Raw genomic sequence first — 144,179 nt, 5'->3', positions numbered from 1 at the left:
TCCCGTAAAAGTTTTCTCGCTAGTTTTTGTGCTTATACTTCCTTTCTTCCTCTAAACCATGGTATATACCAATAGCCTAGAGATTCTTTCCAGGATAAAATATTTTGTGTCACATAGAAAGAAAAAGATTACCCATAATCCTGGATGCTAGGCAGAACCATTGTTGCTGCTTAAAATACTTTTGTATTTCTTCAGTAATTTCTCAATCTGTAGACATATTTAACCTCTAAATTAGGTGTATTTCTTTTTTACACTTCACATTATGGACAGCAGACCATACAATGCTGGCAAAGTTGTTTCGGTATTTGTCTGATTTAGTGTAGGGCAGATATTCAAAGTATTTTATATGTACAATATAGATTTCATATATTAATATGTTTATGTCCTTCTCAGTGCTGAACATAGCACATGATAGATATTTCTCTCACGGCCTGTCATCCAGCAGAGTAGATAGAACAAGTACTTTTCTACCTTTGTACTAAGTCATTGAGTACTACCAGGCTGCACTATAATTTATTTCCTCAAGTTGAATGTCTCTGGGAAATCTGATCACTTTTCCGAGGGCTTCCTTTCTATCATTGTTACTTTTTTCCCCTAAGAGTTCTGAACCCTCATTGGTGACAAAGATGTACAAGTGATCATGCTGGAGGTGCTACGATATCCCAAGGAAATGTATCATTCTGAAGGGAAAAGTGCAGATATTATGGCGGGGAGCAGAGACTTTAATGAAATGGAAGAGAAAACTGAGGGTATCAGCAGACAGTTTCTTGGGAATTTAAGGAAGGAATTTCATGTGATGAAGGGTGTTATAAATATTGCTGGCTTTGGGTACACGGCACACAAATTTAAAAACTATTTACTGGCGGAAACTGTGGCTGAAGGCATGTGATGACTTTACAAGTGTGAAGGGCACCGAAGAGGGACTGCTTCTGTGCAATGCCAAGGTGGTATCCCCACAGGGACTCTGCTCTCCTAACTTGCACATCACTTACTCTTAGCTCTCTCATTCGCATGACTACAGTTTTCACACAAAACACACAATGCATGAAATGACAGAAATATCTTCTACCTATGCAGTAACCCAGGAGCTGGACATCAAGCCATTTCCAGGCAAAACCCACAAAAGTTTGATCAGACTCTATCACTTTTCTGATTCTTAAGAAATGTTGACAGTTGATTTCTGAACATATGTCTTATAGGTATATGAGTGCATGCTTGCAAATTAGACCCCTGGCCGTTCTTCAGTTAGCAGTAACTGGGAAGAATGCTTTTCTTTCCCCACATCTGCATTGATCCATTACATAAGCTGTAACAAGCATCAAGGTTTTTAAATATAATTTAGAATACAGTTTGGCATAATCAAGTTTTTAAAAGTAATTGCTACCCAGTCCATATTTAAATAGAAGATTCTTTTTTTGCGAATTGTCAAGTATAAAAGTGTGGATAGTGGAACTGGCGATATCCCTAAGACAGAAAGGAAAGTATACTTTGTGTGCTTTTAAAGACTCATCATTAACTGTGATTGGAATTCTTTACTGTGAGTCTCATAAAAGAGAATAAAAGAACCATCAAATCTTTCTGTGTAGTCTCCTTTGTCCTGGTGATCTCATTTTAAATTTTCCAGAAAGATCTCAGAAGTGGAAAAAATATATTTACCTTGTGTTCTTCCAGAAACTTGAGTTTGATGACAACATCATTGTGCATTTGCTCATATTTTTCCTTATGTGTCTGGAAGAGAAGCTTTGACTGCTCAATCTTTGGCAAAGTGTATGGGCCCACAATTCCACGATTCAGTTCTTCTAAATCAGTGCGATAGGCATCATATTCAATTCTTAAAAGAGAAAAGTGGAGGGTCACAGAAACAGAGTACAATACATTTAGTACAAAGGAGGACGATTCACACTGACTGACTCATCCGTATCGTATACCAGGGATCTTTTAAGTCATTTATTTCTGTGAGCAAAACACTTATTAACATGGGAAAGATAAAAGGCTATTTATCTTATTTCATAACTATGTCTCTGCACACAACAGTATTAAATGGCAAGTGAAAACCACAAAATTTTAAAACTAGTTTTAAGAACTGAATTTGAAAACTTAATAGTAATACAGTCATGTGATCAATCCCAACGTGGGGGAATAGCTAATTTTAGTGGAGCTAGAGCAGGTGTGAACTGTGGACAAGCAAAATAATATTGGTCAAGTATCTGCTAAGAGGAAGTCACATTAAAGATACATTGAGGGTCAGATGAATCGCCTATGTCACACATACTTAGTGAGGCATAAAGTATAATCTATGGGTTCCATGAAATCTACGTTTATACTATGACAGTAACATGTGCTATAACTGAATTATCATCTCCTCCCTGAAACTTCCACTCATAGTTTTCTACTAGCAGCTGAAAGAGGCATCTCCTGCCACTGCCACCACTGCATGCTTTCTCAAAACCCAGCATATCCTTCTATCTTAGAACATGTGAAAATGCCATAGTAACATTTATTTCAGAGAAAAAAGAGTTCAAAATAGTCATTACAAATATATTTAGAAAACTAAAGAAAACCATTCATCACATGGTTAAGACAAGAAGCAAAACTACCTGCAGTTTAGTGAATCAGTGTTACAAAGTTCATGCTGCAAAGCTGAACTTCATTCAAATAATTATAGCATAGTTTTATACCCTATTTTGTGGATCAACCATACATTAAATAGCAAAAAGAAATACCATTGTAAATGTAATTTGTGAATAAATTTATCAGTCCCTTCCATGGAACTGAAAATCTCCTATTTGCTAGGACAATGCTAGAAACTGAAACTAAAAATGGATTGACTTCAGTGTGAAGAGAAACGTGGACTTGCTCCTTAGAAAAAATGATGAAAATTCCTTAACAAAAGCAACAAAACAACCAGTTAAAGGCTCTGAAAATTGTCCTAAGGGTATGTAGCAAATAAAGAAATATTTATTCAAGAAAATCTATGACAATGCTATAAAAAAGTAAAAGTATGATATTTTAACAAAGACCACTCCCTTTCTCCTCCCTCCGAATTGAATAAGTCATAAACTCCATTTAAGACGCTGTACCCAAGAACACAGACCTCACCAGTGGAGAGGTAGAGGTCTTTTTTCCTGGTAGTATTTATTACCTTGCTCCCAACTAGGTGTTGCTGAATCTAAGTTCTGGGTGAGTGTGGTCAAGAGGTGAAGGTTCTCTTCTTCTTCCCACTCACCATAATGGAATGAAGATTCTACCTTAGGCTTAGACACAGAAAATACTGGGACCTGATCCCCTGTTTCCTGGCTCCTAAGATGGTGTCACTACTCTAGGAGATACAAGTTGAGAAGACCTCAAGATATTACCTTTACTCCACTGAGTGATGAGCTCCTAAGTGGGCATGCCATTCAAAGAGAAGCATGCCATTATCCCTACCTCCATCTCCAGAGTCCTGGTTCAGTGATTTTTCTTGAGTAGAGAAGTAGGCTGTAAAAAGATAGCTCACAGACTGGCTACAATATATTATATAAAATATCCAGTTTTCAACAACAACAACAACAACAACAACAACAACAAAACCCTACAAAACAATGAAACAGGAAAGTGTGTCTTACACACTGGAATAAAAGCAGGCAAGAGAAACTTGCCTGTGTGAACAATTTAATGTTGGATTTAAGATATATGGTGATGGAAGGATAATTGACTCCGGGTAGTAAATACACAATGCAATATGTAGATGATGTATTAGAGAATTGTACACTTGAAACCTATAGAATGCTACTAACCAAGGTCACCCCAATACATTTAATAAAAATTAAAAAAAGAGAAAAAAGACTTCCAAATACCTATTATAAATATATTTAAAGAAATAAAGAAAACTGTGCATAAAATAAAGGAAGGTGTGATGACAATGTCATATTGAATACAGAATATCCTTTTAAAAATTGTAAGAAAAAAAGAGCCAAATGGAAATTCTGGATTGAGAAGTAGAAAAACTAAAATGAAATATTCACTAGTGGTACTCAATAGTAGATTCGACCTAAAAGAAGAAAGAATGATTAAGCTTGAAGATGGATAAATAGAGCTTATGCAAGCCAAAGAACAGAGAGAAAAACGAATGAAGAAAAACGATTGGAACATCAGAGAAATATGGGACAGCACTAAGTGCACCAAAAATCAAGGAACTGGAGTAACAGAAGGAGAGTAGAGACATAAAGGAGGAGAGAAAGTATATTTGAGCAACTGAAAGCTGAACACTTCCCAAATATATTGACAAACGCTACACTACACATTCAGGAAGCACAGCAAACTCCACATAGATCCGTAAAGTCCAAAGAGAGCCACAAACACACATGTCATAGGAAAAATGTTAAAAGTCAAACATAAGGAGAAAATCTTGAAAGTAGCAGGAGAAAATGACTCAAGTTATTGCTAAAAAAATAACAAGTCATCATTTTAGGGAACCCCTATACATTAACAGCTAACTTCTAAGCGAGAATACTTGTGGACAGAAAGAAGGCAATGGGACAACACGTTTAAAGTGCTCGAAGACAAAAACCTAAACCAAAACTCCTATATCCAGTAAAGCTATCTTTAAAAAATGAAGGCAAACTAAAGCATTTTCAGATAATCAGAAACTGAAAAAATTGTTTGTGGCAGAACTACCTCACAAGAAATATTAAAGAAAGTACTTCAGGCTGAGAGAGTAATCTTAGATGATAATTTGGATCCACATGAAAAACAAAGAGCTCCAATAAGAGAACATTTGTAATTATATAAAAAACCAGTATAAATGTAGTTTTCCTTCTTTCTCCTGTTAAGTGATTTTTAAAGTATTGTGTAAAGTTTCTATATATGGTATTAGACCCATAAGATATTGAAATGTAATGTGTTTGTCAGCAACAGCACAAAGTAGCTGGGTGGGAATAAAGGTGTATTGGGCTAAGGAAATGACTACAGATGCTAAAGTCATAATTACAACAATTCATTGTTGAGTTTTTAGCACTAATAGATACATTATGTGTAACAATAGTACTGCAAAAGAGAAAATTGAATAGAGCTACATAGGATTAGTATTTCTATGTTGTACTGGAATTGAACTAGTATAAATCTGAAGCTGATTCTGATAAGTTAAAATGTTCATAGTCAGCCCTAGAGCAACCACTAAAAGTAATTTAAAAATGTAGTGAAAAACTCTAGAGTAAAATTACATGCTACATTAGAAAATATTCAATAATGCAAAATAAAGCAATAAGGTGAGGTAGAAGCACAAAAAGATATGAGACACAAAGGAAACAAAGATAAAATGGCATGTGTAAATCAACCTATATAATAAAACATTAAATGTGGATGAATTAATACAATCAAATGCAGAGACTGTCAGATTGGATAAAAAAGTCAACTATGTTCTGTTTATAGGAAACAAAATTTAGATTCAAAGATACATACGTACTGAAAGTAAAATATTTTAAAGATAGACCATTCAAACAACAAATACAAAAAAATCGATTAGCTATACTAATATCAGATAAAGTGAACTTTAAAACAAAATATATTACTAAAGAGTGACATTTATAATGGTAAAAGAAACATGGTATCCATGAATAAGATACCACTGAGAAACTTCTAGAACATGGGGGTGAGCCTGAAGCAACCCGGTGTACCACAGAAACTAAAACAGTCTGTAGCAGAAGGTTAAGAGAAGTTGTTACACACTGACTGCATTGCCTCTCTCCCATGCCTATGCAGGACCACATGGAGAGTCCTCCCCCGAGACTCCAGTTCCTCCAGTGAGAATGGAGAGCCCTGGGGAGGACAACCAACTCCGCTAGCATTGTGGGTCACTTCATGGGAGCTCCTACTCTGCTCTCATCCCATGAGGATTGCAGGGAAATATGTATAATGCTCAACCACTGGGAATGTGACTGTGATGAAGAAGAGGGGAAGGGCTTGCAACAATCCGCACAAAAATCTTGGCAGTCCAAGTTCATACCTGCAGGGCCCCAATAGTCATTCTAATCAGCAGCTTTGCTCATCTGCACAGACAATGTGGTGGTGCACTCTGAGCAGGGAACTTCGTGGAGTGCATATTTGCTGGATTTGTGTACTCAAATGAGGAGTACTTTCCGGCCCTAGAGCCCGGTTTGTCCTCACCCAGACAGGAGCTGAGTCATAGACCCACCTGCTTGGGAGAGTGTCTCCTGGTCCCATCTGGTCAGAGGGGCTGTTGAGAGCCCCTGGAAGCTGTGTAACACAGCCATGCATAAGCAGGAAGAGCCGATCGCCCCCAGAGCATAGTCAGTACCAGGCATCGAGGGTTCCCCATCTACTACTGAATAGAGTAGCCAGTTATGATTAAGGAAGCCTGAGGAGAGAATCCAGGCAATCGTGGAGCCCATAGTTTCCAGTGTACAGGTCTTTCATCTCCCTGCTTAAGTTTATTCCTGGGTATTTTATTCTTTTTTGATGTAATTGTAAATGGAATTATTTTCTTAATTTCTCTTTCTGATAGTTTGTGATTAATCATTGAGATGTATTATATTTTTGCACATTGATTTTATATCCTGCAACTTTACTGAATTTATTAGTTTCAACAGCTTTTTGGTGAAGTCTTTAGGGTTTTCTTATATAGTAGCATACCATATGCAAATAGTGACAATTTTACTCCTTCCTTTCCAAACTGAATGACTTTTATGTCTTTTTCTTCCCTAATTGCTCTGACCAGGACTTCCACTACTGTTGAATAAAAGCAATGAGAGGGGGAATCCTTGTCTTATTCCTGATCTTAGCAGAAAAGCTCTCAACTTTTCACCATTGAATATAATGCTAGATATGGGCATGTCATACATGGTCTTTATTGTGCTATCTTTTCTCTATTACCACTTTGTTGAGTTTCAATCATAAATTGATTTTGACTTTTGTCTATGCTGTTTCTTCATCTATTGATGATTTTGTTTTTCAAAATGTTTTTCTATGCAGAATGCACCAGAAGTTTTAGTTATATACAGTGTATAACAGGAAGAATTAAAAGGCCCTTTGGGTATCTGCCTTTATTAGCACTTTTAAAAATCCTGATCAAACAGATGGCTTCACCCTAAATATCAATGTGTTCTGCCTTTGAAAGAAGAAAATGCAACTAGTGAGAAATTTTCAATCTGGCATTTTTTTCAACTCTTTGTCACCTGGTAAGCAGTGTTTCAGTCTTGGAGTTACCTTCATTTTTGCATCAAGTCAATTCTACAGCCAGCCAGTTCATGCACAGAAAGGGTCATCAAATCCAAAATTAAGTTATAGGATGACACCATGAATTGCATTTTAAATGAAAAATGACTATTTATGAAATGAGATGGCAACCTGCATTTTTAAGTACTCAAGTAAATTTCCCTCATGTAGCAGCTATGAAGAACATATAATTTGATCTATAATTCAGTTCACAAGTTTCACATAAATCTGTATCAGATGAATTGAGATGGACTTATTCCACATTGTGCTTTAACAGATTTATTATAATAAGATGTGAAATTATTTCGCACAAATGAGTACAAATATTTTATGCTAATTTAGTTTAGATTTCAGGTCAATTTAATAAGAATAGAAAGTTGGATAGCCTCACATTCTATTTTGGTTCTGAAAAGTGACCAAAATTTCACAAATTATTGAACTGCTCGTGAACTCATTATTTTATTCTGTAAGTTAGAAGAAGGTTAATCTCTTGGGTCACTAACAGCTATAAAATTTGATAAATCTAAGTGCAACATATTTTTAATAGTGTAAATTAACAATGCTTTTTGTTAAATATAACAACTTTTACTATAATTTTAAAAAAGCACTCAGGGTCCCGGTAGGCCGAAGAGAAAGATATTCACCGCACACTGGGTAACGAAAACACATTTCACAATAGATGGCCAATTTCAAAAGAATGAATTGGGGATAGGTTCACACAACCTTTATCTGAAATGCTCTGCCCTTCTCACCCACAATCGTAGGAAGTTGTGGAGCGGGAGAGACACTTTAAAATGTATAACCCAATGTTTGTTTGTTTTTTTATATTCTGAACATCTAGAACAGAATAATGTGTAAAATAAATATGGTAGTTAAAGGAAAGTTGCCTGTAATGAATGCCTAACAATTTTAGCAAAAGAGGAGCAGATTTGGGAAAGACTCAAGTGGAACTTTTAATAATAAAAATTAAAATACAGATAGAGAAACCCTTGGAAAAGACAATGTCCATGGAGATGTATAAGCAGAGATCAGAAAACCAATTTCTGAGAGTGATATAGATTGGGTTCATTTGTAGGTAGACATTCCTGTTTATTCTTTTATTTCTACCTATGATTTTTAAATGCACTGACTGTAAATAATTCAAATCATAAAGTAGAATAAAAAAATAATCCCAAATTCTCCATAATTTCTTTATGCAATTTCACCCCTCCCTTCTCTCACTAGATAACCACTGTTGTTTGGATCAAACTTATGTTTCAAAAAATGATGAATTAGTAAGTATATATAGTATTAATGCCAAATAGCTGATAAAGACAGCATGGAACATAAACATCTAATTTATGTGAAAAGATAAAATCTTAACTTTTCCAAGTAACTGGTTTTTACGTATTTAGGAAGTAAAATAATATGCACTGCAGAAAGATTAGATAAATTTAGAAAGTTCATCATCACTTCTCATATCATTATCTAGAGCAGGAGGCTGGAAAGTCAAGTTATGCTTCCTATATGTAAAGCTTTATCATTATCCAACAGCACTTTAAAAATAAGGATTTTAGGAATTCAAAGGAAAAATAATTAATCAGAAATCAGGTTACTAAATGAATGAGACATCAGAAGGGAAAAGCAAGAGGATCAGGTGTTAAAAATTTGGGAATGCTATTTATATTAAGTGTGCTACTTTCTAGAGGCATGTAACAATTTCTCTGAACCTCATTTTCTCCATTTATAAAATGGCATGATATGCGCTTCATTTATCTCAAAACACCTTGAACGTATTATGTTATAAACCTATATTGAAATGTAATTATGTTAAAGGTAAAACTCTAAAGGGGTTGAAGGCTGAGTATAATTTGGATAAAGAAAAGATGAGGGAATCGATGCTTACAACATGAGGAAAAACCTGGAGGCAAAATGATCTTTCTGTATGCAAGAGTGATTCAAATAATGAATTTGGATATTGTAGAAAGGTGACATTTGCAAGCAGTAAGAAATAAAGTTGAGGGGCAGGCCCGGTGGCTCAGGCGGTTGGAGCTCCATGCTCCTAACGCCGAGGGCTGCTGGTTCGATTCCCACATGGGCCAGGGGGCTCTCAACCACAAGATTGCCAGTTCAATTCCTCGAGTCCCAGAAGGGATGGTGGGCTGCGCACCTGCAACTAAAATTGAACACGGCACCTTGAGCTGAGCTGCAGCTGAGCTCCTGGATGGCTTAGTTGGTTGGAGCATGTCCTCTCAACCACAAGGTTGCCGGTTCGATTCCTGCAAGGGAAGGTGGGCTGCACCCCTGCAACTAACAACGGCAACTGGACCTGGAGCTGAACTGTGCCCTCCACAACTAAGATTGAAAGGACAACAACTTGACTTGGAAATTGGAAAAAGTCCCGGAATACACACTGTTCCCTAATAAAAGTCCTGTTCACCTTCCCCAATAACATCTTTAAAAAAAAAAGAAAGAAAGAAAAGAAATAAGGTTGAAAGTTAGCTTAGATCAGATTGTGGAAGGTCATCCAGCATCCAACTATAAGCCAAAGAACCCTGGTACCCTCTAAGGGAATGAGCTGGGAGATTTTCCGTCTCACCATGCCCATTCAGGAAGGGAATGAGCTCATGAGCTGGGCTCAACTTATTAGACATTATCACTCAGGACTATAAATTTCCAAATAATTATATAGAGATTCAGGAGTTACTTCAGAAATTATTTACCATAGCAGTAGTAAAACTCAGTGCTAGCATCATCCTAATGTGACATGACATTGGCTCTAATTGCTGCCTGTTTTCCAAATTTTTTCTTCAACCTTCTTTAACTCCATGGGCTATCAAGGTAATAGCAATAAATTATTTGCCTATATCAGCCTGAGACAATTTCTGTTGTCTGCAAACTAAAACACATAATTATTTTATGTCATAAAGAGACCATAGAGTGAAAATTTTTACCTACCTGGCACATTCATACTGTTTCACAGTCAGTAAAGTGTCTGTAATTGTTTTGTTCACTAAAGTGTTGACATTCTCAATGAAAGAATTAATGGCCACACAAAGAGTTTGTCCATTTTTTGCCATCAGCCTCTGAGTAGCTGCATTTTTGCCAAACTCTTTCTATAATAAAGAACATATATTCACTTAGTTATAATTGCATTAGTAAATGTGACTAAAAAGCCTTAAATGTCTCACTAATTGGAAGTTATTTAATATGGAGATCTAACTTTAAGATTTTGTGATTTTTTCTTTTTTATTAATTGAAGTTTATTGGGGTAACAATTGTTAGTAAAGATACATAGGTTTCGAGGGTATAATTCTGTAATACATCATCTATATATCACATTGTGTGTTCACCCACCAGAGTCAGTTCTCTTTCCATTGTGATATTTTTTCAATTACACTTTTCAAATAATTGAAAATTGAAACAAATCAAAGCTAACTAAATCATTGTTGAAAAAATCAGGTAAACAAAAATTATCTTTGGCTCAGAAGAATAGCTGGTTTCAAAGCCCATGTTTCTCACTGCTATAAAAATCCTACTTTTAAAAATGTTACCTATAGGGTTTTCTGAAATGGAAATTCATTTATCAGAGAAGAAGAGAGGTAAGAATTTAGGTACTGTAAACCTAAGTAGTCACATGGTAATGCAGCTTTGTATACCACGATGGTTAAATGCAGAAACATTAATGCAAGATTGCTTGGGTTCCAGTTCCAGTTACATTACTTGTTAACTATGCAACCTCTCTGTCCCTCCTTTCCACTTCTGTAAAAGAAGGATAACAATAGGACTTATGGTCTAATATTGTTGTGAGCATTGAATGTGTAATAAATATAAAGCTCTTAGAATCATATCTAACACTCGTTGCAGTGTACACACATAGGGGGAAGTTATACAGCCACATACTGACAGGACAGTCCCCACAGCTACCAGTGAGCATATGCTTGGTACTAGCACTTGCTGTTTGTCCTGGTCCCGACCACTACATGTGTGTCTAAAACCATCCCCTGCCACTACATAGGCAAATGCACCAGTGCTGCCTTCCCTGGTTCCCCCTAGCCACTTCACTTAGAAGAACAATGAAGACCCCAACAAACCTTGGTGCCACTGTGGCTCCCACCCAGTTCTTGCCAAGCACCACAAAGTTGTCAATACTGTGGACAACAGCAGCAGCCTGAGCTAATAGAACACTGTGCCCATCCAGACCAGGTGCCACCATGTGTCCCACACTGAGCACCCTGCACCACTAGACTTGGGATTTTTGCATTCTCCACTGTATCTCTATCAGCAAGTGGAAGTCTTCCCCTACCAAAGTCAATCTATAAACTCTGGAAGAGGTAACTACTATTTCAAATACGCAGAAACTTATGGAAGGCTACAAAGAAAACAGAGAATTGGGGAAGTATGTCTCCACCAAAGGAATGAAATAAACTTTCAGTAATTAGCCCCAAGGAAACGGAGATCCAGGAATTTCCCACAAAGACTTTTTAAACAATGTTCTAAAGATGTTCAGAAAGCTATAAGAGAACATAGACAAACAACTTAACAATATCAGGAAAACAATACAAGAACAAAACGATGAGAAGTTCAACAAGAAAGATAGTGAAACATAAAGAACCAAACACATTTTGGAATGAAGAACACAATGACCAAACTAAAGAATTCAATAGAGAGCTTTAACAGAGGACTTAAACAAGCATAAAAAAGAATCTGTGAGCTAGAAGACAAGTCAGTTGAAATTATCCATCATAGTAGCAAAGAGGATAAAAAAAATGAAAAGAAATAAATATATGGGACACATGGGATACCACCAAGGAAAACAATGTATGCATCATTGTAGTTCCATGAGGAGAAAAGAGAGAGAATGGGGTAGAGAATCTATTTAAAGAAATAATGGCTGAGAACACCCCAAATCTGGGGAGAAATTTGGACATTAAGGTAATAGTTAATCTTGAAACTTCAACCCAAAGCAATGTTCTCCGAGATACATTAAAATAAAACAGCCACAAATCTGAAAAGAAGAGATTATTTTAAAAGAAGCAAGAGAAAAAAATTATCTCATACATAAGAAAACCCATAAGGCTATCAGCAGATTTTGCTGCAGAGGCTTTGGCCAGGATTGAATGGGATGATAAATTCAAAACGCAAAATGTAAGAAACTGCCACCCACGGGTGTTATACCCAGTGAAGTTGTCCTTCAGAAATAAAGGCAACATAAAGACTCTCACTAGCAAACAAAAACTGAGGAAATTCATTGCTTCTAAACCTGCCTTACAAGAAATGCCAAAAAGAGTTCAAGCAGAAATGAAAGAACACTAATTAGTATATCAAAACACCTGAGAATACACAGCCCACTGGTAAAGGACAGCATATAGTCAGATTCAGAATACTCCAGTGCTATAATATGGAGGTGTACTAATGAGTTAATTCTAGTATTAAGACTAAAGGAAAAAAGTATTAAAAACAAATACAGTTACCATTTTTTCATGGATACACAATGTAAAATATGTATATTGTGCCATCAATAGTAGAAAAGATAAGAGTAAAAGTATAAACATTTTGTATGCAATTGATGTTAATTTGTTATGAGCATAAAATAGAATGCCCCATAGTAACCAGAAATAGAAAACCTAAAATAAATTCATAAAAGATAAAGGCAAGGTCATCAAAGCATACCAATACAGAAAAATCATCATTTTTTAAAGGCAGCAAGAAAGTCAAAAGTGAACAAGAGCAATTTAAAAGAGCAAGAAAATCATAAATAAGATAGAATTACTAAGTCCTTGCCTATCGATAATTACTCTAAATGCAAATGGTTGGAATTCTCCAATCAAAAGACATAGAGTGGCTGGATGGGAAAAAAAAAAACCCATAAGAAAACAAAACACCAAAAAACGAACAAACAAAAACACAAGAGTCAACTATATGCTACCTACAAAAGATTCACTTCAGCTTTCAAGACACACACTCGTTCAGAGTAAAGGGATAGACAAGTACACAGTGGAGAGCAAATGTAGCTATACTTATACAAAATAGGCTTTAAGCCCAAAAGAGTAACAACAGACAAAAAAAAGTTTATAAAATGAGACAGTGGTCAAATAATCATGAAGACATAATTGGAAAATATGTGCACCAAACATTGGTGCACCTAAATGTATTAAGCAAATACTAACAGAATTAAATGAAGAAGTAGACAATACAATAGTAGGAGACTAACCACCCCTCTTTCAGCAATGGATAGAAAATCCAGACAGAAAATCAACAAGGAAGTGTTGGATTTTATACTTTGGAACTACTGGAACTAACAGTAGATGCATAATTTTCCATCCAAATGTACCAGAGTATACATAATTTTCAAGCACATACACAGCTTTCTTCAGGATAGATCATATGATAGGTCACAAAACAAGTTTAGCAAATTTAAGATGACTGAAATTATACCAAGTATGTTTTCCTAACACAATGGTATAAAATTAGAAATAAATACAGAAGGAAAGTTGGAAAAATTCATAAATATGTGGAAATTAAGAAGAACATTTGTGAAAAATCCAATGGATCAAGAAGAAGTCAAAGGGCTATTACAAAATATCTTGAAAACAAAAGTGAAATGGAAACAACATAGCACAATATATGGGAAGCTGGAAGAGCAGGTCTAAAAAGGAAATTTATAGCAATAATTTCCTACATGACAAAAGGAAAGATCTTAAATAAACAGTCTAACTTTACTCATCAAGGGTCTAGAGAAAGAGCAACAAAGCCCAAAGTTAGCAGAAGCAAATAAATTTAAAAAATGAGAGCAGAAATAAATGAAATAGATACCAGAAAAACATTAGAAAATATTAATAAACCTAAGAATTCTTGTTGAGAAGGTAAAATTGACAAATGTTTAGCTCGACCAATTTAGAAAAAAGAGAAGGCATATGAAAAATCATAAATGAAAGAGAACATTAAAATAGATACAACAAATACGTATAAAATCAGAGACTACTATAAAAAATTATTTGCCAACAAATGGGATACCCTAGAACAAATGGCTAAATTCCTAAAAGCATACAACCTACCAGAAAGCGTCATGAAGAATAAGAAAATCAGAACAGAATAATGATGAGTAAGGAGATAGAATCAGTAACCTAAACCTCCCAACAAACAAAAGTGCAGGATCAAATTGTTTCACTGTTGAATTTTATCAAGCATTTGAAGAAGAATTCATGCCAATTCTTCTCAAATGCTTCCAAAAAATTGAAGAGGACAGAAAAACTAGAGAACCATATGATTTCACTGATATGTGGTATATAAAAATGAAAACAACAAAAGAACAAGACAAAATGAAGAAACAAAAACTCATAGACACAGACCATAGCCTAGTGGTTACCAGAGGGTAAGGGGGTAGGAGGATGGTAGATGAGGGTAAAGGGGATCCAATATATGGTGTTGGAAATAGCAATTGCACCCTTACCTCATTACCTCAAAGGACTGAAAACAACCGTTTTTTTCTTTTTTTTAAATTTATTTATTGGGGTGACAATTGTTGGTGAAATTACATAGATTTCAGGTGTACAATTCTGTATTACATCATCTATAAATCCCATTGTGTGTTCACCACCCAGAGTCAGTTCTCCTTCCATCACCATATATATGATCCCCCTTACCCTCATCTCCTTCCCCCCACACCTCTTACCCTGTGGTAACCACTAAACTATTGTCTGTGTCTATGAGTTTTTGTTTCTCATTTGTTTGTCGGGTTCTTTTGTTGTTTTTGGTTTATATACCACATATCAGTGAAATCATAGGGTTCTCTGCTTTGTCTGTGTGACTTATTTCACTTAGCATTATACTCTCACGATCCATCCATGTTGTCACAAGTGATCCTATATCATCTTTTCTTACCGCCGAATAGTATTCCATTGTGTATATATACCACAACTTCTTTATCCATTCATCTATCGAAGGACATTTTGGTTGTTTCTATGTGTTGGCCACCGTAAACAAAGCTGCAAAGAACATTGGAGCACACTTGTCTTTATGGATAAATGGTTTCAAATTTTTGGGGTATATACCCAGGAGAGCGATTGCTGGGTCATATGGTAATTCTATTCGTAATTTTTTGAGGAACCTCCACACTGCCTTCCATAGCGGCTGCACCAGTCTGCATTCCCACCAACATTGTGTGAGGGTTCCTTTTTCGCCACAGCCTCTCCAACACTTGTTGCTATCTGTCTTGTTGATGATAGCCATTCTGACTGGGGTGAGGTGATATCTCATTGTGGTTTTTATTTGCATTTCTCTGATGATTAGTGATGTTGAGCATTTTTTCATATGTCTTATTTGCCATTTGTATGTCCTCTGGAGAAATGACTGTTCAGGTCCTCTGCCCATTTTTCAATTGGGTTGTTTGTTTTTTTGTTGTTGAACTTCATGAGTTCCTTGTATATTTTGGATATTAGCCCCTTATAGGAGACACTGTTTGCAAAAATCTTCTCCCATTGAGTTGGTTGCCTCTTTATTTTGTCGATGGTTTCTTTTGCCGTGCAGAAGCTTTTAAGGTTCATATAGTTTCATTTGTTTACTTTAGCTTTTACTTCCATTGCCTTTGGAGTCAAATTCATAAAATGCTCTTTGAACCCAAGTTCCATAAGTTTAGTACCTATGCTTTCTTCTATGCAGTCTATTGTGTCAGGTCTTATGCTTAAGTCTGTGATCCATTTTGAATTAATTTTGGTACATGGTGACAGATAGCAGTCCAGATTCATTCTTTTGCAGGTGGCTATCCAATTCTCCCAGCACAGTTTATTGAAGAGGCTGTCTTTCCTCCATTGTATGTTTTTAGCTTCTTTGTCAAAAATTATCTGTCCATAATTATGTGGTTTTATGTCTGGGTCCTCAATTCTATTCCATTGGTCTATGAGTCTGTTTTTCTGCCAATACCATGCTGTTTTGATTATTGTAGCCCTGTAGTACAAGCTAAAGTCAGCGAGTGCGATACCTCCAGTACTGTTCTTTTTTCTTAAGATTGCTTTGGCTGTTCGGAGTCTTTTGTGGTTCCAAACAAATCTGATGATTTTTTTTCTATTTCTTTAAAAAATGCCACTGGGATTTTGATGGGGATTGCATTAAATCTGTATATTGCTTTAGGTAATATGGCCATTTTAACTATGTTGATTCTTCCAATCCATGAGCACTGAATGCCTTTCCATTTCTTTGTGTCTTCTTCAATTTCTTTCAAAAATGTCTTATAGTTTTCAGCATATAAATCCTTCACATCCTTGGTTAAGTTTCTTCCTAGGTATTTTATTCTTTTTGCTGCAATTGCAAAGGGAATTGTTTTTTGTATTTCTTTTTCTGAGATTTCATTGTTAGTATATAGGAATGCAATGGACTTTTGTGCGTTGATTTTGTAGCCAGCAACTTTACTGTATTTGTTGATTGTTTCTAGTAGCTCTTTGGTGGAGTCTTTAGGGTTTTCTATATATAGCATCATGTCATCTGCAAAGAGTGATAATTTAACTGCTTTATTCCCAAATTGGATGCCTTTTATTTCTTTCTCTTTCCTGTCTGCTGTGCAGGGAGTCCTTTGTGGAGCTATTATTGGTCGATTAGTTGTAAATTGTAGGGGAGCTTTACAGAGGCTCACCTCACGCCGCCATTTTTTTGAAAACAAATGTTTAAAGTAAATGTGTATATGGATATTTATAGCAGCAATATTTTACAATAGTTAAAATTGGAAAAAGCCCAAATGTCCATCATCTGATGAGTGAAAAAAATGTGTGATACATCCATACAATGGAATATTTGGGGCAAAAAAAGGAATGAATTGCTGATAGATGTTACAACATGAATAAATCTTGAAGACAATACATACTAAACGATGGAAGCAAGGTACTAACACCCACATACAGTAAGATTTCATATTAATGGAATAGTCAGAATGAACAAGTCCATAGTAACAGAAAGCAGTTTTGATTTCTAGGGGCTTGAGGAATACAAAAATGGGAAATTACTACTTAATTGTTATGGGGTTCCATTTTAGGATGTTGAAAATATTAAAGAATCAGATCCTGGTACCAGTTGCACATATTTTTGAACACACTAAATTCCCTGAGTTGTAAATTTTAAAATGGTTTAAAAGGTGTTTTGTACATTTTACCACAATAAAATATTTTAGTTAACATACCAATTATTAAAGATTTAAAATTAAAGCCTGAATGATGAGTGTGACCTGCACTTCTAGTTTTAAGTAGAGAAAGCAACAGAGAAGACATAAAAGGTATCACTATAAGACAAAGAAAGTACTCTCAAATTACTATTACGCATTCATGATTTTAGTTAATGTACATCATGAAGGAACTTATGCAACTGATGGTAACTTTGAGGCCATAATTGGATTCCCACTTTCCAAGGATTCAGTTGGCACTTCTTAAGGACAATCTTACAAATTCTAATTTTAGTAAAAATTTAATAAATTACCAATTAAATGTACTATCTCAGCGTTATTTCAATTTATCACTTTCCTCCCCTCCATTCCTATAGCTATTATAAAATAATCTTACATGTAGATCTAGTGACTTCAGGCTTAAGTCAGCAAATACATTTCCAAGTTGTTTTTGGGTGTGTACCATGTAGAAGAGATGGTGGGAAAGCATCTGAGCCAGTCTTAGAATATTTTCATACTTTTTCTTGTTATCTTTTAATATATCAATCTGGCAATCAAGTTCAAGGTCGACTGTTCTTGAGCCCTGTCCCAGCTTCTCTGACATAAGTTGTCGAGTGTACTAAAAGTGCAAAAGTACAATTTTTTAGTAAAAACATAAAATACATAACATAGCAACCCACAAGTACAAAAGCTGGAGCATATAACATACATATAACAAGACTAATTGGGGGTTCACTTCATAAATTATACAAAAGTCTAACCACTACGCTGTACATCTGAAACTAACATAAAATAATATTGAATGTCAAAAATAAAAAAATAAAAGAAAATGGGGTTAGGGGGCATATGAGAACTCTCTTTTTATTTTATACTCAATTTTGTTGTGAACCTAAAACTGCCAAAAGAATAAACGATATATTCAGAAGCAAATTAAAGCAGCACACTGGAAAACAAAATATTTCCAAAACACATATCTGATAAAGGACTTGTACCAAGAATATACAAAGAACTCTTTCACCTCAATGATAAGACAAACAACTGCGCAAACAATATGAATAGATATTTCTGAGAAAATACAAGTATAGCTAATGAGCACGTGAAAACATGCTCGACATTATTAGACATTAAGGAAACTCAAATTAAACCACAATGAGATATCATTTTAAACCTTCTATAATAGAGATACAAAAGGTACACATCAACAAATATTGGCAAGTATGTGGAGAAACAGAAACTCGTATACATTGCTGGTGGGAATACAAAATGTTACAGCTACTTTGGAATACACTTTGGCTTTTTTTGAAATACTGAAAAATAAATTCATTATTTGGCCTATCAATTCCCACTTAGGTATCTGCCCAAGAGAAATAAAAAAAATACATATCTGTACTAAGTCTTGCACATTAATGTTTTCAGCAGAATTATTAATAATAATTAAAAAAATGAAAGGAGACTTTCCATCCTAGAACCACGGCCCAGTTTGTCCATAACCTCGCAGAGAAGGCCCGGCGCTGTTAAACACTGCTGTGAGTTACTGGAAGCCTCGATTGACCACATTTTGGCACAATGCCAAGGTTGGGCTGGTTCCTCCAACCCCTGATGAGATGCCTACAGCTATTCAGAGCTTGAAACAAATAGTCAATAGTGCTGAAACTAGGGGCTTCAAACGGCTCACAGCTAAGGAAGGTCTGCTGAATGGTTTGGTCACCACTGATGCTGGTGAGGTCATAGGCAAGCGGGGCATCATTGGCTATAATGTTCGAAGACCAATGGTTAACATGTTTCTTTTGGGTTTTTTATTCGAATGTTCTTGGACCCTGTGTGATCAGACTGGTAGTTGAATAAAATATGTCAAAATCAGTATTTTCGATATATATAAAGAAAAAAAAAACAAAGAAAAGAAGCCAAATGTCTATTAGCTGGTGATTTCTCTCAGTGTTTTTACCTAAAAATCCTAAGCAGTTGAAACAGTTAGCAATTCTTCACCCAGCACTTCCATAGTTTGTTATATCTGAGTTTAAGAGGAAGTAGAAATTATTTATAGAGGTCATGCAATTGAGGAAAAATCTTGTTCTCATGGGACAATAATAGATTTATAATCAGTGATTTACAGAATGGAAAAAAAAAATGACTTAAAAAGTTAAACTGGAGCCGGCCTGGTGGCTCAGGTGGTTGGAGCTCCCGGCTCCTAACTCCGAAGGCTGCAGGTTGGATTCCCACATGGGCCAGTGGGTTCTCATCCACAAGGTTGCCAGTTCGATTCCTCCACTCCTGCAAGGGATGGTGGGCAGCGCCTCCTGCAACTAAGATTGAACATGGCACCTTGAGCTGAACTGCCACTGAGCCCAGATGGCTCAGTTGGTTGGAGCGTGTCCTCTCAACCAACCACAAGGTTGCCGGTTCGACTCCCGAAAGGGCTGGTGGACTGCGCCCACTGCAACTAGCAATGACAACTGGACCTGGAGCTGAGCTGTGTCCTCCACAACTAAGACTGAAAGGACAATCACTTGAAGCTGAATGGCACCCTCCACATCTAAGATTGAAGGGACAACAACTTGACCTGGAAAAAAAACACTGTTCCCAAATAAAGTCTTGTTCCCAGTCCCCAATAAAATCTTAAAAAAAAATTAAACTGGATCCTTTACAGCAATACGTCTTAGAGCCTTTACTTTCCACTAAATATTTATTGTGAGTGATAAAGAGGAGATGCAAAGTTTGGACTTCCCATATTTATTATGTTTTTATCACCAAAATTCATTTCTAACTAGTAGTTAGAGAAACACCCTTTAGGAAAACCTTGGGTGAAACAAGATAATACAGAAAGAATCTAATTCCTATTAATTGGGTTAGGATAATTGTAGAGCACTAGAAAAAAATATCCTCCTAATCTGACAACTTTGAGTTGTCTTGGAAATGGAGCCAACCACTTCAGCAAGACTTAACAAGGACTTGATCATTGTGGTTTTGTTTTGGCATTTCTATGAGAGTCTGTGTCTTTTATCAACAGATATATATCCTTACAATAAAACACACACGAAAGGATACAATTCGTTATTGGTAATTCAGCACCTCTAATAAGTGCAGAAAGCACCTTACTCCAGGGAACTACTCTACCCTCCATTCCAAGTATATGATTCTTGAAGGTTTGCCAGTCACAGTATCCCATCTAGTTCATAAAAGTAGCTAAGGGGTACCAGGTCTGGCAAAACAGTTTCCTATCTCCTGAGTATAGGGTCTGATCTGTGAGATTGACACGGTGAAAGTCAGAAGAGAGAATAGAAAAATATTATATTACTGAGTCTCTGTGGAATTTTAGTATACAGACGCTTGGAGAAAGGGGTATCTCTTTCTTCTGTTGTCCATGGTGAAGTCTCCATGAAGAATGCCTGACTGCAATAAAAGAGAATAAGGCCAAGTAGAGATGAGAGACAGATAAGGGAAGTCTTTTGGCTAGAGCCCCCAGTTCTTGTCTATGAAGTCATCAGAACTGCTCGGATTCCAGGAATTCTTACTTTGATTTATTAACTACCCTACTATCTTCCCAACAAAACTATGTATTATTATTACTCAAGCTAGTTTGAGTTGAGCTTCTAAAATCTAAAATATGGGGGGAGAGGCAATGTTACTAAAGCTTGCTAAATGAATCTTTTTTTCTGCAGATTAATCAATATAAGAATAACAATGAAATAAAGTAGGAGGTTAAAAATTTCAATGACAACAACCCCGATTCCAAAAAAGTCATTTTTTTCTTCAAAGGATCACATTTTATAGTAATTATTTTCCTCAAGACTTCTTCAAATTCCAAAGCAATGAAAAAGGATTTTGTAAAAAAATTTTAAATCCCCCACTACATCTGTTTATTTATACTTTCCTAAAACAATAAAGTAATATCCAGGTGTTCAGAGAAATTAACATAAAAAGAGTATGGAATAACCATAAACATATGAAGACTTGAGATAGCTTCTTGATATACATTTTTCATTTTTACCTAAGCAGTATGGAAATCAAACTCAGCATTTACTGCACTAAAGTACAGGTGATTTGGGACAGCCAAAATGAAACATAGTAGAGGTGTTTTGAATAGCATGCACTAAAAAAGTGGGAAAAGCTTAATGGCTTAAAAGGGTAAAATAATCCCAGAGAAACAGGGATATTTGGGAAATAAAAATAAAAGCACATTGATTTCCTCATTAAAAATTATTAAATCAGTCCTTTTAGTAGAACAACTCATGCATAATCCTACCCATTAACGGTTTATAAAACAAGGAAGAAGTAGTCCTATGCTAAAGATTTTTTATAGAACAAGATGAAAATATATGTTCTTCAGAAACTAAGCCATGTGAAAAAATAATACATTCAAAATACATTAATGTATAGGGAACATAAAAAATATTTCTCTGTAGTTGAATGTCAGATTAAGTTAATCAAACCTTAATTATAGAACCAAAAAGTTTCCAACATCTGTCAATTCTTTAAAAAACCTGTGTTTTTTCTTTAAAATAAAAAAAAAGAATGGCACTTTTAAGTTCTGATTTTAAGATAAAAAACCCTATGTCATGAAGAAAGTCAGATAATCAATAAAAGCAAAACTAGTCCACATTGAAAGTCCAACTCTCTCTGCAGGTAGCAGGAAAAAAGAGGAAGAATTTATCCTTTACGGGACCCTTACATATTGTAGCAAGTGAAAAAATTAGCTTTTTTTCCGTTCAATAGTGATTAACACTGTGATTACAATAGTGATTACTTAATAAACATTGAAAAATGAAGTTAAAATCAATTATTATTAATCTTAGAAATACTTTATAAACAAAGGAAAAGCTTGGGAAGCTTCTGTGGAGCTTCTCTGTGAATAGAAGAACACAAGCTCCATGAAGACACAGATCTTTTTTCATTTCATTAACTGCCATATTCTAAACTCTATATCCAGAACAGCATATCATATAACAACTGTTTAATATCTGTTGAGTGAGTGAATAATAAAGATACATAAATTAAGCATGAGGTAAAAAGAGAGAAAAAGTTCTCTTACCTTTTAACAAATGGTAGTAAATGTACAGTTTATTTGCTATCATGAAGACATTAATTTATATCCATGTTTTAAAAGTATTAACCAAAATACTTGTCTTTTTTGTATTTTTTCACAATAAGTCACATGAAAGGGACCTGTCTTTTTAAAAATACAATTCCCTGATGTACAAAACACTAGACTCACAACTAACATATGAATATAAAGAGTTGGTTGCTCTAGCCTGTAGCTTATTCCACCATCTTTCCTCCTCAAAACACAAAAGTACTTAGGTGGATTCAGTGATTGACTAATTATAACTATATAAGCCATATTTGGGATTAAAAAATGTTTTGGGAAAGGCAGAAGAAAAAAATTAATTATCATGAGGCACTATAACAAACAACTTTAAAAACACACCCTGCTTATACACTAGTAATGCCTATAGTGTTAATGTCCAATTATTTAAAGAAGTACTTACATCAGATGACTTTAAATTTGTGGGAGCTAGTATACTTCTCCTCACTTTCCATTTCCATAAAGTACCCAAAGGAGAACAATATATTACCAAACCACCAACTAAATTGAATGTATTCCAAGGCAATGCATTTATTCAATCATCCGTATTATCTCCATTTCAGTAGTTTGAGAAATCTGAAATTCACTGGTTTGTTAATGATTCTCTTTACTAGGATTTTTTGGATATCAACAATAATATGAAATACTTTATGCCTTATTTGTGCTTTTCTGTTTATATGACATCAATTTTCCCTTTATGTACACATAGCTTAACAAAATAATTTGAATAAGAAATGAGTCTCTAGACCCACTTAGAGGGAAGAAAACTTATAATAATTATTTCAAAATCTACAAACCTTGTATTTGTTTAGGCTCCACTTTCTTATTAGTTCGAATTTCTCTATCACTGGGTTTTTCGTTTCATTCTCAATAGTAATTAACCCACGTTTGGGTGGGGTCATCAGGCAATCTGCATCATTGTAAACAAAACAGAAGTAAAAATCAAGTAAATATGAATATAGAAAGGAAATTATGTTTAAATTAAACTACTTGAGACTTTTAAAAAGTAGTTTCCATAAATAAAAGGACTAAAGCTTGCTGGAATCTTTGAAGATAATTTTGCAATTACCAAGAAATAATTTCTGTCAGTTAATAGCAAATGACATATGGTTGGCTTTCTTCCTTTCTTTCATTCAAATTTCTGTTCTAATCAGTTTTCTTTATATATTAGCTCCTATTAACGTTAAGTAAATTTTCACATATTATCTCATAACCTAATGACCCTAAAATAAACTTTGTTAATCCGGGTCTAGTATTCCTCATAGTAATTTCTGTTTCACTGCACACTGTAGACCACAGCCAAAATAGGTATTTGATATACTTGAAGAGGATTTGGAAATGGAATTCTAATTTTACAAAGCCATTAAAAATAATTCACAATTAATCTGAAATTTTGGGTTGAAAAATACTTACATTTTACTTCCTTCTTATTGAGCGACAAAGAAAATGACATTAAGCAAGGGTAATGATAAAATACTAACAGTGAATAATCATGCACAGATCCAAAAATAGTAAGGTATGACAATTTCAGAACTGCAATTAAATGAATCCTATAAAGTATTTCTTATAGCATAAAAATATTTACTAAATATCTGTGACACTCGTCTCTTTACGTAGGAATATTCTAACATTTCAAGAAGTATAGTGAAATAATGAAGAGAGTAAATGTTATAAAAAGGTTAAAATATGGGGTCAGCAGTAAAACTTTCTTTCCCCGAACACTACTATTGCTGGAGCAGTCTTTAGTGCTGCTGCTTTGTATGTGCTACAGTTTATGATCAAAAAGTGTGTAAAGCCAATCACTTTTTGAAATTTACAAAAGACCAATAAAAATAAAATATAAAACATTAACATTTCACATATAAATAAATGCAGAATTTATCTTTTTTAATTCTTTAAACACACACCTACCTTTCTTTGAAATACCCTCAATCAAGAGGTGGGATCTATTTTGCCTGTCCCTGAATCTTGGCAAGTTTGCAACTGCTTTGATCAACAGTGTATAGCAGATGATATGATATGTGCCTTCAAAGGCAGGGTCATGAAAGGCCATTCAGCCTTCACATGGTTCTCTCAAGTTGATCACTTTGGGGAATGTCAGCCGTTAAGTGACAAGTTCAGTGACCCTGAGATCACTGTAGAAAAGTCACTGTGGAAGCATTTTGACCCAGCTGAATGAATATCCAAATTGTGCTATATCCACATAATAGTTACTACTTAGTACTATAAAGGAACAAAATACTAATACATGAAAGAATGTGCATAAATTTAAAATGTGCTATATGAAGTGAAATAAATTATACACCCAGGAGAGCATACTATATGACTTTATTTATATGCCATTCATGAAAAGACAAAATTATAGTCACCAAAAAGAGATCAGTGGTGGCTAAGGGCTTTGGTGGGATGGTGAGGTTAACTACAAAGTTATATCAGGAAACTATTTGGGATTATGAATCTGTTTCCTATGTGGATTGTTACATGATCGAGGTTACATGATAGTATGCATTTTCAGCCCTCATACAATGGTACACATAATGGTACACTTTGTGTAAATTATATCATAATAAACCTGATTTAAAATAATAATCAAGGAAACTCTGTTGCAAATATTGATGCAAAAATACTATTGAAAGAATTCTTTACTTTATTGAAGAGAAAAATAATGACTTTCAAAATTGATTACTAATCATAAACAATGAAGCTCTAACTCTTGTGATTCGTTAACAAAGGTAGTATTTTTGGTAGACCTAACCCCTGTTTACAGTAAATACACTCTTTTTTTCTTTAAAAAAGATTTCTATTTAAAATAGTTAACATACAATATTATATAGGTTTCAGATATACACCAGTTATTCAAGTGATCGCCATGATAAGTACAGTAACCATCTGACACTGTACAAGTTTATTACCATATTATCGACTATCTTCCCTATGCTGTATATTATATCCTCATGACTTATTTATTTTATAACTGGAAATTTTAACCTCTTATTCCCTTTCAACTCTCTCTCCTTAAAAAAAATTCCATTACAGTTGACTCAAGTCAGTAAATACACTTTTACCTTGACAATTTTCTGCTTCATAAACTACATCTTTGGTGGTTTCAAAGGCAGGAAGAAAGGAATTGTTCCACTCCTTAACATTTGAATAATCTGGAAAATCCATGTGAAATTTCAAGTCACATAACACTTAGGGATAACTGACTCCTACAAATCAGTCTTGAAGTGTTATCTCTGTTGCCTAGCAATTCTTTATGCTGTCACAGGATTCTGTTGCTATGTACCAGAACCAAACTTGGCATCGTGTCCTATCAGGTGGTGCCATGTGTTTCAAATACAAAGTATTTTTCTTTAGGAACTAAACAGAAAGAAGACATCAAACATTCAATTTTAAAATTCCCAACCTACTGATTCATCAGGAATATGACTTAAATGTAAAAATTAAGATGGCTGCAAGACCATGTTGTCCATCTAGTGTAAAACAGATGAATTATACAGGATATTATGCTAAGAAACCTTTCTAATGATCAATAAAACAAAGTAAACACTCTCAAAGTTAATTCCCTTTTATTTTGTTGACCTTAAACAAATAGCCAGAATTTTCTTTAGCAAAATGGGTTTATTCTGGAACAAAAAAGAATTGCATTCTGGGACATGTGGTCTAATGGCAAACCATACACACGTCCAGAAAACAAAGGATAAAAATGTTTTTATTTATAGAGGAAAGAGGAAGTTCAGAGGGACTACTGTAAACAGAATCCATTAGAGGAAACGGGGAGGTGGAATTGTAGTGGATTTTCATTGGCTGAGTTGTAACAGTCTTCATTGGCTGAGTGGTTGCTGGGTGATTGTCCTCCTTCTTGCTGGGATGGTAGAGTAGAAAAGCACTTTCCTGTTGTAGATTGAAAGCATGTCTCTTCTTGTTTGGAGTAATTGATGATGAATGGTCAGGCATGAGAGCTCCCCCATTGGCCCTCCCAATTCCAATTTAAATGTGGTTTCTGTTTATTAATGTTCACATTTCTCCCTTTGATCAATGTCTTTCTCCAAAAGCGTTGCTGATTAAGAGTCAGTTTGTTTGTTTGTTTGTTTGTTTTTAAGAGTGAGGTTTTTTGAGATTCAGTGGCCTTTTGTCCCTTGATGCCAGGAAAGACCTTTCCTGGGTATTGTGTCTCATGTTGTAGGAAAATTACTAGACTGGAAACCTATTGTGGTCACATCTGAGTAACAAAGAGGGTAGGAGAGAGGTCTCTTAGGCATTTCCCATCAAAGTCTGTACCTTAAAATAGTGAATATGACCAATGTACACTCAGAACTGAAAGAATTAAATGAGCACTTTGGGAAGACACAATGCAAGAATAAAACATTAAGTAGTTAAACAGTATTGTTATCTCAAAATAAACTGGTACAAAATGTTTTATCAATAATACCACTGGTCGGTTGCAAATTCAGAGACTTATGAATTGGTAGCAATCCAGAGTCAGTTAATAGTCTAGATGAAAGAGGTTTCTGTGAATTTTAAACAACTGGTCTTGTCTAAACATCTTGGGGAAGCTGTCTCATCAGGAGTCATCTGCCTCAATTTTGGGGAATATTTACTTTCAGGTCACCAGATGATATGCATGTCCAGTCAGCCTTAGGTCTTTATATGTGTCACATAAATTCAGGAGTTTATTCCCTGGTGTTTGGTTGTACAAGGGTTGCTTAGCAGTACCTCAGAGGGGCTTTTCCAGAGAGGTTAAAGAGAGTATTTCTGGAGGTGTATTTTCCAGTAGACAAACTGTCCACACAGCAAAGGATATTTATTAAGGTTTTTGTCTCCATAGAGTGCAATATGAGCTCTACCAGAACATGGTTATTTTTTTATTTTTTTATTTTTATTGGGGAAGGGGAACAGGAACAGGACTTTATTGGTGAACACTATGTACTTCCAGGCCTTTTTTCCAAGTTAAGTTGTTGTCCTTTCAATCTTAATTGTGGACGGTGGCGTTCAGCTTCAAGTTATTGTCTTTTCAGTCTTAGTTGTGGAGGGCACAGCTCAGCTCCAGGTCCAGTTGCCATTTCTAGTTGCAGGGGGCGTAGCCCACCATCCCTTGCGGGAGTCGAACCAGCAACCTTGTGGTTGAGAGGATGCGCTCCAACCAACTAAGCCATCTGGGAGCTCAGTGGCAGCTCAGCTCAAGGTGCCACGTTCAATCTTAGTTGCAGGGGACAGAGCACACCATCCCTTTCAGTACTCGAGGAATTGAACTGGCAACCTTGTGGTTGAGAACCCACTGGCCCATGTGGGAATCGAACCGGCAACCTTCGGAGTTAGGAGCATGGAGCTCTAAGCGCCTGAGCTACCGGGTTGGCCCAAACACGGTTAATTTTGATAGAAGCAACTGGGTCTTTACGATATTGAAACATATGTCCTTTAATCAGTTATGAATCATACAAAGTAAGGCCAGGTGCTAGGTGCCCTGTGACCATCTAAAAGGGTAAGAATTTACAAGGCTACAGTAATCAAAACAGCATGGTACTGGCATAAAAATAGACACATAGATCAATGGAACAGAATAGAGAGTCCAGACGTATATCCATGCCTATATGCCCATCTAATCTATGACAATGGAAGCAAGAATGTACGATGGGGTAAAGACAGTCTGTTCAATAAGTGGTTTTGGGAAACCTGGACAGACACTTGCAAGAAAATGAAGCTGGACCACCTCCTTACACCATATACAAAAACAAATTCAAAATGGCTTAAAGACTTAAATGTAAGATCTGAAACCATAAAATATCTAGAAGAAAATACAGGAAGAAACTTCATGGACATTACCCGGAGTAAGATTTTCACTGACATATCCCCTCGCGCGAGGGAAGTAAGAGAAAAAATAAACATGTGGGATTACATCAAACTAAAAAGGTTTTCACAGCAAAGGAAACCATCAATAAAACAAAAAGGGATCCTACTGTATGGGAAAAGATATTTGCCAATGATATATCTGATAAGGGATTAATATCACAAATCTATAAAAAACTTACTCAACTCAACTCCAAAAAAACAAACAACCCAATTAAAAAATGGGCAGAGGACTTGAGGAGACATTTTTCTAAAAAGGACATACAGAAGGCAAGAAGACATATGAAGAAATGCTCAACCTCACTAACCATCAGAGAAATGCAAATAAAAACCACAATGAGATACCACCTCACTCCAGTCAAAATGGCTATCATCAATAAATCAACAAACAACAAATGCTGGCGTGGATGTGGAGAAAAGGGAACGCTAGTGCACTGTTGGTGGGATTGCAGATTAGTGCAGCCACTATGGAAAACAGTATGGAGGTATCTCAGGAATCTGAAAATGGAACTACCCTATGATCCAGTAATTCCACTCCTAGGCATCTACCCGGAGAAATCCAAAACTCCAATTCAAAAATCTGTATGCACTCCTATGTTTATTGCAGCACTTTACACAATAGCCAAGATATGGAAACAACCGAAATGCCCATCGGTAGATGACTGGATTAAGAAGCTGTGGTACATTTATACAATGGAGTATTACGCAGCCATAAAGAAGAAAGAAATCTTATCATTTGCAGCAACATGGATGGATCTAGAGAACATTATGTTAAGTGAAATAAGTCAGAAAGAGAAAGACAAGTACCATATGATCTCACTTATATATGGAATCTAAAGAAAAGACTATGTGAATAAACTAATCAGAAACAGTTTTGGGGACACAAAGGAAAAACCAAGAGTGGTTAGATGGGTGTGGGGGGGGGTTGGGGATAAGGGGAAAGGTGAAGGGATTTGGAAGCAGCTGGTAACCACAAGATGGCCTCAGGGTTTTTTTGAAAATTAATTTGGGGAAGGTATTCAATAATGTTGTAAAGATTTTGTTGGGTATCCCATGGACATGCGTCCTATTTGGGAGACCACCTCAGGGATACTGTGGATACCTGATCATGGCATTGTACACCAGAAGCTAAACATTAATGAATGCCAACTATAATTTTATATATATAATGTGATGGTTCAGTGTGAGGTCGGAGGGATAGTGGATGGGGGGAGGGGGGTTCATAGTGTGAGGGATATAAATGATGAACGTCTAAGTATTACCTTGTCTTGTACACCTGAAACTAATAAATAAATAAAAAAAAATAAAAAAAAAAATAAAAGGGTAAGAGTTTATGAGGTCCAAAGGGGTAGATTTGAGATATAGAAAGACCAATAACAAGGCTTTTAGCCAAGGTATTTGGAGGGTATCCTCGAATTTTGCCAATTGAGTCTTAATAATGCCACTTATGTGCTTGACTACACCTGAGGATTGAGAGTGGTAAACGCAGTGGAAGTGCTGTAACACTGGTCAAACAGCACAGACTTGTTGAAGTATCTGACCGTTAAAATGGGTTCTCTGATCACTATGGAGTACAAGTGTGGGGACAAAACCCCAAAAAACAGTTTCCAGGCTCTCGGCCTCACAATAGAAAGGTGCTGGCTCGGGTAGTAAATGGCCATCAACTGTGATCAGATGCCAGCAGCTGTGGCTAGTTGGCCGTCAGCTGTAACCCGTAGGCCATTGGCCACTAATAAAATGGCTGTGGCTACGCTAGCAGGAAAGGAATGGGGGCTAGCAAGAAGATGGTGGCTGGCAAGCGCGGACTGCTGTTAGGCAGATTATGTAGATCCTGCTTCCTGTGTCTCCAGCCCAGCCGCCAGCGAGAATATATTGGTTTGACTCCCCTATCTATGGCTCCGTGGGTGTTCCTTTTTGGCCTTACCGTGTCCTGCGTTCTTGGGCGGGGAGCGGGAGCTGAGACCCTGCACGACAAATGGCGCAGCGAGCAGGGTCCCCCGCATGACACATGGCGTAGTCGGCAGGATACGGTGCTGGCCAAAGCTTTCCGAAGGGCAGTGGAGCAGTTTGTGCATAAGAAAGCTCAGTCTGAGGAAGACCAGGAGGAGCAGCTGCTGGAGAGCTCGATTCCCGTGGAGGGGTGGAAAGATGTGGATGGTTCCCCAACCAGCAGAGGCCGAAGAAAGCGGAGAAAGCGAAGGTTGTTGCTGCCCTGTGGGCTGGGAAGTGCTTGCTGAGGCAGCCTGGATGCGGGACTTGTCCCAGGAGGAAGTGCATGCTGAGTCCTCCGTGGGAGATGAGGGTGAGGTCAAGGTCATCCCTCACCCCCAGGACAGCCCTGGCGAATGACTATGGACTATGGGGAATTGCCTTCCATCCCTAATTTAATGGACGCTTGACTGTTTGGGAACATACCACCATGTAGTGGGACTGGCGAGAATGTTTGCTTTTGTGTCTTGACTGGCCGCCATTGATAATATGTAAGCACCTTGATGTGAGCCGCTGTTGTTCCAGCACAGTACCCCGAGAGGCCCAGAGAGAGAGTGGCAGTGCCCTGAGGCCCTGGCTGAGTCCAGGAAGTCTGGCTGTGCCCAGAGAGAGTGGCAGTGCCCTGTGAGCCCTGGCTGTGTCCAGGAAGTCTGGCTGTGCCCAGAGAGAGTGGCAGTGCCCTGAGGCCCTGGCTGTGTCCAGGAAGTCTGGCTGTGTCCGGAGAGAGTGGCAATGCCCTGAGAGCCCTGGCTGTGTCCAGGAAGTCTGGCTGTGCCCGGAGAGAGTGGCAGTGCCCTGAGGCCCTGGCTGTGTCCAGGAAGTCTGGCTGTGTCCGGAGAGAGTGGCAATGCCCTGAGAGCCCTGGCTGTGTCCAGGAAGTCTGGCTGTGTCCAGAGAGAGTGGCAGTGCCCTGAGAAACTCTGGCTGTGCCCGGGGAGACAGGTGGTACCCTAAGAAGCCCAGGAAGTCTGGCTGTGACCAGAAGTACTGTGGTGGTGCCCTGAGAAAAGCTGGCTGTGCCCGGGGAAACAGGTGGTACCCTAAGAAGCCCAGGATGTCTGGCTGTGCCCAGAAGTACTGTGGTGGTGCCCTGAGAAAACCTGGCTGTGCCCGGGGAGACAGGTGGTACCCTAAGAAGCCCAGGATGTCTGGCTGTGCCCAGAAGTACTGTGGTGGTGCCCTGAGAAACCCTGGCTGTGCCCAGAGAGCCTGGCTGTGTTCAGGATAGTGCATTCACCTCCAGGCTCCTTGCACAGGGCCCCTCGCAGAAGATGCTTGTCGCATAGATTGTGAGGCGAGACCCTGTAGGGGTGGAGTGTGGGGACAAAACCCAAAAAAACAGTTTCCAGGCTCTCGGCCTCACAATAGAAAGGTGCTGGCTCGGGTAGTAAATGGCCATCAACTGTGATCAGATGCCAGCAGCTGTGGCTAGTTGGCCGTCAGCTGTAACCCGTAGGCCATTGGCCACTAATAAAATGGCTGTGGCTACACTAGCAGGAAAAGAATGGGGGCTAGCAAGAAGATGGTGGCTGGCAAGCGCGGACTGCTGTTAGGCAGATTATGTAGATCCTGCTTCCTGTGTCTCCAGCCCAGCCGCCTGCGAGAATATATTGGTTTGACTCCCCTATCTATGGCTCCGTGGGTGTTCCTTTTTGGCCTTACCGTGTCCTGCGTTCTTGGGCGGGGAGCGGGAGCTGAGACCCTGCACGACAAATGGCGCAGCGAGCAGGGTCCCCCGCATGACAACAAGTATGGTTCCTCAGGTGGGAATATTTTTTTTTTCCAAAAAAGACTTTAGTCACAGAGAGGCAATAGCTTGTGTGCAAGGGAAAGCTTCAGTCCACTTATAAAACATACAGACCATGATGAAAACATATTTATATCCATGAGATGCAGCAAGCTATATGGAATCCATTTGCCCAAACTCAAATGTTCCATTAAACAATTTAAGTGTTCAGGAGCAGTGCAAACAAGGTTCCCTGGGTTGCACATTGGACAAGTGGGACAAATTAGGTAGAAATTTATTTCAGCCTTATTACTATTTCCCCACCATTACTGATACATGAATGCTATCATTTTGTCAGTGGACCAATGGTTTAATGCATGCGCAGTAGTTAGCAGTGGGAATTTTTGAGTCTCCAGTAGGACTGAGTTGTTATCTAGCTTGAATCAGAGTTTTCTCTTTTTATCAAACCAACAAGTTTTTGACTTCCAGTCTTGTTTCTTCTTCCCTGAGGCCAGTCGTTGGGCTGCTCTATCCAGTCTAAGTTACCATTTGGGGAAATATCCCTCTGAACCCTGATAGAGGCTTGACTGCTGCTGGTTTCTTTAAGGGTAGCATTTGCGTGGCAGGGTCAGCAAAGTGATTTCCCTTAGCTTCCAGTCAAGTTTAGAACACCATGGCATCTTAATAGTTAAAGTTAAAGCAGCAGGTAAAAGTACAACATCCAATACTTCCTGAACATAAAGGCCATTTGAAAATTTTGTTCTGCTGGAATCAAGGGAGTCACATTACTTCCATAAAATCCCAAAATCATGAGCTACTCCAGAAGCATATCTATTATTCGTATAATTGTTGGCAGTTTTGCCCTTGGCTACGGGGTAGACCCATGTAAGCATGTATAATTTGGCTTTTTGGGGCTGTAGTAGGTGCTTCAGTTACATCAAAGGCTGATAATATGCACTATCCACCACAGTATTTGCCATTGTCACCTTTTAAATAAAAGCAGTGAACCACGGGGAAGTTAGTGTTACAAGAGTTTCCCGCAGGTCATTCCTAGGGGTCAGCAGGTGAACCTGCGTTAAAGAGCCATGAGAAGCTTCAATGATAACAGCTGATAACAGTGGGGAGAAGAGTAAAAGGGTTAATATTATTACAATGTAAAAGAGTTATGTGAGAACAGTTAACAAAAGAATTTCATAGGAGGTGAGGCAGCTGAGTGAAAAATGTCATGTGATGAGAATTCAGGAGGCCTTTGATTGCATGGGGAATGAAGATCGTTAAAAGGGATCCCACAAAAATTTCCTTGATGGTTTTATGAGGTACATCCACTCTAGAAAAGACTTTGGCAGTTTCTTATAAAAGTAAACATTCAGTTCCCATATGACCCAGAAATTACACTGTTGGATATTTATTCTAGAGACGTGAAAACTCATTTTTAAACAAAAAAATCCATAAACAAATGTTCATAGCAGCTTTATTAATAAAAAACAAAAACTGAGCAGAATAAAAACTATAGACTCCACAGCTTGGATAAATCTCAAGGAATTTATGTCAGTGAAGAAGTCAACCTCAAAGGCTATCATAGTGTATGATTCCATTTATATTATATTCCTGAAATGTGAAATGTATAATAAATGGAGAACAGATGGAAAACAAATTAGTGGTGACCAGATTTTAATGATGAGGTGCAAAGCAGGGGAGAAAGGAGAGGCTGTTTCTAGCAATGCGATATAAGTGAACATTGGTGCTGGGACTATTCTACATCTTGAGTATGGTGGTAGACATATAAACTGTACATATGTGATATAATTGCACAGAACTAAAAATATATGCACAAATATGAGTACATGTAAAACTGGAAGAATCTGTATAAGATTTGTTGATTATAATTATCAATGGCAATTTCCAGGTTGTGGTAGTATAGTATAGTTATGCAAGATGTTAATTTGCAGGAGACTGACTTAAGGGTATACAGGATTTTTGAACTGTATGCTAATCAACAGTTGTCTCAAAATTTAAAAAAAATAACTAAACACAAAAAAAGAAGCAAAACTCACTTTCAAATGCCCAAGCAATATAAGAACCTCATGTAATTGATATCTATGTTAATTCTTCTCACCACTTTAAATTGTAGATATTTGAAAATGAGTTCTGTTTTATAACTTTTGTTGATATTACCAGAGCCATTGAGTCAGGCATTTATCATAGTATGTATCAGTTTGAAATTGGTAAATAGTTATCTTAATACATTTGGGACCTAACTAGCTGCAAACTTACTAGTTTTTATTTTAATATGATTTTCTGCATAGTTCTGAAAAAGGAATGGCTTCTCTAGAACACAGAGAATCACTTTTCACCAAATAAGGTAGGATTATCCACATATAACAGAAGTCTCAAGCAATTAAAACTCAATATTTCATGGAATTCTGCTTTTGTAGATTAAATTAATAATACATCAGAAAAAAATATTTGGCATGATACTCAGATTTCAATTTTAAAGTGTACTTGTAGAACAGAAGAGATTAAGAATACAATATCACCACAGCAAACTAAATTTAGGGCTGAGGGCTGATGTGATGCAACAGAAGAAAAGATAGCCAGAACTACTGTGTTATTTTTCAATGTTACTTTAGAGTCCAAAGATCAAGAGAAACACATTTTCTAAAGGCAAAAGAACTAATTATTTTTTTCATTAAAATAATTGTACATCTGAAATCTATGTAATTTTACTAACAAATGTCACCCCAATAAATTAAAAAAAAAGAAAAGAGGAAATAAAATCTGTCATAACATCAACCTTAAAAGTTAATATTAATAACTTAATCATCCAGAGAGATCCAAGATGCCTGAGTAGATAAACACTGTGCCTGCTTCCTTCCATGAACACATTAAAATTACAATTAAAGTACAAAACAATCAATCTGGAGAACCATCTGAAGTGTAGCTGAACAGAAGTTTCATAAATAAGGATTTAAAGAAGCCATGTTGAGACTGGTAGGAGGGGCAGAGATGCAGAATGGGCCCCAAAACTCTGTGTAGTGGTTGAAAATCAGGAGGGATATCTCGGCCATGGAGGTTTCCCCCAGAGGAGAAAGGAACCCCAACCCTACACCAAGCTGCCCAGCCCAGAGTAGTGGTGCGAGGAAGAGGAGCCCCCACAACATCTGCCTGTGAAAAACAGTGGGGATTACTATGATCCAGGTGGGATGGGAGGCTGCAGGAAACCCAGATGTCCTTTTAAAGGGCCCGCACACAGACTCACTCACTCGCAAGCACTCACCCTGGGCTCCAGAGGAAGGTCGGTGACCTGGGAAGTGTAGGAATCATAGGGGTGGTGGTGGCAGACTGAGGTGTATGGCTGCAGGATGGAGGCTGGACAGTCACCATTTTCTCTGTGTGGAGTCCTTCTCTTGTGCAGCCGCCAAGTGGGCACCATCTTTCCTGTGCTGAGCCCTCCCCCACATGGTCAAATCTGAATCTGATTGGTCTGGTGAGCTCCATTGGGATGCCACCCCACTCAACTCCCCCAACACTGGAGGCACTTTCTCCTGGAGTAGCCAGCCCCGCCCATATTGGAAAACTGTCCTTGGAAAACTGTCAGAATCCCTGGACCCCAGGCAGATGGTGACTGGCCTTGGTGTGCTCTGAGACTTGCTGAGTAGCTACAAGCTCAGCACTGGCACCAAAACAAAATCTACATTAAACTGGTGAGCACAACTCTTCCCACTCTAGTGACTCCATGAGACCGTGCCTCACCCAACTTGCATACCGCATGAGGCTTTATCAGCAGCTGTACCTTAAGGGAGCCAGAAGGTGGCAGCAGGCCTCGGGGTGTTTCGACCTTTTGCAGAGCCGCCCCAGGCCCGGTACTGGTGCCGAACGTCCTCAGTTCACAGCATGGCCTCTCCCAAGCGCCTCCGGATTTAGCACAGGAAGGGAACAAAAACGGATCATTTTGTAGCTCCTATCAGGTAGTCCCAGCCAGTTGTAGGCAATGGATGACCTGGGGCTGCACCGGAATCTCTCCCAAGAGGATCCAGAACCAACATACTTGGAGGTTGGCTCCAAACAACAGCAGAGCACTGCCCAATTAGCCCAATAAGCAGCATACACTAAGGGTGGCCTCAACAGGCACCAGAGCCTGGTGGGGCAAATCTCACTTTGTGGGGTAAGCCCCCCACGCAAGAGCCTGTAAGCTGTGAATGTGGCCAAATGCCACAGCCAATCGGGCTGAGGGTCAATTCCACCCACTGGTGTGCCAATAGCAACTAAGGTTCAACTATAACAGGAGGCCACACACAATCCACACAAGGGACAGTCCTGAAGCACCCAGAGCAGGTGACCAGGGAGATTGTGCCAGGGCCCCACAGGGCACCTACGACAGAAGGCCACCTGGCCAAGACGGGGGGACATAGCAGATCTACCTAATACATAGAAGCAGATACAGAGAGGTAGCCAAAATGAGGAAACAAAGAAATGCATCCTAAATGAAAGAGCAGAAGAAAACTCCAGAGAAAGAACTAAACAAAATGGAGGCAAGCAACCTACCAGATACAGAGTTCAAAACAGTGGTTATAAGGATGTTCAATGACCTCCAGGAGAACTTCAACAAAGAGACAGAAAGCAGTAAAAAGGACATAGAAACTATAAAAAAGAATCAGTCAGAAGTGAACAATACAATAACTGAAATGAAGAATGCACTAGAAGGAATCATCAGCAGACTAAATGAAGCAAAGGATCAAATCAGTGATTTGGAAGACAAGGTAGCAGAAAACACCCAATGAGAACAGCAAAAGGAGAAAAGAATCCAAATAAGTGAGGATAGTTTAAATCGACCTCTGGGACAGCATCAAGTGTATCAACATTCGCATCATAGGGGTTACCACAAGGCAAAGAGAGAAAGCAAGGGATTGAGAATGTATTTGGAGAAATAATGACCCAAAACTCCCCTAACCTGGTAAAGCCCAGGAAGCTCAGAGAGTTCCAAACAAGATGAACCCAATAGGCCCACACCCAGACACATTATAATTAAAATGGCAAAGGTAAAAGACAAAGAGAGAATCCTAAAAGCAGCAAGAGAAAGGCAACTAGTAATTTATAAGGGAGCTCCAATAAAATTGTCAGCTGATTTCTCAACAAAAACTTTGTAGGCCAGAAGGGATTGGCACAAAATATTCAACGTGATGAAAAGCAAGGACCTCCAACCAGGGGTGATCTACCCTATAAGGCTGTCATTTAAAATCAAAGGACAGACAAAGAGCTTCCCAGGCAAGAAAAAACTAAAGGGGTTCATCACCACTAAACCAGTACAAGGAATGTTAGAGGGATTTCTTTAAGATGGAAAAAAAAAGATCAAAATTATGAATAATAAAATGGCAATAGCTATATATCTATCAACAATTACTTTCAATGGAAGTGGATTAAATACTCCAATCAAAAGACACAGGAGGGCTGAATGGATAAGAAAACAAAACCCTTACATAAACTGCCTACAAGAGACTCACTTCAGATTGAAAGACACACACAGATGGAAAGTAAAGGGACAGAAAAACATATTTCACACAAAAAAGCTGGGGTAGAAAAATTTACACCAGACAAAACAGACATTCAAACAAAGGCTATAACAAGAGATAAAGAAGGGCCCAATAATCCCACTTCTGGGTATTTATGTGAAGAAAATTGAAACGCTACTTTAAGGGGATGAATACATCTATATATTAATTGTTTACAATGGGCAAGATGTGGAGGCAGCCTGGGTGCCCATTGAAAGAAGAATGGATAAAGAGGAAGTGGTAAATATATACAGTGGAATATTGCTTGGCCATGGAAGGGAATGTCTTCTTGTCATCTGCGGCAGCATAGATGGACCTGGAGGGAATTGTGCTGAGTGGAATGTCAGACAGAGAAAGACAGATGCTATGTGATTTCACTCATATGTGGAATCTAAATAACAAAATAAACAGTCAAACAAATCAGAAACAAACTCATAGATACAGAGAACATTTTGATAGTTGTCAGATAGGAGGGGGTTTGGGGTGGTGGGTGAAAAAGAGGAAGGGATTAAAAGTACAAATTTGTTGTTACACAGTTGGTTGGGGGGCAGGATGAAGGGATTAAGGGACATAAACTCGTAGTTACAAAATAGTCATGGGGATATAAAGTATGGCATAGGGAATATGGTTATTGATATGGTAACAACTATGTACAACGTAGTCGTTAGACGTTTATATAATTTATGAAGTGATCCCCGGTAAGTCTAGTACCCACCTTGCAAAATACGTAGTTATTACAATATTATTGACTACATTCCTTATACTGTACTTCACATCCTGTGACTATTTTGTAAGTAGCAATTTGTATTTCTTAATCTTTTCACCTTTTTTCATTTTGTATTTTTAATGAAGAAAAAAATTAACCTTCAAATATTTTGAAGAGTCCACATGTATATTACTGCTGAAAATCAGCAGTTCCTTAAGAAGTATGCATTATTTGCTAATATAATAATTGAAACATTAAAAACTTTACATAACTAGTGGATTTATCAATGTTTCTGGGTGCTTAAAAGAAGAAAAGATTGGTTCTATCAGGATAAGGAAATGTCTTGTAGTAGAGAAGTTGCTGGGATCAGAATCAGGAGTAAATTTAGAGACTAGGGCAGAAGAGCATTTTAGGAGGAAGAGATATAGCTTGGACAAAGACAATGAAACACCAAGCTCCAACTGCTCACTCCACATAGAGTTTAATTGCGTCACTAACACAAAGCATTCATTTTTTCCCCACTCTCATGATGGTACAGCTTAAGCTCCAGGCATATAGGCTACATGATTTATAATCTGAGGGCTTTAGACTATATAGGGGGCAGTGGAGGTCATGGTGTAGACTTGTGCTCACTTCAGGAGACGCAGGGACAACCATTTGTGTTAAGAGATGGTGAATCTAGGGGCAGCCGGTTAGCTCAGTTGGTTAGAGCGCGGTGCTCTTAACAACAAGGTTGCTGGTTCGATCTCCACAGGGGCCACTGTGAGCTGCGCCCTCCACAACTAGATTGAAACAACGACTTGACTTGGAGCTGATGGGTCCTGGAAAAACACACTAAACAAATAAAAGTTAAAAAAAAGAAGAGATGGCGAACCTCAAACTGGAGACAAAATGAATGTGAAAGAGTGGATAAATTGGTCCAGTGCAAGTATATACCATTTGAGGCAGTAAACTGTGACACTGAGAAGCTAACTATGAAAACTTCCTACTTTGTAGTAGCAACTCTTCATAGCACAACTTTCCAATGCACACCACTGAATCCTGCAATACACTTTACTCCCACAGAGTGAGTCCTTGACTGTGTCACTCGACCTCTTTTCCTTTTCCTTGAAACCATACCAATAGCATTCCTCCATTCCTGATGGTGTTTTCCAAAGAGACCCAGAGAGTCATCTAATTGTAGGCTAGGCTGACACCATTGCTGACACCCTTCTGTCAATTCTCTAGGGGTAGCCCTCACCCATGTATAATACCTAGATTCAGGTGTTAATATATATGGTTCTTGGTACGCCTTTGGCTGTGCCTAAGACTTTGGTATGGGTCAGCAATAATGGATTTAATTCATTTTGACTTTAATTCCTATCAGGAAAGGTCTGTATGTCACATTATTTGAGGCTAATAGTTGCCTTTTAAGCTTGCTTTTGTTAACTGTGAGACTCACAGAGCTATTGTTGTAGGCCTTAAGAGAAATGTGTCGACTGATCCTGTATTCTATCCTCTCTTCAGGTAGAGTCTAAATGAGTTCTCAATCCCAAATTTTAAAAACTTGGAGCTTTTACGAAATGAAGATCCTAAACTTGAAAGAGAACAGCAGGGAAAAGTAGAATTGTACATGGTATCTCAATAATCTCCCCCAAAGGCTGCCTATTTGTTTAATAGATATTAATGCCATATCTTCCTCACGTATCTACTTGTTACATATGAGCAAAGGAGTAATGGCAGCAATAGAAAAATATGATTGGCATAATTCATATTTTTGCAAAACAACTCAGGATCATTGTTTTGCATACACTGCCAAATCCAAAACATGAGTGAAAAACTGTAAATAATCTAGGTCAGATCTTAACCCTCTTGGTCTCTACCTAAGCCTTCAACTGGCACTTATTCAGTTCCCTATAGTTAACCCGTAATTAGGGTTCCATTTCTCATTAGTTGTTTTCTGGATAGATGAACTCTTTCCATGCCAAAAGTTAAACATCAACATCAGGAGATATCAATTAAAAGATGTACTCATTTCCCTAGATTGTAAAGTATATCTCAAAACTTTACAGATTCCATACTGTTCCCTTAATCTCCAGAGAATAGGAATAATAATAAAAAAAGAAAGATGGAAAAAGAAGACAAATTAGATGTTTGTTAAAACAAACTTTAAGTGGCCTGAAGCACTTCACTTTGTTCTCAGGGGCATGGGAACAATCCCAAAGAAAATGGTATCCTGAGACCATACAAAACTGTCATGCAAAATCTGATGAATGAAATTACTCTCAATTTATCTTGTAAATCCAAATGAACTTTAAGTATATGTCATTAATAATTATGATGTAAGTTATTTCAATGTCCTTAAAATTTGTGAGAACATGAGTACCTTGAAAATAAATATTGAAAAACAATTGTGGTAAGCATATTAATTTGCTCTTGACTGCGTGCTTGCTTCATGCTCAATTAGTATGTGATATAAGTGATGTATATGCTCATAGAAAAAAGCAACCATTGAAACCGACACAAACACCATTCAAGTTGCTATAAAATCTTTGAAATTTGCACCAATCAGTTGAAGAGACTGGCCCTCTGCCTACATCAGGGACTGTTTAGAAGACATATCTTTAAAGGAATAATGTCATTTACCATATTGGCTTCTATTTTGAAATAAATGTCACCTTAAATACTTTACAGACAAGCAGAACAAACTCTGGCAGAAATGAAAAGTAAACCAAATATAAGCCCAAATAATAAAAAATGAAGAAGACACTTTGAAATTTTTCGTATCTGGATATCCATAGGAATAACTGAACTTTATGGAAATACATTTTAGTTTACAATACCTATTCAGCCATTTCAAACATTATTTTTCTCTGGCCTTTACAAGTTATAAAAACGTTTATTTGCATGTATTTATTTATATATAATCTATAAAATTAAATATGACATTATTATGTATTTATATATGTGTTACTATGTACTTATAATTATATATTATATAATGTTTATATAATATATAATTTTATAATACTTTAATCCATATTTCTACTCTTTAAGTGTGGAAAATATATGTAGTATTTTCCAGAGAGTCAGCAATATGAGTTCTCCAAACCATAGAGAAAATGGGCCATGTGACAGATTAATTATAAAATAACACTAAATTCCATCACCATATATTTGATCTCTTTTACCCTCATCTTTAATTAAAAAAATAAACTTTAATTAAAAAAATAAACACTAAATTATATAGTATGCAATGTTATAAAACCTGACATTGTCTGGCTATTTAAAACTATATTATAGAGTCCAAAAGAGTCCCTCATCTCAGGTTTCACCTGATAATTGACTCTCCCCTGTAATATTTCACAAATAAAGCCACATTTGCACAACAATTTCAGCACAGAAGAGAATTCTTTATTTTGTCTCAATATTAGGTAGGGTAAAATTTATCTAACTAGTTAGTTAATTTTGGTTCCTTGGAAATCCAGTCTCTTATTTCCATTTGGAGTGCAACTGTTGATGGTAAATGACAAGAAAGAGATGCTAGCATAATTGACTATTTGGTTTCACAGATATTTTCTTGGAATTAAACTTTTTCTTCATAAATCCATAGAAATAAAATGAAGATTAAAAAGTAGTTATTTATGATAGTTTCCACATTTGAAAGATTTTCATGTCTGTTATAGGTTATCTGTATTGTGTTTTAAACAGTAGGGCCATTAAATGAAATTAAACATCAGAAGTTTTCAAAATGCTAATATATCTTAATTGATAAGATGATCATTTTCCTGGATTTTCTGATGATATAAACAGGAAGTTACAGAATATATATAAAGGGAATCTCAGAACAATTCCATCCAACTTCATTACCATTTGTTCTTCATCCTTTGCAAAGGTAAGGATTTTATAACCAGTTGTTTTGCTGAAAGTTACTTTCCCACTAGAATCAAAACATACCAAAGTTAATCTGAATGCAATATTTCTTTGAGGTTGTGAACTGTGACATGAATAATTGTAAGTAGTTTGCTTGAAAATTATATAATGGCTGGTGAAGATAACATGTAAGGGAAAGCCAAAGTTATAACCTGACCACTTCCATGAGTATTTTCCATTCTTGGCAATTTTTCTACCACACCTCATGCTATATTCTTCAAGTTCTGTTTCATTGATGTCTTGGGGCCCAGTTTCCCTGTATTGTTGTGCTCTAAGGAAGGTAAACCATTGTTGTTTATAAACATATGATAACCATTCTGAAGGTATTAGAGTATCTCGCTCAATAACTCTCGTGGAGGCCAGGTCACAGATCATATGTTGAAACCTCAAATTTTTAAATACTGGTTGAAATGTTATGCCTTGTTTGGTTTCAAGGAAGGCAATGTTTCCAGCACCTTCCCTGTGCCTAGAAAACCAGTTGTTTGCATGAATTAAAAGCTGTTTTGTTGAGCCTTTCCAAGCTGGGTTAAGGCGAAGGAACATCCACTGTTTAAGTGTGGTGTATACATCCAGTTCCTTTTGCATTACTAATAAATTAGAAGAAGAATGGAGCAGATTCATGAGCTCTACATTGAGTTCTTTATAAAGTTCAACACTTGGATGTGTCATCAAATTGTGGAGAAGCCATTCAAAGCAGTGAGTCTTTACAGAATCTAATCCATAGGTTTCTGCTGCTGCATAATAGCTACATACAGTTTTCACATTAATTGCTTTCTTCATGGCCTCATCACACTGCCGAATTAAGTCCTCTACTCGAAGCAGGCATGCTGTTGCCAAAACTCGTGGAACTTGAAGGGGCTCACTTAAGACAACTTCATCTCTGTACAACGAACCTAGTACAAAGTGCAGGGATTCTGCATCTATATTCGGGTCATTAACGTCCAGGTCAATAATATCTTCGTGAGATTCTTTCCAAGAACCTCTAAACATAGTAGCAAAGTAGTCTGACTGACATAAAAACATTTTGTGTAAACACCATACTTTCCCCAGAGCACGGATTTTAATGTCACTGGTTTCCGCATTCAAAAATAAAGTTTGGTAAGCATGCTCACATGTAATCTTAACTTTTTTACTGTGGCTTGTGCTGACGATTTGTAGATTCTCTTCCTGGTCTAGGGACGTGCTGCTGTTCCCAGATTCTTGGTCCAAGGAGGGCCCGCTGCCCCGCCTGCGTTTTCGGCTACCAGATACATAACTGGGGCCTGCCTGGGGTTCTGGCTCACATGGTTCAGCTATTTCTGATTCTGTGTGTCTCAGAATCCGACTGCCCAAGGACCCCATAGATGAAGATTCTCAGAGGGGCGAAAGAAGACTATTTCGGAGACTTTCTTGCCAAGCGATTGCAGCATCCTGTGAAGTCTGCCTAGGCCCTAGTCTCACTGGAAACCTTTGGCAAACTTGAAACGTCACAGAGGCTCTGCATTCTTCACAGTGCGGGGCCCCGCCCCCTGTCTCCAGTCTTTCATTGAGCCTGGCCCCTTGCTAGGGTCCTCGCCTCCAGGTTTTCCTTGAGAATGTTTTACCAGGGAAATGACTAAGCCATAGCTTTTAAAATTTTTTTATTTTATTTTTTTTATTCCACACTTTCTTCTATTTAGGTGAAAGTACAAATATATGTCACACAGAAACTTTGGAATTCATCCTGTCACACTTCTCAATAGAATAAATTATATTCAAGAGAAGTTTATAGGAGAAAAATAATTTTTCAACTGTAATTGTTAATATTGCCTTAATATAATTTTATACGACTCATATAAAAATTGTAAAAAGCATTGCCAAGATTTTTAAAAATAGGTTTAGGTGAGGAATCTAGGAACTTGATATTGGTACTTTAAGTTCATTATTTTTTTTCCTCTTTCATCCTTTATTGATATACAATGCTTACCTCTTTTTTTTCTCCATTTTTTATGAGCCATAGCTTTTTGATCAGTGTTAAAGATTGTACACATTCACACTCCTAATGCCAAAGTATGAGAGAATTCAACTGTCAGCAGTACTGAATATAACCATTTACCTACAACTTTCAGCGATTTAAAAAGTTGAACAGTGGTTTCACATTTGATTTGCCTTTGATTACTAGATGGGGAAGAGATTTCAAAAATTTTCTCATAAGTTACATCTTCATATTCTTTGCTGATTTCTGAAAGGTTTACTTATATTTTTTTCCTTATTGATTGCTAAAAGCTTCTTATAAGGTAAAACTAGATAATATCTACCACATATATTTTCACGTTTCTTTTTGTTTTGTTTTGTTTTTACATGTTTCTTTTAACTATTTTCATTTACCATTTAATTATTATGGGACTCTTTGCTGTAAAGAAGTTTTCATTAAGAAGCCAAATCAGATTTTCCAAATATGGGTTTTGTTCTATATTTCCTTGCTGAACTTCCATGGTATTATTTAATCTTTTTTCACATCTAAATATTAAAGTTTATGCATTTGTAAATTCTCATACTCATAATTTGACAGAAGCATTATACAAAAGAGTACCTACCAAGATGCATAGAGTGAGAAGATGGAAGGAGAAATTCTTTTTTTTTTTTAAAGTTTATTGGGGTGACAATTGTTAGTAAAATTACATAGATTTCAGGTGTACAATTCTGTCTTACATCATCTATAAATCCCATTGTGTGTTCACCACCCAGAGTCAGTTCTCCTTCCATCACCATATATGTGATCCCCCTTACCCTCATCTCCCTCCCCCCCTTGCCCCTTACCCTGTGGTAACCACTAAACTATTGTCTGTGTCTATGAGTTTTTGTTTATCATTTGTTTGTCTGGTTCTTTTGTTGTTTTTGGTTTATATACCACATATCAGTGAAATCACAGGGTTCTCTGCTTTTTCTGTCTGACTTATTTCACTGAGCATCATACTCTCAAGATCCATCCATGTTGTCACAAATGATCCTATATCATCTTTTCTTACCGCCGAATAGTATTCCATTGTGTATATATACCACAACTTCTTTATCCATTCATCTATCGAAGGACATTTTGGTTGTTTCCATGTCTTGGCCATCGTAAACAAAGCTGCAATGAACATTGGAGCACATGTGTCTTTATGGATAAATGTTTTCAGATTTTTTTGGGTAGATACCCAGGAGAGGGATTGCTGGGTCATATGGTAATTCTATTCGTAATTTTTTGAGGAACCTCCACACTGCCTTCCATAGCGGCTGCACCAGTCTGCACTCCCACCAACAGTGTATGAGGGTTCCTTTTTCTCCACAGCCTCTCCAACACTTGTTACTATTTGTCTTGTTGATGATAGCCATTCTGACTGGGGTGAGGTGATATCTCATTGTGGTTTTTATTTGCATTTCTCTGATGATTAGTGATGTTGAGCATTGTTTCATATGTCTATTTGCCATTTGTATGTCCTGTGGAGAAATGTCTCTTCAGGTCCTCTGCCCATTTTTCAATTGGGTTGTTTGTTTTTTTGTTGTAGAGTTGCATGAGTTCCTTGTATATTTTTGATATTAGCCCCTTAACGGAGGCAGTGTTTGCAAAAATCTTCTCCCATTCAGTTGGTTGCCTCTTTATCTTGTCAATGGTTTCTTTTGCTGTGCAGAAACTTTTAAGTTTCATATAGTTCCATTTGTTTATTTTAGCATTTACTTCCCTTGCCTTTGGAGTCAAATTCATAAAATGCTCTTTGAACCCAAGGTCCATAAGTTTAGTGCCTATGTGTTCTTCTATGCAGTTTATTGTGTCAGGTCTTATGCTTAAGTCTTTGATCCATTTTGAATTAATTTTGGTACCTGGTGACAGATAGCAGTCCAGTTTCATTCTGTTGCACGTGGCTTTCCAATTCTCCCAGCACCATTTATTGAAGAGGCTGTCTTTCCTCCATTGTATGTTTTTAGCTTCTTTGTCAAAAATTATCTGTCCATATTTATGTGGTTTTATTTCTGGGTCCTCAATTCTATTCCATTGGTCTATGAGTCTGTTTTTCTGCCAATACCATGCTGTTTTGATTATTGTAGCCCTGTAGTACAAGCTAAAGTCAGGGAGTGCGATACCTCCAGTATTGTTCTTTTTTCTTAAGATTGCTTTGGCTATTCGGGGTCAGAACCATTTTTAATAATCAGTGTCAGTGATGAGAGCGTTATTTGATTTCTGGACAGTATCTTCTAGGATTTCACTCTGAACAAACATTTACTTTCTCATTTAATACTTTACTAGCCCACATCTCAGAATCAAATACTTGATATAAACTTTTTTTCCCCTGAGCAATCCTCAAGCTGCTAGTAAAGGAAGAGGACTGAATTTTTTTTCTATTACAAATAAGGAGAGTGAACTGATCAAGAATTTTCCATAAGGTTGCAATAGATCATAATATTTCTACCTTATTGGAAACTTTATGTGCCTTGTTTTTTACAAATATTAATGCAAATATACATGAAAACATTTTGTTGGAATACTGCAGATGAACTCATTCTGTTGTTGATGTAGGTACAGTGGCTTATTCAGGGTCCAAAAAGACTACTCCCTTCTCCCCCCACAAGACACTAAGTTTTTATTTTCTGATTGCTGGTTCTTGCTCCTGTTAATCTTTCTACTCTGGAACTGAAACACCTAGAGGGATTTGAGGTGATATTGGAAATTTGGAAAGGAAACAATTCGAGATCCATATATTTACTATCACCTGATTTTCTACAAAGGTACTAGTCGCACAACAGCCTAGCCAACTGTCCCTCCATGTCTTTCCTTAAGGAAAGAAGAGTCTGTGAGATTGTGCCTTTCTGGGACTCTGTTCCATCCTTGTGCTTACACCTTGTGTCTCTCTGTCTGGTCCCCAAAAGATGGTTTGCAGCCAAAGGCGGGTAAGATATCTCACGGGAGATACAACCTAAGCCAGGCAGAACCGAGTGGGGACCACTAATGAGCTGCCTTAGATAAATATGGGAAAGGGCCTTGCCTCCCCTTCCCCCTGCCTGGGAAAGTCTGTTGCTGGCTCTGGCTTTTCCCTCGCAGCTGTTTGTTAGAGAAATAATGAGAACAAAGATGAGTTATCTCTACGGAGCTGTTCCTATATGAGAGACCTGACATTGAGAAGATATATACCTTAGTTAAGATATCGTGGGACCTTGTACTTCGGCTGTTTAAAGATTAGAACAATTGGCTTGGGATGTTTCTATAAAGTGATAAGTGAGTCTCACAGACCGTGCCAAAAAAACAAAAACAAAACACTGCTACTCCCTTGCATACTCATCAATAAAAACCTCCAGTCGGCTTTATTCGGGCCTCCAGCCCTCTGAGACTGAGAGACCCCTGGCCTTCGGAGAGATTTAACTGCATTAAGTCTGTTTCTTTCTTTCTTAAAAACTTAACCCAAACCGCCCCTTCTCGCCTCCTCACTGCCCTTGTTGCGTGGGACGCGACAAAAGGCGACACTGCATTTCATTTAGGAACTAATGCCCTTTTCAATATATTGTCCTGGATAAACTAGCCATTAGTATAGGAAAATATTCATGACCCCTACCTCATATCATACACAGAAATTAATTCAAGATGGATCATAGACTTAAATGTGAAAGGTAAAATAATTAAGCTTCTAGAAAAGAAAACATAGTACAGTACCTTCAAGAATTTGGGGCATGCAAAGATTTCATAAACAAGTCACAAAAACTACCATAAAATAAAACACAAATAAATTAGAATTCATTAAAATTAGGAACCTCTTTTTACTAACGGAGAGAATGAAAAAGCCGGTGCCAAAAAAGATATTCATAATGCATGTATCTGTAAAATGACTTGTATACAAAATGTATAAGAAACTGCTACAAAAATTTAAGAAAAACCCAGAAAACTCAGAATAATATGGGAAAAAGACTTGAATAGGCATGTCAATCACACACAAAATACAAATTAAAGAAGTATCTGCTACTGGACCCTAATAGAACTGATAATACCAAGTGGTAGTGAGTAATGTTCAGTCAGTGGAATAACTGAAACTTTCATGTATTGCTGGTATCAGTATACATCGCTACAGCCATTTTGGATAATTGTTTGTACTATTTCCTAAAGCACAATATCCATATTCCTTATGACTTAGCAATTTTACTCCTGGATCTTCTCAACAGAAATTAGTTCTTTGAACTTACATAGGACTTAAAAAAGAATGTTCATACCTGAGTTATTTATAGTAGCTCAAATTGGATGCAACCTAAATCTCCAGCAATAGTAGAATGGACAATAAGTTGTGAAATATTCAAACACCGAAATGCAACATAGCTATAAAAAGAGTGAACAACTGTTATTGCAATAAAATGAATAAATGCTACTTACATACTGCATGGTTCCATTTATCCAGACACTTTGCTAAACTTATTGTAAAGGTTTTTCTATTGATTTACTTCCAATTTGTAGCATGCAATTGCATTTTCTTCAAATAATATGTGACTGCATATTGTTATTAAACCAGTGACACAGTGTTTATTATAAGTATTTGATAAATACTTATATATTAATCTATATTGACAGAAGTCAGAATACAAAGTACCTTTGGAGGAGGGCTTGGTTAGATGGGAGGTTGAGATGTCACAGGCTCCTAAGGTACTGATAATTTTCTGTATTTTGATCTGGATAATATTGTCATAGAAGTATACATATGTAAAAATGCAAAGAACTATGCATTAAGATTTCTGCACTTCAAGGTATATGTTACAACTCAATGAAAAGGGGAAATTTTAAAAAAGAAATAGCTAGAGATCTAAACAAACTGAAAAAAAACCTTTTTTAAAAAAATTAAAGTTTATTGGGGTGACAACTGTTAGTAAAATTACATAGATTTCAGGTGTACAATTCTGTCTTACATCATCTATAAATCCCATTGTGTGTTCACCACCCAGAGTCAGTTCTCCTTCCATCACCATATATTTGATCCCCTTTACCCTCATCTATCACTCCCTTTACCCTCTGGTAACCACTAAACCATTGTCTGTGTCTATGAGTTTTTGTTTGTTTGTCTTTACCTTTGTTGCTTTTAGTTTTACATCCCACATGAGTGGATATGAGCAAATGTACCATACAGCCCTGTTAACTATAGTCATCATGTTATACATTACATTCCCAGTACTTATAAATGGAAGTCAAAAGGTACAAACTTCCAGTTAGAAGGCAAGTACTTTTGATGGGTTTAAATGAGAACATATAATGGTTTAAGCCCAACAGACCTAGAATTGAAAACTAATTCCACCACTACCTTGCAGTGAAGTTTGAGCAAGTTTCTTAAGCTCTCTGGTCCTTGGTTTACTCATCTTGTGAAGAATTAGCTGTCTTTAAAGTACTACTAGTAGGCAGCAAAATCTCTCTTTTCTAACATTACCCCACAATGTTGCAATGTTCCCAAGATCTACAGAACAGTTCAGGTATGAGTGTGGGACCCACTGCTTCCCAACGTGCTGATGGGCGATTTCTCCTGGAGGGGTTGGTCTTAGAAAAGTTTCCTTCCCCACAAAAAAGAGACCCGGGAAGAGATGGTCCTTTCTGCCCCTGGACATTACACTATCTGGAGGTGAAGTCTGAATCTGGGACGTCATCTAGGGACCAGCTTGAGGAGGAGGCCAATACTGAGTATGGCAGAGCATGGACACAGAAGAGACCTGGGTTCTTGATGCCATCCCTGATGCATTGATAACCACCTTGCCTGGAATTCACTCTACCGCTGGAATGCTTGTTATATGAGATTATAATTTAGTCTGAATCAAGGTTTTTGTTGTTTAAAGACAAAAGTATTTTAAGTAACACAATAAACAATGTAGATTTTTCTGAGGGACGTAGTGTCTGGATCACAGGACAGACAGTAGGAATTACATTCTGCCCTTTACAAGCTATGTCATCTTGGACAAAGGATTAATCCTTTCTGTGCCTCAGTTTCCTCACCTGTGAAGTGACAATAATAACTGTACTTAGAGTTGCTCTTGCAAGCTTTACATAAGATAATGTATGTCAAATGCATTTGAGGAACCCTTAGCTATCTATTACCATTATGAAAGTTTCCTGGGGACAGAGAACAATATAAACTCTGTTATATATTTGTATTCTGTCCTATTTCCTAGTTTTTAATCTGCTACAATGTCACACCCATGCAGTAAACCCTCTCACTTGGCTCTCAGCTCCTCCCTTCTTAAGAATAAGGACATTCCCTTACATAATTACAGTGCAATTATAAAATTCAGAAATTTCCACAATGTTATATTATCTGATATAAAGCCCATATTCATATTTTGCCAATTGTCTTAATGCTGTCCTTTGCAGCAACTTTACTTTTCCAATCCAAGATCACACATTGCATTGAGTTATAATGTGTTTTTAGTTACCTTAATCTGGAACATTTTCTCAGCCTTTGGTCCCTTTATTTTATAAAATGGCCGTAAATTTGGTTTTGCCTGATGCTTTCTTATGATTAGATCCAAGTGATGCATTTTTTTGGAAGTAACATCACAGAAGTAATGATATATCCTTCTTGGTGCATTTCACCAGAAGACATGTGATATTATTTTCTTCTTATTGTTCATATTAATTTTGATCATTTGATTAAGGAGTTGTCTGCCATATATCTCCATGTGAAAATCAACATCCCTCACTCTTAATAAGTAATTAATAAATAATAGGTTGAGAGATATTTCAACACTGAAACACCTTTTCAGTTCCCTGCCAACTGTTCTCCAACTTTTATCCAGTGGTTTTAGCATCCATTCATGAATCATGTCTGAATGAAGTGTTATTTTGATAGTTGCAAGATGACGACTTTCTAAATCTATCATTATATATTTCTAACCCTATATTATTTTATTGTTTTATATATGTATTTATATATTGTCATATATTTTATTTATATGTATTTATATATTTTAACTTTGTATATATTTATAAAATATATTATATATAAACATATATAACTTTATATATAACTATTGTTTGATATATTATATATATACACACATACATACATATATATAACAAGCATTAGATAGTCATTATTTTGCAACCATCAAAATATATATTACTATATCTATTTCCATATCTGTACATCTATATCTACTTTTCTTCACCTCCACTTGCATTTTAGTTATAACCCATCACTGTCATTCATTTTGATATTCAAATTGTCCCAAGTTTGGTCATTGAGAGCCTCTTTAAAGTGTTCCTGTGTCATTTTGATATGTTTTCCTTCTGTTTTGAACACTTCCTAACTTTCTGGCACAATAAACTGTTCCAAACTCATCTTCCACTTTCTCTCTCAGTCTTTGAATCAGATTTTTCTCCAAGAAGCCTTTGTTATTTTTATTGGAAAAAGGTATTTAGAAAGGAAGGTCTGGGTGTTATTTGTGACTATTTGTACTAAGGTGGCATTGCTTCTAGACCCTCTTAGTGGACAGAACTATGAAATACCATTTTTCTGATGATACTGGAGGAGCTTTTCTTGTTGCCGTCTCATTCATTTCTATACCCCTTTCCAGCTCCTCACTGTTCATACTAGCTTAGACTTATATGAACTCATCACATAGTTTTCACGCCTTGCCTTTGTCACTATAGCTCCTTCTAAGTGGAATTACCTTACTTCATCGCCTGCCTGGCAACCTGGCAAACACGTAACTCTTTTTCAATTCTCAGCTTAAGCATTACCTTCTCTGTGAAGTTGCTTATAATTCCCTTAATTGAAACTGAATATTCCCTTCTCTGATCTCCATGTTGTATCTAAAACAGACACATTAGAGCATATAGAAAACTTTATTGCACTTATTCATTTACATGATCATCTTCTCCAGTAAACTGATGGAAGGAATTAAATATTACCATTTTATTAAAGTGAACAGTTAGTAAAGGAAAGAAGACTGGAAACAGTAACTGAACAAGTTAATATTTCTGCAGTTGTTTTTACTCTACTTGCCTGCTGGTGCTTGGTCTCACCCAACCTACAGAAAGACACACACATATACACACACACCTTGAGTAAGTCATACTAAAATTTTCCAGGACAGACCCAGCCCCCAAAACTTTTCTCCAAGTACTGGGCCACAGCCAGGGTCAGGTGATCATTGAAGGGTCCAGCCACAACCTGAATACCTAGAGGAAGTCCTTTGTCATTCAGACCCAGTGGGCATTGGGTCACAGGCAAACCCAGGGCATTGAAAATACCTGAATGAAACAAACAAGAAAAATGTGAGAAGTCAAGACCTGTTCTTGAAAACTTATTTGTATACTACTACTAATAATAGCTACAAACATATAGTTACAGTTTACTATCAGCTGAGGACTCATCTAGGGACTTGATGTGTACTAAATATTTGGATTATCACAAATCCATGAGATAGAAACTATTATTTTTTCCTATTTTACAGATGAAAGAACTGAAGAACAGAGAAGTTAGATAATATATCCACAATTACTGGGCTAATAAAAGCTGAAATCCGGATCTGAATGCAGAAAATGTGAATGAGAGCAGGAGCTGTTTTCCAGTCTGCTACTCCTAACTTGCTCTCTGTAACATTTTCAGAAAAATTAGAGTAAATATTAATATGGTGTAATATATTCTTGCATTATCGGTTTTTTTCTTTACTTATGAACATTGGTAATATAATTTTGTGCTAGTCTAGATTTGTAAACTGTAATTCTTTACCTTATTCATGTTTTATAAAGCTTCACTGCAGTCTAATTCACACAAAATAAGACTTCCTGTTTTAAATGTATGAATTGATGATAGTAAATTTACAGAATTCTGCAACCATCCCCACAATCTAAGTTTAGAATATTTTCATCACCCCAAAAACTCCTTAAAAATTTGCAGTTATTCTCCATTCCCCTATTTCTCAATCCCTTAGAAACCACTAATTTATTTTTTATCTCCATGGATTGACTATTCTGGACATTTCCTATAAGTGGAATGCTATGACAGGCTATCTTTCTGCTTCTGGCTATCTTCTTCTTAGCATATTGTTTTCAAGGTTTATCCACATTTTTTATTTATTTTTATTTTTTTTTATTACCAAATAGTGTGTCTTTTGAATGGATATACAAAATTCGGATTATATATTCTCCAGTTAATGAACAGCTGGGTTAACACCTTTTGGCTATTATTAATTATGCCGTGGTAAGCATTCATGTACAAGTCTTTGTATGAACATATTTTTATTTTTCTTGAGTACATATAATACCTAGGAGTGAACTTGCTAGGTCATATGGTAAATTAACATTTAATGTTTTAATGGAAATGCCCAAACATTTTCCAAAAAGGCTGCAACACTTTTGCAACATTTCACCAGCAATGTATGAGGGTTCCAAAGGATAGAAACTATTATTTGATACCCTCTCCGCCTCAGCTTCCACAAGCCTTATGCCAAGTACTCTACATATATTATTTAATTTGACAGCAACAGTGCAAGGTATGGATTACCCTAGATGGAATTCCTAGATGCGGAGATAGGTTCAGAAACATTCAACGTCTTGTTCATGTAGAGACTAATAGAACCAAGTATTTGAACTCAAGTAAACCAATCTCCAAATATCAAGTTAAAGTGGACCACAGGTTTCTAGAGTACGAAAGTATATTTGAAAAAGGCTTTCCTACCTTATCTATAAGAGTAATGTAGTTCTCTGGCAGAGACTCTAGAGAACCATAGAAACTGACTGAGTACATTTCCAGGGGCCTTTACACCTCACATAACCATGGTCCAGACACAGTTTCTAAACCAGTTGAAACTTAAACAAATTAATTGGATGGATAATAGAATGAATCAAATTCAGTAGGAAAATAAATGATCATCTTGCAGAATTATATTTGGCACTAGCATCTTTTGGGAAGCCACAAATCCTAGCAAAAAAGCTGACTTGATTTTACCATGCATCAGCATAGCCAAGGCAGCCTTTAGATTCAGTGAGTTCACAATGTGTGACAGAGGACAGTCACTGATCGTCCCTGAAGTTCAATGCTGTAAAACGTGAATAGTCATACCTACTTGCAGGGTTACTGGGGAGAATGCAGATATTAGCAAATTATCTTCCACATATGGCCATAGCAACTGTTTTCTGGAATTTGCTTTTAATTGCACATAATTTTTGGACATGCATGTATAAAACTTGTCCAACAGCAAAAGGAACTTATGGTTTTCTTGGGAAACATCTCCATTGCTTTAAGATTACAGACCACAAGGAGTACAATTAGGTACCTGTATATGCAAAGTTGAAAGGTCTTGTCAGAGGAACGTGATGCTGGGGAGCCACTGTGGGATGGGAGGGATATAAGAAGACACCATCATCACCCAGCATCTCCACCAATTCTTTGTGCAGGCTTTCTTCCATCGCCTTAAACCTTTTGTACTTCTCACTGTTGTATTTGAGCTTGTCTTCCAACAAAGCCAGGCCTATAGAATGATAACATATAACAAGTTAAGGTCTGAAACTTCATTTTAAATCCTAGTATTCTTTATATTATCTTTTCTTATTCAAGTAGCACATATTCATTCTAGAACATTGAGAAAGTAAGCAAGGGATGAAAAAGTAACCTTATAACCTTGCCACCCTTACGTGAGCATTACTGACAACTAATGTGAACTCCTCGTTTCTTTTGATAATGCTGTATATAGAGTTCCTAGCTTCTCCCATAGAATATTTTATCATAAGGATTTTTATGATTGTATGATTTTTTTTGTATGATTTTTTAATTGTAGGAATGTACCATAGATTTTCTTTAACTAGCCCATGTTTGTTGGGCATAGAAACTATTTCCAAAATTTAAATGCTGCAATAAGTATCTTCATACATGTAATTCTTTTTTTAAGTCATGGTGGGAATAGAGTGGCTTTTTAAAAAAAATTATTAGTTTCAGGTGTACAAAACAACATAGTGATTCGACATTTATATATCTCAGAAAGTGATAATTCCAAAAAGTCTATTGCCAATCTGACACTGTACACAATTATTTGAATATTATTGACTATATTCCCTATGCTGTATTTTATATACCTGTGATTATTTTTTAAATTATAGTTGACATTAAATTTTATTTTAGATTAGTTTCAGATGTATTAGAAGAACTTCAAAACACTAATTTCAAAAGACATATGCATCCTTATGTTCACTGCAGCACTATTTACAAGAGCCAAGATATGGAAACAACCCAAATGGTCATCAATAGATGACTGTATAAAGAAATTGTGGTACACATATACAATGAAACATTGCCATAAAAAAGAGTGAAATGTTATCATTTGCGACAACATGGATGGACCTAGAGGGTATTATGCTAAGTGAAATAAGTCAGACTGAGAAAGACAAATACTGTATGATCTCACTTATATGTGGAATCTAAAGACCAAAATAAATGAACAAACAAAGCAAAAACAGACTCATATACACAGAGAACAAACTGATGATTACTACATGGGACAAGATTGGGAGGCTAGGTAAAAAAGGTGAAGGGATTCAGAAGTACAAATTGGTAGTTACAAAGGAGTTGGGGATGTAAAGTACGGCCTAGGGAATACAGTCAACAATATTGTAAAAGCTATGTATACACATTATGTAATTCTTACCAAAACTTTATAATTATATTTTTAGAGTATTCTAGCTAATGTATCTCCAAATTTTAAATTATTTTATGAAAAGATCATGAATTCATACTAATATATACATATTTTGCACATCAGTTAATTATACATTGTGCTTAATAAATCACAAATATTTAGTATTAAATATTAAATATTTATTTTTTAAAAAAGTTCACTTATTTAAAAAATGAGTTTATTTGTTTACCTATTATTAGTTTCAGGTGTACAAAAAAATAAGTTTATTGTTCTATTATGAAAGGAACACATAAGTCTAATAGAAAATAAGAAAAAATTCAAAAGGTTAAAGTAGAATGAACAAGTCACTCCAAAACAGAGGAGTGCCCAGGGGAAATAATTGTAAATATGCTAGTACACTTAGTTCATGTACTTTTCTACGCAAATATTATATGTCTTATAGTAGAGCTCATACTGTATGCAAAATTTTCCATTCACTATTTTAGCATACATAGATATACGTGCTATCAACACAGCTTCATAAATTTAGCCTTAATTGCCTGCATACAATATTATCCTATATATGAACCATAAGTCAATATATATTCCTCTGTTGGTAAACATTTACGATGCTTCCAATTTTTTGTTAGTGTAAAATGTGCTGCAGTGTACATCTCTACGAATACATTTTTAATATAATTTGGAATATTTTTATCTGAAGAGTCTAGCTCCAGGCTAAAATCCCTATATATGATTTTTCAGGTGTGACCATCAGTAATTACAAAGGATTATCTGGTAAAACTCCAGGGGCAACCTGCCCTCCCCAGACCAGACATGGTGTACAGCAAGTACATTACACCTTTATAGGGTGTTGCAGTCAAGGACTTAGGCCCCTCTGGCCTGTGAGGTTTTTATGCATATTTGTATTCCTAGCCAAAGCACCTTAATTCCTAGAACTCTTTATCTGAGGCCTTTGGCAGAGGTCTCCCTTCAGATGTCTGCTGAGGCCTCTATGGGGAGAGGTAGAAGAAACTTTGAACGTCCTTCCCGACTCGGAATCAGTACTCAGGACTTTTCCACTGCTAGTCTCTCTCCCTCATCTTATTCATGACCTCAGGGTCCATAAAACTGCTGGAGACTTTTGTTCAGGGCTCCTTAAACAGTGAGAAGATCTCCACATCTGTGCTCATCCATTTGACCCTTGACTGGTACAACTTTTCATAGGGGAAAATGGAGATGGGAGGAGTCAATGTTTTCTCCAATTTTAGCCTCTTGCTTATACTATCACTGTGACTAAAGACTTCACCATTACTTTTACTTTGATGTGTTGCTTTAAGTGGCTTTCTCAACACATGGCAGCTCAGCTAAGCTCCTGACATTACCTAGGATGATAGAATGTCATTTATTTTGCATGAATTGAGCTGGCATCTGACAACTCAAGAGTTGCTTAAAGACTTGATATCAGTATACCACTGTCCTTGAATTTTCATAGCTATGCACAAGAAAGAGGATATCAATGACTAGAATACCATCAAGATTCTTCTGAAGAAAAGTGACAAATATTTGGCAAATGAATGCTTTGAGTGCTCATTGTCCTTAATAGTATTTTCTTCATGGTATCCAAATATTATAGCCATTGAAAGCAGAGTATCTTTCTCCAACAATACAGCAATTTCTGATGATAGAGACTTCATTAGTAGAAGCTATAAAAATAGCTTCTATTTATTGAGTCTTTACGATTTTCCGAGATTTGTGGTTTCATCTTTATAAAACTGAAGTTCCCAGAATGTGCATGGTTAGATTGTATCTCACATGCTTTAGATGCATAGTCTAATTTAACTAGCAAAACAACGCAAGGATGTATGTATTATTTAATCCACTCAACCACATAGGCAATGCATACTTTTATTAACCTCATTTTATAGACAAGAAAAATTAATCACTGAAATAAGCAACTGAATGGTGGTTAAGCAAGCTAGTATGTAGAAAAGATAAGATTAGAGCTCAGTTTGAAATAAGTTAACTGATCTCTATTAGCTCAGTTTTTCACTATGAAAAGACAACATTACTTATACTATCAGACTCTCTTAAATGTTTAAAGGGATAACACATACAAAGGTGCCAAAAATCTAATATTTGGCACTTAGTCAATGAGCATTTGTTTCCAATAACAGCCATCACCAACTCTGCAACAAGTGTCCATAGCTGCACTAATTTCTTTGGTGAGCTGCTTTAATTAAATTTACTCTACATGACTAATAATTAACATTGTGATAAGTAAATTCACTAAAATATTCCTGAATGGGCCTATCCCTAAAGTCAAATATATTGTCCAAAACTTACATTTAGATATTGAAATACAATACAGTTTGTAAGATAAGTATTTGAAGACCACTTCTTAACTTGGTAGCCATCTACCCTTTCTGAATTAAGGTTTCTAAACCTGTAAAATTGGCATAATAGATACATTGCAAATTAATGGGATTAAAATACACAGGAGAGTGCTTGGTACATAGTGAGATATCAGCATGTGATGAATACTAATTCATTTCTTCATATATTTCAGCTTTCCTCAAAGTGTTGTGAGTGGTTATAATACTTTTGGTAGGATGTTCTTTCCTCCCCCAAAGACATTAAACCAGTGTTGGAGAAAAGACAATTTATATACCAATGGCAGGGATGGTGTGCGATGATCGTCCCAGGCACCATTTGATCAATTCCCACAGAGGGCTGATAGGCTTCCCATGGTCACTAAGCAGATCCACAAATTTCACAGGTTCCTAAGATTGAAGAAAAGGAAGGAAATACAAATATTCTCTCAAAAAAGTATGGTTAAGAGAAAAATATGTACAGGAATGTTCACAGCAGCACTATTAATAATAGCCATATAGCAATCAACTGATGAATGGATAAATAAAATATATCAATGCAATAGAATATTATCAAGCCACAAAAAGGACTAAGTCACTGATGCAAGGTACAACATGGATAAAATGTAAAACCAATAACAAAACATTATGCTAAGTGAAAGAAGCCAGTAACAAAACACTATACAATGTATGATTCCATTTATTTGAAATGTCCAGAATCCAAATAAGCAGACCAATAGAGACAGAAAGTAGATTAGTTTTTGCTTCAAGCTCGGGGGAGGGGTAGTGATGACATTGGAGGTGGTTACTGATACTAACGAGTATGGGTCTCTTTTTTGTGGTGACGAACTGTTCAAAAATTAATTGTGGTAATGGTTGCATAATTCTATAAATGTTTGAAAAATCATTTAATTGTATGCTTTAAATGGTTCATTTACATGGCATGTAAATTATAACTCAATAAACCTCTTATAATAAAGCAGTCACAATGCCATGAACAAGTGTGGTTGAGAAAATGGCCACATCCTTTTTCCATAGCAAAAGCTTCAAGTACCAACCATATAATTTTTCCTGTTCTTAAGAGATGAACCATTACTGAGCAACATGATAGAGGGCCTAATGACTACCAGCTCTGAATCAGGCATCATAATTCAAAGTGAAGCAGACCAGTTTTTTCACCCTTTTGTCTTATTTCAGGTTTTTAATTTCAGGACCAATCTTAACAATAAGCACCTATGTTAAGAGTTTCTCCAAGTTACAAGAGAGTATCTCCTGCAAGTGAACTCAAAATAAACTTTTTGTTACTAATCTTTGATTTAGTTTTGTTCTAATACTCTGTTTATGAAACTGTATCTCAGAGTCAAATATCCTCGGCTTGTGGATTTACATGAACTTCCTATTCTGGGAGATTTCCAACGTGCTTACATAAAAAAAAAAACAGGTTATTTGTTTCTTAAACACAAGGATAATCTATTTTCTATAGATTATCTATTGGATAATCTATTTTCTTTAAGGTAGAAAGGGATCATGAGAGTTCTCTCTTATTGAAGAGCTACTATCTATCAGGCATTTTACAAGAAATATTCATAATCCTGAAAATAATCTTGTAATATAGGTATCAGTAGCTTCATTTCACAGATGAGTAAAGTGAAGAATAGCTAAGTAACTACCCTGCCCAAAACAGAAGAGCTAAGAAGTGGCTTGCAATTTGAATTTGTCTCTGTCACACTCTAACACACACATTCCCAATGGCCACCATATGTATAAAAGTTAAAAGATCTGAAAATATTTCTTTTATTTCTTCATAATGTCAAATTTACCTTATTCCTCTTAAAGAATTCATATTTAAAATCCTCAACAAGCCTGAAGAAAGCATAAGTAAATCATCTTTCACAAGTACCCACATCAGCTTCCAAACTTAGAATATAACAGGAGGGTCAAAATACGTTGTAGAAAAGCAGATAATTGTGTGCAGGTGTCTAAAAAACCTCTTATGGGGGAGGCAAAGTGGGCTCTCGACAGTTTGGGTTACCTAATCACTGTATGCTTTATTGAAATCTAAATTCTCTGGTACCCAGCACACATCACACTGGAATAAGCCTCACACTCCTGTGCCCTTGTCCATGATGTTTCCTCTGACTGGAACACCTTTGATCATTTCTTTACCTGGTTAAGGCCTCCAAATTATTCAAGTATTGGAGGATAGCAACTCCTCCACCAGGACGCCTTCACTGACTTCCACATAGAGATGGGCCCATCCATCCTCTGTGATCCTACAATTATAAATGCTTATACCAGTATAGCATTCACCAAACTGTAATCTTTAATTATTTAACTCTGTCACCTATTTGCTTATGAATTTCATTTCTCCATATCTATAACATATGGACCATGATAGAACTCAAGACATATTTATGGAAGGAAAGATGAAAAGAAGGAAAGAACTGAACATACCTTCCCATCATGTCCCTTTGCTGACATCATTGTGACCCATATCTGAAAAGAATACTTCATTTGCTTCAGTTTCACATGTTGAACCGAGGCTCCAACCATAGTTTCCAAGTGAGCCACAACCTTAGAAAATGAGGATATAAAAATAAACAAACATAATTAGGAAAAAGACACAGCATTGGAGAGTGATGTCATCAAGATGGCAGACAGGGAAGGTCCAGGCCCTCACTCCTCCATGGAAACACCAACATGCAGACCAAAGTAGCTCTGTGAGACCTCTGCAGCAACAAATGACGGAAAAAGAAAAGCTGCACTCAAAATGCAAACAAATCTTGTGGCATCTTTGCTCATTCTTGTCCCTCCCACTTCCTGGCACACTGCAGAGAAATTGGGAGGAAGCCACCCAACTAGTAATTTCTACCTTCGGATGGAAAGAGAAGAGTGGAATTTGCTTGCAGAGTCTGGCTGGTATATGGCCAGCCTGAGGCTCTGGTTTATCTCTTGCCTGACAGGGAACACTAACAGAAATAGAGGCATAGTTCAGATTATCAGTTTGGAAGCTGCCAAAAGCAGTGGTTGGAGCTGCGGTATGAAAGGTTGAGGGCTACTGCAGACCTGTGGGTGTCTGGCCAGGTACAAGATATTACAGGCAAAGCAATAAAATAAAACAACTAAGGGCTGGTGAAGAAGCAAGGATGAGACATTTAGGTAAATTAAGACATTAAAAAAGTAGTCATAAAAATTAAATAAATAAATAAAAGAAACATCTATCAAAAAAAAGTAGTCATATGTACAGAGGAACTGGAATTTTAAAAAAAAAAAAAGGTGGAGGCCCCCAAAAAGACCCATCTGCAAAAGTTTTGAGAGTATTTAGGCCAGCCTGATTAGTAAAGGACTTCCTCTACACAAAGCCAGTCCACAAAAACTAGGAAAGGTCACTATTATTTTAAATATGCAATTTAAAAAAATAGATAACAAGGTATACAAAGAAACAAGGAAACATAGCCTATTCAAACGATCAAAATAAATCTCTACATAGTAAATCCTAAAGAAACACAGTCCTCTGGCTTATTTGACAAAGGCTTTAAAACAACTGTCAAAAAATGCTCAATGAGTTAAAGGACATCATGGACAGACAAATAAGAATCAGGAAAATGATATGAACAAAATTATAATATAAATACACAGAGATAAATTATAATAAAGAAACAACCAGAAATTCTAGAGCTAAAAAACATAAGGCACAGATTGAAAAATTTACTAAAAGGATTCAACAGAAGACTGAAATAGACAGAATAATAAATCAACAAAACAATCTAGAAGACAGGTCATTTGAAATCACTGAGTCTGAGGAGCAAACAGAAATAATAAGAAAATGTGAAAAGAGACCAAGGGATTCATAGAATGCCATCAAATGGAATAATATACACATTATGGGACCCCAGGAGAAGACAGAGAAAAGAGAACAGAGGTACTATTTGAAGAAATAACTGAAAACCCCCAAATTTGAAAACAAAAGAGATGTTCCTTTGTATTCACAGATACAAGAAGTTCAACAAATTCCAAATAGGGTAAACCCAAAGAGAGCCACGGTGAGGTGCATCTTCATGAAACTCTTGCAAATCAAACAGAAAAGAAGAATCTTGAAAGCAGCAAGAGAAAGGTGACACATCACATACAAGAGAGCCTCTCTAAGGATCAGTGCTTTTCTCAGCAGAAATCTTTAAGAGCTAAAAGAAAAAACAACTGTGAACTAAGAACAAAATGTGCGGCAAAACTGAACTTCAAAAATGAGGGATATGAGAGACATCAGCATTATGGCAGTGTTAAGTCATTGCTCTTTTTCTCCATTTGAGCAATTAATTTCACATCCATAACTGAACAGAAGTGGCTCTGCACATTACAACAAGGGATCTAAAAGATTTCCAGCCCTCCTGTGCATGCAAAAATCAACAAATGGAACCTAGGTGGGGTCTGCAGATCGAAGGCAGTCAGCAAACTTCACACATCCTCTTGTTCATTCTGGCAGAAGAGTAACACCATTTTCTCAACTTCTATAAAATAACCAATTTGATTTTAGTTGCTATGAAATATGGCCTCCCCATCCCCTCAAATGTTATTTTTCTGGCAATAGCTGGGAAAAGTGAAGGTGGCACACATCCTTATTGCCACTACCCCTATGTAATGTCTTTCTCCATTGATCTCCTGACTACTCAGACACACACCATACACCCTCATCTTTCTCAATACATCAAAAGATGACACACAGAAAAGAAATAAATTAATGCATAGAATGATTACTCTATAAGACACCATGCCTGTTGGTGTTTCAGAAACCTTTTGTGACTGTGATGCAGTTTTGTGATGTGCCTGGGGACTTTAAAAACTGGGATATATTATAATTGCACAGATTTATGGGGAATAATTTCCAACAAAACCAAGCTATGAAACTAAGTTTCTTTTTTAATCAAAGCTCATTTTAGAACTCTTAGTAAAGTTTTGTAATTTTCCTCAGATAGGTCCTATATCATTAGTTTTAGAGTCTCTAGGTATTTTGCGTGTTTTTCTATTTCTTTTCGGATTTGTTTTCCCTGTTTAACTTTTGAACTGGTTATGGCTGATAGATATGTTAGCTATGGTTTTTCTCACATTCATCTTACATCTTATTTTTGTTGAACTCATTTAAGGGATTTTAAATAATACCTCTTGAGTATATTCCAAGAATATACTCACATCTTAATTTACAAATAATTATCAGTTTGTCTTCTTTTTTTCATAAGAGTTACACTTCTTATTTCTAATTTCTGTTTCAGATACACTTTATAAATAATAGTGGTGACAGTTGTCATGTTTTACCATAAAAAACACTTAGTATGGGAAACCTAGTTTTTAACGTTGTTTTGTTTCTTTATCAGGAATAGACATTTGAATTTTATAAAATGTCTTTTGGGCAAATATTGAGGTTATAAGTTTCTCTTAGCCACAATACTACAATATTAGAGATCCTTGTCTTCCATATGCTCATTGTTACTACAGCCTGTTCTAAATTTTGTACTATGAATTGAAATTCCTGAATGGTTTTACATATATTTCTGTCTGTTGCTGTCTCTTTTATAGCATAGGAGTACTTTAAACTGTTATTTCAAATTGTTCCATGGTGGCTCTGCCTGCTAGCTGATGCCGACAGGCTGGGAAGTCTGCCTAATTTTCACTTCTGGTACTATAGAGAGAGTCTCAATAATTCAAAGTGAGACGTTTGGTTAGTATCAACAGTGGGAAAATCACTTAGTACAAAGGGCCATTTATATCGTACATATGAATTTCAGGCCAGCAATTATTGTTTTGATATGGTCAAAGGGAAAGTTTTAAATATTAAATAGCCTAGAGAATTTGGTAATGAAGATAAAGAAGCTGTATGGTAAAATTAACATTTTTGCTTAATTTACTTAACAGTGGGATGGTGGGGAAGTCACTGCTGTGGCAGCAAGTAGAGGGGCTGAGTCAGGATTCACTGTGATTTATTTATTTCCATGCATCCATTTGTTCTCCTTTTTCTTCCTGTTCCTGGCTTCATGGTTTCACATTTATCTCCCCCACACCCTGTCCTTTTAAAATTAACAAAATTGCTTTGCCACTAGCATTATATGACTATTCCAGTCTTATCAATCCAAGCAACACTGAATATTATCTTAAATTTCTATAGTTTGTTTTCCGTTAACCACTTGTAATACTTAACATTTTTTTATGTTTTCATTAGTTACATACATAACTTCTTTTATAATTTACCTTTTTCCTTTCCCATGGCTCTGGTGGTTTTCATCTTACCATGGATTATAGCCTAAATAAGGCTAATAACACTTTGCCATTTTTATTGCCAATATTTTCTGTAATTTCTTCCTCTACAATGGTATTAATGCAAATTTGTGAAGCTATGCTAATACCCATGGAAAGTTAATATATAAAAAGTTTATATCTGGGCTTATAACTTATCATGTATATCTCGTTTTTCTCCCCCCGCCCATGAAACATTACAAAAATAAAAAAAAATAAAAAGTCCATTGGGTTTTAGAATTGCATTTTTACCAACAGATTTAAAAATAATATATACATTTATAACATGGTCAAATCTGATAACACAGTAATGTCTGTATTCAGATATTAAAGCCATATTTTATAGCACTCAAGTTTATAATTGTCATCATTTGGGTTTCACACTATGTTTCAGGTAATTCATAGGTATTGTAAAATCATTTTCTACTAGTTGTTTCTGCTATATTGGGCTGATTCTGACTTAGGGATTATCTGACTTTCATTAAGACATTTGTTAACCATACTGTGAGAGTTTTTACATGAATTTTCTTGAGGTCGGAAATATACAATTACATGTTTTCCAAATAATGATTTGTATTATGTTTTAATGGTGCCATATGTGGATTTACTGTTGATTTTTTCATATTTCCCTCAGCTTTATTGAGATATGATTGAAGTATAAATTGTAAAAGTTTAAGGTGTACAACATGTAACTTTGACACACTTACATATTGCAAAATGATTACAACCATATCATTAGCTAACACCTCCATCACATAATATAATTGTCATTTCCTTTTTGTGGTGGGAACATTTAAGATCTACTCTCTTAGCCACTTTCTATAATCACCATGTTGTACAACTGTCCAGTTATAAGATATGTTCTAGGGATTTACTGTAGTTTTAAAAAAAGTGTTTTTAAAATTTCACAGGGCTCTTACTCTTATTACTTTTCTTCTCTGAATGAACTTTTGCTTTTAGAGAGACAAATTTGTTTCATTGTTTCATTTTATTACAGACATATTTATAAAACAAAAAGCAGATCAGAATTGTTACATATACAATGTGATCTCAATCATATAAAATTTAAATCTACTCATAAGCATAGAAGAATAACTGGACAGAAATATGCCAGAACAGTAATAGCAGTTACCTCTGAGCAATTTCTTTCTTTGCTTTTTCGTATTTTACTTTCAAATCTTCCTTTTTATTATTAAAAGCCGAATGAAATATCAAAAATAACTATAAAGAATCACACTGAAAGTTACTTACTACAACAATTGTGATCACCCTAATTCTGTATGCTGACAGAGAAATATCTGGCAGATAATAAAAGAAAAGGGTAAGAATAGTATCTGTTTGTATAAGTATGAATTTCATTGGAAATTCATTTATAATTACCTTTTTCTGAGCCAGAATGAGATCTTGGTCCACTTTGGACATTAAAATTGAACCACCATCATGTTCCATCCAGTAAAATTTCAAGTCCTTTAAATGTACCTTTTCATCTAGTTTTAACCTACGGAAAAATAAAAAGAAACTGATATTAACATATTACTTAAATATGCTCACAAATTCAATCCTAACAATTGAGATTCTGATTTAGTGTTTTTTTTTTCCAGAATTCTGTGCCAGAAATAGCGATAAGCCTTTAGAATTCAGATCTTCATTTAAGAATATCACTTTAACTACAAGAAAGAGAACAGTTTGGAATGGGTCAAATTTGAAAATGGAGTGACAAGTGAGAAATTATTGTAGCCTCTACTGAAATTGTAACCATGGTTATACATTGAAATGCAACGTTGTAGGACATAATGAGGTGGTGATCTTCACTGTAGATTGCTTAGACATAAGGAGTCATAGAGATGGGGAATTAGGCTTTAACGACTGGGTTGATCAAGGTGCAGTCACTAGAATTGGGGAAGAATAGAAGTGGCAAATCAGGTTTGTGGAGCTTGGAAGAAGAATGCAATCAATTTTAGACATACTGAGTTTCAGGTCCCTGAGATTCTCAGTATACCAGCTAATGCACAGTCCTGTAGCTTAGGTGAGAAGAGGGAACTGGCGATACAGATTTGTGAATCCTCTATGTATGAAAGGTAATTGAAGAAGCTGGTGTAAAAGGAGTCATCCTGGGAGGTTGGAGAAAGAGAGAAGAATGTAGTGAGCTAATACCCTCTCGAGTACCAATATTTAAAGGATGAGCAGGAGAAGAGCCACTAAGGGAGATTAAAAGGGAAAGGCATAGATATCAGAAAAGTGTGAGTCACAAAATCACAAAAACGGTAGAGACTGTTTCAAGAAGGAAAGAGTACTCAATAGTGTCACCAGGTATAATGAGGTCATATAAGAACTGAAAAGTATGTATATACAATGGAATAGTATTCTGCCATAAGAAAAAATGAAATACTGCCATTTGCAACAATATGGATGGATCTTGAGATTATCATGCTAAGTGAAATAAGTCAGAAAAATTCGAGAACCATATGATTTCATTCATATGTGGGATATAAAACTGAAAACAACAAATGAACAAGACAAACAAACAAATAAAAACTCATAGACACAGACAACAGTTTAGTGGTTACCAGAGGGTAAGGGGGGAGGAAGGGAGGTATAAGAGGGCAAAAGGGGTTAAATATATGGTGATGGAAGAACTGACTCTGGGTGGTGAGCACACAATGGACTATATAAATGGTATATTATAGAATTGTACACCTATGTAATTTTACTAACTAATGTGACCCCAATAAATTTAACACAAATTAAAAAAAAACAAAATCAGCCATTAACCTTACCACAAAATAATAATAATAAAAAAGATCAGAGAACTAAACAAAAAAAATTCAGTGGTGTAAAGATGGAAACCATCATGTAAGCATGTAGTTTAGGCATGTTTAATGATAATGAAGAGGAATATATATATATATATATATATATATATATATATATATATATATATATATATACACACACATACTGTGGGTGTGTGTATGTATAGATATACGAGGGTGAAATCATAGGAAGGTGAGGCAAGGAATGGAACAAAGACCTGGGAGAGTACTAGAACATGAGATCCACAGTTAGGTCAAAGTATTTATATACAAAAGCAAAAAGGAAAGATATTTTCTCTACTCTAAAAGAAGAAAACAGAAATTAATGGCTAGGAACCTAGAAAAGTTTGATGTATGGAACTGAAAAAAAGTTCCACAGATCGCATTTTCTTGGTGAGATAGAATGTGGGATCATTTACAGAGGGTAAAAGCTAGATGAGGAAATCACTGTTTTGCTGGAAATACAAACACTTGGAAATTGCTGTTGTGGAAAATGTGATAAAGAGCTATCTAGAAAAACAGAGAGATTTGTAGGCAGTATCGATGTCCCAGGTAACTCTGGAAAACGTGTGGTGACAGAAGGCAGAAGTACCAGAAAGGCTTAATTTGAAGTGAGATAAGTCTATATATTCAAATTGCCAAATGAACAACAACAACAAAAATCTACAGCTTTCATCCCAAAATAGGTCTCTCTTTGTGTAATATTTTTACAGAGTAAGGTATTTTTACAAACTATCTTCCCAATTTGTGAAATATGATATCCATATACAAAAGCTCTCTCAAAAAAACAAAACAAACAAACAAACAAACAAATACCTCTAATAATTCTTTGGTTGAGGACTGGCAGTTTACCTCTATGTCTCTAATAGATAAAGGGGGAATGAATGTCTGGATAGGAAGGAGAGGAAATAAAGAAAAGAAGCAAACATACTTTTGGATGCCAGGTCCTGCCATGACCCTTAGCATGGGGGTCAGGTCTTCAGCATAGCGACACATTGGGCCTGTGCACTGAAACAGCTCCTGGGCTCCCTTGGCCACAGGAAACTGACCGTTGTTGGAGACCACACCTGAAAGGTCAGATACTCAGGTTAGCTGTCCAAAATAAGACATGATCCCCGAATGTTGTATTTCACCATCATGTTTAATCTACCTTAAACCTAAAGGGTAGAACCTCCAGTACAATATTTAATAGAAGCAGCAAGAGCAGACATACTTTCCTTGCTCCTGGTCTTAGAAGGACAGTTTTTAGTTTTCACCAGTAAGTATGATGGTAGCTGTGGATATTTTCATATATGTCCTCTTTTTTTTTAAACATAAAGATATTTAATAGTATTTACTATGTGTCAGTTACTCTTCTAGGAGCTTTACAAATATTAACTCATTTAATTCTCATAACAACCTTAAGAAGTAGGTATTTTGACTATACCCATTTTACAGAGGAGACAACTGAGGCAGAGATTAATTATCTAGTTTAAGATTACATAGCTACTACCATGTTTCCCTGAAAATAAGACCTAGCCAGACCATCAGCTCTAATGTGTCTTTTGGAGGAAAAATTAATATAAGAGCCAGTCTTATTTTAATATAATATAAGATTGGGTATAATATAATATAATACAATACAATATAATATAATACAGGGTCTTATAGTAAGTTTTGCTCCAAAAGATGCATTAGAGCTGATGGTCCGGCTAGGTCTTATTTTCGGGGAAACATGGTAAGTGACAGAATACCAGGAGTCTAGCTCCCCAGACTATGTTATCAATCACTAAACCACTGACTCAAACTTTTTAGCTTCAGGATCCTTCTATATGCTTCAGAATTACTAACAACCCCAAAGAATTTGTGCTTCTGCAAGTAAAATATGTCAATATTTAACATATTAGAAATTAAAACTGAGAAGATATTAAAATATTTGTGTAAAATTAACAGTAAACCCATTATATGTTAGCACAATATGTTTTATAAAAAATAGTTATTTTCTGAAACAAAAATATATTTGATATGGAGAAGGTCATTATTTTACACTTTTGCAGATCTGTTTTAAGAAAAAAACAACTGGATTCTCATATCTGCTTCTGCATTCTATGTTTTGCAATATGTATTTTGTTTGAAATACATAAAGAAAACCAATCTCATACAGATATTTAGTTGAAAAGGTAGAAGTATTTTAAAAACCTTTACAGATAATTTTTCATATTCTTTGGTGATATTATATCAAATTATATCAAACGCTGGTTTCTGACAGGACAATTAAAATGATAAATCTGAAATTTTACCAATGACTTTTTCATACTCTGTTACACTAAAATTCATCAGTATATTTCTTACTCTGAGTCAATCCTTTTCCAATTCATGATTTTGTAACACCAGCCATTGGTGATTTGAAAAATATTAGTTCACTAAAATATACATTTTATTCAGTTTACATTATGTAAAGGGGGTCAAATATATGGTGATGGAAGGAAAAGGGACTCTGAGTGGTGAACACACAATGCAATATATAGATGATGTATTATAGAATTGTGCACTTGAAACCTATGTAGTGTTATTGACCAGTCACCCCAATACATTTTAATAAAAAAATGAAAAAAAAAAACCACATTCACATCACCACTGATCTGTAAGAAAACTCCTTAAGTATTGGAAGACTGTTAAACTCATAATGATGAATGCAGGTTTTTCAAAATTCTAATTTTTGTTTGTATAAGGTTCTTAAAATACATGAGTACAAGAACAAAGTAAGAGATAGACAAATGAATCTGTTATATGTATTTTAAAAATTATTCAGGAAATGTTTTATTAATAAGAAAAAATGAAGTAATGAAAGGGATCATGAACATGCTAAATATATAAATACAACTTGAACTGTTTGAAAATGCAAACAGTAGCCTATACCATGCACACTTCTTACCTTGCTTTTCCCTACTTATCTCTGTGGTCACATGAATTTTTGGTGTCCACAGGGTGGTTTTTAAAACCAGAGAAGATGAAAAAATATCACTTTCTGGTCAATATGGCAGAGAAAGTAAATGCTGTGCTTGCATCCTCTCATGAGCACATTAGAATTACAACTAAACTACAGAATAACCATTATTGAGAATTGCCTGAAGTCTAGCTGAACAGAAGTCCTAAAACTAAGGATATACAGATGAACTCATGTCGAGACTGGCAGTGGGGGTGGAGATGAGGAACGAGCTGAACTCACACCCGTATATGGCAGTTAAAAGTTGGGAGGGATATTTCAGCTGTGGAGGTCCCAGATGAGGGACAAGGGGTCCCAGCCTCACATTGGACTCCACAGCCCAGGGCTCCAGTGCCAGGAAGAGAAGTCTCCATAATATCTGGCTGTGAAAACCAGAGGAGATTGTGGCTGAGTGAGATGAAGTGCAGTTGGAATCCCAGGCATTGTTCTTAAAGAGCTTGTGAACAAACTTACTTACAGACTCACTCACTCTGAACTCAATCACTGGGGCAGCAGCTTGAAAGGTGCTGGGGACAAATGGGGATTAACTAAACTGTTTGGCTCTAGGGTGTAGGCTGGAGGGACAGCTTTCTCCCAGACAGAACTAGTGGCAGAAGCCATTGTTCCTTTGTTGAGCCCTCCCCCTACCCAGCATGCAGACTTTGGCAGGTACCATATCTGATTCTCCATCAACCTGACTAACACCTTACGCCCTTCCCTGGTGATTCCCTGAGACCCTGCCCCACACAACTTGTGGACCTACCCAAGCCACTTTCAGTGGCTTTTCCATACAAATGGCCTGTCTTGGCTCATGCTGAACTTTCTAAAATCTCTCAAAGGTTCACAAACCAAAAACAAGCAGCATCTGGCCTTGGCATGTCCTGTATATGCCAAGCAACCGCAAGTCCAGCACTAGCAGCAGCCAGCCTCGGTTTGCAGCATAGCCTCTCGCAGGCATCACCAAGCCTAGTGAGGTGGAAGACATCTGCAGATGACTTTGTGGCTCACGCCAGGTAGTCCTGGGCAGGTAACAGGTGGAGGCTGAATTTGGCCTGCGGTGGGGCCCCTCCCAGGAAACCCAAGGGCCGGCACATCCAGTGGCCAGCTTCTGACCGTATCAGAGCACCACCAGGACACTTACACAAATGACCTACCAAAAGGGCAGACTGGGCAGACACCAGAGCTCTGCTAAAGCAAATCCTGCTCTGTAGGATCAGCCTCTGCACCAAAACTCCTCCACTGTAATCACAGCCAGTCCTCACAACCAATCAATCTGAGGGTCAGTCCATCCCACTGATGTGCCAACAGCAACCAAGTCTCAACTACAATAAGAGGGCACACATAACTTAGACAAGGGGCACCTATGAAGCACACAACTCAGATGACCAGGGAGATTGCACCACTGGGTCCCATAGGACACCTCCTACATAAGGTCACTCTACTAAGACTGGGAGGCATAGCAGCCCTACCTAATACAAAGAAATGAACACAGGGAGGCAGCCAGAATTAGGAGACAAAGAAACATGTCCCAGATAAAAGAACAGGACAAAGCTCCATAAAAATAACTAAAAATGGAAACAAGTAATCTACCAGATGCAGAGTCAAAACACTGGTTATAAGGATGCCCAACAATCTCAGCGAGCAATTCAAGAAAGAGATAGGAAACATAGAAATGGAGACAAAAAACATAAAAAAGAACGAGTCAGAAATAAAGACTAGAATAACTGAAATGAAGAATACATTAGAGGGAATCAACAGTAGATTAGATGAAGCAGAGGATCAAATCAGTGATTTAGAAGATAAAGTAGCAGAAAAAAACCAAGCAGAACAGCAAAAAGAAAAAAGAATCCCCCCCCCCCAAAGGAGAGAGTTTAAAGAATCTCTGGGACATCAAGTGTGTCAACGTTTGCTTCATAGGGGTACCAGAAGGAGAAGAGAAAGAGCAAGGAATTGAAAACCTATTTGAAGAAATGATGATGAAAACTTCCCTAACCTAAAGAAGGAAATAGACATACAGGCCCAGGAAGTGCAGAGGTTTCCAAATAATATGAATCCAAAGAGGTTTACACCAAGACACATCATAATTAAAATGCCAAAGGTTAAAGATAAGAAGAGAATCTCAAAAGTAGCATGAAAAACAGCAGTTAGTTGTCTACAATGGGACTCCTATAATACTGTCAGATGACTTCTCTACATCCACTTTGCAGTCCAGAAGGGATTGACACAAAATATTGGAAATGATGAAAAGCAAGGACCTACAACCAAATTTACTCTACCCAGCAAACTATCATTTAGAATTGAAGGACAGATAAAGAGCTTCCCAGATAAGAAAAAGCTAAAAGAGTTCATCACCACCAATCCAGTATTATAAGAAATGTTAAAGGGAGAAGAAGAAGAAGGAGAAAGAGAGGGAGAGGGAGAGGGAGAGGGAGAGGGAGAGGGAGAGGGAGAGGGAGAGGGAGAGGGAGAGGGAGAGGGAGAGGGAGAGGGAGAGGGAGAGGAAGAGGAAAAAAAGAACATAAAGATGAATAATAGAATGGCAATACTATGTATCTATCAATGATCACTTCAAATATAAATGGATTAAATGCCCCAATCAAACGACATAGAGTAGGGGTGGTCAGTTAGCTCAGTTGGTTAGAGAGCATGGTGCTGGTAGCACCAAGGTTGCCAGTTCGATCCCCACATGGGCCACTGTGAGCTGTGCCCTCCTTAAAAAAAATAAATAAATAAAAATAAAGACACAGAGTATCTGAATGGATAAGAAAACAAGACCCATACCTATGCTGTCTACAAGTGAACCACTCCAGATCAAAAACCATACAGATTGAAAGGGAAAGAATGGAATAATACAGATCATGCAAATGTAATAGAAAAGAAAGCTGGGGTAACAGTACTTACATCAGACAAAATCGACTTTAAAACAATGACATTAATAAGAAACAAAGAAGGGCATTACATAATGACAATGAGATCAATCCAACACAAGGATATAACACTTGTAAACATCTATGCAACCGACATAGGAAAACCTAAATACATAATATAAATATTAACTAACATAAGGAAAGATTGACAGTATTACAAGAAGAGTAGGGGAATTTAACACCCAATTTAAATCAATGGATAGATCATCCAAACAAAAAAATCAGTAAAAAAACTTTGTTCTTAAATGAAAAAGTATTCCACACATTTAATAGATATATACCAAATATTTCACCCCAAATCAGCAGAATACACATTATTTTTAAATGCACATGAAATATTCTCCAGGATAGATCACATATTAGGCTAGAAAACAAGTCTCAATAAATTTAAGGAGACAAAAAGGCCATCAACCATGTTTTCCCACTACAGTGGTATGAAACTAGAAATTACCTAAAGAAGAAAACTGGGAAAAACACAAACATGTGGAGGCTAAACAACATGTTCTTAAACAATCAATGGGTCCATGAAGAAAGCAAAGGATAATTAAAAAAAATAATCTCCAATAAATGAAAATTGAACAAATTTTTCAAAAATCTATGGGAGGCAGCAAAAGCAGTTCTAAGAAGGAAATTTATACTGATACAGGTATACCTTGAAAAAAACCTGAAAAATCTCAAGTAAACAATGTAAACTGTCACTGAGGGGAACTGGAAAAATAATAAAGATCACAATGGAAATAAATAAAATAGGGACTGAAAAATGAATAGAAAAGAGCAACGAAATCAGGAGGAGGTATAATGAAATTGTAAACAAAATTGATGACTCTTTAGCAAGGCTCATGAAGGAAAAAGAGGGCCCAAATTAAATCAGAAATGAAGGAGAAGTTATAACCAATAAGAAGTACAAAGGATCATAAGAGAATACTATGAACAATTATAAGCCAACAAATTAGACAACCTAGAAGAAATGAATAAATTCCTAGAAACATACATCTTCCAAAACTGAGTTAAGACAAAACAGAAAATCTGAACAAATTACCAGTAACATAACTGTATTAGTAATTTTAAAAGTCCCAACTTTTAAACAAAAGCCCAGGACCAAAGGGCTACACACGCAAATTCTACCAAGCAAGACCAACGTCCCTAATAAACATAGATGCAGAAATCCACAACAAAATATTTGTTTCTCATTTGTTTGTCTTGTTCTTTTGTTGATTTTGGTTTATATACCACATATCAGTGAAATCATAGGGTTCTCTGCTTTTTCTGTCTGACTTCTTTCGCTTAGCATTATACTCTCAAGATCCATCCATGCACAACAAAATATTAGCAAACCAAATTCAACAATAAAACAAAAGGATCATACACCACAATCAAGTGGGATTTATTTCAGGGAGGCAATGATGGTCCTATAGCCACAAAACAATCACCATGATATACCACATAACAAAACATGTAATAAAATCATATAATGATCTCAATAGATGCAGAAAAAATTAACAAAATGTAACATCCATTTATGATGAAAACTCTCAACTCAGTGTGCATAGAAGGAACATACCTCAACATAATAAAAGTTATATATGACAAAACACGGTTAATATCATACTCAATGGTAAAAAGCTGAAAGCTTTTGTTCTCAGATCAGGGAAAGACAAGTATGCCCATTCTCACCACTTTTAGTCAACATATTATTAGAAGTCCTAGCAACAGCAATCTGACAAGAAAAATATATAAAAGGCATCCAAATTGGAAAGGAAGAAATAAAACTGTCACTATTTGCTGATAATATGACATTTATATAGAGAAAACCTTAAAGACTCCATCAAAAAATTATTAGAACTAATAAATGAATTCAGTGAAGTTGCAGGATACAAAATTAATACACAGAAATTGGTTGTGTTTTATATACTAACATATGAAAGATAAATCAAGAAAAAATTCCATTTACAATTGCATCAAAAAAACCCCAGAAACCTAAAAATTAATTTAACCACGAACTTGAAAGACCTTCAGTCAAAATATTGTAAGTTGATGAAAAAAAACTGAAGTTGATACAAATAAATGCAAGGATATTACATGCTGATGGATCGGAGTAATTAATATTGATAAAATATCCGTACTACTCAAAGTGATCAACAATCACTTTGCATTTATCCCACACAATTCAATGTAAGAGTCCATATAATTCCTATTAAATTAATAATGTTCCTTTTCAAAGAACTTGAAAATTAATTCTAAAATTAATATGGAACTACAAAAGACCCCAAATATCCAAAGAAATCTTGAAAAAATAACAAAACTGGAGATATCATACTTCCTGATTTCAAACTATACTACACAACTATAGTAATCAAAACAACGTGGCACTGGCAAAAAGCAAAACAAAACAAAAAACAAAAAAACACACAAACCAGACCCACAGATCACTGGAAGAGAATAGAAATTCCAGAAATAAACCCAGATGTACATGGTCAATTAGTCTATGACAAAAGAGGCAAGAATATACAATGGGGAAAAGACATTCTCTTCAATAAATGGGGTTGTGAAAACTGGACAGCTACATGCAAAAAAATTGGACCACTTTTGTACACCATATACAAAAATAAATTTAAAATGTATGAAGTACCCTCATCTACCATCCCCTCCCTCTTACCCTCTGATAACCACTAAACTATTGTCTGTGTCTATGAAGTTTTTGTTTCTTCATTTGTAGAAGATGTATTACAGAAGTGTACACCTGAAACCTATGTAACTTTACTAACAATTGTTACCAGAATAAACTTTAATTTAAAAACATATTAAATACTTAAATATTAGACCAGAAATCATACAGTTTACAGAAGAAAACGTAAGCAATAAGCTCTACGACATTGGCCCATGTAATATTTTCTTGGATATGTCTACCCAGGCAAGAACAATAAAAGCAAAAATATACAAGTAGGATTACATAAAACTAAGAAGCTTTTGCAGTGATGAAAACCATTAACAAAACAAAAAGGCAACCCACTGAATGGGAGAAAGTATTTGCAAATGATATATCCAATAACAGGTTAATACCCAAAATATATAAAGAACTCATACAACTCAATAGCAAAAAACCCCCAAACAATCCAATTAAAAAACTGACAGAGGATCTGAATAGACATTTTTCTAAAGAGGACAGACATATAGATGGCAAACAGACACATGAAAAGATGTTCCACATCACTAATCATCAGGGAAATGTGAATCAAAAACACAATTAAATATCACCTCACACCTGTAAGATTGGCTATTATAAAAAATAAAACAAATAAGTGTTAGCAAGGAGGTCGAGAAAAGGGAACCCCCCCTCCCCCCGTACACTGCTGGTTGGATTGAAAACTGGTGTAGTCACTATGGAAAACAGTATGAAGATTCCTTGAAAAACTAAAAATAGAACTTACATATGACCCAGCAATTCCACTACTGAGTATAACAAAACAAAAATAATAATTCAAAAAGATATGTACATCCCTTATGTGCAGGTTTAATTAATATTCCTGAATTTTGAACCTGTCATCAGTCAAATGGACATAATTTCTCCCTGAAAGGGTTACTGTGGGGATTAAATAAAAATTAGTTATGGAGAAAACTCGTACCATGCCGACACAGAATTGGTGCTCAATAAACAGTAGCTATTTTATTTAAGAATATTAAGAAATACATAATAACCATGCTTATAGGTAAGATTATGCTGGTAGGGACCAAATTTCTGCATTGCTTGAATCATAAAAGTAGAACCACCTTTTCATCATGTTTTAATATTACCTGGCGAAGGTTTGTGTCCAAATATGCCATTGAAGAATGCAGGCATCCTAATGCTGCCACCAATATCAGAGCCCACACCAATCACTGAGCAGGCAGCTGCCAGGGTACAGCCCTCACCACCTATGGGAAATGCAAAATGTTCCTGTTAAATAAGCAAATTAGGATACTATTTGCATGGAACACATTTTATCATCATTCATTTTTAACTTCTCTGTGTTTTTAGATTGAAAGTGAGTCTTTTGTAGATAGCATTTATTTGGATCATGATTTTAATCTATTATACCAATCTATGTCTTTTGATTCAGGAGATTAATCATTTTACATTAGGTGTAATTACTAATAGGGAAGGACTCACTTTTGATTTTTTGGTTTTAAAAAAAAAATTTATGTCTTACAGCTTTCATCCCTCGTTGCCTTCATTACTGATTTCCTTTGTGCGTAGTTGATTTTTTGTAGTGACTCTATGTTTCTCTCCCTATTCCCTTTTTTGTATGTTCTACAGTTATTTTCTTTGCAGGGTACCATGGAATTATAAATTATAATTTATATGCTTTGATATCTTAAAAACATAATTCTGACTGGAGAGAGATTGTCCCTCCCTTGGATAGTCAGTTCTTAGAGATGGCAAATGGCCTATCCATAAGTGTGCCGTTTATGCAAACTAACCAATCCAGAGCCATACCTCCTCTATCTGGAGGTACCACAGAAGGCATTACTGTTTTACCTCTATTATCTCAGGGCCAGATACAAGGCAACCAGAGACCACTCCTATAGTCCAAAGCCCACTGAAATTATTCAAACTAGTCAGTCCTAAACTGTTCACCCTGCCCTGCCTGGCCTTTCCCGCAGAAACCCCAATAAAGACTGTGGCTCAAACATTCCCCCTGCTACTATCTTTTGAAAACTGACCATACTGATGTCTTTCCCATGTGGTCTTGCATAGTTTGCTGTGCCTCCTGCCTCTAGGACCTGGGAGTATAATAAACTTTATTTTCCTGAGCTCCAACTGTGTCTCCTCTTGAGGCTGCACTTGACTGACCATCTCATAAAAGAACACAAAACAACATCCTAAAGTCATAACAATATTATAAATGTATGCCAACTTAACTTCAATTGCATACTAAAACTATGCTTTTTATGCAGCTCTCTCTCTCCACTTTTTATAACTGATTTAACAAATTACATCCATATATACTGTTTATCCACTAACATAGACTTATAACAATTTTTATGATCGTGCCTTTAAATATCCTGTATAAAAACAAGTTGATTTTGAAACCAAAATTTCACTTATACTGGTTGTTATATTTACTCATGCATTTCCTTTACCAGAGATCTTTATATTCATGTGACTTTGAATTACTCTCTAGTGTCCTTTCATTACAACTTGAAGGATTCTTTATTATTTCTTGTCGGGCATTTCTGGTGGCAATGAACTCACCCTCAGCTTCTGTTTGTCTTGGGGTATCTTAATTCCTCCCTCATTTCTAAAGCACAGTTTTTCTGGAGTTGACAGTTATTTTCATTCAACAATTTTAATGTATCAATCCACTGCCTCCTTGCCGCCCAAGTATCTGCTGAGAAATCTAATGATTATTTTGTTGAGGATCCCTTCTACAAACCAGTCATTTTTCTCTTGCCACTTTAGTATTTTCCCTTTGTCTTTCAATGATTTGATTATGTGTCTCAGTAGGGGTCTACATAGACTTATCCTATTTGGAGTTCAATTTTGTATTTGTAGACCTGTCTTTCCTCAAATATTGGATGTTTGGGGGCCATTATTTCTTCAACTAAAATTTCCCTCACTCCTCTCCCCATTTAAGGTATCCCATAATGCATACATTGATCTTCATGCTGATGTCTCAATGTTCCTTAGGCTCTATTCACTTTTCCTCATTCTCATTTTTTTTCCTTTTGCTCCTCAGACTTGATCATTTCAAATGACCAGTCTTCAAATTCACTGATTCTCTCATCTGACTGAGCTGCTATTGAACCCTTCTTGTAAATTTTGCAATTAAGTTATATTTTTCAGTTTCAGAATTACTTTTGTTTCCCTTTTAGAATTTTGCATTCTTTTTAAATATTCTCATTTTGTTCATATATCATTTTCCCAATTTTCTTTAGTTCTTTGCCCATCTTTTGCTTTAGCAATTAGAACACATTTGATAATTCCTTTCAAGTTTTGTCTAGTAAGACCAATACCTGTATTTCTTCACTGACAGCTTATCTCACTTCATTTATTTCCTTTGAATGAGCCATGTTTTCCTGTTACTTTTTATTCTTCATGATTTTTGTTGAAATTTTGGCATTTGAGAAAGCATCCACTTCTCCTATTTTTGTAGACTTTCTCAATTCTGAGGAAGACCTTCATTAATAAGTAAGTCTTGTTCTGAGCCTTGAGATCAGCCTTGGCGTGAAGGCATGAAGTCTTTTCAGGTCTTCTCTGAGAGTGAGTCTTGCCTCTGTGTGTGTGTGTGTGTGTGTGCGCACTTTTTTCAATTCCCCTACATGTAGTACTCTCTTTAAATATCATAATTTCCCAAACAGTCTTATGTTAGCTTATTCTTGGATCCTTGGATGTTCTATTGTATCCCTGTACATCTAACCTCTTGCCTTGGGTGCCTGCAGGTCTGTAATTACCCTGCAGCTTTAATGAGTCATGCCTGCTCTTTCCTGTACCTTTTCCCATTCTGAGATCCAAGGTATGCTTCAGTTTCTCATCAGAGCTCGGAGTTAGGAAAAAAGAGTGTAGCTATTCAGGAAGCCTCCATATAGGTTAGACCATTTCAAATCAGTTCTGCTCTATTCCCTATACTTACATAGAGGGAATGTTGAATGCTTCCTCCCAATCACAAATGTGATTACTTCCTCCCACATTGCCAGAGTGTGGTCCAAGGTTGAGTAAAATTACTATGTAATCTACAGCTATTTAGAATATGGATTGTTCTTGATTGTGCATTCACTGGTGGCTGTAGACCTTTGACTGTTTTCCAGAATTCCTTTAAAATTATGTTAGCCAGTTTCTAGTTTTATTTTTTAATGTTTCTATTAAGAAGTGAGGACTTAGAAATAACTACTCTGCTGTCTTGCTGACATCACTGCTCCACAAATTTTGATAAGTTGTATTTCCATTTTCATTTAGTTCTTCTTTCATCTGTTTTTTTTAAAGTGTATTGTTCAATAGCCAAGTATTTGAACTTTTTCCATCTATTGTTCTATAATTGATTTCTAGTTTAATTTTATTTTTATCTGAGACCATACTTTATATGATTTTTATTATTTTAAATTGGTTAAGGAGTGTTTGTTTAATAGCCTAGAATGTAGTCTATTTGGTGAATGTTCCATGCAATCTTGAGAAGTATGTATATTCTGCAGGTCTTGAGAAAATGTTTTCTATAGATGTCAAATAGATCCAGTTGATTGATGATGCTGTTCAGTTCTAAAGTGTCCTTACTAATTTTCTGCTCTACGGATCTGTCAATTATTGACAGAAGAGTATTTAAGACAATAGCTATAATAAGGGATTCATCTATTTCTGTCCTTAAAGTTCTATCAGTTTTTGTTTCACAGACTTTGATGCTCTGTTGTTTCATACATACACATTAAGGATCTTTACGCCTTCTTGAAGAAATGACCCCTTATCAATATGTAATGTACTCTTTGTTGCTAATAATGTTTCTTTTTCTAAAGTCTTCTTCATCTGAAATTGATAAAGTTACTTCAGGTTTTTTTTTTTTTTTATTAGTGCTGCCATGGTATATTTTTAACAATTTTTAATATGTGTGTCTTTATATTTAATTTATTTTTAGTTTTATTTAAAAGTTTATTTAGTTTATTTTGTTGATTTTATTATTATTTTAATTAATATTTTATTCTACTTATATTTTAATTTGTCAGTGTCTTGTAGTCAACATAGAGTTGAGTCTTTTTAATCCATTTGAGAGTATCTGTCTTCTAATTGGTGTATTTAGGCCATTGATACTTAGAGTGATTATTGATATAGTTAGGTTAATATCTACCACGTTTGTTACTATTGTCTATTTATTGCCCTAGTTCTTTTTCTACCTACTCTGGTTGTTATTGAGTATTTTTTATGTTTATATTTTTCTCCTCTCTTACATATAAATTAGACTTTGGGTGTTTTTTTTTCAGTGTTTGCCCTTCAGTTTACAATATACATTTACAACTCACCCAAGTCCTCCTTCAATTAACATCAGGTTACTTGCCAAATATTGAGATTATCTTATAACAGTATTACCACTTCCCCCATCTTTTATAACATTGCTGTTATTCATCTAATTTATCCAGTTATAATCACCCAGTTATTATTTTGAAAAAAGATTGTTATCTGTTAGATCAATTTAAATACAAAAATAAAATATTTTATCTCCATTTATTCCTTCTTGAATGATTTTTTCTTTATGTAGATATAAGTTTCTGACCTATATTATATTCCTTCTCTCTGAAGAATTTTTTTTAATACTTCTTGCACTGAAAGTCTACTGGTGGACAACTTCACTCAAGGTTGTTTCCCTGAAAAACTTTTATTTCTCCTTCAGTTTTGAATGATAATTCTGCTGGATACATAAATGTAGGTTGGTGGTTCTTTTAACAGTTTAAATGTTTCACTCCACTCTCTTCTTGCTTACTTGGTTTCTGGTAAAATGTGTCTGCTGTAATTTGCCTTAGTCAGTTTGGTCTGTATAATGATGTACCATAGATTGCATGGCTTATAAATTAGAAATTTATTTCTTACAATTCTAGAGGTTAGAAAATCAAGATAAGGGTGCCAGCATGGTTTGGTTCTGTTGAAAACACCCTTTTGGGTTTCAAACATATGTCTTCTCATTGTATTCTAATACAGTGGAAAGAAGAATGGAAGGACACAATCAGTCCATTGCATAATTATCCTTGCAATTCTATAGGTAAAGTATATTTTTACCTCTTGCTTCTTTGAAGATTTTTCTTTTCTCTTTGATTTTCTGCACTTTGAATATGATGCCTAGGGTAAATTTTTTTATTTTTTATTTTTGGTATTTACATTGCTTATTATTTTCTGAGCTTCCTGGATTTCTAGTTGGTAGTCTATAATTAATTTTGGGAAATTATCACTATGTCTTCAATTGTTCTGTTCTTTTATCTCTTCTCTTGGTATTACCACTACATGTATGTTACACCTTTTATAATCACACAGTTATTGAATATTTTTTCTTTTTTATATTTTTCTTTTTGCATTTCAGTTTTTGAAGTTTCCATTGATGTGTCTTCAATATCATTGAATCTTTCCTTAGCTCTGTCAAGTGTATCAATGAGCCGATCAAAGGAATTCTTCACTTGTATCATAGTGTGCTTAGAGCTTCCATCTCTCTGCTTACATTACACATCTGTGCTTGCATGTTGTCCACTTTTTCCATTAGCACACTTAGCACATTAATCATAGTTGCTTTAAATTCCTGGTCTGATAATTTCAACATCCCTGCCATATCTAAATCTGTCTTTTAAAACTGTGATTATGTCTTTTAACATGGCTTTAATTTGTTGCTGAAAGCCAGAAATGATATACCGAGTAAAAGGAACTGAGATACATAGACATGTGTTGTGAAATTCTATATTTATCTGGCTAGGGGTTAGGACGTGTTTACTGTTTGCTGTATCTGTGCCAGATGCTACATTTGCATCCTTGGTTTTGTCTTCACTGTAGTCTTTGGGTTTCCCTAGAGCCGTATTATATAACACTTATGATGCACAGTTCTTTTTGTTGTATTCTTGGGTTATATAGAAGTCCTATTGATATGTTGTTAAGATGTAGGGGGAGGGAAAGCATTCTATAGTCCTATGATTATGTCTTAGTCTTTTAGTTATTCTGCACTCATGGCCTGTAACCTTAATATATGCTTCTGAGTTTTGTTTTTCCTCTTTCGTTGGGACAGGAAGCCTAGAGAGAGCTGGAGTTGGGTATTTTCCTTTCTCCAGGTTGGTTCAGTTGGTCTCTGGTAAAACCTCAGTTAGCCTCTGATAAAACAGCTTATTTAGCAACATCACATAGATTTCGGGTGTACAATTCTATAACACCCATCTATAACACCCAATTCTATAACATCATTTATAAATCCCATTGTGTGTCCACCGCCCAGAGTCAGTTCTCCTTCCATCACCATATATTTGATCCCCTTTACCTCATCTACCACCAAGACACATTAGAACTGATGGTCCAGCTAGGTCTTATTTTCGGGGAAACACAGTATTTCAAGATAGCTACTTACCCCCTTCCCCTGCCAGAAGCACAAGGTGATTTTTCTCCTGTCTTCACTATGATAATTTGGTAGGGCTCCTGGCTATAACATTTATGAATGTGTTGGGGGCCTCCAGATATTTTAACTTTCACACTTTCCCAAACTGAACCTCAAGCAATTGTCAATTACAGTTCAAGTTTCCCTTTCCTTATACTGCTTCTCACAGAGTTTTCTGTTTCTGCCCTTTTCTGGAATGTTCTGATTCTCTGTATCTGCCTGTCTTTATCTTCAATTTTTGAGACAGTGGTTTGCCCTGTGGCATAAATTTTCTGATGTTTCTGACAAGAGTTGCTGATTTTCAGTTTGTTAAGCTTTTATTTTTCCTGTTGTGGGAATGCGAACAGGAACTTCCAAGCTCCTAACATGCCAAACCAGAAACCTAAAGTCACATTTACATTTCTAATTATCACAATAACCTTACAAGGCAGGTTTCTTTATTATGGACATTTTATAAGTTGAGGAAATTTACCCACTGAGTACTTTGATTATGTTACCAAGGTCACATAGCAAAAAAACTGTCAATGTTCTCTTTGGCTCTAGTAACCACAAGATTAAACACTATATTTTACTAACTCACATATACATGTCTTCAGGTCTGACAAAAGCCATGTATTATAAATTCTAGTCTCTACGCTGAGAAGGTCCATGTGAGCTGATCCACAGGTAAGGCGGGTAGGAAGAGGGGTCTGGAGGCAGCTGGCCAGCCTGCTGGCCCTGACCACCACACAGCTCAGTGGCTGTAGGAGAGTTGCTTCAAAGCTGGGAGATGGAGGAGGGTGAAGGGTAAATATTCTAGAGGTTTGTATGGGGTAGCCAGGCAAATGATACATGCTAACTAGGAAGTTTGGACTTTTGGGTGACTCATACAGTAAAGAGATTAATCAATTTGTAATCTGTATATGCCGAACTGTAAAAAGCTAGAAAAATATTAATAAAAATCATCATCAGATAATGAAAAAAAATTCTAGTCTCTAATATACTATCTTACTCATATGTTTTCCTCTTATATCACTTATTGCTCATTCCTAATTTCCTTTGCTGGATATGTCTCCTCTTTTTAACCTTCAAATTGATGTGGTGCTGTCACAGGCCCCACTTCTTCTCCATCAAAACATATCCCGTGTTTTGTTTTTTGTTTTTTTTTGCATCTACTCTTATAAGTTATAGATTACATACTCTACTATGCTTATGATAACTCCTAAATGATTTTAGCCCGGATAATTACTCTGACTTATGCACATTCAATTGGCTACTTGACACCTCCAATGGGTGCCGTATAAACATTTTACACATAACCTGTTCAAAGTGATATTCCTAAGTCATACTGCCTCCATTTGTCCTTCCTCTTCCAGTTTTCTCCATCTGAATGAATGGCTGTACCATCTCTCGAGTCAGAAATCTAGGAGTTATTTTTTATATTTACACCCATATTCCCATAATCAATCTATCAGCAAGTCATGTTCCAGTCTACCTTTAAAATCTATCTTGTGTCCCATCTACTTTTCTTAATCTCCACAAACAATAGTTGAAACCACTATCATTTATCTCCTGGACAACTAAAACAGACTTTTAATTTCTCTATTTGCTTCAGCTTTTGCTGCTCTACATAATCTGATCTGGACAAAAGTTCTTAATTTCATTTCTGACTCTTCTCTGTCTTACTCACTACACTGGCTTTCTTTCAGTTCACTGAACACACTAAGCATGCTCCCACCATAGGCTTTTGTACTTTCTGTATTCTCTACCTAGAACATTCACTGTTTGACCCACTGCCCTCACACCCAATAAGTGGTTAGCTGTCTCTGATCCTTTGGATTTCATTATAAATGTCATCTCCTTAGAGAGGATTCCCATGACCATATGTGCTATATTTTTGCATTAGCACAGTTTCTGGTACCAAGAATAGTTATCAGCGCTCAGTGTCCTTACATTATTTTATCATCTTTGTCTCAAAAAGACATAGGTCTTAAGCTAAACCAACTTCATTAACTCTCTCTCTCTCTCTCTCTCCTCTCTCTCTCTCTCCTCTCCTCTCCTCTCTTCTTCTCTCTCTCTCTCTCTCTCCCTCTCCCTCTCCCCAACACAGAAAGGAACCGAGAGGATGAATGTTCATTGTCTATAATGTTCTTCTCAAATCCATGACAACTCTTGCAACTGACTTTACCATAAACACCTAATCATGACTTTTCCAGAAGTCTGTGCAATAGTATCTGTATACCTTCCTCACAGGGATTTACTAATTGAAATGTCCAACTCACCAGAACTTCCACCTACAATATGCCGCAAATCATATGGGTTGTTGGATCGGCCATAGATCTTGTTACTGGATTCATACCACATGCATAGCTCACTACAGTTGGTTATGCCAAGGGGAATGGCACCAGCTTCCTTCAGAAATGCCACTACAGTGGCATCAGTTTGGGAAATGGTATTACGACGATTCACAAGGCCAGAAGAGTTAGGCATTCCTGTAAAGTCCACAAGAAAAGGAAGTTAAAATGTTATCAAATAAAAATAGGAACAATTTATTGAGTACCTTCAATGAACCATCCCAGCTACAGTAAGTGATTTGATTAGTACTGATAGGCAGTATGACTTATTGGAAAGTACACAGATTTTGGAATCAGAATTGAGTTCAAATCCCATCTCTGTAGTTTACCAACTTTACAAACTGGGAAAACAACTTTCCTGATTCTCAGTTTTTACAATAATAAATGAAATATTACAAGTAAAGTATCTGAATGTGTGTAATAAATAAAAGTTATTATTACAAATTCTACCATTCGACAACCTTAACTGCTAAATACTTTTATTAACCCATCTTAGAGAATAGATTTATATAAATAAAAAGACAGAATCAAGGTCATACAGAAAAACAAGAGAGACTATAAAAGGACCAAGGTATATATGAAAATTTGGTGTAAAATTAAAGTGTCATTTAGATCAGTAAGGAAAGGATGATCTTTTAAAAGTACTAGAAAACTGGTTTTCATACAAAAAATGCATATCATATCATAAACAAAAGTAAACTATAGCTACAATAAACACTGGAAGGTGGAAAACAAAGCATTAAAATATTAGAAGAAAATATATGAAAATATTTTTATAACCTCAGATTTCTGAAATGCCTTATAAATAGGACATAAAAGCAGAAATTGTAAAACATATTTATTCATTCAAACTGTCACATAATTTTGTTCGACAAAAGAAGTCATAAACAAAGTTAAAAGACCAACAACAAACTGAGAGAAGTTATTTGCACTATAAATATCAAAGAATGAATATCCAAAATATATAAATAAATTCTATAGCTCTACAACAGAAAGACAAAAACACCAATAAAAAACAGATAAAGAATATTAACAAGATTAACAATAATTTCAGACTAAGAATCCTGACCCAAATTAAATCAGTAATGAGATGCCATTTTTCACCTATTGCACTGACAAAAAAAAATTAGTTCAACATTATGTATTGGCAAAACATAGAGAAATGGAACTGCTCAGATGCATACTTCTAAGAGAACATAAGCTGAAAATATGCTATGGTAAGCAATGCCACAATATCTAGTCAAGTAGGAAATGTTTCATGTTTAGGAACCAGGAATCTCAACATTACATATACTGCCATGAAAAACTATCACACATACGTATATTGTTTATAATGGGAAAAAAATAGAAACTATCTAAGAAGGATAAAGGAAAATAGATTGTAATTTATTCATAGAATGATAATTATCAGAATAATAAATAAGCTGAATATACACATGCAGATATTGATAATCCCAAACATAATTTTGAGGTTAAAAAAAACCACCACAACACAATATAGAAGATGTACAGCATGCCAAAATTGATGCAAAAATTAAGAGCAGACACGGTATGTATTATTTAGTGTTGAATTGATAAGCACATAAAAATATTACGAATATATTTGAAAGATAAAATAACAAATTTAGGATAGTCGTTATTTCTGCTGTTTAGGAGAGGGGGGAGAAAAGAGAAGGCACATGTACGTTGGGATGAGAAACAAAGTACATAGAAAATTTTTCTTTACTATCTTTCTCTAGTTAAAAAGAAAAATAATTATCCCACAGGGAAATGCAAATTAAACCAAAAAGAGATATCATATTATAGCCACTAAGATGACCATAACAAAAAAAGACAATAACGAGGTGGCCGGATGGCTCAGTTGGTTAGAGCACGAGGTCTGAACAAGAGGGTTGCTGGTTCGATTCCCACATGGGCCAGTGAGCTGCACCCTCCACAATTAGATTGAAGACAAGGAGCTGCTGCTGAGCTTCTGGAGGGTCAGCCAGTTGGCTCAGTTGGTTAGAGTGCGAGTTCTTAACAACAAGGTTGCCGGTTCAATTCCTGCATGGGATGGTGGGCTGTGCCCCCTGCAACTAAAGACTGAAAACGGTGACTGGACTTGGAGCTGAGCTGCGTCCTCCACAACTAGATTGAAGGACAACAACTTTGAACTGATAGGTCCTGGAGAAACACACTGTTCCCCAATATCCTCCAATTAAAAAAAAAGACAATAACAAATGTTGGTGAAGATGTGGAGAAATGGGAACCCTCATACACTTTCAGTGGTAATGTAAAATGGTACATTTTCCAAAAAAAAAAAAAAAAAGAAATTTGCAGATACTCAAAATGTTAAACATAAAGTTCTGAATTGATGAAGCAATTAAACTCTTACATATATAACCATGAAAACTGAGAACATATATTCCCACAAAAGGTTTGTACACAAATGTTTGTAGCAGCATTTCTCATAAGATCTAAACTGAGAAAATACCCAGTTTCCATCAAACTGAATGGATGGACAAAATGTCATATAGCTATATAATGGAATACTATTTAGAAATAAACAGTAATGAAGTACTAATATATGTGATAACATGAATGAACCTAAAATCATCATGATATGTGAAAGGCGTTCTTTCAAAACACCATGTATAATATGATTCCATTTACAGGAAATATCCATAAAAGGCAAATTCATAAAGACAGAAAGTAATTTATTGATTTCCTGGAGTTGGGGGTTGGAACAGAGAATACGTATAAAGATATGAGAGATTTTATTGAGGAAAAATAAATGTTCTAATACATTGTGATAATGATGCACAACTTATTAAATTTACTAAAAGTCATTGAGTTTTTTTTTAAAGTTTATTGGGGTGACAATTGTTAGCAAGGTTACATAGTTTGTACACTTTAATGAGTTGATTCCATTGTATGTAAATTACACATTTAAAAAAGAATGGGGAGAACTGCTGGTCAGGATGGTGGAGTGGGTGCTCGCCTCCTCCTATGATCACATCAGAATTACAACTAAATTATAGAAAAATCACCCTTGAGAACAACCTGACTACTAGATGAACAGAACTCTTATAATGGATACAAAGAAGAAGCCACATTGAAACTTGTAGAAGGGGTGGCGACCTGAAACAGGTTGGTTCCAAACCCACATGTAGTGGTTAAGAATCAGAAGGGATATCTTGGCTGTGGAGGTCCCCACTGAGGAGGAGTCGCAACCCCACACTGGCTTCCCCAGCCCAGAGCACTAGTGCCAGGAGGAGGAGGAGTCACCACAACACCTGGCTGTGAAAATCAGCAATGACTCAGTCTGGGTGAGACAGAAGGCCTCTAGCACACACTCACTCACTCACAAGCACTCACCATAAGCTCCAGAGAAGATACAGAAGCTCAAAAACTGCCAGGGACATACGGAAAGGATCTGAATGGTCTGGCTGCAGGGCAAGGGCTGGAGGGGCAGCTCTCTTTGGGACTAAAGTGCTGGCCAGCACCATTGTACCTTTGTTGAGCACCCCCACACACACACACATACACACAGCCTGCAGATGCAGGTAGACACCTAGTCTCCATTAACTTAGCTAACATTGCTTTCACCTCAACCTGGTGATTCTCTGAGACCATACTCCACTCAATTCAAGTGCCTGACCCAAACCTCTTTAAGAGGCTAAACCACACAAGTAGCCAACCTGGGCTCACTGTAGACTTTCCTAAAATTGATCAAAGGTTCACAATCCCTAAACAAGCAGCAGTTGACCTCGGCATGCCCTGGACCTCTTGCTAAGTGGTCCCAAGCCTGGCATTAGAGGTAGCAGGCCTCAGTTCACAGCATAACCACTCGCAGGTGCCTCCAAGCCCAGCACAGGAAGGTACCAATCACAGATCACTTTGTAGCTTCTATCAGGTGGTCCCAGGCCAGACACAGGCAGCGGCTGACATTGGATTGCACTGGAACCCCTCTGAAGAAGCTACAGAACCAGCATACCTGGTGGCTGGCTTCAGACCACGCCAGAGTACCACCCAATTAGTGCCACAAACAATATACCCAAAGGGTGTGCTATGCAGGCACCAGAGCCCTGCTAAGGCAAATACTGCTCAATGGGGTCAACTGATTTCTCAACAGAAACTTTGCAGGCCAGAATGGACTGGCATGAAGTATTCAAAGTGATGAAAAGCAAGGACCTACAACCAAGATTACTTCACCCAGCAAGGCCATTATCTAAAATTGAAGGAGAGATAAAGAGCTTCCCGGAAAAAAAAAGCTAAAGAAATTTATCTCCACCAAACCAATATTACAAGAAATATTAAAGGGGCTTCATTAAGAAGAAGATGAAAAAATTAAAAATATATGTATAGGAAATTATTGCAAAGAAAAAATTCTCACTGACAAAGGCAAAGACATAATAAAAGCAATGGATCAACAAACACCAATGCTACTATCTAGGTTAAAAGGCAAAAGTAGGACGATCACGTGTAATTACAAGAGGAAATTAAGGGATACACACATACACATAAAATAAGTAAAAAGATAATAACAAAAACATAAATGTAGAAGGACTGAGTTAAAATGGTACTTATTTTAGAATGTGTTTGAATTTAAGCAACCATCAACTTAAAATAGACTTCTATAAAAATACCTTGGTATATATGAAGCACATGGTAACCGCAAACCAAAAATCTATAAGACATACAAGAAATGAAGAGAATGGAATACAAACACAACGTACTAGAGAAAGCCATCGCCATACAAGGGAAGAGAGGAAGGTAATAAGAAAGGAACAGAGAAGAACAACAAAAACAATCAGAAAACAATTAATAAAATAGCAATAACTACATACCTATCAATAATTACTTTAACTGTAAATGGATTAAATGATCCAATCAAAAGACAAATGGATAAAGAAGATGTGGTACATATATACAATGGAATGTTACTTGGCCATAAAAATGAATGAAATCTTACCATTTGCAACAATGTGGATAAACCTAGAGGGTATTATGCTTTGTGAAATGAGTCAAACTGAGAAAGACAAATACCATATGATCTCACTTATACATAGAATCTAAAGAACAAAATAAATGAACAAAACAAAAACAGACTCATAGATGCAGAGAACAAACTGATGGTTGCCAGAGGGAGAGGGTTGGGGAACTGGGTGAAAAAGGTGGAGGGATTAAGAAATACAAATTGGTAGTTACAAAATAGTCATAAGGATATAAAGTGCAGTATAGACAATATAGTTAATAATATTGCAACAACTATATGTAGTGCCAGATGGGTACTAGACTAATTAGAGGGATCACTGCATAAATTATGTAAATGTCTAACCACTATCCCATACAACTGAAACTAATACAAAATATTGAATGTCAACTGTAACTGAAAAAAAACCACATTTTTTAAAAGAAGTACAAATTGGTAATTGCAAAACAGTCATAGGCATTTCAAGTACAGCTTGGATAACATAATCAATAATATTTTAATAACTATACAGTGGTACCTCGGTTTTCAAATGTAATCCATTCCAGAAGTCCGTCCAAGTTCTGAAACGTTTGAAAACCGAGGCGCGGTTTCCCCATAGAAAGTAATGCAAAATGGATTAATCCATTCCAGACCTTTAAAATCAACCCCTAAAACTGCAAATTTAGCATGAATTTTACTATCTAATGATACCATAGATCCACAAAATTTACGGCGTTCGTAAACTGAAATGTTCATCAACGGAGACGTTCAAAAACAGAGGTACTACTACTGCATATGGTGTCAGTTGGGTGCAAGTCTTATTGGGGGAATCACTTCACAAATTGTACAAATGTGTAACCACAATTCTGTATACCTGAAAATGATATGATATTGAATGTCAACCATAATTGAAAAAATATTTAAAAATGAGGAATGACTTCAGCATCATAGTGGCATAAGTCATTTTTCTTTTCTCTCCCCCCTTTTTAGGCAACTAATTAAACATCCATAACTGGACAAAGTGCCTCTGTAAATTATGTCATGGATCACAGAAGGTTTCTAGCCCAACTGTGCACCCCAAAATAAACAAATGGAACCTGAGTAAGGGCTGTGGATCCAAGGGAGTCAGCAAACCTACCCCACCCTCATTTGTCCTGATGTGAGGGAAAATAAGTACCTACAGAGTGTGAAACTGGGCAGATACCCATAGGTGAGAGTGAATTTGTGGAAGTCCAGCCTGCATGAGGGGATATTCCAGCACACTATCAGAGCAGACTAACTTAGAAGAAACTGATAAATTTCTAGAAGCATACAGCCTACCAAGACTAAATCAGAAAGAATTACAAAATCTAAATATATCAGTAGTGAGTAAAGAGATTGAATCCTTAATGAAAAACCCCTCAACACAGAAAAAACATAAGTCATCACAGCTTCACTGGCAAATTCTACAAAACACGTAAAGTAGAATTAATGTCAATCTTTCTCAAACTCTTGCAAAAAAAAATTGAAAAGAAGGAAACACTTCCAAACTCATTCTACAAGGCTAGAATTGTCCTGATACAAAAGCCAGACATAGACACTAAAAGAAATCTATAGATCAATATCCCCTAAGAATACAGATGCAAAAATTCTCAAAATATAAAGCAAGCCAAATTCAAGAACTAATTAAAAGGATTATACACTATGACCAAATGTGATTTATGCAACAATGTTTCAACATATGCAAATCAGTAAATGTAACATATGCCCTTAATAGGATGAGATATAAATATAACATGATCATTGAGATAGATGTAGAAAAGGCATTTGACTAAGTAAACATCAATTTATTATAAAAACCCTCAACAGACCAGGTATAGAAGGAATATATCTCAACATAATAAAGGCCATGTACCACAAATCAACAGATAACATACTCAATGGTGAAAAATTAAAACCTTTCCACTAAGATCAGGATCAAGACAAGGATGCCAACTCTCACAACTCTTACTCACCATAGTACTGGAAGTTTTAGCTAGAAAAATTGTACAAGACAACGAAATAAATGACTTCCAAATTGAAAAGGAAGAAATAAAACTGTTGCTGTTTGCAGATGTATCATTTTGTATATAGAAAATCTCAGATACAATAAAAAATCTGTTGGAACTGCTCAACAATTTCAACAAAGTTTTAGAATACAAAATCAACATATAGAAACTATTGCATTTCTATACACTAATAATGAAACATCCGAAGGAAATAAAGAAAACTATCCAAAGCAAAATAGCATCAAAAACAATAAAATACCTTGGAACAAATTTAACCAAGGAATTGAAAGATCTGTCCAATGAAAACTACAAGATTTCAATAAAAGAAACTGAAAAAGACACAAATATAAGACATTCCCATGTTCATGGAATGGAAAATTAATATTTTTAAATGTCCATACTAACAAAGCCATCTACGGATTAAATGGAATCCATATGAAAATTCCAAAGAGATGCTTCACAGAAACAGAAAACAAGCAATCGTAAAATTTGTATATAACCACAAATGACCATTAATAGACAAAGTAATCCTGAGACAGAACAAAGCAAAAGGAATCACACTTTCTGATTTGAAATTATAAGCCTATAGAAATAAAAACATATGAAAATAGCTTAAAAATAGACACATAATAGAGACCAGAATTAAACCCCTGTGCATATGGTCAACAAATATTCAACAATGGATATTGTTGAATATCCATTCAAGGCCCAAGAGTACGCAATGGAGAAATGATAGTGTCTTCAATAAATGGTATTGGGAAAACTGGATAAACACATCAGAACAATGAAATTGGAACTCTATCTTATACCACTCAGAAAAAATAACTCATAATGAATCAAAGACTTACATTTATGACCTGATCCCACAAAACTCCTAGAAGAAAACAGGGAAGAAGCTCCTCAACATTGGTCCTGACAATCATTTTTGAACTATGCCACCAAAATTACAAACAGAAGCAAAAATCAATAAATGAGATGATATCAAACTTAGAAGATACCGCACAGGAAAAGAAAGAATTAAAATGAAAAGATAACCTACAGATCGGAGAAAATTTTTGCAAATTATATATTGGATAAGGGATTAATATTCAAAATATATAAAGAACTCATACGACTCAGGAACAACAAATACCAATTTAGAAATGAGCAGAGGAACTAAATCAACATTTATTTTTCAAAGGAGACATCCAAATGCGTACTAGGCCCATGAAAAGATGCTCAATATCAGGGAAATGCAAAACAAAACCACAAGATATTGCATCATACCTGGTATAATTGCTACGTATCACCAAGAAGGCAAGAGATAGCAAGTGTTGCTGAGGATGTGGAGATAAGTGAACCCTTGCGCACTCTTGGTGGGGATTTAAATTCGTTCAGACATATGTGAAAGAGTATGGGGTTCCTCAAAAAATTTAAAATAGATCTACCATATGATCCAGAAATTCAACATCTGGGTATATACCCAAAAGAAATAAAAACAGAATATTAAAGAGATGTATACACTCGCACATTTATTGTAGCATTATACCCCTTATCTAGATTCTTCAGTTAATAATTTTCCACGTTTGTTTTCTGTCCCATTTTCATGGTCTCCTGAATATCTCTTTTCTATTTCTTCTCCTTCTCCCTCCTTTCCCCTCTCTCTTTTCTTTTTCTCCCTCTTTCTCTCTTCCTCTTTGTTTTCTGAACCATTGAGAACAGGCTGCATATTAACAACTGAAGAATCTAGATAAGGGGTATATTAGAATTCTTGATGTTGTTCTAGAAATTTTTTTATAAGTTTGAAATTATTTTCATATGAAAAGTTTTTTCACCTTATTGAGGTATAATTTACAAGTAAAATAGTTCCAATTTTAATATATGTGCTGCCAAAGCAAGCACAGTAAAATTGTATATATTTAAAGTATACAACATAATAATACACATATACATTGTGAGATATTTACCACATCAAGTTAATCACTATATCCATCACCCCACTGAGTTATTTTTTGTAAGAATGCTTAAGATATACTCTTTTAGCAAATTTCAAGAATACAACATTGTTATTAATTATAGTCACCATACTGTACATTAGATCCTCGGAACTTGTTCATCTTGTAGCAATTGACAATTTTTCCCACACCCACCTCCTGGGAACCACCATTCTTCTCTCTGTTTTTAGGAGTTTGAGCTTCTCTGTCTGGTTTATTTAACTTAGCATACTGCCCTCAAATTTCATCCATGTTGTCACGAATGGCAAGATTGCCATTTTTTTATGTATTCCAGTGTGTGTGTGTGTGTGTGTGTGTGTGTGTGTGTGTGTGTGTGTGTGTATTCCATTCAACTGTCCATGGACACTTACACTTAGGCTGTTCCCATATCTTGGCTATTGCGAATAATGTTGCAGTGTATATGGTAGTGCAAATGTCTCTTCAGAATACTAATTTTGTTTTCTTGAGATACATAGCCAGATATGGAAATACTGGAACATATGGTAGTTCCATTTTTAATTTTTTAAGGAAATACCACACTGTTTTCCATAATGGTTGTACCAATTTACATTTCCACCAACACTGTGCAAGAGTTTCCTTTTTTTTATTGGTGAATATTGGGGAACAGTGTGTTTTTTCTGGGATGTCAAGTCCTTTTTTTTCAATCTAGTTGTTGTGGGGGGTGCAGCTCAGCTTCAAGTTAAGTCGTCGTTTTCAATCTAGTTGTGGAGGGCACAGCTCACTGGCCCATTTGGGATTTGAACCGGTGACCTCAGTGCTATTAGCACCACACTCTGTCCACTGAGCAAACAGGCCGTCCACCAGAGGCTCAGTTCCAAGCTCAAGCCATTGCTTCTCACTGGTCCATGTGGGAATTGAACCAGCGACCTTGGTGTTATGAGCACCATGCTTCAACCAATGAGCCAACTGGCCACCTACCAGCAGCTCAGCTCCAAGCTGAAGCCATTGTTTTCAATCTAGTTGTTGAGGGCACAGCTCACTGGCCCATGTGGGAATCCAACAGGCAAGCTTGTTGTTATGAGCTTGCACTCTAACCAACTGAACCATCCAACTGCCCAAGAGTTTCCTTTTTTCCATATCATCACCAACACTTTTTATCACTTGTGTTATTGATAATAGCCATCCTAACAGGTGTGAGGTGATCTTTCATTATGGTATTGATTTGCATTTCCCTGATGATTAGTGACTTTGAGAACTTTTTCATGTACCTGTTGGTTATTTATATGCCTTCTTTGGAAAAATGTCTATTGAGTCCTTTGCCCATGTTCTAATAGTATCATTTTGTGTTTTGTTTGTCTGTTTTTTGCTCTTGAGATATGTGAATTCCTTATGTATTTTAGATATTAACCCCTTATTACACATGTGGTTTGCAAATATTTTAATCCATCCAGTAAAATGTCTCTTCATTTTATGATTATTGCCTTTGCTGTGTAGAAGTTTTTAGTTCGAAATAGTCCAACTTGAATATTTTTGCTTTTGTTGCCAGTGTTTTGATGTTAAATATAAAAAATCATGGCCAAGATTAATGTCAACAAGCTCTTGATCTATACTTTCTTCCAGGTGTTTTACACTTTCAAGTCTAACATTTAAGTCTTTAATTCATTTCAAGTTACTCTGTCTGACTTGTGTAAGACAGGGATCCCATTACATTCGTTTCCATATGGATTCTGTGTTTCCCTGAAAATAAGACCTAGTGGGAAAATCAGCTCTAATGAGTCTTTTGGAGCAAAAATTAATATAAGACCCAGTCTAATATAATATAATATAATACCAGGTCTTACATTAATTTTTGCTCCAAAAGACACATTAGAGCTGATTGTCCGGCTAGGTCTTATTTTCGGGTATCTACATTTCCCAGCACTACTTATTGAAGAGACTATCATTTACCCATTCAGTGTTCTTTGCACCCTTCTCAGAGATTAATTTACCATATATGCGTAGGATATTTCAGGGCTCTTGGTTCTGGTCCATTATTCTACATGTCTGTTTTTATACATGTATCATACTGCTTTGATTAAAATAACTTTGTAACATAGTTTGAAATCAGGAAATGTGATGCATTCAGGATCTTTTTTTGTTTCCATATAAATTTTAGGGCTTTTGTTCTCTTTGCTTGAAAAACACCATTAAAATTTAGACACTGATTCCATTGAATCTGTAGATTGCTTTGGGTAGTACGGTATTATAACAATATTAATTCTTCTAATCCAAGTATGTGGGATCAATTCTCATATTTGTGTCTTTTTCATTTTTTTTCATCAGCTTACAGCTTGCTCACCTCCTTGGTTACATTTATCTCTAAATATTTTATTAATTTTGATGCAATTGTAAATGTGATTTCTTTCTCAAATTATCTTAAGATAGTTTGTTAGTGTATAGAAACACAACTGATTGTTGTATATTGATATTGCATTCTGTAACTTTACTGAATTTATTAGTTCTCAGCGTTTTTTTTTTTTGTGTGTGTGTGTGTAATCCTTAGTGTTTTCTAAATGTAAGACCATGTTATCTGCAAACAGACAATTTCACCACTTTCCTTCTGATTTCAATGCCTTTTGCTTATTTTTTTCTTGTGTAATTGCTCTGAATAGGTACTATGTTGAATAGAAGTCTAAAGATTGGGTCTCCTTTTCTTGTTCTTGATCTTAGACGAAAAGCTTTCAGCTTTGACACAATTAAGTATAATGTTAGCTGTGGGCTTATGATATATCGCCTTTATTATGTTGAGAAACATTTCTTCTGCATTTAAATTGTTGAGAGTTTTATATCATGAAAGGATGAGAAATTTTCTCAAATTCTTTTTCTGTATCTATTGAGATTATAACATGATTTTGATCTTTCACTCTCTTGATGCGATGTATCACATTTATGGATTTGTTTATTTTGAACCGTCCTTGTATACCAGGGATAAATCCCATTTGATAATGGTGTCTGATCCTTTTTAAGTACTGTTGGGCATGGTTTCCTAGTATTCTGTTGAGGATTTCTGCATCTGTATTAAGCAAGATTATTGGCTTATAATTTTTTTCTTGTACTTTACATGTCTGGCTTTGGTATCAGGTTAATGTTATCCTCATAGAAAGCATTTTTAAATGTCACCTGCTCTTCAGTTTTTTAGAAGAATTTGAGAAGGATCAGTGTTAATATAATTAAAAAAATGTTTGATAGAAAAAAAAAGGAAGTCATATGTCCCTGGACTCTTCTTTACTGGGATATTTTTTGACTACTAATTGAATTCCACGATGAGTTATAGGTCTACTCTGATTATTTATGATTCACGGTTGGTAGGTTGTATGTTTCTAGTGATTTATCCATTTCATCTAGGTTATCAAATTTGTTGGCAGATAATTTTTCATACTAATCCCCTATGATCCCTTATATTTCTATGTTATCAGTTGTAATGTCTTCTCTTTCATTTCTGAATTGATTGATTTGGTCTTCTCTCGTTTTAGTCTAGCTAAAGATTTCTGGTATCTTTATTAAAAAATCAAAATTATATGAGGTCAATTAAATTCGCAAACTCATCCTAGAAAAAGTGCTACATACCCCTTTGCGGAATATCACTATGGTCACCTTCGAAAGCACATCCCTTGGGAAGCTATGCACCAATGCCAGTGCCTAGTCCACCCTTCAAAGCAATTTTGGAGCTTTTTTTCTGGAATGGCCATCAGAGCTGTTGTTTTATTACCCTTGATGTCCTGAATGTCATCAAAATGTCTTCCTTTCAGTATTTCCTTTATCTTTGGGTACGAAAAGAAATCATTGGGGCTAGATTAGGTGAGTAGGGAGGGTGTTCCAACACAGTTATTTGTTTATTGGTTAAAAACTCCCTCACAGACAGTGCCTTGTGAGCTGGTGCACTGTCGTGATGCAAGAGCCATGAATTGGTGAAAAGTTCAGGTCGTCTAACTTTTTCATGCAGCCTTTTCAGCATCTCCAAATAGTAAACTTGGTTAACTGTTTGTCCAGTTGGTACAAATTCATAATGAATAATCCCTCTGATATTCAAAAAAAGTTAGCAACATCACTGCAAAAAGTTCACAAACTTAATTGTCAGACCTCGTATTTTCTCTTTCTTTCTTTCTTTCTTTCTTTCTTTCTTTCTTTCTTTCTTTCTTTCTTTCTTTCTTTCTTTCTTTCTTTCTTTCTTTCTTTCTTTCTTTTCTTTCATTCTTTCTTTCTTTCTTTCTTTCTTTCTTTCTTTCTTTCTTTCTTTCTTTCTTTCTTTCTTTCTTTCTCTCTTTCTCTCTCTCTCTCTCTCTCTCTCTCTCTCTCTCTCTCTCTCTCTCTCTCTCTCCCTCTCTCCCTCCCTCCCTCCCTTCCTTCCTTTCTTTTCTTTCTCTCTCTCTCTCTCTCTCTCTCTCTCTCTCTCTCTCTCTCTCTCTCTCTCTCAATTAAACTTTATTGGAGTGACAATTGATAGTAGTTACTTATATTTCAGGTGTACAATTCTGTAATACATCATCTATATATCACACTGTGTATTCACCATCCAGAGTCAGTTCTCTTTCCATCACCATATATTAGAGCCCCTTTACCCTCCACCACTCCCATACCCCTTACCCTCTGTTAACCATTAAACTATTGTCTGTATAAGTCTTTGTTTCTTCATTTGTCTTATTCTTTTGTTGTTTTCAGTTTTATATCCCACATATCAGTGAAATCATATGATTCTCTACTTTTCTGTCTGACTTATTTCGCTTAGCGTTATAATCTCAAGATCCATCCATGTTGTTGCAAATGGTACTATTTCATCTTTTTTTATGGCAGAATGGTATTCCATTGTGTATATGTGCTACATCTTCTTTATCCATTCATCTATTGAAAGACACTTTGGTTGTTTCCATGTCTTGGCCACAATAAATAAAGCTGCAATGAATATTGGAGCACATTTCTTTATGGATAAATGTTTTCAGATTTTTCGGTAGATACCCATGAGAGGGATTGCTGGGTCATATCGTAATTCTATTCTTAATTTTTTAAATTAAATTTATTGGGGTGACAATTGTTAGTAAATTTACATAGATTTCAGGTGTACAATTCTGTATTACATCATCTATAAATCCCATTGTGTGTTTTGAGGAACCTCCACACTGCCTTCCATAGCGGTTACACCAATCTGCATTCCCACCAACAGAGTATGAGTGTTGCTTTTTCCCCACAGCATCTCCAACATTTGTTATTACCATGTTTCCCTGAAAATAAGACAGGGTCTTATATTAATTTTGGCCTCAAAAGATGCATTATGGCTTATGTTCAGGGGATGTCATCCTGAGAAATCATGCTAGGGCTTATTTTCCGGTTAGGTCTTATTTTGGGGGAAACATGGTATTTTGGTCTTGTTGATGATAGCCATTCTAATTGGCGGGAGGTGATATCTGCTGTGGTTTTTACCTGCATTTCTCTGATGATTAGTGATGTTGAGCATTCTTTTCATGTGTATTGGCCATTTGTATGTCCTCTGGAAAAATGTTTCTTCAGGTACTCTGCCCATTTTTTAATGAGATTATTATTTTTTGTTTGTTTGGTTTTTTTGGTTGTTGTTGAGTTTTATGAGTTCCTTATATGTTTTGGATATTAGCACCTTATCAGAGGCGTTGTTTGCAACAATCATCTCCCATTCGGTTGGTTGCCTCTTTATTTTGTCCATGGTTTCTTTTGTTGTGCAGAAGATTTTAGTTTCATGTAGTCCCATTCATTTATTTTAGCTTTTACTTCCCTTGCCCTTGTCATCAAATTCATAAAATGCTCTTTGAACTCAAGATCCACAAGTTTAGTACCTATGTTTTCTTCTATGCAAATTATTGTTTCAGGTTTTAATGTTTAGGTCTTTGATCCATTCTGAGTTAATTTTGGTAGACGGTGACGGATAGCAGTCTAGTGTCATTCTTTTGCACATGGCTTTCCAATTCTTCCAGCACCATTTATTGAAGAAGCTGTCTTTTCTCCATTGTATGTTTTTAGTTTCTTTGTCAAAAATTATCTGTCCATATTTATGGGGGTTTTTGTCTGGGTTCTCAATTCTATTCCATTGGTCTGTGTGTCTGTTTTTCTGCCAATACCATACTGTTTTGATTATTGTTGCCCTGTAGTACAAGCTGAAGTCAGGGAGTGTGAAAATGCCAGCATTGTTCTTTTTTCTTAGGATCACTTTGGCTATTCGGGGTCTTTTGTGGTTCCATACAAATCTGAAGATTTTTCGTTCTATTTCTTTAAAAAACACCATTGGGATTTTGATGGGGATTGCATTAAATCTGTATATTGCTTTAGGTAATATGGCCATTTTAATAATGTTGATCCTTCCAATCCCTGAACATGGAATCTTTCTCCCTTTGTATTTTCTTCAATTTCTTTTAAAAATATTATAGTTTTCAGTCTTATAAAGTCTTTTAAAAGTCTTATATAGTTTTCAGTATACAGGTCTTTCACATCCTTGGTTAAGTTTATTCCTAGGTATTTTACGCTTTTTGTTGCAATTGCAAACGGAAGTATTTTAAAATTTCTTTTTCTGAGATTTCATTGTTAATGTATAGAAATGCAATGGACATTGCATTTCTGTACATGGATTTTGTAGCCGGCAAATTTACTGTATTCATTTATTGTTTCTAATAGCTTTTTGGTGGAGTCTTTAGGGTTTTCTATATATAGCATCATGTTATCTGTGACAATTTAACTTCCTCATTCCCAATTTGAATGCTTTTTATTCCTTTCTCTTGCCTGATTGCTCTGGCTAGGACTTCCAATACCATGCTGAAAAGCAGAGGTGATAGGGGACAGCCCTGTCATGTTCCTGAACATAGAGCAAAGGGCTTCAGTTTTTCACTGTTAATTATGATATTAGCTAAGGGTTTGTCATATTTGGCCTTTATTATGTTAAGGTAATTTCCTTCTATACCCATTTCAGTAAATGTTTTAATCATAAAGGAATGTTGTATCTTTTCAAATGCTTCTTCTGCATCTATTGATATAATCATATGATTTTTGTCCTTTATATTGTTACGGGGTGTATCACATTTATCGATTTGCATATGCTGAACCATCCTTGTTCCCCTGGGATGAACTCCACTTGGTCGTGATGTATAATCTTTTTAATGCATTGTTGCATTTGATTGGCTAGAATTGTGCTTAGGATTTTAGCATCTGTTTTTATCAGAGATATTGGTCCGTAATTTTCTTTTTTTGTGTTATCCTTACCAGGTTTTGGTATCAGGGTAAGGTTGGCCTTATAAAATGAGTTAGGGAGTATTGTCTCTTCTTCAATTTTTTGGAAGATTTCGAGTAGGACAGGTATTAGACCCACTTTGAATGTTTGGTAGAATTCACTAGTGAAGCCATCTGGTCCTGAACTTTTGCTTTTGGGAAGGTTTCGGATGATCAATGATTCAATTTCCTTACTGGTGATCGGTCTATTTAGATTTTCCAGTTCTTCGTGATTCAGTCTAGGAGGCTACTTGTTTCTAAGAACTTGTCCATTTCTTCTAGGTTATTGAATTTGGTGGCATATAGTCCTTCATAGTATTCTTGGATGATCCTTTGTATTTCTGTGGCATCCGTGATACCTTCTTCTCTTTCATTTCTGATTTTGTTTATTTGTGTCTTTTCTCTTTTTATTTTAGTGAGTCTAGCCAAGGGTTTGTCAATTTTATTAATTTTTTCAAAGAACCAGATCTTTGTCACATTAATTTTTTTCTGTTGTCTTTTTGTTCTCTATTTCATTTAGTTCTGCTTTGATTTTTATTATTTCCTTCCATTCTGACTTTGGGTTTCATTTGTTCTTTTTTTTCTAGTTCCTTAAGGTGTAACCAGAAGTTGTAGTTTCAAATTATTAAGTTTTGCATTCGTCCTTCTTGCCTGTTATTTTTAAATCTCTATTTCGTTTACTGCTACTTTGATTTTGTTACTTTCTTCCTTTTGTAAACCTACAGTTAATTTTTTTCTACTTTCATATGGTTTAACGTTAGGTTGTCTATTTGGTATCTCTGTTTTTTCTTAATATAGGCATTTATTGCTATAATCTTCCCTCTTTACAATTACTTTTTATGCATCTCATACATTTTGGAACATTGGGTTTCCATTTCATTTGTCTCAATATTTTAAAAATTATTTTTCGTTTGATCTTTTCATTGACTCATTAGTTGTTTAGGAGTGTTGTGTTTAATTTCCACATGTTTTTGAATTTTCCAGCTTTTCTCCTCTTATAGATTTACAGTTTCATACCATTGTGATTGGAAAAGATAGTTGATATTATTTCAATCTTCTTAAGTTTGTTAAAATTTGTTTTGTGGGGTGGCCAGATGGCTCAGCTGGTTCGAGAACGAGCTGTTAACAACAGGGTTGCCGGTTTGATTCCCACATGGGCCAGTGAGCTGCTCCCTCCACAACTAGATTGATGACAACAAGGTGCTGCTGAGCTGCTGGTGGGGCAGCCGGATGGCTCAGTTGGTTAGAGCGTGAGCTCTCAACAACAAGGTTGGCAGTTCAATTCCCACATGGGATGGTGGGCTGCGCCCCGTGCAGCTAAAGATTGAAAACAGCGACTGGACTTGAAGCTGAGCTGCACCCTCCACAACTAGATTGAAGGACAACTACTTGGAGCTCATGGTCCGTGAAGAAACACACTGTTCCCCAATATTCCCCAATAAAAAATTTTTAAAAAGAAAGAAATGAACTTGTTTGTGACCTACCACATTAGATGTTCTAGAGAATGTTTCATGTGTAGTTGAGAAGAATGTGTATTCTGCTATTGTTGAGTTGAAGGTTCTGCCTATATCTGTTAGGGCAATTTGGTCTAAAGTTAGTTCAAGTCCATTTTCTCCTTATTAATATTCTGACTGGATGACCTATCAAGTTTTGAAGTTGTGGTATTGAAGCCCCTATTATATTGCTTGCTGTCTATCAGTTCTTTCAGATTGGTTAATATTTGATTCATATACCTAAGTGTTCCTATGTTAGGTGCATATAATTTTACAATTTTACATCCTCTTAATAAAATGACCCATTTATCATTATTTTTCATTTGGCATTGAAGACCTCCCTTTAACATTTCCTGTAATGCAGGTTTAGTTGTGATGAACTCCCTCAGCTTCTCTGTCTGGGAAAGTATTTAGCTCTCTTTCATTTTCAATAATAGTTTTTCAGTGTAAATTAGTTGACATGAGGCTGGAGGTTCCCTCCCCCCAGCACTTTTTACTTATCATACCACTCTCTCCTGACCTGTAAGGGTTCTGCCAAAAAATTTGCTTATAGCTTTATGGGAGTTACCTTGGTTGAGATGAGATTTTTTTTGTCTTGCTTTCAAAATTATCTTTTTAAAAAATTTTTTGATAATTTTGATAACTTTATTGGGCTGTATGATATAACCCAAAGAGGACTTCACTGAGACACCTTATAATAAAATTATCAAAAATTAAGAAAAAAACAAAGATAATTGTAAAACATCTGCGATTTTCATTTACTTTTAAGGACAGCTAGAAATAATTATAAAATAAGAATTGCATTATAGAGAAAGCACAGGCTTATAACAGCATCCTGGCTTAGCTCTAGTCAAGCTACTTTAGAGTCATGAGGCTCAATTTATTTTCTTGAAAAATCAGATAATAATAATATTCTTGTAGTCTCCTTCGGGGATTAATGGGCTCTGAGCATTGTCCCTTGAATGCTTTATAGTTCTAACAGATGATGGCCACTATTGTCTCTCTTCCCAATGGAACTTGCAGAATATTTCTCCTCAATTCAAAAATGAAGAAGAACCTTACATTAGCCTTTCCCTTTGGTAATATATTTTTTCCAGTTCATAACTTCAGAAAATATATGCCATTTGTGAATTCAACCCATGCATCTAAATAAAGAAAATGCAAAGAACAGTACCTTGTAGCTGGAAAGCTTCTTTTACTGTCAAAGGAACCCCAAGGAAGGGCCATTTCTTTTCCAGGGTGGCATCATCTTCCTGCTTCTCTGCAAGCTTTGTATCTACAGCATGAGCCTCCTTCTTAGCTTCCTCAAACCTAGAAAAAAATGAAACAGAGCTACATGAAGCACATAAAGTAGCCATCTACCCAGCTTTATTAAAAGAACATAGATTAGCATTGTTGAAATTGATGTACTTGTCAAGATATTTTATTTTATTTTTTTATTATTATTTTTAAATTTATTAGTTTCAGGTGTACAAGACAAGGTAATACTTAGACGTTCATCATTTATATCCCTCACACTGTGAACCCTCCTCCCCCCATCCATTATCCCTCCGACCTCACACCGAGCCATCACATTATATATATAAAATTATAGTTGGCATTCATTAATGTTTAGCTTCTGGTGTACAATGCCATGATCAGGCATCCACAGTATCTCTGAGGTGGTCTCCCAAATAGGACGCATGTCCATCGGATACCCAATAAAATTCAAGATATTTTAAAGCTTACCCTTTGAACCAGTGATTCTTCTTTCAAAAATTCATCTAAAGTACAATAATCCAACATACTAACAAAATACATACAGAAAGATGGTCAGTGAATCATTATTTGTATTGGAAAACATGTGAAAGTAACCCATTACCAAATAAATTATTATAGATAACTATTTTGGACAATTGTACAGTCAATAATAATGATGTTTTCTAAAAGCTTTACTGTTCTTTGGAAATTTTTATGATGTATACTGATTTCATTTAAATGAAAAGAGGAGGTTACAATGCTGTGTTTCTAGACTAATCTCAATAATATGAAAAATACACATGTATTTGCAAACAAACCAAATATTAACAGTAAATGACCACTTTTTGGTGCTATGATTATGGGTAAATTATTTTTGTCCTTTTTCTGCCTTTTGCAATTATTCTTCAATAAGCATATGTTACAGAAATGCTCAGAAACATACAATTAAATCAATGTTCCTAAAACAACACAGTTCGAGTGTATGTGGCAATACAGTTACTAAATGACACAATGCCAATAGAATTTCTCAGTGTTTCAAACAGTAATTCTTCAAAATAGGAATTTCAAACCCTCTAAATAAACTGCCATGCAACTTAAAAAATAATTTTCATAAAGAATCATTTGGCTCACTGGAAGCAGTAATGTCTATTAATTATTTCAACAAATATTCAAAATATTCAATAAAAATAAGTATATAAAGTCTATGCCTTCAAAACAACCAAAAATTCTGGAGCTATTATTTCCTACTTCTGTGATCTATACAGGTTCTTTCACTAGATTTCAGTTGCCTCAATTGTAAATTTGGGATATTTACCTAGCAGGGTGGTTGTGAGGATGCAGTGAGAAAATGGATACAATGTACAGTTGGGAGTCCCTAAGGAGGATTTATCACTTCCAGGTATATAAGATAATATACCAGAGAAGGAAGACATATGAAGTCTAGAGTGTGACAGAATAATAAATTATGATGACGATGATCATGATGATGGATGATGGTAGGTAACAATCGTCAATATGTGCCAGGCACTGCTCTGAACACCATACAATCACTCAATCTTAACAACCATGTGACATAGGTATCATTATTATATAAAATTTACACATGAGGAAAGTTAGGCTCGAGGATGTTAAATATTGTGCCCAGGATCACACAGCTAATAAATGATGGAACCATGATTTTATGCCAAAGTCTAGTTGGTTCTGAAGCCCAAAAACAAAGACTCTAGATCTGAGTTGTTCAATACAGTAGCTATAAGCCACAGGTTCCTATTGATCATATGAAAACTGACTAGTGCAATATGTTGAAATTATAATATTTTGACAGTTAAAAAACATGTTATTGGGCCGGCCTGGTGGCTCAGGCGGTTAGAGCTCCATGCTCCTAACTCCGAAGGTTGCTGGTTCGATTCCCACATGGGCCAGTGGGCTCTCAACCACAAGGTGACCAGTTCAATTCCTCGAGTCCCGCAAGGGATGGTGGGCTCCGCCCCCTGCAACTAAGATTGAACACAGCACCTTGAGCTGAGCTGCCTCCCGGATGGCTCAGTTGGTTGGAGCACATCCTCTCAATCACAAGGTTGCCAGTTCAATTCCTCGAGTCCACAAGGGATGGTGGGCTGCGCCCCCTGCAACTAACAACGGCAACTGGACCTGGAGCTGAGCTGCACCCTCCACAACTAAGACTGAAAGGACAACAACTTGACTTGGAGAAAAAGTCCTGGCAGTACACACTGTTCCCCAATAAAGTCCTGTTCCCCTTTCCCAATAAAATCTTTAAAAAAAAACATGCTATTAAAATTAATTGTACTTGTTCCTTTTTATTTTTTAATTTGAGTATTAGAATATTCAAAGTTATATATATATAGCTCACATTTTATTTCTACTGTATAATGCTGATCTACAGTGAGAACACATAAATTTGTATCCCAGCTCCACTATTTACTGTGTCTCCGTAGGAATGTTATCTAACTTTTCTATATTTCAATTTCCTCATATAAATAATATAAATGATGAAACCAATAATATTTACCACACAGGATTATTGATATGATTTAATGAGTTAACACATTTGTAAATACTTTGTTTACTCAGAAATCCTCACTCACCAACAGGAGTGGGAACCCTGCTGTCAGGTCTACACTACAGAACGCTGCTGTTCTCAGTGTGTTAAGACACCTGACTCAAGTGAAACAAATAAAATTCTCTTTCTCTGTCTGTCTCTTTCTCTGTCTCTGTCTCTCTCTTCCTTCGAGTAAAAGAAATAGGTAACTTGGTTATTTACAGATAAGACAGGGCTCTGAAGTTATGAATTAGTGGTAGGACACTAAAAAGAAGGCCCACACATCTACTTTTGAAAGCTTCAGTGCTGCCTCACTTCATGACCTTCTAAAGCTCTGCTTGTTCAAATCTCTTTTGAATTCTGTAAAATTCCTAGGATCCCTACGATTGCTGACTCCAATACTATTAATACCTTTTTTTCCCCTTAAACTAGCCACACTCAGAGTCTACTTCAACAACAATAACAAAATCTTTTTTTTTCCTTTTTTTAAATTGTGTTTCAGGGTGAGCAGTATCAGGGATGTGTTTACTTAATGATATGGGGGAGGCCAGTCAATAAATAAAATAACTGCACAGTGTGACAAGCACTTTAAAAAGGGGCCCGAGACGAAGTTGGGGGAAAGGCAGGGGCCAGATTATGTTGGGCCTTGACCCTGGTAGGGGTTTGGGTTTTATTGCAAGTGCATCAGAGACTAGGGGAGAGATAAGTTCGGATTGACATGTAAAGAATATCACATCCACTGCCGTGGGGAATAAGTTTTTATTTAATCGAATCAAATGTTGCTAGAGAGAGTCCAAATTCACTTCCAGTTCTTAAAGCCATCACCTCTCTATACTGAATTTCACTGCTTCCTTGTAGATCTTGGGACCCTAATTTTCCAAAGAGACAAACATCCAATTTCTGGTTTAGATTTGCATTAGAAAGAGGCCTTAATTACTCTGATCTCTAACACCTCTGGAGGTGCTGATTGGAGCTTTTCAGCTGCACACAATGTTAATTGTCGAGGGGCCCAGCTGAGCAAAGCGCTGCACCACCTGGTGCGCACAGGGTGAGGGTGAGGATGCGGAGGGGATTTGGGAGACGGGAAAGGGAGTTAGAGAGAGGAGGGGGCACCTCATATTCGTCAAGTTTCCTGGAGGTCTACCCTCTAAATGAGGGTAATCAACATAGCAGTTTTGCTTGCTTTCGATCCTTCAAGTATCTTCCTACCTGTCCTTTCAGTTCTAATGCACTCCCACAGCCTCCAATAAGCACCCCACCTCCACTTCCCACACTGCATTGGATCGTCTGTCCACTTGGAGGACAAAGACTCATCTCATGCAGCTTTGCCTCCTTGCACAGCCCAAAGTGGGTGCTCAGGAAATGTAAAATGAATAACAGAACAAATAATAATAATAATAATAATAATAATAATAATAATAATATAATAGAAGCCAGCACTTATATAGGGCTTCCTGTGATTCTATGCTATTTAGCCTCAGAGTTAGTAGACATTTAATCCTGTTCTCCAATTCCTGCCAGATCAAACGTCTGGCATGAATCACCATTAATAGTTATAGATATATATTTGTGGGATTATTTAATATTTCCCACCCATATCAGGACAAGAACTCCTGTCCATTTAATTGAAAATTGATAGAATGAATTGACAGAAAATCAGTGAGACTATAGAATATTTGAACAACACTATTAACCAACTTGACCTAACTGGCATTTATTGAACACTCTTCTGAACAACAGCAAGATATACATTCTTATCAAGTGCAGGTAGCACATTTACCAAAATAGACTATATTCAGGGTCATAAATTAAGCCTCAATAAATTTAAAACAATTCAATTCATACAAAGTATGTTCTCTGATCACACTGCAATTAAATTATAAATCAATAACAGAAAGATCTCTGTAAAATCTTCAAATGTTTAGGAACTAAATAACACACTTCACTTCTCTGTAACCCATGGATTGAAAAACATGAAAAATGAAATTAGAAGATATTTTGAACAGAATGAAATGAAAATACAACATCAGAATTTGTGGGATGCTGCTAAAATAGTACTTAGGGGAAATTTATAGTACTAAATGGCTATATTAGAAGGAAGAAGTTGCAAATCAATGACCGCAGTGCCCAACTTGAGAAACTAGAAATGGGAGAGAAAATAAAACCCAAATAAGCTGAAGAAATGAAATAACAAAGATCTAAGTGAAAAATCGATGAAATAGAATATCGGAAAAAAAAACAGTAGAGAATCAATGAAAGCAAAAGCTGTTTCTCTGAGATCAATAAGAATGATAAACCTCTAGTTTGATCAGGGGAAAAAATAGAGAAGATACAAATTTCCAATATCAGGAATCATAGAAGTAGTATCACTATAGATTCTCCAGATAATAAAAGGATAATAAGAGAATATTATGAACAATGTTACGTTAATAAATTTAACACCTCAGATGAATTGGGCAAATTCCTTAAATTCCACATATTACTAAAACTTAAGGAGAAATAGTTAACCTAAACAACTCTATTTCTATTAAAGAAATTGAATTTGTAAGTTATAAAAAACCTTCCCAAACTGATGAATTCTACAAAACATTTAAGAAATACATAATACCAATTCAATACAAATTCTTCCACAAAGTTTTCAGGAGTAAAGGAAACAGAATATTTCCCAATCTATTCAATAAGCCAGCATTATCCTGATACCAAAAGCAGACAAAGGCATTCAGCAAAAAATAATCTTAATGAGCACAACCATTTAGAAACTATAGATGTTTCTGCACGTCTAGATCTAGGTACAAGGTAAACTCACTATCATTTCTCAAGCAAAGGAATAACACTCTGGGTGTTGAACATTCCAGGGACCTTGTAGGTACATGCCGTCTATCTGAGTAAAGGGGTCACTTTCTGCTCTTTCTATATTTCATCCCTCACAATAGGAAAGAGGTCAGAGGACGTGAAACTGAGGATTACCACTTTTTGGAAATGAAAGGGTTTTCAGAGAGATTGGGAAACCTAAGATCATCATCTCCAACAGGAAGAAAACTGTAACCCAAGTAAAGCATCCACGTACCTAAAAGTGCTACTTCTTGAAAGCTTCCCCAGATGTGAATACCTATCCAAAACAGAAGGGCCTGTAGATTATGAAATGGGCCTGAAGTCAGGAAAGAGGAATTGAGGAACAATGTCGCAGTGTGGAAAAAGGAGGACTTAGACAGAGATAGACACTAGAAGGAGGCAGTAGCTAAAGGAAAGTTTTGTGACTAGGAGGTGAAAATAACTCAGAAAACTGGTTCTGAATTAGAAGGGACCCTTCATATGACAGCAAAATGATTCCAGAGGGGTAATAAGCAAAGAAAAAGGGATACGATGATGTTGAAAAACTAAGGAGTGCCAGATCATGAAGGGCCCTTACAGGAACACTTAGGAGTTTGGAGATTGGGATATTTAAAGCAGGAAAGTAACATGACCTATTTTGTGATTTAGATATCACTTGGCTTTTACAAGGTAAAGAACATAAAAGGGGGCAGAACTGGAAGCAAGAAGACTGCTTCAGTAGGCAAAGATAACGGCTGTTGGGATGGAGAAGAGTGGAGAGCTATATAGATATTGAGAAATATTTAGAAGGTAGAACTTATAGAAAATGTTAGAAAATTAGAATCTGAGGGATAAAGAAGCAGAAATCAAGTTGTTATTTTGTTTGCTTGTTTTTGTTTTTGTTTCCTGGCTTAAATGACTTGGTAGATGATGGTACCATTCACTGAAATAATACATATATATTCCACAAAACATTTTATATGCACACACACACACACACACACACACATCAGGGGTGCCAAAATAATGTATATGCATCACTTGTATTCATCTTTTGTTATCAGTATATATTATTAGAATTTGAACACAGTATTTTCCTTTTTTTAAATATGTATACATTTTTGGCACCCTCTGTGTGTGTGTGTGTGTGTGTGTGTGTGTGTGTGTGTGTACACAGAGGGTGATGAGTTATGTATTAATTAGTTTGATTTTGTGGGACTCAAGGATATCTAGGTAGAGGTATCAAGTAGGCAGATGTACATAAGGGAATGGAGCTTAGAGGAAACATCTGAGAGTTACCATTCTCCAAATAGTATTTAAAGTCATAGACAATCACAAAGGCTAAATATATTTATAATTATATACATAAAATATGAATAAATACATACATGAATTTATGTATCAACTTTAAGAAACAATAAAATGTGTTTTGATATAAAAGAGGTAAATCATGAAATAATAGAGAGCGATTCTAGAAGAGTTATATCAGCAAGATGGCAGAGTAGGAAATACCGACCTTCATGCTCCCATCAAAAATTAGACAGCTATCTATGAAACAAAATAGCCCTGGGAGTACTCAAGAATCCAATTAAGAAAAAATAACCATGCAGAAAGTACTGCTGCAGAGAACACCTTAGTGATGATGTTTGAAGACAGCTAGGGACACAAAAAAAGGAAGAGGCTATCTCTATCAGCCATGCAGGGGATACCAGCTCTGGCTCTTGATACACCATCTAACAATACGTTTTTAAAAAGGGTGTGAAAATATTAGACTCATAGGAGTCTAAAAATGGCAACAGCTGGCCTCAGTTCTGAGCTTGGGCTCTTAGGAACCTACAAGCACAGCCTGAGTGGAGGCCATCTGCAGATTGCTTTGTGGCTCATGCCACGTGGCCCTGGGCAGGGCATAGGCTGTGCTGAACTTGGCCTGCAGTGTGTCATCACCCAGAAGGCCCTGGAGCTGGCATGACCAATGGCAAGCTTGGGACCAAGCCAGTGCATCACCTGGCCACCTCCAAGGATTATATACCCAAAGGGAACATAGAATCTGGTCACTCAAAGGCACTGTATTAGAGTGGTCAGACTCCAGGCTTTGGAGACAGACTTATCTGTGATGGCTGTATGACCTTGCAAGTAACAACTTCTTAAACCTCGATTTTTCCACCTATAAAATAGGGATAAGAATAAGACCTATATGCTTTGTCAATGCATGAAACATAGTACTGAGCACACAGGAGCCACTCAATGAAGTGTGGCTATTACTATCATTCATTACTAATATCATCAAGTTCTCTGATAGTCAACAAAGTCTGTCAGAAAAATGAAAGAATTAGGGTTATAGCAGATTAAGTGAAAGCCAAATTTCTCAAATCACAGAACTGAGAGAATCAGCAACATAAAATTTAGGATATAGGTTGCAAGCCTCTATATCAGAAAAACAAAGAGAAGAACTACAGCAGGTACCAAGTTTGACATGTCCTACTAGTATATTATCAGCACCAATTATTAACAGCCTATTGGTTGGTGGTAAGACAGGGCTCCTGGAACACTTGGCACCTAGGAATTTCCCAGCCAGGTAACACAAGCCAGTCAGACTCCCAAGTTGTATTCCTCCCAAGTATAGGGCAGAGGTAGTAATGTACACTTTCCAAAGGTCTTAAAAGCCCCTTCATTAATATTGCCCAAACTTAAGCCACACATAATCAGCGAAAGCAGAGAGCTCTAAGAGAAGGTTGTTATGGGCAAAAAGGAAACTACTAGCTATCATCACACATGGGTTCAGTGCTACAGGCAGCACTAAACCTCTGACAGCAAAGAAACCCCCCATAATTTCAGCCTATCTAAAACCAGACACTCCAGAGAAGAATCCTCACCCCTGCCTGTATGGAGACATACTGAAAATGAGTCCTATGGGAGGCTGTGACCCCAAAATGATACATAGGTTAGACAGTGTTGGGTGAATGAAAGACTTTAGTGAGGTCTGAGAAGGCTTTTTTATACTATATACCCTGAAATCCTGCCCCCACCTAGTGATTTCAGTAGATCAGGGAGCAGGAGAGCAAAATCCAAGGAGGATGCCAATCTGTTGCTCTGGTGAAAAGCTATACCGCCTCCTCACCCAAATAGCAGAAGCTATATAGACTGCCACCCTCATCTGGTTTACTCTTATTCATTTTTCAAAGTTGTGTTTTTATATCACTTCCTCCAGAAAGCCTTCCCAGACACCTCTCCAGTCCTGGATAGGTACACCTTATCAGTGCTCCCACAGTATTATCTCCCTACCCTATAAGAGTCTTAATTTGACTTGTGTTGTAAACAACAGTTATTTGTATATTTCAACAACTAGACTGGGAGGTGCAAGGTCAGGAACTGTGTTTTGTTCACCTTTGTATCTTCCAACACCTAGCACAGGTTCAGGCACAGAGTAGACAAAAAGTGTGTGGGATAAATGACTGAAAGTGTTGGGCACTTTATAAATATTTAATTTTGTAAAACTATATACCTTGATGGTCCATATTATTTTGCCATTTACTAAGAATGAGACAAAGTCTCACAGAGGTTCAGAAACATATATAAGGTCATACAATTACCAAATAACAGAGGAAGAAATTCAAACTGGGTCTGTATGACTCTATATGTATGTAGTTTTGCTAGTCATACAACCTCTGAACTCTAGGCCTCCCAGAAAGATTGCCTTCAACATTTCCCATGTTGCTCAATATTGGGAAAGAATATATCTATTGGCTGGAATGCATGACCGTACATGCCCCAGGGAGCAAGGCAGAAAACTTGTAGCAAATGTGCACTTTTTCAACCAATAAAGAGAAACAGTACACTGTTAATCATAATCCAAGAGGACTTCAAAAGCTGACAGGCTCCAGAGCATTAGAGAAAGTCGCAGTTTGAGTTCAAAGATGAACACAGAATAAGAACAGATATCTTAATGAATCATTTAAGAACTATTGCATGTCAGATCATGTGCTACCATGTTTCCTCGAAAATAAGACCTAGCCAGACTATCAGCTCTAATGCATCTTTTGGAGCAAAAATTAATATAAGACCCGATCTTATTTTAATATAAGATTTTAATATAATTTTAATATAAGATCGGGTATAACATAATGTAATGTAATGTAATATAATATAATATAATACCAGGTCTTATATTAATTTTTGCTCCAAAAGACACATTAGAGCTGATGGTCTAACTAGGTCTTGTTTTCGGGGAAACATGGTAGATATTAAGAATGCCAAAATGAATAAGAGATGATCCCTGCCATTAAGGAACTCAGTCTAGTGGGTGAGACAGTGAAGACCACAATGGCAACACAGCCCCAAACCAAACATTCTATAGCCCCACTTTACGATGGAACTCATAAAACTCAGTTTTCCTTTGCCAACTGGTACCCTCTTAGATCCATCAAATACAGGGTGCTAGAGAGTGGAAGACAAGGTAAAAGGTGAGGGATTTCTATCTCCCAGTTGGTTTGTTGTTCCTGATAATACTACCCCAACAATGGCCTTCATGCACGCAAAAGTAGTTGGTTCCAGCTTCCTATTTTTTTCAACACTTAAGAACAAGTCTTACTATACCCCCTCAAAAATACCAGTATCTGTCATCTGGCAACTGCTGCTCTGAGGTCTGAATCACATTCTGCAAGGTTTCCTCTTTAAAGAATGAAAAAACAAAAATGTAGCACTGGAGCGACACAGAGATAATGACTGCAAGAAGCAGCTACCAGACTCACACATGAGAGAACAAAGGGAAGAGATTGGGATTATCAGAATTTAGAAGCTCAAAGGAGATATCTGCAGAGCTAGGACCCAGACACAAGAGAAGAGGGTGCTGCCTGGCTGCTCGTTCCTAAGAAGCTTAAACACAACAATTCTGTACATCACATTCTTTAAAATAGTTTGGTTTTGGACCTTGAATGAAACAAGATTGGCAAGAGCACAATGTGCTCTGGAAGCTCAGAGGCAGACAACGCACACAAGCTGAGATGATTAAATAAAGTGAAACTGAGACCTGAGCTGAGTCCTCAAAAAATAATTCAGCCAAGTATAGAAGAGATAGGAAAAGGGAAGGTATTCCAGGCAGAAGGAAAACATATGCAAAGTTAGAGAGACAAGAGAAAGCACAATAGCTTAGGGAAAATGGAGTAGTTCAGTATGCTAGAATATAGAATATGAAGTAATAGAGAATTCCAGCATTATGGGAAATAAGGAAGAAGAGCCAGTACAATTTATTGACTAACTGGAGTTGGGAGATAGACTTTGGAAAGGAGGGAAGAAGTTAGCGCCCAGCGTTACACCCAGGTGTCTTGCTTGTGTGACTAGGTGGAAGAACAGGTTTGGGAAGAAGGTGATAAAGTGGTGAACATTTTCTAATCAGTCAATCAAGAACACAAAGAGAAAACTAGGAACCCGCAGATTTAGAGGCCACATTTTCTGCTACTGCTGTATTCCATAGCAGTGTGTATGACTTTAATCGCTGAACTACCTTGGGAGTCAGTTTTAGTGCCAAGTAAACAGAGGATAGGAACACAGTAGAACTGTGTATAATCATGAGGATAGCTCCATTTATTGACCTCCAGTTGTAATTAACAACTATAACAATAGCAATAGCTAATGCGGATTGATGTCAGGTTCTGTGTGGCGTGCTTTACATATATTTTTCATTTTAATACCAATATTTTAAATTGCAAATACAATAGCAACATTATAATTAGCATAATAAAGCCATTTTGGTTTTATGAGAGAGGCAGGAGAACAACCAAGAAGGCACAGTAGGTAAACACTGTGTTTACCTTCTCTCGCAACCACATCAAAATTACAATTAATCTACAAAACAACCATTATTGACAATTGCCTAAGATCAAGCTGAACTGAAGCCCTGCAACTAAGGACTTGCAGAAGAAGCCACCTCCAGACTGGTAGGAAGGGCAGAGATGCAGAACAGGCTGGTCCCATACCCACGTGTGACCATTAAAGATCAGGAATAGTATTTCAGTTGTGGGGGTCCCCCCATCCCCTATACAAGCAAAAGATCCAAGCCCCACCCCAGGCTAGGGTTCCAGTGCTGGGGAGAGAAGTCCCCATAATTTCTGGTTGTGAGAAACAGTGGAGATTGTGACAGTACGGCTGCACTCACAGGTGCTCCTCTTAAAAGGACTGCGTATGGACTTTCCCATCAACGGAATCACTCTTTCTGAGCTCCAGCACTGGGACAGCAGCTGGAAAGGTCACAGGGAAAAATGGTGGGGAATTGAGTTGTCTGGCTTTGGATGGGGGCTGGAAAGGTGGCTCCTGAACGGGAAACTGGCGGAGGCCACTGTTTCTTTGTTGAGCCCTTTCCCTTCCCGGCGTGCAAACACAGGCGGTTGCCATTTCTGAGTCTCCACTGTTCCTTTGCCACGCCCTGCTGATTTGAGATCTGGCCCTGCCCAACTTTTGGGCACACCGAGACAACTTTCAGTGGCTTTTTCATGCAGACTGCCTGGCTTGGCTCAAGCTACAGACTTTCCTAGACTCTCAAAGGTTCACAGAACCCAGACAAGCAGCACTTGGCTTGACCATGCCCTATACCTGTGTCTGAGCAGCCCTAAGTCGGCAGTAGTGGCAGCGGGCCTTGGTTTGTGGCTTGGCCTCTCAAGGTGCTTCCAAGCACAGAACGGGCTGCAGCCATCTCCGGATTTCTTTCTGGCACCCACTGGGTGGCCCCGGGTGGGGCATGGGCTGTTGCTGAAGTAGACCTACAGTGGATCCCCTCCAAGATGGTCCTGGGCTGGTACCCCAGTGGCCAGCTTCAAAACGAGCTGGAGCATGACCCAGCCACCTCCAAGTACAACACACACAAGGGGCAGATTGAGCAGACACCAGACTCCTGTTGAGGTAGATCCTGCTCCAGACGGTCAGCCCCTGCATAACTCTTCCACTGTAGTCAAGGCCAGTCCTCACAACCAGTGAGCCCAAGGGTCAGTCCCTCCCACTGATGTGCAATTATCAACCAAGGCTCAACTACGAGAGGAGGGTACACACAGCCCACACAACGGACACACCTGGAGTGTGTGGCTCAGGTGACCAGAAAGACTGTGCTACTTAACCCCACAGCACACCTACTACATAAAGCCACTCTACTAAGACTGGAAAACATAGCAGCCCTACCTAATACATAGAAACAAACACAGGGAGGCAACCAAAATGGGGAGACAAAGAAAAATGTCCCAAATAAAAGAACAGAACAAAGCTCCAGAAAAAGAACTGAGGGAAACAGAGGTAAGCAATCTATCAGACACAGAATTCCAAACACTGGTTATAAGAATGCTCAATGATCTCAGGGAGAACTTCAACAGAGAGATAGGAAGCATGAAAACGGAGATGAAAATCATAAAACAGAACCAGTCAGAAATAAAGTATACAATAATGGAAATGAAGAATAAATTACAGGGAATCAACAGTAGATTAGATGAAGCAGAGAATCCAACCAGTGATGTAGAAGATAAGGTAACAGAAAACACTCAACCAGAACAGCAAAAAGAAAAAAGATTCCAAAAATTGAGGAGAGTTTAAGGGACCTGTGGGACAATATCAAGCATACTGTACAGGTACCAGAAGGAGAAGAGAGAGAGCAAGGAGTTGAAAACCTGTTTGAAGAAATAATGACAGAAAATTTCCCTAACCTGTTGAAGGAAATGGACATTAAGCCCAGGAAGCACAGAGTCCCAAACAAGATAAACCCGAAGAGGCCAACACCGAGACACATCATAATTAAATTGCTAAAGGTTAAAGACAAAGAGAGAATCTTAAAAGCATCAAGAGAAAAGCAGTTAGTTACATACAAGGGAGCTCCCATACGACTTTCAGCTGATTTCTCAACAGAAACTTTGCAGGGAAGAAGGGAGTGACAGGAAATATTCCAAGTGATGAAAAGCAATGACATACAACCAAGATTGTTCTCCCCAGCAAGGCTGTCATTTAGAATTGAAGGACAGATAAGGAGCTTCCCAGACAAGAAAAAGCCAAAGGAGTTCATCACCACCAAACGAGTATTGCAAGGACTCTTAGAGGGACTTCTTTAAGATGGGAGGGGGGTTAAGGATGGATGAAAGAGGAAGGAATTAAGAAGTACAAATTGGTTGTTATACAGTAGTCACGGGGATGTAGGGTATAGTATAAGGAACATAGTCAATAATATTATAATAACTAGGTATGGTCCAGATAGGTACTAGATCTATCAGGGTGATAGACGGGAATGGATTTGGGGGCAGGGTGAAAAGGTGAAGGCATTAAGAAATATAAATTGATAGTTAATACAGTATGGGGAATATAATCAACAATGTTGTAAAGATCACGTGAGGTGCCAAATGAGCACTGGACTTATCAGGGGGATCACACCATAGACTGTATCCAATGCGCTGTACACCTGAAGCTGAAGTAAAATAATATTGAATGTCAACTACAACTAAACATGTATGTATATATAGTCACAGGATGTGGAGTACAGCACAGGGAATAGAGTCAATGGAATTATAACAGCTATTTACGATGTCAGAGGGGTAGTATCTTGTGGGGTGGGTTATCTCTTTATGAGGAGTTTAACTGTTTAGTGTGTTGCTTTGTACATCTGAAACTAATAAAAAATAAAAAAAGAGAGAGGCAGGAGAAAACACTGATGTTACACATATCATAAACAAACTTCATAAAACTATTTTTTAAAAGTAGTTTGTGTGCTTTTTAATTTCATTTTTTTTATTTATTAGTTTCAGGTGTACAAGACAAGGTAATACTTAGACGTTCATCATTTATATCCCTCACACTGTGAACCCCCCTCCCCCCATCCACTATCCCTCCGACCTCACACTGAGCCATCACATTATATATATAAAATTATAGTTGGCATTCATTAATGTTTAGCTTCTGGTGTACAATGCCATGATCAGGTATTCACAGTATCCCTGAGGTGCTCTCCCAAATAGGACGCATGTCCATCGGATACCCAACAAAATCTTTACAACATTATTGAATACCTTCCCCAAATTAATTTTCAAAAAACCCTAAGGCCATCTTGTGGTTACCAGCTGCTTCCTAATCCCTTCACCTTTCCCCTTATCCCCAACCCCCCACCCCACACCCATCTAACAACTCTCGATTTTTTCTTTGTGTCCCCAAAACTGTTTCTGATTAGTTCATTCACATATTCTTTTCATTAGATTCCACATATAAGTGAGATCATATGGTACTTGTCTTTCTCTTTCTGACTTATTTCGCTTAACATAATGTTCTCTAGATCCATCCATGTTGCTGCAAATGATAAGATTTCTTTCTTCTTTATGGCTGCGTAATACTCCATTGTATAAATGTACCACAGCTTCTTAATCCAGTCATGTACCGATGGGCATTTCGGTTGTTTCCATATCTTGGCTATTGTGTAAAGTGCTGCAATAAACATAGGAGTGCATACAGATTTTTGAATTGGAGTTTTGGATTTCTCCGGGTAGATGCCTAGGAGTGGAATTACTGGATCATAAAACTATTTTTGAACATCTCTTCTAGACACATCCATATCTTCTCTCCAAATATTCAATCCCTTGACAACTGCTTTGCCTCACTCCCGTCACCCACCCACCAGCAGACTCTCCAGTGTCATTTTTGTAGGCCCACACCATCACTTTCAATGAGGATGGCAATTTAATTCCCTCTCAGAACTTTATTAGAGTCCTCACACACAGAAACACATTCTGCAATAAAAGACTTCCCTCCTGAGGACTCATACTCCTTAAACTACAATAGAAAAATATAAATAGCAGGATCTCTCTCTCTCTCTCTCTCTCTCTCTCTCTCTCTCTCTCTCTCTCTCTCTCGCTCTCTCTCTCTCTGTCTCTCTCTCTCTCAGATGTTTAAAGATATACTCTGTCAACAAATGAACCCCAAATTACATTTCAAAAAGAAACCCAGTGCAGAATCTGGGGAAATATCTCTGGGATGAGTAGTCGCTGAAAGTGTTGGCAAATGGGACCAGGGTAGAGCTGGTCCACAGAAAAAGAAATGGGCAAGGGAGAACTGGAACATAAAGACTCTCTGTATTTCTGTTTCTCTGAGCTTTGGCATCAGGTGTCTATACATTTAGATCATGGCTCTGTCACACATTTGCTGTGTAATCCTAGGAAAGTGACTTCTCTGGGTCACATTTTTCACATATATAAATTTTTCACATATATAAATTTTTCAGAAAAGCTGTTGAAGTGTGTAACTAAGAAAATATGTATAAAGTAACCATAAAGCACAAATCCACTGGATGCAGTGTTTTTATTTCATAAAAAGATTTTTAAATGTTTATCACTTCATAATACTGGTTATTTTTCATTTTATTTATATGTATATAGTAACCATCTATGTCAAGTGATGATAGTTTTCAAATTTTTGTAGTAACATAAACTTTCATTTAAAATAACATATTAATTAAAAATAACAGAATTGCTGTGCAAACAAGACAAGATTTTTAAGAGTGCTATATGAATGACTGAGATCTGGAAAATGCCACCCTATGTCGTGGTATATAATAAGAACTGCGATATGTAGAATGCCACAGAAAAACAAATCCAAGTTTTGTCCCTCTAATACTTCATAGCTCCCTGGAAGGGTTTACTTGGTAACTGAGATATAGAAATCACATGCATAATATTTTTTTTAATTAAAGTTTATTGGCATGACAACTGTTAGCAGTTACATAGATTTCAGGTGTACAATCCTGTAATACATCATCTATTATGTTGTTGCAAATGTAATTGCAGTTTAAAAGGTTAAAAATTGCAAAAACTGCAATTACTTTTGCTCCAACCTAATATATATCACATTGTGTGTTAAAATACCATCTACTAGGGGCTGGCCCGGTGGCTCAGGCGGTTAGAGCTCCATGCTCCTAACTCCGAAGGCTGCCGGTTTGATTCCCACATGGGCCAGTGGGCTCTCAACCACAAGGTTGCCAGTTCAATTCCTCGAGTCCCGCAAGGGATAGTGGGCTATACCCCCTGCAACTAAGATTGAACACGGCACCTTGAGCTGAGCTGCCTCCCGGATGGCTCAGTTGGTTGGAGCATGGGCTCTCAACCACAGGGTTGCCAGTTCAATTCCTCGAGTCCTGCAAGGGATGGTGGGCTGTGCCCCCTGCAACTAGCAACGGCAACTGGACCTGGAGCTGAGCTGTGTCCTCCACAACTAAGACTGAAAGAACAACTTGAAGCTGAATGGCACCCTCCACAACTAAGATTGAAAGGGCAACAACTTGACTTGGAAAAAATTCCTGGAAGTACACAGTGTTCCCCAATAAAAAGTCCTGTTCTCCTTCCCCCCAAAAAAAAAAAAAATTCTTAAAAAAAATACCATCTGCTATACTATATCCACATTGGATAATGTAATAATAAGGGAGGTTTCTCCTATTAGAGTCCCTACCAAAGACTCATTAATTCAATAAGCATTCAATGATACGTACCAAGTTTCAGGTCTTCTTCTGGATGTTGAAAATGTAAAATCCAACAAAATATATTTCTTGCCATTGAAGACCTTAAAGTCAGTGGGTGGTTATAGAAGGCATACAAAGAAGCATAAAGGGTCAACAAAGGGCAGGAAGTGCTGAATTATAAATCAGGGCATGTCCCAGAGGGAAACCAAAGGAAGGACATGGGAAGAGGCATCTAGGAAAAATAGGCCACAGAAATACAACAAAAACCAGGACAGAGTAAAAATGCTCACCTGTACTTGACAATTCCATTGATCAGTGGGTTCACATCCATGATTCTGTTGATATAAGCCTGAATAACATCTATGCATTTCACCTGCAAAATACAGTAATTTATTTAACAAGTGTTTACTTAAATACTTGTGGAATGGATAAATTGTTCTTTAACAAAAAACTCCTTTGTGCATTAATCACTATTTATTTAGGACAACTTCAATGAATTATCCAGTACAGTCCACTGTGAGGGTGTAAAAGATGGCTACTTTGAAGCTAAGAAATCAGAAATATACCAGTATTAAATTACTCTGCAAAATGGGTAAGAATGAAAGGCATAAATGCTACTCTATGTAAATAAAAATTGGAGTCTACGGAAATATGGAGTCACACTTATACATGCAGTGGTACCTCGGTTTTCGAACATAATCCGTTCCAGAAGACTGTTTGAGTTCTGAAACGTTCTTAAACAGTCGACGGCTAGGCCTCAGGATCTTGCACTCAGCGGAAGCCACAAGACATGTTCGACTTCCGAGGAATGTTCAAAAACCGAAGCATTTAATTCCTGGTTTACGGCGTTAGTAAACGGAAATGTTCGTCAATGGAGACGTTCGAAAACCAAGGTACTACTGTAAATATATATACATATATATATATGTACATATATATATATGTATATATACATGTTCAATTAGTAAATATTATTCTAGTAAATATAGAATAATATTTACCACCCCTGCAGCAGGTCCCCTCCCAGGTGGCCCTGATGTAGGCAGTCCCAGTGGCCAGCTTCAAAATTAGCTGGAGCATCACCCAGCTACCTTCAAGGATGACACACCAAGGGGTGAACTGAACAAGCCCCACAGCCCTACTGAGGCAAATCCTACTCTGCAGGGTCAGTCCCTGAACCATAACTCCTTCACTATAGTCACAGCCAGTCCTCACAACCAAGGAGGCTGAGGGTCAATCCCTCCCACTGATGAGCAAACAGCAACCAAGGCTCAACTACAAGAGGTCACACACAACCCACACAGGGAACACACTTGGAGTGTGTGGCTGAGGTAATCAGGAAGATTGCACCATTGGGCCTCACAGGACACCTCCTACATAAGGTCACTCACTCTACTAAGACTGGCAGGCATAGTAGCCCTACCTAATACAAAGAAATGAACACAGGGAGGCAGCCAGAATTAGGAGACAAAGAAACATGTCCCAAATGAAAGAATAGAACAAAGTTCCAGAAAAAAAAGAAAAAAAACTAAACAAAATAGAGATAAGCGATCTATCATATGCAGTTCCAAACACTGGTTATAAGGATGCTCAACGATCTCAGGGAGAACTTCAACAAAGATATAGGAAACAAACAAAAAAAAGAGAAAACAGTATGGAGGTATCTCAGGAATCTGAAAATGGAACTACCCTATGATCCAGTAATTCCACTCCTAGGCATCTACCCGGAGAAATCCAAAACTCCAATTCAAAAATCTGTATGCACTCCTATGTTTATTGCAGCACTTTACACAATAGCCAAGATATGGAAACAACCGAAATGCCCATCGGTACATGACTGGATTAAGAAGCTGTGGTACATTTATACAATGGAGTATTACGCAGCCATAAAGAAGAAAGAAATCTTATCATTTGCAACAACATTGATGGATCTAGAGAACATTATGTTAAGTGAAATAAGTCAGAAAGAGAAAGACAAGTACCATATGATCTCACTTATATGCGGAATCTAAAGAAAAGAATATGCGAATGAACTAATCAGAAACAGTTTTGGGGACACAAAGAAAAAAACGAGAGTTGTTAGATGGGCGGGGGGGGGTGGGGTTGGGGATAAGGGGAAAGGTGAAGGGATTAGGAAGCAGCTGGTAACCACAAGATGGCCTTAGGGTTTTTTGAAAATTAATTTGGGGAAGGTATTCAATAATGTAAAGATTTTGTTGGGTATCCGATGGACATGCGTCCTATTTGGGAGAGCACCTCAGGGATACTGTGGATGCCTGATCATGGCATTGTACACCAGAAGCTAAACATTAATGAATGCCAACTATAATTTTATATATATAATGTGATGGCTCAGTGTGAGGTCGGAGGGATAGTGGATAAGGGGAGGGGGTTCACAGTGTGAGGGATATAAATGATGAACATCTAAGTATTACCTTGTCTTGTACACCTGAAACTAATAAATTAAAAAAAAAATTTAAAAAAAAGAAAATACAACAACAAAAAAAAGAGATAGGAAACATAAAAAAGAACCAGCCAAAAATAAAGAATACAATAATGGAAATGAAGAATACATGAGAGCCAATCAATTGTAGATTAGATGAAGCAAAGGATTGAATCAGTGATTTAGAAGATAAGGTAGCACAGAGCACCCAATCAGAACAGAAAAAAAAAATAGTCCAAAAAATGAAGATAGCTTAAGAGGCCTCTGAGATTACACCAAGTATACCAACATTCCCATCATTGGGGTACCAGTAGAAGAGAGAGAATAAAATAATTGAAAACCAATTTAATAAAATAATGACAGAAAAGTTCCCTAACCTGTCAAAGGAAATGGACATACAAGCCCAGGAAGCACAGAGAGTCCTAAACAAGATGTACCCAAAGAGGCCCACACCATGACACATCATAATTGCAATCCCAAAAGTTAAAGACAAAGAGAGAATCTTAAAAGCAGCAAGAGAAAAGCAGTTACCTACGGGGGCGGGGGGGCCCTTAAGACTGTCAGCTAATTTCTCAACAGAAACTTTGCAGGCTGGAAGGGTTTAGCAGGAGATAGTCAAAGAGATGAAAAGTGAGGACCTACAACCAAGATTACTCTAGACAGCAAGGCTATCATTTAGAATCAAAGGACAGATAAAAAGCTTCCCAGATAAGAAAAAGCTGAAGGAGTTCATCACCACCAAACCAGTACTACAAGAAATCTTAGAAGGACTTCTTTAAGATGGAAGTCCCTTAACGAGGGACTTCTTTAAGATGGGACTGCTTTTACAAAGAAGTCAGGAGGATGTAGGGTATAGCATAAGGAATATAGTCAATAATACTGTATTAACTAGGTATGGTGCAAGATAGGTACTAGATCTATCAGTGTGATAGATGGAAGGTGGGTTGGAGGCAGGACGAAAAGGTGAAGGGATTAAGAAATACAAATTGGTAGTTATAAAATAGTCATGGGGATGTAAAATAAAGCATAGGGAATATAACTAATATGGTAATAACTATGTATAGTGCCAGGTGGGTACTAGTCAGAGGGATCACTTTGGAAATTATATAAATATCTAACCACTGTTCTGTATACCTGAAATTAATATAAAACAATATTGAATGTTAACTATAATTGAAAAATTAAAAAGGGGGGGAAAGATATAGGGGAATAAGAGAATCAAAGTTCCAGGTATAAAATAAATAAGTCTTTGTGGATGTAATATACAGTATAGGAAATATAGTCAATAATATTGTGATAGCATGGTATGGTACCAGATGGTTGCTGGACTTATGGCGATCACTTCTTTAGCATAAGAAATAAAATCAATAATATGGTAATAACTATGTATAGTGCTAGATGGGTACTGTTGAATAACTATTATGTATACCTGAAACTAATATAATATTGGATGTTAGATATATTTTAACAAAAATCTTTTAAAAGGAGGAATTTCGAAGCTGGAAACAAAAAAGGAAAGAAAGAGCTATGTGCCAAAATGAAAAGAAAAGTAAAATAAAATAAAGTACAGTCTGCTGGAAAAAAAAGGTATGGACAAAGATATATTAGGTAAATATAAACAATAAGAAAGCACAAATGGTACCATTAATATCAGATAAAGCAAATTTCAAGACTAAAACATGCAATGGTACAATCCATGAAACTGATATTAACAGTCATATACTGTTGGTGTTGAAAAGCAGGCAAATGTATAGAGTATAAATTCCTAAGAATATAAAGAGAACTTGAACAAAAATACAAGTATACTAACAGATAATATAGCACTTTCAAAAATTGACAAATTAAGTAGTCAAAAATAAGGCTATATCCAGAAATGTAATAATGCAGCCAATATATTCAAGGACATACAGAGAGAGAACTTCTCCATCAAGAAGGAACATTCTCTTTGTTCATGAATCATGAACAGACAGTGATCATGTATTTAGTAACAAATGGAGCTCAGAGAGAGAGAATCCCTCAGTGAGTAAGTCCATGCATGGGCCCTTTAAGAGGAGCTCCTAGGACTGCAGCCACTCTCGTCTCACTCAGCCACAATATCCTCTGGTTTTCACAGCCAGAAGTTATGCAGACTTCTCTCCCTGGGACTGAAACCCTGGGCTGGGGAGTTTGGTGTGGCGCTGGGAAACCTCACTCCTCCAGGGGAGACCTCCATCCCCAAGATTGTCCTTCCAGTTTTTAATGGTCACACATGGGTGTGGGACCAGCATATTCTGCATCTCTGCCCCTGGTACCAGTCTCAAGGTGGCTTCTTCTGCCTGTCTTTAGTTGTATGGCTTTGGTTCAGCTTGACTTCATGTGATTCTCAGTGATGGTTCTTCTGTAGTTTAGTTGTAATTTTGATGTGGTCGTGAGAGCAGGTAAACACAGCATTTACCTACTCCACCATCTTGACCAGAAATCCAGCCCTTATTCTTAAGAGAAAAATAAAAGGCAAACCTTTGGGTAGTTCTGGTCAAGATGGCACAGTAGATGAATGCTGTACTTGCCTCCTCCCATGACCACAACAAAATTATGGAACAATCAACCTGCAGAACAGTTTGAAGATTAGCTGAACACAAACCATATAAATAAAGATATAAAGAAGAGGCCACAGAGAGTGGTAGGAGGGGCGGAGACATGAAACAGGCTGGCCCCACACCCATGTGTGGTGGTTAAGAATTGGGAGGGATATCTCAGCTGTGAAGGTCCCTATTGAGGAGTGAGCATCTTCAGCGCAGAGCACCAGTGCCAGGAAGAGGAGTCCACAGAACATAATGCTGTGAAAATCAGTGGAGATTCCTTCCATCCCAGTGAAACAGAAGGCAGCTGGAAACCCAGACGTCCTCTTAAAGGGCCCACACAAGACTCACTTGTTCATTGGGACTCACCCTAAGCTGCAGCAAAAGGCACCAGAGACATTCAGGGAGAAACTGAATTGTGTGGCTTAAGAGCGTGGGCTGGAGGGACAGCTGCCATTGTCCCTATGTTGATCCCTCCTCCCAGACAGTCAGCAGGCAGGCAACATCTTTCCTGTGTTGAGTTCTTCTCCCATATAGCCTGTGGGCAGGCACCAAATGTAAATCTGCATTGACCTGCTGAACAACACTTGCCCCACCCTGGTGGCTCCCTGAGACCCTGTCTCACCTAACTTCCAAACTCTTTCAGTGGCTGTGATTCACAGTCAGCCGTCAGGCAGTGACTGGCCTCATGGAGCCCTGTGCCTTTTGCTGAGCTGCCCCAGTCCTAATACAAGCATACAGCGCTTGTATGCTATAGTTGTGGCCAATGCTCAAGCCAGTCAGTCTGAGGGTGAACGACACCCACTAATGTGCCAACAGCAATCAAGGCTAAACTACAACAGGAGGGCCCACACAATGCACACAAGGGACACTTGAGGGACACCTGGCTTAGGTGATCATAGAGACTGTACTACTGGGCACCACAGAACACCTACAACGTAAGGCCAACTTTCCAAGACTGGGAGACATAGTGTACCTACCTAATGCACAGAAACAAATACAGACAAGCAGCCAAAATGAGAAGACTAAAAAAAAAAAAAGTCTCAAATGAAAGAAGAGGAGAAAACTGCAGAAACAAAATTAAATCAAATGGAGGCAAGCAATCTAACAGATACAGGGTTCAAAACAATGGTTATAAGGATGCTCAATGAACTTAGGGGAATAATACATGAACTCAGTGAGAACTTGAACGGAGAAAGTATGAATAAAAAGGCACACAGAAACCATAATAAAGAACCAGTCATAAAAAAGAATACAATAACTTAAATGAAGAATGCACTAGAAAAAATCAACAGCAGATTAGATAAAGCAGAGGACTGAATCAGCCATTTTGAAGACAAGGAAGCAGAAAACACCCAATCAGAACAGCAAAAAGAAAACAGAATAAAATAAAAATGAGGATAGTTAAGGAGCCTCTGGGACAACATCAAGCATACCAACAATCACATCACAGGGGTACCAGAAGGAGAAAAGAGAGAGAGCAAGGGATTGCAAACCTATTTGAAGAAATAATAACTGAAAACTTCCCTAACCTGGTGAAGGAAACAGACATATGAATCCAAAAATTGCAGAGAATCCCAAACAAGATGAACCTAAAGAGGACCACACCAAGACATATCATAATTAAAATGGCAACAGGTAAAGACAAAGAGAGCATCTTAAAAGCAGCAAGAGAAAGGCAGTTAGTTACCTACAAGGGAGCCCCCATAATGAACAAAAACATTGCAGACCAGAAGGCACTGGCAAGAAATATTCAAAGTGATGAAAAGGAAGGACATACAAGAAAGACTACTCTACCCAATACAGCTATCATTTAAAATTGACAGAGAGACAAAAGGCTTCCAGACAAGAAAAGCAAAAATAATCCATCACTACAAAATCAGTATTAAAAGAAATGTTAAATGGAATTCTTGAAGGAAGAAGAAGAAGAAGAAGAAGAAGAAGAAGAAGAAGAAGAAGAAGAAGAAGAAGAAGAAGAAACATAAATATCAATAATAAGAAAGCAATAACTACATATCTACCAACAATTACTTCAAATGTAAATGGATTGAATGCTCCAATCAAATGACAGGGTTGCTGAATGGATATGAAAACAAGACCCTACACATACTTCCTATAAGACACTCACTTCAGATCGAAAGACACACACAGACTGAAAGTAAAGGAATGGGAAAAATATTTCATGAAAATGGAAACAACAAAAAGCTGGGGTAGCACTACTTATACCAGACAAAATAGACTTTAAAATAAAGGCTATAATAAGAGACAAAGAATGACATTTCATACTGATAAAGGGATCAATCCAACAAGACAATATAACCCTTGTAAATATTTGTGCACCCAACATAGGGGCACCCAACTATAGACAGCAAATACTGATGAACATAAGAGGACAGATCAACAGTAATACAGTCATCGTAGTGGACTTAACACCACACTGACATTCAAGGGATAGATCTTCCAGACAGAAAATCAACAAGGAAACAACAGCAAACTTAAAGGACACATTAGACCAGAGGATTTAATTGATATTTTTAGAGCATTTCACTCCAAAGCAGCAGAATATACATTCTTTTCAAGTGCACGTGGAACATTTCCCAGGACACACCACATGTTAGGCCAACACAAGTCTCAACAAATTTAAGAAGACTGAAATCATATCAGACGTCTTCCCCTGTGGCAATGGTATGAAACTAGAAATCAATTACAAGAAAAAACAAAACAAAACAAAACTGAAAAACACACAAAAACGTGGGGGCTAAATAACATGCTACTAAATAACGGATGGGTCAACAATGAGATCAAGGAAGAAAGCTAAACATACCTTGAGACAAATGAAAATGGAAACATAATGACTCCAAATCTATGGGACACAGCAAAAGCAATCCTAAGGAAATTCATAGCAATACAGGCTTACTTCAAAAACAAGAAAAATCTCAAATAAACAATCTAACCCTACACCTAAAAGAACTAGAAAAAGAACAGCAAACAAAGCGTGAATAGATATTTCTCCAAAGGGGACATACAGATGGTCAATAGACACATGAAAAGATGCTCAATGTCAGTAATCACCAGAGAAATGCAAATTAAAACCACAATGAGATATCATCTCACACCTGTCAGCATGTGTGTCATCAATAAATCAACAAACAAGTATTGGCAAGGATGTGGAGAAAAGGGAACCCTCCTGCACTGTCAACGGGACTGCAAATTGGTGCAGCCACTATGGAAAACGGTGTGGAGATTCTTTAAACAATTAAAAAAAGAACTCCCTTATGACCCAGCAATTCCATTTCTGGGTATTTATCTGAAGAAATCCAAAACTCAAATTCGAAAAGATATATACACCCTTATGTTCACTGCAGCACTTTTTAAAAGACAGCCAAGATATGGAAGCAACCTAAGTGCCTGTCAATAGACAATTGGATAAAGAAGAGGTGTTACACACATACAATGAAGTATTACTCAGCTACAAAAAAATGAAACCTTACCATTTGTGACAACATGGATGGACTTAAGTGAAATAAGTCAGATAGACAAAGACAAATACCATGTGATTTCACTTATATGTGGAATCTAAAAACATAAAATTAAATAAACAAACAAACAAAACAGAAACACATTCATAGATACAGGGAACAAACTGATGGTTTCCAGATGGGAGGAGGGGTTGAGGGGCTGGGTGAAAAAAGTGAAAGGATTAAGAATTACAAGTTGGTAGTTATAAAATAGTCACAGGGATGTTAAGTACAGTATAGGAAACATATCCAATATTATTGTAATATCTATGCATGGTATCAGATGGGTACTAGAAGTGTCAGGGTGATTTCTTTGTCATAAGGTATGTAAATGTCTAACCAGTATGCTGTATACCTGAAACTAATGTAATTTTGAATTCCAACTGTAACTGAATTTTTTTTAAAAAAAAAGAATGCATTGTGTGATTATTAGATGCAAAGTCAATTATTAAGTGTAAACTTTGTTTACCTACTGGATGTACATCAATTTTATATCTGGTGAGTAGGTATCTAAATTGTTTGACACAATATTTTGTATCTGTTGGGGTAATAGTATTATTAATTTTGTGTTTTTAAAGGGTATGGACTATTCTCTCATTATTAAAGAATTTATAAAGAAAACTATTACAGCATGGAAACAATAATAATTTTGAGAAAAAAATGAAAATAATTTTCAATAATAAACAGACTTTATCCTCTAAAAAAAGACAAAACTTTAGCCTTCAGAGACAGAAAGAAAACAGACTAGGGAGTTAATGGTCTTTTCAAGCCTGCAGTAATGGTATAAAGACTAAAGAAGATTAAGTGCCATCCTCATTGCAAAGCCAGGGTAAATAAGAAGACAGGAAAATACTTGAATTTTCCGATGAAGGTCTCAAGGTAAACTGAAGATACCAGTACTTTAGCACTTTTCTTCACCCAGTGCACAGGATTTACTCATTCATTTACTTAGGCACCTAAAGATAACAGCGAATGCATATGGGTAACACCTGAGTGAGTGAGTATACACAGTCTGTTGGAGTTAATACTCTTTAAATAGGTGATATTGTCAATATCCTTATATTTACACTTCCATCTTGATGTTAGAGTAATTTCTTGCTGTTTAATATGAGAATTGGAGATAAAATATACAAAGTTCCTAGTACACAGTATGCACTGTATAAGTGGTAGCTGCTATTATTCCATCTAGAGCCTTAGACTTAACCAAAATTGCAACTGGAACTGACCCAGTGTTACATAAAAAGATAGGTCAAATCATCATTAAGTTTTTTAATGGCTTCCTTCCAGGCCCTGGCAATAAGACTGAAAGGAAGCCAGCTTTCTGAAACATTCAAGTGTCTAGGGCAGTGTTTCTCAGCCTTGGTACTATTGGCATTTTGGGGCCAGTTAATTCTTTGTTATGGAGTGGGCTATCCTGTGCATTGTAGGATGTTTAGCAGCATCCCTGGCCTCTATCCATTCAATGTAAAACACTTCACCCAGTTGTGACAACCAAAAATATCCCCAGATATTGTCAAATGTCCTCTGGGGGACAAAATTGCTCCCAGTTGAGAACCCCCTACTCTAGAGAAATGAAGGAAATACAAAAGAAAAGGCGGAGGTTGTGGGAGGCAGAACCTTGGAAAGACTGAGGGAAAACTAGGACAAAGAATACTTTGTATCCTGTCCACTTCTTATCTTTATAACATTTTTATACAAAGTATATGTAGATAATCTGTTCTCACGGGTAAGCATAAACATATTCATAATGGCTATCATTTCCAAAAACCTGACTTATATAGGAGTATTATGCCAGGCAGTGTTTTTAAGAGTTTTACATATATGAACCTAATTAACTTAATTAACCCTCACAACATCTCTATAAGTTATATTCTATTTTCAAGTCTATTTTTCTTGCAGAATATCAGAGGCACTGAAAGATTATAATGTTTCCGAGATTACATAGCAAAATAGTAGGAGACCAGGATTTGTGAACCCAGGCAGCCTGGCTCCAGAGTCCAGCTTTCAAAATCACTATATTACACAGTCTACTGCTTGCCAGGTGCTTGACGTGCATTATCTGCAATTGTCCTGGCAACCCTTGCCCAGGGTCATAGAGCTATGAAGACACATACCCAAAATTGAAACCTATTGTCTTTCTGCTATACATCTCACTCCCCAACTGTTAGCAAAAAGCATGCATGGGGGACAAAAAGCTAGGAGGGGATACAGGAAAACGGCAAGAAATGTCATTGAAAGGTTACCAGGAGTATAAAAAAAAACATTCTAGATTATGGTAATAAAGCAAAGAGGAAAAACAAATGAGAAAACAGGGATAAAAAGAAGAGGAGAATAAAGAAATACTAGAGTATAATCCAAGATCTCTAGGGAACTAACTATTCACATTATACAGAAATAGATGGTCCTGCTTGCACTCTATAGAGAACAATTATCTGAACTGCTTAAATCTTTGTATTAAGAATTTCCATCAATTTTTTGGGTATTTGTGCAAATCGTTTTACCTCGGGTTTCTCATGTGTAAAATGGGGATATTACCTAGAGAATTACATCAGCGAGACAGAATATGTTTAAGTGGCCTGCACTATATTTGACATGTATTATGTACTAAAAGCTACTATTATCCTAGGGCATGTACTATCTGGAGCAGGTAAGCATTTTTAAATATAAAAATCCCTTGAACAAGAAGCAGCGGGCAGGGCGGGGTGGGGGCAGGAACCGGACGGAGCTCAAGAAGAATTAATTCCCCTGAGAATGAGTTTGTGAAGCGCACGTAAGAGATGCAGAAAATTTCTACAACTGAAAAGTAGTTTGTAAACCGCACCTGATTTATCCCCGCTCAATTATTACGCACAAACGGGACAGATGGACAGGAAGGACTGTGAGGCGTGCCAAAATAACCCAAGTGATGCCTACAGCAAAAGCTCTGGGTATAAGCATACTACAACTCCCAGAAGTCTCCTTTTATCCACAATGAATGCCTCTCCTATGTCGCCGGAGTAGAGTGTGGAAAGGAAATTGATTTCCACCAAACCCAAACTCGTTATAACAACGACCGCCACTAAACTTCCTGGAGTTTAGTTCCACTAAGAGACCTGTTTCTCCACACTCTTTTGAATCAGCCCGCGCGTTACACTCACCTTCCTCTGTCGGATCAGCTTGGCCAGCTGCACCCCCGAAAGCAGCAGTAATGGTTCAGTCACAGGCCGTGTGGTCATTGAATCAAACTTGGGGCTACCAAAGGCTCGAGCTGCTTGGCCTACTAGGCCAATAAGAAAGCCCATTGCCTGCAGGAGCAGCAACTGGATTCTGGCGGTGAGCAGAGGCGCCATAGCGGCCTGGATTCCGCACGGTCCTAGTGCGTGAAGGTTCCGTGCACCCTAGGCAAAATGAGGAGAAAAGACTAAGCAAGGAGGTGTTTAGGAATCCTTCCTTTTATAAGTCCAGTATCTACCCACAATTCCACAGGAGCTTGTTTGTCATCACCTGCTGGGCTCTGGGCCAGAGATAGGGGCGGAGTAAAGTCTTCCCAGCAACTGCCTGTGTACAATGCAACCCATTGTTAGTGCTGGTGTAACCCAACCCAGAAAGTGAGATATAAGACAGAGCAGTGGCTTTCGAGTTCCCAGTTCTGCCACTAGCTGGCCTTGGCCAATTTACACTGTTTCTAGTATTCAGTTTGTTCAAATGAAAAATGGGAATAATTACTCTTACATCACAGACTTATGGTAAACACTAGATAATTAAACACGGTACGATTTATGGCAAATAGTAGGTTATAAGTGGTAGTGATAATTTATTTCAGTTGTACTTTTGAAAAAATTGTTGTAAGTATACCTTTGCATGTAACACTTCAGTATGTTCAAAAACTACATAACAAACACATATATATTATCTATATCCATATTATTTAATCCTTATAAGATCACAGATAGTACTGATGAATTAAAAAAAAATGTCTAGCCCACGTTTCTCTCCTAAACTCCTGATACTTGAAAGCAAATGCCTGTTTTACATCTCCATGTGAATGTTTTACACATCTTTCAAATTTTCATCATTTTGCCAAACCTGCTGTCCCTGCAGGTTCATAAATGGCATTTTTTATCCACCCAATCAGCCATACCAAAAATCTGGAGATCATCCCAGATCCTTCCTTTTCTCTCATCTTCATGAATACTTAGCAAGTCCAGTTACTATCTTTCCCTCTCACTCTGCTCTTGCTTGGATCTCACTGACATTTCTGTGAACTTCTACAAATAATCAATTGATCACCCGGCCTTTATTTAGAGTGTTTTTCCTAATATACAAATCTTACTATGTTAGTCCCCTAGCGATAACTGCAATGATTCCCCACTTTCCTCAGATTGAAGCCCCATCTACTTTGTCTGGTATTCAAATATCTCATGATTGGTGTCTGTAAACCTCTGTATCTCATCCGTAGCTTATTCTGTTCCTCACATGTGATGCACCTGCCAAACAAAACCATCTGAAGGGTCTCTCTCTCCCCTTCATATCTTTGCATATGCTTTCCTCATTCCCTCTCCATCTGGCTCAGGACAAGTACCACCTCCTCCAAGAAGTCTTCCCTGAACACCAAACTAGGTTTCGTGTCACTCTTTTGTAACCCTCACTCCACAGAGTAACAATATCACAGCATTTATAATTCTTTATTTACATGTTAGGTTTTTCTGTCTGCTCCCCATCTAGACGTGAGCTCCCATCTAGACATGAACTCCTTGAAGAACAGGGTCATTCTAATTCATCTTTGTAGTGTCAGAGCCCAATACAGGGCTTGTCATGCAGTCAGTCCAAGTTTGTAGGTTGAAGGTATGAGTTTATGAAAGAACGAATGCTGTCATGGATGGTGCAGGTGCCTGACTACTGCAGTGTACACTGAAGCTGAAGCTGAATTACAATGAATGTCAATTATAATTTTATATACACATACATATAGTCACAGGATGTGGAGTACAGCATAAGGAATAGTCAGTGGAATTGTAATAGCTATATACAATGTCAGAGGGGTAGTAGACTGGGGGCGGGGGTTATCACTTTGTGAGGGGTGTAAATGTCTACCTATTACATTGTTTTGTACACCTGAAACTAATAAAAAAAAAGAACGAATGCTGAAGATAGGACTTCATCTTGGCATTTAAGGCCTTAAGTAGGTGAAATATAAAAGTCATCCCAGAAACTGTTTTTTCATCTGTATAACTATGGATACTGAAGGTGTCATCACAGCACTTCTAACCTCCTTGGGAGCACCCAGTGGAATGCAGGTTAATCATAATAGGCACATCTGGCAGACCCACTAAACACAGCTGATAGAGTAGATTGTTAGAATCTGGGTTCTATTAGTTTTGAGCAAAATCTGTAGCTGAGTGAATCTTTACCAGAGAGAGTCTTTGTGAAAGTTTCCTTTGCCTAATTTTGATCTAGATTGTAAATGACCCTTATGTGTGTCTATGGTACAAAGAATGCCCAGTTATGGAGCACTGACCAAATAAAATTTGGATTCAAGTTCTGTAATCCAAATCCTAAACCTACCTCACACACATGCATCCATCTACAAATCACGTAACAGTTTTGAGTGTGTTTTCATCTGTAAAATATGAATAACAGCTACCTGTTGGTGTTATGAAAAGTAAATCAAATACGTATGTAAAGATTCTGACAGTGCCTTCCCAATGCATCACAGCTCTTTATATTTGTTTGTACTAAGCAAAGAAAAACAGTCTAAGTTTAAGAAAAAGAGAGAGAAATTACATTTTGTCCCAAAGAGGAAAAAGAATGAGAAATACTGTTTGTGTGGGGGCAATAGCTCCCTATTAAAGCAATCAAGAATTATCCTTGGAGATGTAAAGTACAGCATAGGGAATATAGTCAATAATGTTCCATCAACTACATATGGAGTCAGATAGGTACCACACAAATTGGGGGATTACTGCATAAATTATATAACTGTCCAACCACTATGCTGTACACCTGACACTAATATAAAATAATATCGAATGTCAACTGTAACTTAAATAAATAAATAATTTAAAGAAAAACCAAAGTTGAAAAAAAAGCAGTTATCCTTGACTCCTTTCTAAATTTCAGTGTTCACTATACACCTTACACCCTGCCATGTTTGCAACTTGGTTCTCTAACTCTCCATTTACACCGGTACTACCTAAATTATGTAATATTTTCTTAACTGGTGCTATGCTACGTTCACTCTGTCCATTTTCCAAACCATTCATTACACTTAAATTTTTTTTTTCTCATAAAGTAATTTACATTCTTGTTTATACAGTGTATGTAGCTATATACGATGTCAGAGGGGTAGTAGATTGGGGGAGAGAGTTATAGATATAATATTTTCCCCAGTGAGTCGTTTGTCTTTTAATAGCATTAAAAGGTATGTTAAAACACAGTTTAATATTTGTGTAAACAAGTCTCTTTAACTTTCCTGTTGTGATGACTTTCACCAATATTATCCTCAGTATCCTTCTCAACTGTCTATCAATTAGCAATTCACCTAAATTATCCCTCTTTTCTGGATTTCTTTTTTTGCAAAAAGTTTTTCTACTATGAAGATAGATGCTAGCATAGAGTTGAGACAATTAAAGGTATGGTGATTACTGGCTTTCCTAGTTTTACCTCCTGTCAATTCCTCACACACACATCCTTTGCTCCAACTATATCAAACTACTTGCAATCCTAAAACAATGGTCTCGAAACTGCAACTACTATTTAAAATAATTAGCATGCTCCTTAATATATGTGTATGTATTTACATATAGACTATATTGTACTGTGCTAATAAAAAGATTAAGATTATATCCTATGGACTAGTATAAAATGTATATTATAGAACACAAATAAATAAATAAATTGAAGTAATTATTTTTTAAGGGGGGCACAGCTCACGGTGGCCCATGCGGGAATCCAACCGGCAACCTTGGTGTTATAGCACCATGCTCTAAACAATTGTGCTAACCGGCCACCCCCTGAAGTAGTGCATTTTTTAATCCTAGTATTTTCACTCACTCCAGTGTATTATCCCATGCACTCCTGGAGATGCTTGCTCACACCCCCCCCAAGAAGACCCTTATCTAAACTACATATGCTATATAACAGTCCTATAGCTGGTATCTACTACCAGCACCCTCCTTTCTGCACCTCTGAAACATACACAACTATTCAAACTTTAAGACCCAGACACTATACCTTTTAGGAAGCTTTTTCTGCCTACTACCATCCGCAGTCTGATTAGATACTCTTACTTTGCATTTCCACAGAACACCATACTTGCTCCATCACAGCACTCAGCACATCCGCCTTTCCCAAAGAGTGGGAGTTCCCATGGTAAGGACCCTGCCTTAGTCACCTTTATATCACCAGAGCCTGCAACAGGGTGGGCACTCAAAGAGTGTTCATTTAATAATTGAATGAGTAAATGGAACTATCACAATTTTGTTTGAGAATTTCTAACAGAGTGTTCTCTCTCTCACACACAAAACACTCAATGCACTACCACTCACATAAATAAACACAACCATAGATGCATATGAAAATACACTCATTTCAATAAGCATACACTCATAATAAAAATATAAACCTTTACACATGGATGCACATATACATATCACAATTATGAAACCAAATTTCTTCCTGCTACCCTTCCACAAATAATAACATAAAAACAAACATATGCCTCAATAGCCAGAAATATCTGGCTAGGGTAGGCAAAAGGTTGTGTGGCTTGATAAATGGTAACAAAATAGATAAATGAATAGAAAATGATAGGATTTTGAACACACCCTCTATCAAGAAAATCTGGTTTGTTAATATAATATTATATATATAGTATTTAAATATATTTTACATTTTAAAATATATTTTTATATTTTTAATTAAACTTTTACTTTGAGATAATTTTAGATTCACATGCAGTTGTAAGAAATAACACAGAGAAATTCTAAGTACTATTTGTCCAGTTTTCCCCAATGATAACATCTTCCAAATTATGGTACAATGTCATAATGAGGATATTGGCATTGATACAGAACATTTCTACCGCCACAAGGATCTTTTATATTGTCCTTTAATAACCACATCGAGTTTCATGTTGCTCAATCCTATTCTTAACCCATGGCAACCATTAATTTGTTCTCCATTTCTATAATTTTATTTCATGAATATTATATAAAAGAAATCATACAGTACTGTAACTAATTGAGATTGATTACATTTGTTCAGCAAAATTCACTGGAGATCCATACAGGTTGTTGGATATGTCAATAGTTTATTCCTTTCCATTGTTGAGTAGCATTCCATGATATGAATGTGCCACAGTATGTTTAACCATTTTCCTATTGAAGAATACTTGTGTTTATACAATATTGGACTATAATGAATAAAGCTGCTGTAAACATTCATGTAAAGGTCTTTGTGTGAACATAAGTCTTAATTTCTCTGTTATCAATGCCCGGGAATGCAATTGCTAGGTCATATGGTAGTACCTTTTTATTTATTTATTTACAGTTTGAGAAACTTACAAACTGTTTTTTCAGAATGGCTGTACAGTTTTATGTTCCCAGCATTGTACAAATGAATCAGCAATGTATAAATGATTCAGTTTCTCCACATCCTCACTAGCAATTGTTATTGTCCCTATTTTTGTTTTTTATTTTAACCATTCTGATAGGTATGTAGTGACATATCACTGTGGTTTAAATTTGCATTTTCCTAATGGCTAATGATGTTTCATGTGCTTACATGCCATCTGTATACTCTTTTCAGTGAAAATTCTCTTTATTTAGTTTGTCTATTTTCTAATTGTATTTTCTTAACTGTCGAGTATTAAGATTTCTGTATATAATCCAGACACTAGTACTGTGTCAGACATGTGATATCTGTAGTTTGCCTTTTCACCCTCTTTAAAAATTCTTTTACGAAAAAGTTTTTAATATTGGTTTGATCCAATTTATCATTTTTTTTCTGTAAGAAGTATGCTTTTGGTGTCATTTCCAAGAATCATTTACCAAACTCTAGACCTTGAAGATTTTCTCATATATATTTTTTAATAGTTTGTAATTTTACATTTAACTTCATGATCCAGTTTGAGTTAAATTTTAGGAGGTGGATTCAGGTGGAGGTTCATTTTTTTATGGCCTATAGATCCAACTGCTCCAGCATCATTTGTTGAAAAGCCTATCTTTCCTCCATTGAATTGGTTTTACACTTTATTTAAAAAATCAGCTAGGCATATTTGAGTGTCTATTTTTGGGTTTTCTCTTCTGTTCCATTATTCTATGTGTCTATCTTTCCATCAATACCACACAGTCTTGATTCTAAGAGCTACATAATGTCTCCAAATTGGGAAGACAGATTCCTCATGTTTAATTTTTCCTTTTCAAAAACATTTAAGCTATTCCTATTTCTATGTCTTTCCATGTACATTTTAGAATAATCTGATCTATATCTATATAAATTCTTGCTGGAATTTTGATAACAATTTTGTTAAATCTGTACTCCTTTGGATAGAATCTATACCTTTATTATGTTGAGTCTTCTAATCAGTGAATGTTGCTTATCTCTCCATTTATTTATATCATCCTTAATTTCTTTCATCAGTATTGTGTAGTTTTCAAAAACAAGTCCAGTATATTTTTCATATTTACAACTAAGTATTTTTTGAGTGATTGAAAATGGTATTGCATATTTAATTTGGGTGTCCATGTGTTCATTACTAGCATATACAAATACAAGCAACCTTGATTAAATCACTTATTACTGTTAAGAGGGTTTTTCTTTAAAATAGATTCCCTATAGATTTTATATATAAATAATTATGTCAACTGCAACTAGAGATAGTTTTATTACTTCCCTTCTGATCTGTATGAGTTTTCCTTAACCTTGCCTTATTGCATTGGCTAGAACTTCTGGCACTATATTGAAAATGAGTGATGAGAACAGAAATTCTTACCTTGTTCCTGATCTTAGGGGAAAGGCACTCAGACTTTCACCATTGTGTATAATGTTACCTGTAGGTTTTTTAGATGGTCTTTATCAAGTAGAAGTTCTCTTCTATTCTGATTATTCTGAACATTTTTATCATAAATAAGTGTTGAATTTTGTCAAATGTTTTTTCTACATTGATTGATATGGTTATACGAATTTTATTCCTTAGCCTACCAATAAAATGGATTCATGTATTGATTTCCAATATTTAACTAGCCCTGTATCTCCAGAATAAGCCCCACATGGTCATGGTGTATAATTATTTTTATGTATTGCTAAATTCTATTTTCTAATATTTTGTTAAAGACTTTTGAATCTGTATTCATGAGATGTTGGTCTGTAATTTTCTTCATTGGTCTGTCTTCATTAGGATTTGGTATCAGAGTAACAGTAGCTTTATAAAATTAATTAGGAAGTGTTGCCTTCTCTTCTATTTTCTAGAAGAGATTTATGAAATTGGTGTTAATTATATTTGCTATAATTCTCCATTGAAACCATCTGGGCCTGGAGATTTCTTTTTGGAGAATTTTTAAATTAAAATTCTATTGACTATTAAATTATAGGGTTATTCAAACATTCTATTTAATTTGGGTGAGCTGTGGTAGATTGTGTTTTTGAGTAAGGGGTCCATTTCACCTACTTGTCAAAATTATGTATTTACAGTTGTTAATAATACTCCCTTATTATCCTTTTGATGTCTGTAGGTTTTGTAGTGACATCCCTCACTTCACTTCTGATATTAGCAATTTGTATTCTCTATTTTTTCTTTTTAAACTTTCCTGGAGTTTTGTCAATTTTATTGATATTTTCAAAGAATGAGCTCTTAGTTTCATTGATTTTTCTCTATTATGTTTCTGTTTTCAATTTCACTGATGTCTACACTTATGTTTTTTTTTAATGTGTTTTTCTTACACTTGCTTTGTTTTATTTTGCTTTTCCTTTTTTAAGTCCTTGAGGAGAAAGATTAGATTATGGATTTGAGAGACTTCCTCTGTTCTAATGTATGAATTTAGTGCTATAAAATTTCCTCTCAGCACTGCTTTTACCTGTGTCACACAAATCTTGATATGTTGTAATTTAATTTTCATTTATTTCAATGTATTCGTTTATTTCCCTTGAGACTTCCTCTTTGATACATGAATTATTTAGAAATGTGTTGTTTATTTTCTAAGTGTTTGGAGAACTTCTGGTTATTTCTCTGTTATTGATTACTATTTTGGTTCCATTGCACGCAGAGATTACACTCTGCACGATTCCAACTATTTATTTATTTATTTTATTATTTTAATTTTGTATTAGTTTCAGGTGTACAAAGCAATGTAATAGTTAGACATTTACACCCCTTACAAAGTGATAATCCCTCCCGCAATCTATTGCCCCTCTGAAATCATACATATCTATTACAATTCCATTGACTCTATTCCCTATGCTGTACTCCATATCTCGTGACTGTGTATATATTAAATTATAGCTGACATACAATATTATTCAGCTTCAGCTTCAGGTGTATAGTGCAGTGTTCAGGCATCTACACCATCCATGAAATGGTCTCCCTAATAAGACATCTGTCCATCTGACACCCTACAAAATGTTTACAACATTATTGATTATATTTCCCCAAACTGTCTTTCATATCCCTGTGGCAATATTGTAGTTACCAATTTGTGCTTTCTTCTTTTTTCTTTTTTTTAAACTTTATTGGGGTGATATTTGTTAGTAAAATTACATAGATTTCAGGTGTACAATTCTGTATTACATCATCTATAAATCAATTTGTGCTTTCTAATCCCATCCCCTTCTCCCTCATTCCCATTCCCCTCCCATCTAGCAACCATCAGTTTTTTCTCTATATCTTTGAGACTATTTCTGTTTACTTTGCTCAATTATTCAGTTCTTCAGATTCCACATTAAGTGAGATTATATGGTATTTGTCTGTCTCCAGGTGACTTATTTCACTTAGCATAATGTTCTCCAGGTCCATTCATATCGCTGTAAATGGTAAGATTTCGTTTGTCTTTATAGCCAAGTAATACTCCATTGTATAAATGTACCACAGTTTCTTAATCCAGTCGTTTACAGATGGGCATTTTGGTTGTTTCCATGTCTTGCCTATTGTCAATAGTGCTGCAATACACATAGGGATGCATATATATTTTTTTCAAATGAGCATTTTGGATTTATCTGGATAGAAATCTAAGAGTGGAATTGCTGGGTCATAAGGTAGTTCCATTTCCAGTTTTTTGAGATACCTCCATACTGATTTCCATAGTGGCTGCACCAATCTGCAATCCCATAAACAGTGCACAAGTGTTCCTCTTTTTCCACATCCTCACCAGCACTTGTTGTTTGTTGATTTATTGATGATAGCCATTCTGACTGGAGTGATCTTGTATCTCATTGTTTTTTATTTGCATTTCTCTAGTGATTATTGACGTTGAGCATTTCTTCATATGTCTGTTGGCCATCTGTATGTCCTCTTTAGAAAAGTGTCTCTTCATGCCCTCTGCCCATTTTTTAATTGGGTTGTTTGTTTTTTTGATGTTGAGTTGAATGAGTGTTTTATAAATTCTGGATATTAACCTCTTATTAGATGTATCATTGACAAATGTCTTCTCCCATTCAGTAGGATGCCTTTTTGTTTTATTGATGATTTCCTTTGCTTTGAAAAAACTTTTTAGTTTGATGTAATCCCATGTGTTTATTTTTTCTTTTAAAAAATAGAAGGGGATATATAAGTAGAAATATTATTCAGGGTAATGTGTGCTAATTTACTCCCTATATTTTCTTCTATGAGTTTTATGGTTTTGGATCTTACATTTCCATTTTTTGAATATACTGAGGTTTTGTGATTCAGGATGTTCTATGGATCCTTGAAAAGTATATGTCCTATTGTTTGGGGGTGGAGTGTTCTATAAATTTTGAGTACATATTTTTGTATAGTTTTTATTTTTGAGAGTTTGCTTTAGGGATTGCACTATATGTACATAACTTATTAAGTCTACTGGTGTCATAATATACGAGGTCAAGTGAAGTATAAAAACCTATGTGAATTTCAATTCAAGAGAGCAATGTAGGAGGATCCTGAACTCTACTCTTCCCAAGGACGTACCAAATCTACAGCTGCATAAGGGAGAATTTCCACTGAAAAACGAACAACAAAAAGCTAGCTGATCTACTTTTACACATTGGGCAAACAAGAAAAAAACCCCACATCAAAATGGGTTTTTATTCTTCAACGAAAAGACACAGAGTGGCCAAATGGATAAAAAACAAGACCCATCTATATGCTGCCCACAAGACACTTACCTCAGATGTAAGGAAACACAGACTGAAAGTGAATGGATGGAAAAAATATTGCATGCAAATGGAAACTCAAGAGTACTTGGGTAGCTATATTAAATTACACAAAATTGAGTTGAAAAGGAAGACTGCAATAGAATAAAAAAGAACGACATTACATAATGATAAATGGGTCAATCCAATAAGAGGATATAGCATGTTAAATATGCACCTAATATATGATTACCTAAATATGTAAAGCAAATGTCAACAGATCTAAAGAAAACAAAAATAGACAGCAATACAGTAATACTAAGTGACTTAAATAACCTCACTTACATTAATAGAGAGGTCATCCAGACATAAAATCAGTAAGAAAACATTGGCCTTATACAAAATATTAGAATAGATGTACATAGATATATACAGAACATTCCATCCAAAAACAAAAATAATGCACATTCTTTTCAACTGCACACGGAACACTCTAAATAAGACTGTGTCAATGAAAAATAACAAGAGCAAATTTTTAACAATCCTTGAGACAAACGAAAACAGAAATAGAACATACCAAATATGTGAGGCAAAAAAAGGAATTCTAAGTGAAATGTTCATAGCAATAAATGCCTACCACAAGAAACAAGAAAAATCTTAAATAAACAACCTAATTCTACATTCAAGGAACTAAAAAAAAAGAACTAATAAAGCCCAATCTCGGTAGAAGAAAGAAAGTGACAAATATCAGAAGAGAAATAAATGAAATAGAGACTAAAAAGAAAATGGAAAAGATCAATTAAAGCCAAGAGTTAGTTCTATGCAAAGAAAAAAAATCACAATTGTTAGTAAAGTAACATAGATTTCAGCTGTACAATTCTGTAATACATCATCTATATGTATCACATTGTGTGTTCACCCAGAGTCAGTTCTCTTTCCATCACCATACACCCTTTACTTTCATCTACCACTCCCCTCCTCTCTTACCCTCTGGTAACCACTAAACTATTGTTTGTGTCTATGAGTTTTTGTTTCTTTATTTGTTCTTTACTAACAATTGTCCCTGCAATGAACTTTAATTTAAAAAAATCACAAACTTTACCTAAGCTCATGGAGAAAAAAAGAGAGAGGAGTCAAATAAAGAAAATCAGAA

At 36.4% G+C, this 144,179-nt stretch overlaps 2 protein-coding genes across 4 annotated transcripts; both read right to left on the bottom strand.

Annotated features, from left to right (window-relative positions):
* Nucleotides 1–41,997: 41,997 nt before the first annotated feature.
* Nucleotides 41,998–43,491, bottom strand: LOC308494487 (germ cell-less protein-like 2; the record flags this gene model as incomplete). The annotated part of the gene is made up of 1 exon (XM_081042259.1): nucleotides 41,998–43,491. One exon carries the CDS (start codon nucleotides 43,489–43,491, stop codon nucleotides 41,998–42,000), a length of 1,494 nt encoding a protein of 497 aa, XP_080898385.1.
* An 8,441-nt stretch (nucleotides 43,492–51,932) lies between these two features.
* On the bottom strand, nucleotides 51,933–133,206 carry FAAH2 (fatty acid amide hydrolase 2). Of its 3 annotated transcripts, none has more exons than XM_081043170.1 (11): nucleotides 132,883–133,206; nucleotides 121,517–121,599; nucleotides 104,333–104,469; nucleotides 85,419–85,628; nucleotides 76,868–76,987; nucleotides 68,115–68,250; nucleotides 65,751–65,868; nucleotides 60,543–60,662; nucleotides 58,388–58,499; nucleotides 54,385–54,579; nucleotides 51,933–52,357 (listed from the first exon to the last, which is right to left on the bottom strand). In XM_081043170.1, exons 1-11 carry the CDS (start codon nucleotides 133,072–133,074, stop codon nucleotides 52,182–52,184), a joined length of 1,599 nt encoding a protein of 532 aa, XP_080899296.1. In that variant the 5' UTR covers nucleotides 133,075–133,206; the 3' UTR covers nucleotides 51,933–52,181. The 3 variants fall into 3 exon arrangements, with proteins under 3 accessions (XP_080899296.1, XP_080899298.1, XP_080899297.1); XM_081043172.1 differs by lacking the exon at nucleotides 132,883–133,206 and adding an exon at nucleotides 132,567–132,676; XM_081043171.1 differs by lacking the exon at nucleotides 76,868–76,987 and having other exon boundaries at nucleotides 132,883–133,188.
* Nucleotides 133,207–144,179: the final 10,973 nt, after the last annotated feature.

Source organism: Rhinolophus hipposideros (assembly GCF_964194185.1).
Source record: "Rhinolophus hipposideros genome assembly, chromosome: X".
Taxonomy (NCBI): domain Eukaryota; kingdom Metazoa; phylum Chordata; class Mammalia; order Chiroptera; family Rhinolophidae; genus Rhinolophus; species Rhinolophus hipposideros.
The sequence above is the reverse complement of the archived record's forward strand: the minus strand, read 5'-3'. Positions and strand labels throughout refer to the sequence as shown.

Excerpts from the sequence above, each read along its gene's own strand:
- FAAH2 (XM_081043170.1), bottom strand. The coding sequence starts at position 133,074 with ATGGCGCCTCTGCTCACCGCCAGAATCCAGTTGCTGCTCCTGCAGGCA. Across the intron at positions 85,629-104,332 it reads AGAAGCTTTCCAGCTACAAG|GAATGCCTAACTCTTCTGGC; the intron begins GTACTGTTCTTT and ends TGGACTTTACAG. Across the intron at positions 58,500-60,542 it reads CAAAGGGACATGATGGGAAG|GAACCTGTGAAATTTGTGGA; the intron begins GTATGTTCAGTT and ends CTTCAATCTTAG.